General features: G+C 35.8%; 2 long non-coding RNA genes across 3 annotated transcripts; both read right to left on the bottom strand.

Annotated features, from left to right (window-relative positions):
* Positions 1 to 27,520: 27,520 nt before the first annotated feature.
* Positions 27,521 to 80,280, bottom strand: LOC140001995 (uncharacterized). Its single transcript, XR_011807834.1, has 3 exons — positions 80,195 to 80,280; positions 75,741 to 75,831; positions 27,521 to 28,039 (listed from the first exon to the last, which is right to left on the bottom strand). It is a non-coding gene; the product is annotated as an uncharacterized lncRNA (long non-coding RNA).
* On the bottom strand, positions 53,708 to 60,106 carry LOC110353455 (uncharacterized). Of its 2 annotated transcripts, none has more exons than XR_002403946.4 (3): positions 59,988 to 60,106; positions 59,829 to 59,908; positions 53,708 to 54,378 (listed from the first exon to the last, which is right to left on the bottom strand). It is a non-coding gene; the product is annotated as an uncharacterized lncRNA (long non-coding RNA). The 2 variants fall into 2 exon arrangements; XR_011807833.1 differs by lacking the exon at positions 53,708 to 54,378 and adding an exon at positions 54,790 to 54,886.
* Positions 80,281 to 144,179: the final 63,899 nt, after the last annotated feature.

Below are 144,179 nucleotides of genomic sequence, written 5' to 3' on the forward strand. Positions count from 1 at the left end.
GCTGAAGTCTGTTACCAGGAAAGAAGACCATGTTCAACAATGGTGTTAAATGCATTGTCTTTCAAAGCTAGTCCTACACTGATTGTCCTATATAGAGATACTGTTCCAAATAAGTAAACATGTACAATGAAAATTCATATAATTTCTATAACTCAGTGTGGGAAAAACATTAGGCCTCAGCCAGGTGAGAATAATCATGACAAAGATAGATGAACCAAAAGTTCCTTCTGGCCCTATGGTTCTTTGCTGAATGTACTTGATGATCAGGGGCATCACCAGTCATCTATTATAAATGCAAGATTTCTCAGCTGAATGCAGACTAAGGTATTTCAAATTGGGTAATGAATAAGATATTACAAAGAGTCCCACTGATTGCTTTTTCTGTCAGGTAAGTTGAAGTTCTTTACGACAAACTTTTTTTTTTTTTTTTTTTTTTTTTTTCCCCTCAGCACCTCCTTTTTAGTACGCACAAGTGTTTTCTGTGGGTGCCAAGTGCTGGTTTCTTTTTTTCTATCAGTTGGTGCTGTATGCAATCTAGTGACTAGATCTCTTCTATCACATTCAGAAGACCAAAGTACTAATTAAAAAAATATGACATGGCTTATAGAAAATAAATTATAATGTTCAGAATGCAATTGCTCACAGTCACTCTTTCTCTACTCACCCATAAAGGAGTTTTGTCCAGATGGGGGTCACAAAGGAGAAAATATTGCCCAGCAATTATTTTGCCTAAATGCCTACCTGCATTAGCATACTTATACCTCTATTTTATTCTCTGCTTGCAACCAGCAAATAAATGGAGAGTATTAACTGATTGAATCACTAGGTTCTCATACATCTTTCTCTGTCAAAGACCTTCACTGGCATTTCAATTAATTGATCTGGGCAGATTGTCTGTGGTTGCTAAATAGTGTCATTTCCTTAAAGCTAACACATCTTGTTCAGTAAAGATGCTGTTGTCAGCCAGGCAGTAACAATGCAATCTAAGGATACCTTTTCTACCAGTGACACCAATTTCTTCCCTGATGCTAATCTTGATAGCTTGTTTCCTTCTGCCATTACAGATCTCAGTGACAGCCTATCACACTCTACACTCTTCCCTTCATTTACTTTTAAGTATCTCCTTTCACTTGTATCCCAGTCCTGTCAAGCTGCAAGAAGGGCAATTTTTCTTTTTTAATAAAAAATAAGAGATGGTCAGGGAGTAGCTGTATTTATCTCCTACATATTGAAATTCCTTCTTTCCTTTATTCTTCTTTCTGTCCCCTAGTCATACAAAGGGCATCTTTTTCCATATTTTCTCTGAGAAAAGAAATAAGACTCATATCTGTGCCAAGTGGAGTACCAGACTGGACATTCATGACATTCACATGCTTTATAAAACTTTTTTTTTTTTTTATTTTCCAAAAAAAAAGAAAAAAAAAAGCAATATAAAAATGCCTGACTAAGAGTAGTCTTGACTAGTAAGATAAGATTAGTAACAAAAAGCACTTCAGCTATCTTGGTCTGTCTCAGAAGCTTGCTGGAGAATAAGTCATATTTTAAAAGCTGAAAATTAAAGCTGCAAATGAGAGTGCATTCAGGGCATAGAAGGAGACAAAGGATTGTATGACACTTGGTTTTCCATGGAACCTTGGGCAATGAACTCCACCCATTCTGCACTGTCTCAGCCAGTAGCTATGGCCATGCGTCTGCTCTGTGCAGGGGTGCAGCAAATATGAGCTTGTAGTGTCGGGGTTGTTTGGAGTGTCTCAGGTGGCAAGTGCCATATAGCCATAGGTAATAGAAAGAAGAATAGATCTATTTCAATTAAATTTAGGTGCTGGGATTTACAGCCAAATGAAATAGAAGTACTGCTGTGACCTTTTCTTATTTCAGAGTGATGAGCTTCATCAACAACCTCTGACATCTTATCTAAAAATCAGCCCTTTCTTTTTAACATATTGTACAAGAATACTGAAATGCAATTACAACACATACTTCATTTACAAATGTGTTTCCTCATGAATATCAAATGATTTTCTAAGTTCAGAAAACAACTGGCTTGTAATCACCTTTAGCTGAATGCAGCATTTGGGCATCTCACACATCCTTCCTTTGAAGGATGTTTTTCCTATTTGTATCTGTACTCTGACAAAAGACCCCCCCCCCATATATTTTTCTGGCAGGGTATTCCTTAATTTAGCCCTTACATTCCAAAGATATGTTGAGCGATTTCTATGAAGACAGTGTTTTTGGAGGGCTGTATTCAATCCTGATGTACCTGAGACTTTCTCTGGCACCTACAGTCATTCTTCCCTTAGTTTGCTTCCAATTCTCTTCCAAGTAAGAAGCTCATAGTTTACAGGGATGTTACAAATGGCCCTGATCCTTCAGTAGTTATTTGTGATTATATGTCATATATTAGATTATTATGCCTTATGTTTCTTTGGATACAAGCTCTCAGTCTGACTAATCTGGCACTGGCTCTGTATCTGCCATCTTCAGAGAACTGAAGCCAGCTGCCCACATCCACCTGAAGCCAGCTTCACTCCACAGGAATGTCTCAAAGTTGCCCCAATCCTTTGAAAGCTTTCCTAAGAGTTTAAAGGAAAGCAAAAAAACACACAACTGGGATTTTTTCTTTCCCTATCTCTTTAAACTATGCATCTAAAATTAAATCTCTTCTGGTGCACCTTCTTCAGTATACCTGTTGTTCAGATAAAATGTAGTTTTTGTCATTGCTTGTTTCATTCACATATTTGTTACCTTTCTAGCAGGTGGAAAGAGATGCAAGTAAGGGTCATGGCTTATCAAGGCTTACTATATGTTAAAGTACCCAGTATTAAAATTTAATTTGGCAGAATTAACAGGAAGTATATAGACAGCTACTTGAAATCACAATTGGTACAAAACATTACATCCTTTCAAGAATACTTCCACAAGACAAATTTTGAGAGCTTTCTAAAATAGTTTTTATTAAATGCCTTATTTTTGTGGAAGTTATTCAGATTCTGGTAATGCAGCCTTTAACTGCTTATAATGCAATATACATGTACTAAGAGTACAGCGGCAATATTTATCTGAAGACTTGACAGTATTTATACCTTATTTCTGTTAATGCATTTAGCACATAAGTAAAATGTTCCACTAAGAGGTCCTAGAGTCATAAGGTTTTTTGTTTGTTTGTTTGTTTGTTTGTTTTGAAGTTATGTTTTATTAGCTATAGCAATAACCAAAGAATTTCCTGCATTTGGTTACCACATCTTGATTCCTGTCATCCGTAATATAGATTAATTATTTTAAATTTAGCCAATTTATCTTCAGAATCCAATATACAGGGCTTTACAACGGAGGTACCTGGGAAAAGGTGCAAGGAAAGACTCCTGGCTTTATTAAAATACATGAAATGATGATTGTGATATAGGTCTTATAATTGATTCAGAGTCCCTTACAAAATATCATCTTGTTCATAGAAGGAGTAATATTGTAATGATATTCATAGTTGTGGAATACATCCCTCTGAACAGAGATAGTATTGAATATTTTCTGGAGAGTAGCAATATATATTCTATTCCAAGAAGATGCCAAAAATTTTGTTAGGAAAATAGTACTATTGACAATTTATAGTAAGGCTGAAATTATTGTACTTACACATCTTTATAATATCCATGTTTTTATATATCCCAAGCAGAGCTACAGGCTGGGAGTGGAGTGGTTGGAAAACTGCCTGGAGGAGAAGGACCTGGGAGTATTGGTTGACAATCAGCTGAATTTGAGCCAACAGTGTGCTCAGGTGAATGAAGGCCAACAGCATCCTGGCTTTTATAAGAAGCAGTGATTCTTGTATAAGAAGAAGTGATTGTGTCCCTGTACTCGGCTCTGGTGAGGCTGCACCTCAAGTACTGTGTTCAGTTTTGGGCCCCTCTCTACAAGAACGACATCAAGGTGCTCAAGTGAGTCCAGAGAAGAGCGACGAAGCTGGTGAGGGGTCTGGAGAACAAGTCTTACGAGGAGCAGCTAAGGGAGCTGGGTTTGTTCAGCCTGGAGAAGAGGAGGCTCAGGGACAACATTATCGCTCTTTATAAGTACATTAAAGGAAGCTGTAGCGAGGTGCGGGTTGGTCTATTCTCCCACATGCCTGGTGACAGGACGAGGGGGAACGGGCTAAAGTTGTGCTAGGGGTGTTTTAGGTTGGATGTTAGGAAGAACTTCTTTACTGAGAGGTTTGTTAGGCATTGGAACGGGCTGCCCAGGGAAGTGGTGGAGTCACCATCCCTGGAGGTCTTTAAAAGACGTTTAGATGTTGAACTTAGTGATATGGTTTAGTGGAGGACTGTTAGCATTAGGTCAGAGGTTGGGCTCGATGACCTTGAGGTCTCTTCTAACCTAGACAATTCCGTGATTCTGTGATACTGCTAATAACAATGATTTGAGATATACTATTAAAACTTTATCATTTAGCTAAATAATTTTATGATTGATATATTAAGATTTGGAAATGATGCTTTTATGTATCATGATTTCCTGTGATTATTGTAACTGCATATCCATTCAATAGAGTATGCTATGATTTGATTAGAAATCATTTTTGCATATGTTAGCTTTGACATCTCCAAAATGCTGGATTTTAGGCCAGTAAAGATCTAAGTAAACAAAGAAACCAAACCACAAATTAACGTAAACGGAAGATAAAATTGTAGTGAGAGCTATAATCCTGGCTAAACAATGGGTTCTTCTTGGACCTCAAGAACTAGAATGAAGTTTACAGAAAGTAGAAACTAGGCCAGCTGCAAGGGGAAAATGAAGTAATAGTATGGAGGGACAAAATCAGGGAGTTCAGGGCATGAGACAAAGCTAGCAAAGCACATAAAAGGTGTAACACAGGCAATAGGAGGGGTAATATAAGAAAGAAGAGGAAATGCTTTTAAGAAATATGTGGTGCATTATATGCTGTAGGAAAATACGCTATGTCTAAAAAGAAAGATGTATTGGTAAATAACATCAAGAAGGTCAACAGATAATGCAACACAGGTTTCAAAAAATGACTAACATTTGCAATTGGGTGACTAATCCATGATCTGTTAATGACTATAAAATATTGCTTTATCCTGGAATAATAATAATAATAATAATAATAATAATAATAATAATAATAATAATAATAATAAAACACAGGGATTTTGAAATTGTTTGCTACAATGACCCTAATCGTATACTGTTTTAAATGGTTTTCTAAGTAATATGTATTGAGCGTAACCTTAGTAATCTCAGAACACAGTGATGACATGGTGATTTGTCCTCTTTGGGTGACTGAAAAGGAACAAAATAACACTTCTCCAGAACATAGAGAAAAACATGACTTGCAAAAATTATTGTAAAGTAACAACCTAAATTTCATTTCCCAAAAAAAATAATGGGAATGAGTGAATAGCTAGAAGACATAAAGATTATCAACAGCCAACGTGGATTCATTGAGAACAAATCCTATCAGAGAAATCTGACTTATTGCTATAATAGAGGAATAGGATTCATGAGTAGAGAAGCAGAAGCAGATGTTAATTTTGTAAATTTTAATTTGATACTGTTTCACGGGAGATTTTTTATAAGCAAGCTAGGGGCTTGTGGTCTAGATGACACTATTAGAGGATGTTTATGAAACATTTAACTTAGTCTGCTGTCAAAGAGAAGAATGTATTGACTATTGAAGTTTCTACAAGTGTCTACTGATTCTTGTAGTGCTTGCTGTAACTAAACAAAATAAAACTGGAATGGGATGGGTTATAAGAGCAGAACTGAAATAAGGTAGAATAATGGCCTGAAAAAATTAAGATGCAATTCAGTAAAGGCAAATTTAAAGTTTTCTTTTTAAGCATGAAAAATTGGTAGCATAAATACAAGCTATAAAAAGCAGTGTAACAGGAAAGGTCTTTGGAGAAAAATGGATCACAACATGAGCATGAATCAAACATGATAAACATGGATAAACATTGATAAATATATTACTAATTATACATTTATACATTATACAATTATAACAAAAAATATATAATTATACATTATACGTATAAGTTGTAATTTTATATACTTATATATAAAGTATAGCTTTATCTGAAGCTTAGTGCCCAATTTTTGGATGACATAACTCATGAAAGATATTGATCAGGAATGCTGTGTTTACATCCTAGTTTTCTATTTTATTCATAGTATAGCATCTCAGTGGTAAAGTGAGGTGGAAAGTTGAATGTATTCCTACTGTATAAAAAACCCTCCTTATTATTGAGATCAAGACCCTATGGTTACTTCAGATGTTATATAATTCATATACTAGAAATTAATCCATATATTCTGTGAAAACAGAAACAAAACAAAAACAAAACAAACAAAAAACCACTAAATTTCTGTGACTTAGCTTATTCCAGAAAAGAGACTTTCAATTGTTAAAGAACAAGTCACTGTCCCTGAGTCTCAGCTAATGACTTGCTGTCATTATGATATGCAGGTCATTCTATATTACTTGCTTCCACAAGGAAGCACAGAGAGTCCTTCAGAAAGAGCAACTAAATAGTCATCCAAAATAACTAATTTACATCATTTTCAAGGCTATCATTTTAGCCTTCATAGGAACCATAATGGAGAGTTCTGGTCTGGGAATCAGATCACTTAGAGTAACGCTTTCCTCCCTCTCTGATGACACAAAGATCATCCTTTTTTCCCCATTACCTGTTGTTGAAGAAAAATCACTGCTGACAGAGCAGTCATTTACTTCCAGATTTGGCATTCCATCCCTGCAACCTAAAAGACTGCTAATATACTAATAAAGCATTTTTTCCTCAGTCTCACCAGAATATCAGTTTTTCTATGTTTCCTTTTCTGAGCATACAAGCTATCTTCACGGCTCGACACAAAGCAATGTCTATCTTTTCTTCAGCTTTCTCAAAGCTCATTACTGACCCAGATGTTTCTACTCTATGTTCCAAACAGTCATATATATTTTCATATATTTTCATCTCTCCGTCAACAACATTACGGCTGTGCTCCTGGCCTTTGTTTGCTGGGTTCCACCTACTGCTAGAATTATGCTGACTGTTGTGCATGATTTTTGACCAGAAGTTTCAAGTGCTGGTTTACATAATTTTTATGCACTTTCATCATTTTCAGCACAAGATACTATTGGGACAATTTTTGGTTTATAACAAGAAAAATAGTATGTGTGTTTTTTATGAGTAAAAGATGTAATTTCTATAAGACTTCTACTTAGGATGACACATTATTCTTTTCTCAGAAATATTTAGACAATTGATGTTCAAAAAAAAAGTTTGTGAGCCCTGAAAATTTCATTCACTTTGGCAGGAATAATGGTTACCTATTATTTGCTTGTTTGAACTATTCAGCAACCACCTAAAAGCACTACCCAAGATAAAAACAAACAAACAAACAACTGAAAACCTGATGCTTGATGATGAAGAAGGGTTACATTCTTAAAGAATGCATGTTATCCAAAATGCAACTTGTAGGTAACTTGAAAACATTTAGTACTTGAAAGAGGGATGTAGAGTTCAGATGTACTTATAGGTAGCACAGATCTAAAACGTAATAGCAAGAGTTTAGCAGTTGCCTAGCATAACCTGAAGCTAAATTAGGCAGCAGAAAAGCTTACAGGACTAGTGCCCAGGTCACCATTTTTTTTACTATAAGCTGTCTGGAAGCTGTTGTCATGAAGGTTGTCAGAAAGAGGGGTCTAAGTTAAAGAATCTGGATTTGCATCTCTCACAGAACTCGTGGGTGGTTATGTCAAGTAGTAGTTAGTCAAAGAAAGTCAAAAAATTGAATCCTTTAAATCTTTTTTTCAACTCTTTGTAAAATCCAGACATACTGTTTAACAGCAGGGGATGCTAAACATAAGTGTTTATTTAGATCTTTGGCTTACTGTGCTCACAGAAATCCAAGGGATCAAGCTAGTACTGAGAATATTTCTGTGAATTAAAGGAAATGCCCTCATAAATAAAATATTTAGCACACACTGATCATAAAATGAATTCAAAGATATAGTCAAATCTTGACATGCATTAATATACACAAACACTTAAAAACATGTTGCAAATAGCAAATTATCACAAATATCCATAGATTAATCAGTCCCATATAAAGATTTATTTTGTGTATAAAGAGAAAATATATTATATTTACTAAAAAAAAAAAAAAAGTCCCAAACTCAGATTGCTTCCTTCATTGAGAAGGAAACTCCACAGTATTTGTAAAAAAAAATCTATATGTCTTTTTATCTGAAGCTAAAAAAACCTTCACTAACTTTCCTAAGTAACTATCCTGCTTAAGGTATTTTGTTGTTGTTGTTTGTTCTTTTTTTTTTTTTTTTTTTTTAAATCATTTACATACAACTACTATTAAATAATCACCACCAGGTTCAGGACGCAAAAATCAAATGATTTTAAATGTGTTTATGAACATAAAAGGACCTGAGATGAGAATAAGAGTTCCTATATGCCAGTTTGACCCATAATTCTCTAATACTTGCAAAACATGTCATATGTCATTTTTTTTGTTGTTTTGTTTTGTTTTTTCCTCTTCTTTTTACCATAATCACCATGGACAACACTTAGATTTTTGAAACTGCTTTTTACTAAACTGTTAAAATGATCCAACTAAGATTGTCTGTTGACAGCAAGAAATAGAGTCAAATAAAACTAAACCAGGTAGAAGGAAGTTGTTTTGCTTTTGTAGCAAGATTAGTTCACTTCTGGATTTCTGAACTTGTTCTGCTAAAGAAACTAACCTATCTGGGACCCTCCTATTCTTACGCTTCTGTACTCTTGCCTGTCCATTAATATTGAAATCAGCTCTTATATATTAAATTTGAAATTCAGACTCAATTAAATTCCACTTCTAGTTGTTGTATTGCAGGGAGTTTTTATCCAATTTTAAGTGGCATGCTCTAAGCGTGCTCCCAAGCCATTTTCAGTTTTATAAAGTGGGATTATAGTGCTATGTGCAGGCATCTGGGTAAGAGAACACTCTAATGAGCTGATGAGACTGACAAAAGGAAAAACAGACATAACAGCAATAAAGTTTAGGAAAAATGCATGCTAAGCATTTACCCGGAGAGATTTTAAACATTTCAAGGAGTATTTGGATTCTGCCTGTGAAATAACTTAATATAGAATTTTATTCCTATATTTTTCATATGTTGGGTATATTGCTCCATTTGTGCTTAGAAGTCATTAGTTGCATTTTGTAATTTAACATTTATGTGCCACTAGCTGCTAAAAAAAAAAAAATAAAAAAAATATCTGTGAGCCACACTCAGGGGACACAACCTTAATTCCATTTAAGTGAATTTTACCTGTGGCATCATTGCAGATGTAGTTCACTGAATGCTTAAGGAATCAGGGCATGAACAATCCAGCTCACCTGTTGGGATGCAATTCTGGAAAGCCAGAAGCCAATTTAAGAATTAGAAATCTGGAGCTAGAATCAAGAATAATGCAAATGCCTGAGAAAGGAAGACAGTTTATGAGCTGAGGAAATGTACGGTGACTCCCTTCAGCCTCTGCTCAGACAGACACATTAAGAAGAACTTCACATGTGGCCTTAATAAAAAACTAATTCTCCCATTTAATTGTTAGGATATATTTATTGTAAGCATTTTGGATGTGTTTGAAAAAAACTCACCTTTATCCAATAGAAGGGATGCAGACTGCTTTTGGGTTTGCATTCATTACTGCATGCAGTAACGAAGAAAAGAAAGGGATAAAAGCAAGGTCAAAACCACTACCCTGGAAAATATTGCCTCTTAAAGCAGCTTGTTAAGCACTCAAGAAAACAAGACAGAAGTCAAGTGAGATACCAGACCATTTCTTATATCTGTCATCAGGGCTGGCATGTGAAAATGCTGTACAGGATTTCACAAGCTTCTGTTCACTTCTGTTCCAGTATGCTAACAAGCCAAAGCTATAAAGAATTTGTGTCTTCCTGATGGTATTGCTTATATGAGTAAAACTAATAATGTTTTTAAGTTTTTGAAAGTTTTAATATATTTTCTTAGCCATATTTAGAAACATTTCAAATTAGCTTGTTAGAAACTTCTAAGCATTTTTAAATGTAGAATTTATATATATTTTTTTCTATAGTCCTGAGATTTAACTTCAGATCCATAGAGAAATCTTTCACTAACATCTTGCTGAAAAAGCTACCTACTGTCAATTTGTCATGCAACTAGTACTGGTCACTACAGAGAAATCTGTTTCCTTTGTATTATCTTAAAGGTATTGATATGTCCTTATAGATCTTCCAGAAAAGCATCTGAGGTATGGAAGAGCTGTCTGAAATCCATTGCTTTAAAGGTGCAAAATTTTCATCTTAAACATTTTAAATATTTTCAAAAATTGTTGCTTCTAGTAATAGAGGAGAATATGTATTTAATATTTTAATTAACTCAGATCAAAGTTATTTAGTTTTTTAATATTTATTCAAAATTAGAAAATGAAATTAATGTTGCAGAATAAACTTTTTATTATGTTTTGTTTTCAGATGACTCTACAAATTATGTAGAACAAATCATATTTTAGTTCTGGATTCCAACACTGTCAGATATTTAGAAAATCACTTTCTGAAACAAGAAAACAAATGTTCTTGTCAGGATGCCATTTACCTTATTTATTCAAAATAATAAATTCATTTCACATTAATACGGTGAAATGAGCCAGATTCATCAAAAATGAGAAAGTTTTGTCAGTCAGGGAAAAAACAGAAGCAGTCTCAAATCCAGTCTTCATCACTGGTAATTTATTTTTCCTTCATTAACAGAATCTGTGGGGCTATCACTCCAGTGAGACAACACTGAAAAGCGTGGAAAGATCAACTGCACACTCAGAGTATATGCACCTGGACTGCATAGAAAATTACATGTCTCTTGTCAAATGTTGAACATACAGACACGGATTGACCCTTGATTTTTGTTTTAATTTAAAAGCAATTTTAAGTGAAATGCCAAATTACTCTCTTGGTCATTATAGAACCATCTAAACCAAAATAAAACAAAAGCAAGCTGTCAGTTCTTCCAAACATTTAGCTCTGACTTTGAGGAGAAGAGAGAATAACTGTGTTAAGTAATAACCTGGCACCCACTTCCCTTCTATGGAGACAGTTTTGCAGCTGGAAAACAAACAAACAAACAAATAAATAAATAATTACTCCCTTGCAGCAGTACATTAGAAAAGAGCTCCTGTTCTGTCTATTTTGGCTGAGAGATGGCATATTGAATACGTCAGGCTTGGACTCTGTACCTTCCTGAAATCTCACAAAAAAACTAATGCCTGCACTGTTCTGAGTCAGATGCCAAGAGTGACAAAAGGGCTAGCTAACTGCTTGCGGCTGCCTTACTGGCAGGCTGTCACTTCACTGTCAGGGCAGCCAACCTGACAGACATTGTCACACAGGAGAAGGAGTGACTACAGAGAGAAAAGCAACAAACAAAACTGGGCTTAAAGCAAGCTAATGCCTGTAAGATAAATCAGTGTCAAATTTAGGCATCTTGCTCTACTAATTGCATGAGATTTTGAGCGGAATTACACCCACTCCATTCAGGCCTACATTCACTACCTTTCTGATATGGTTTTGGTGTGCGACACCATAATATCATCTCAGAGGTTCATTCCTTTAAGTGCTACAGTGACACCTGATCCTCCATTGCCTTAAGTAGTGACTTACACCCACCCATGTGAAGCAAATGTAAGGAAAGTGTAGATGGCAATTCAACCAAAATGCTTTCCTTTTTTGCATTATACAGACAAGGAGAGGCAGGGGTTTGGTCCCACTGGTGGGAAAGTAGAAACACAGGAAGAGAGAAATAAGAGCACATGATATTTATTCCCTCCTTTCTGCCAAACAAATGCACTGAGGAACAAAAGCTCTGTTTTAGTGTATGTGTTTGTGTATAATCAACAAATAATGCTTTTAATCTTTCTTTTTAGCTGATTTACTTTAGGTTATGGAAAAGGAAACCTGAAGCGTGTGACTCAGGTCTGTGGTTCCATTTACCCTGTCAGCTTCATGACAAAGAGAGCTTGGGCAGGGAGGCCCATCTGTCTCTGCTGCTCTTGAGATAAAGAGCTGCTGATTTTCTGCAGCTCTCACTTTGGCTGTATAATAACTGTATAAGATAACTGGTGGAAATGGCAAACAAGCTAGAAAGGCAGTGTCCCACAGCTCCTGAAAAGAAACAAAACAAAACAAAATTTGCAGGCAAAGCCCTGTGCTTGTCATCTTTGGTGGCTTCCCACAGCTATTCAAGGCATCTCTACCAGCCAGGTAGGGAAGTGAGGACCATGGAGAACAGTGTGGCGCTAGGAAGAAGGTTCTGTAAACATGCTGCTGAATTTACTTAATGTTGTAATATCTTGTCCCAAAATGTAGCAGTTCTTTTATTTCTTTTGTAGCAGTTCTTTTATTTTTTTTATTTTTTAGTTCTCCTAAAGATCTCTAGTTGGAATATCAAACTGTTTTTCTCTTTTTGGTTGTTTTGAGTTAAGAGTGTGTGTACCTCTTTCCTTACACAAATCTTGGGAAGGATACATATGCCGAGAAAGGGAAAGGTCACTATAGGTCTGTTCTGACAACTTGCTGCATTCCTTATAAACGTAGATAAAGCTTTAAACAGTATTTTGTTAGACATTGGCCTGACATTAGAAAAAATGACACTGACTAAACTTATTTCAACAATGTGACTTGTATCCAGAAACATTAACTGAACTAGAACTAACTCAAAAATGCATTTAATATGCAATATTGTCTAATACTCTTACCAACTGCTTTTTTTTTTTTTTTTTTTTTTTTTTTTTTCTGCCAAAGAATGGGTCTTATAAAAAGAAAACAGAAGGACTCTTGTGTAAATAATGATAGGACAAGGGAGAATGGTCTTAAACTAAAAGAGAATAGACACTGGGAAAAAATTCTTCACTCTGAGGGTGAAAAAAAAATCTTGACTGTGAGGCACTGGAAAAGCTTGCTGAGAGAAACTGTAGATTCCCCATCACTGGAGGTGTTCAAGGCTGGAATGGATGGGGCCTTGGCCAACCTGATCTAGTGGGTGGCATCCCTGTCTATGGCAGGGGGTTTGGAGTTAGATTATCTTTAAGGTCCCTTCCAACCTAAGTCATTCTATGATTCATTTTATGTTCTATAAGGTTAATGCTAAATTTGAACTTCTCTTAACTGAGTTTTGGAATTCTGTAGCTATCTGACTTCGTCTTAGATATCCTTCTGCTCTTCTCCACAGTATGATACATGCAGATTTAACTTAAATATTTTCTTACATGCATTAAAATTCAATGGCATTTCTCCTAATTCTTCTGGTTTTATTTTCACAGTTTTGTCTAGGATAGTAACACCTAAAGATACATGAAGCCCTGACTTCTTTTTTCTTTTTTTTTTTTTTTCCCTCCTCTAAGATTTATTAAAGCAAAGTAACTCTTCTAATGGTCTCTTCATTTGTTTCAAATAATCTTTATTTTTTAATATTAATGTTTCCTCCTTCTTTATGTCTCTGTAGAGCATACATCTATTCCCAGTAATATGATTTCTTTCTCCAAGACCCTTGATTTTTCTATCTTTGCCTTTGTAATGACATAATTTGTATTAATATATAAATTCTTTGTCCTTTTAAACATACATGTATATTTATGTTCTAGCATAAATCTACACCCTCTAACACCCTAATTTTATTTTTTCTAGTTTGTCTTGCATTTTTTGCCTCTCTTTCTTTTCTCTGTCTCTCTAATTAGAATTGTCTGTGGCTTGTTTCAGGTAAGAATTATAAGTCTGAGCTAGAGAAAACTTTTTATTTAGCCATTAGATTTATTAGACAATCCCAGTGATCATTAAGGAAGAACAATTTACTATGTTCTTTTAGAGGTTGGTCAAAACCAAAGCAATCAAAAATTCATCATCAAAATTGTTCTCTGGTTTAAGAGACATTTAGCATTGAAACAACTGGCAATATATTACAGTCTGAGAGCCTCAAACCCTACCTTCAGGGGAGTTTTGGGTATGTAGGCACTATCTCTGTCCAACACTGAAGCAAGCAGTAAATGCTCAGACTCACTAGTGTGCCTTTTTTTCGAGAAAGTTAAAACAAGAGACAGCTGCTAGAAGTTAAAAAAGACAAACCAAAATTAAAAACCTAACCCAAAGGAAGGTTTAAACACTGGAATTGATAGGAAAGAAACAGGCTCTTCTTATCAGTTACCTCTTAAACAAAGTTAATTGGAATCACCACAAGAGAATGATATTAATTTGTATAAGAGGTAATATGTAAGGGAACAGATAAGATCAGAATTGAAGTTCAGAGACTTATTTTATCTGCTAGGACCAATGCAGTGCAGTTGAAGCACCCAATCCCCAGAAATTATGTAGCTACATTTATCCAATTAAGTGACATGAGGATTAAAAATTCAAGAAATTCTAAACTAAATCTCCTAAAAACTCTCACCAACTTGAAATGCATGATCAGCACTAGACAGAAGGAAGCAATGTGCCTTCATCTTCTTCCCTCACTTTGCTGGCTGCTTTCCCCAAAACAGAAGAGGGACTAAGGCCATTCTGTGTTACCCCCCTGTGTACCCAGAGCCCTCCCAGGCTGCAGTCTGGCATGGAAGAAGCTGCTGAAAAGACAGACCCCAGAAGTTCCTCCAGGGAAAGGAGGGGCCATGCCACCTATGCCTTCTCAGACTGCAATATATTTCCACCTGTTTCAATGCTAAACATCTCTTAAACATAAAGGGAGGGATGGTGTTAGACTTACACTTGGAGCAGGTGTGCAATATTTTAGAATTAATAATGGAGACAAGAGAGATGCTCTTTTTGGATAGCATAGCCACTTTTCCTGGCATTTTAAAATAATTATTGTGACTCTGTATTAGGACAACTAATTATTTTTTTTTTCAAATTATCATAAGAAATGTTGGTGGTAATCAATTACTTTAATGAGTAAAGTTAATTATTACTGCATTTTTACCATCTGTTGAGGTAACAGATGCTTCTTAAAACTATCATGTCTCAAATTACAAATCCCTGATAAGCTTTCTAATATTAAATGGTATTATAATATATAATTACATATTATATTATATTATATTATATTATATTATATTATATTATATTATATTATACAATTAATATGTAAAATATATAATATATAATACGTATTATTATACATTAATAAATATATTAGTAATATGTAATATTATAATATAACATTATATATAATATTATAATGTGTAATTATATTATATATTGATATTATATATTAAAACATATTATATAATATGATGTATAATATAATATAATATATGGTTATATATTATATATATAATTAAAATATATAATATATATAGCCATTGGCTTTTTAAAGGATATCTTTATGAGTAACTGGGTCACTTATTATACAAAGAAAACAAAATCTCAAAACCACAAGATTTTTACTTTTACAGCCTTCACTCTCTTATTGTTGTCTTCTGTCTTTTCTGTGGGGAAAAAAAAAAAAAAGAGGAAAAAAATAAAGAGAAGAAAACAAAAAGAATAAGAAAAAAAAGAATCACCATTTATTAAAAGAGGCTACATTAGAATCTAACTCAAACCTGATTAATATCAGTGGGTAAACTCCCACTGGCTTTAGTCATTTTTGGATCCAGCTCTTAAATTAGGTAATTAATATTTTGAATCAAACTGATTCTAAGTACCGCATAATTTATATTTAGGAATTCTTCTGATTTCTAGAGCACTAGGGAAAACTGCCATGAGACGTGCCTACATTTCACATGAGACAGTGTGCTGTTTTGTTGCCAAAGCAGAAATCTTGTTTTATTTTGCTGTCTGCAAACAGGTTGCCTCCAGGTAATTAAATGACACAGTGGTTGAAGGCAAAGTGGTCAGACGTTTCTTTCTCTTACAGAATAAAAACATTTTATACAAGAGGGTTTCTGTCTTCCAGTGTTGTAGGGAGTATAGCAAGTTCATCCTGATACTCAGAATAGTTTGTTCAGATTCGCAGTAACAAATGTAACAGAAAAAATATACCATGAGTCTCTATATCTGTGTCTGGGATGGGGGCAGGTTTCGTTTTCAGCATTTACTTTCTCCATGGTACCTGACTTTATCTATTCTAAATGAAAACCTAAGCAATGTGATCAGTAAGTTCAGTACCTACGAAGTCACTCCTGCAGTATCTCTGAGATGAAAATATGATCCAGAATTGTAACATCTGCTGTCTATGCAAATTGAACCTTTCCCTTAGGGTTTTCTTAGGGCACAGTGCTTTAAGGTTTGCACCTCGGGTACTGCCAGACCATGGTTTTTGTCAACAGTGGACATGGAAAAAACTGTGGAAATTATGAGCTTTGCAGCTAATAAAGGAATTAGTGATTAGTCTATTCAGAGCAATAAGAAAACCTTGTGCTAGGTACTTAATATAATTAATTGATTGAGTTCTGCCTAAAATAAGTGTTGATATAGATCTAGATAGCTCCCAGAGGGAGCTTGGTATAAAAATAAATAAATGAATACATAAATAGGTGCAAAGTACACTACTCCTTGTTACTGTGAAGCTGTCCCTGACTGCAGCTGCAGCTTCAAAAGCCAACAAGAATGTAAGGGAGAATGCAGTGCCTAGGATCATGGAGAATAATCCTTTGTGTCTGTGACAGAGATGGTCTTTTAGTCCCCTTCTGTCTGTCACTAGCTCCTGCACTTGACAGAAAAGACAGAAATCTATATATGCTCACAGTCAAAGCACAATATCCTATCCCCTCTCTGTGGCTATCTGTATGTGTTTTTTAGTATAATTTCCCAAATACTATGTACATATAGGAAGGAAATTCTTCTATAGTACACATAAAATTGTTTATTCCAGACAAAAAATTAATGAAAAACCTTATGGGATGTCCTTCTGTTTAAACATTTCTGTTTACTGTGTCCAGTTCTAGATTCCCAAGTACAAAAAAGACAGGGGTCTCCTTGAGAGAGAAGAGTCCAGAGGAGGGCCACAAAGATGATACAGGGCCTCGAGCATCTTCCCTATGAAGAAGGGTTGAGAAATCTGGGTCTGTTCAGCCTGGAGAAAAGAAGACTGAGAGGGGATCTCATCAATGTGTATAAATACCTGAGGTGTGGGAGACAGAGGGATTTGGCCAACCTGTTTTCAGTGGTTTGTGGGGACAGGACAAGGGGTAATGGCCACAAAATAGAGCACAGGAAGTTCCGCAGCAACATGTGAAAGAACTTCATGGTGAGGGTGATGGAGCACTGGAACAGGCTGCCCAGAGAAGTTGTGGAGTCTCCTTCCCTGGAGATATTCAAGGCCTGTCTGGACACCTACCTAGGCAGGTAGGAACCTCTAAGGAACCTGGTTTGGCAGGGGAGTTGGACCTGCTGATCTTTCAAGGTCCCTTCCAACCCCTTCAATTCTGTGATTATGTGTGATTCTGTGATTCTTCTGCAGTCATTTTGATTAAGAGTTAATAATGACACAAGCACTAGAGATGGAAGAGGAAGAGACACTGAATATTACGCTGTGTGATTAGAGTTAGCAGAATTAATTTCAAGTACTTGTGTCAAAAGATATTTAAACTAGTGTGGTGGTTTTGCCCAGTACAACTAGTAGTACAAAAAGGTTATTTGTCCAAAAAAGGGAGGCTGAGAGAGGATGAATCCAGACAATATGATAGCCTAGACAGTACCTGTTACAGGACACAAGCTTGAGGTTCTCAAGTGTTTGTTTGAGACAGCTGTGTATTCCAGAATATTTTCTCCTGTATTTTTACTAACTGAAAATATTTCCCATTTTGGTTCTTTTGGCACTTGTTGTCCCTCTCCTACCTTTAGTCAAAGTGTAACTGAAGAAATTATCCTAACTCATTTATATTTCTCACACCAAGTTTTCTGTGCAGATTCAAGTCTTGAGAATAATTTTTCTTGCACTTGTTTTCTATATTTATTTTTTTTTTTCATATAAGTTTGCATATAAGTCATAAATAAGCATTTGTGACTACCTAATCCACTGATAAATCACATTGTCAGGGATTGCAACAATTATTAATGGTCTGTTGAGGAAACAGTAGCAAAGAGAATGCTCAGTGCTTCTCTGAAGATATGTTGCTTCTGCTGATGTCTTTCCAGGAGCAAACATCTTCAGAAACAGTTATCTACCTTTCTCTGTGCTCCTTTGCTTTCCCAAGCCTGCTGAATCTCTTCTGGCACAAGTACCTTCTTATTCATTTAGAACTAAGTAAAACTCATCATGTATCAATTCTAAGCGTCATCTCTTGCATTCATAAGATTCAGAGTTATTAGTTCTTTAGAACTAGGGTCTCTGAATTCTTGATATCATTGGATATATTTACTGGAAAATTTTCTCTCTTGCCCAGCTATGATCAGGAAATGTATTTCCCATTAAATCTGGAAAAGAAAAAAATGAATTGGGGATTCACTCATTTAGCTGCAGAGCTTACTGTGGTCATGCTGCAACAATGATTCACTTTTTCTTCTAAGCTTTTGGCCACAGGCGAGAACAGTTTCAGGCGTCTTTTTTAAAGTCTTCCATCAGCTTGGATAGTACTCTGTGATTGCTGAGAGACTGGCTGCTGCAATAATATTGTTTTTCACAAACAGTAAAAATATCAGACAAGCTGACGCTCATCAGAATAAAAGGCATACCCTAAGATCTTTCTTCAACAAGAAAACATCCAGCATCCTGACTGCTGCATAAACTGCATCAGTTCTTGAGCCTAAAAATAAACAAGATTAGAAAACAACCAAAGTGAAGTTCTAGCAGCTTACTGATGAGAAAAGAGGGAAAAGTCAGAAGTAACATATTTGTCTTTTAAGCTCCAGACACAGTAAGATGTGTATCTGTCATACTGTTACATGTTTATACCCTTTTTGCAATGACTTCTTACTGATCTTTGAAGATAGCAAAAGATCAGGATTGCAGTACATTAGCAAACATATCTCTGTTATAGCCCATTTCAGACCATGAAACTATACTGATAGTATCTGAATCTATTTAGTTCTCTGGCCTTCTGTCATCTGTTAATGGCTTTTGTTTCTTTGCTGATGTCTTTGTTTGTACTCATAGCCACATCCCAGTAAGTTTATTTCCAATCCATGGTAGAAGCTGAATTTCTCTATCAAGGGATGTAAGACTCTTAAATGTAATTAGCATTCAAATAGGCCAATTATTTTATACTTGTGTATGCAATAAGATTTTTCCAACACTCCAAATGAACAAGATGCTTCAGTTCTCAGCAATAAGGCAAAAAAAATTAGTGGCAATTGTGCTGTGAATATAAAAATTAACTGTCATTACTAAAACTGAATCAATTAAGTGTGCCACCATGACAACTGTAGTGTGCACATATTATGCAAATGCATAAACCATAAGCTTTCATTGCTGCTTGGAATTGACTAAAATCAAAATATTCTGATCTGGTGAGACTAAAATAGTGAAAAAATTCAGAACAATGTGAATTGCTAATTATCTGACACTTTCCTCTGTAATCTTTAATTCTTTTATTATTTTCAAATTTTACATGTAATTTTTAAAATCAATATGTTGCATATTTAATAAGGGGGAGGTGACTGAAAAGACCCATTTATATAAATTACAATCCATCCTTTCCTTTCAGAGACTATATATATAAATATATATATGTATAAATATACATATATATAAATATATGTATATAAATATATATATATATATTTTATTTTTTTTTCCTGGAAAACACATAGTATCACAATGTTTGATATGCGATATTATGATCTACAGCTAACTTTGGAAAATAATCCAAGAAACCTTTCTGTTATTCAAAGTTTCTCAGCACCATTATATTTGTTTTTGTGTAAGCCTGACTACAAGTACCCTACTGTCATTATGACCCATGCTTACAACTCAGATGATTTATTTTCATTCTCACTCTATTTTTTTTTTCTTCACCCAATCCGCCCTACATTTCTGGCTTTTTACAAGAAGCCTGCATATATTAAAGTACTTTACCATTCATGATTTTATAAATTTCTTTTTTTTTTTTTTTTGGAATAATGTCTTGTTTAGAATCAATGTTGAAATTGGGGACATCAAAAATATATATAAATACAATTATAAATACAATTGTTTTGACAGAATCTGACTTCCTTATTCATGCTGAGAATCTCATTAATATCATAATGTTATAATGAGTGAGCAAGGACATTACCACTATAGTATATATATATGTATATATATTTTTAAACTAGTCATAGTTTTGGTAAACAAAAAGTCAACTTTGCTCAATCTTTCATGCATAGTATTTAGAAATTTTAATTCTGTTGAAATACTTGCAAGTGTTAAAGTTTCTTAGCAAGAAATTATCAAATCAGTTTGGAGAAACACAAGTCTACAATACTCCTGCAATGCTTCTCCAAAATCTCTCCTTAGGCAATCAGTGTATAGGATAGCTTCAACATAAAGGCTAAGAATAGCTGAATGAGGACTTGAGGTTACCATGCCTCGGAAAGATAAGTCATTCTCACAGCGCAACTAATCTGGGCTTCTGTTCTGATAGATCCCCAAGGAAAGTTTTCTTTTTGCCCCCAGGATATTAGAAAATGACTAGAAATATTAGCTGCATGGATCCCTCAATGGTTATCATAACAAGAGAACTTATGTTAACTGTTAATATATTTGCAAACTATCATTCTCTAAAGTAATCTCAAAAGCAAGAAACCATTGTAAAGAACACTCTGAGGGGTATTTTTGTAGTTTGAGTGTGTGTGTGTGTGTACATATTTTTTTTCTGCTTGGGGAAATGAAACACAGGGAAGTAAAAGCAAAATACAAAAGGCAAATTTCAGTTAAGAATACTGTAACACTTCTCTATACCTATCTGTTTATTCATTAAAACAAATACATTAAAAAAACAAACAAACAAAAAAAAAAAACAGAGAAACAAAACTGAGAAGCTTGGATTTAATAAAGACTGAATATTTACCTTGTTTTATATGGATACATACTCTTGTATGCATTAGGGAAAATATTACTCTATGAAGTGTCTCTTTATCAAAGAGATAGATGTATTTGCTTTATGCAAACCATTGCCCATTTAAAGCTTCAATGACTTGCTGTACTATTAGTTATTCAATTTGCTTAGCAAAATACTATGTAATATTCATGGCCCATAAATCTTTTCTCAAATCTTCACCATGAAATTTGTCAGTATGTTCTTTTCAGATACACTGTAAGGGAAGATAATCAGAAAAGACTGGAAGGAACTGAGCCTTTCTCTTACAATGTAGAAGGTGGAGTGCTGCAAAGCTGCTCTGCTCACTGGGCTGTGACTCAAGAAGGCACTTTTTAAAGATCACTGCCCTGACTGAGCTTTACTGTGCTCTGACCTTGATCCTGGCAGCATCAGCTCCCATGCTAAAAGAATGAGACTTTCCAGGGTTTTAAAACATGGGTTTCTAAAATTTGAAGCACAACTGGTCCATCGTGTAAGGTAAAGTCCAATCAATACCTAATAGTTCAATAAAAATGATTGTACCTGTGGTCATCCACAGAAGTAGCAATGTTTTATCTGGAAAACCTGTTACTGCTCATAGTTCTACAGAAAGCCAAGTAAAGAACAGGTTTGGGGCCTGTTCTCCTGGATTTGTTACCACTAATTCCATCTGCACTAAATTTAAATCCTGTATAATATTCATATTTATATTTTATTCTGTTTAATTTCTACCTCTTTCATATTACAATAATTTAACTTTTGTTTCCTATCTCTTCTGTCTCTGCCAGAATTGATTTACCTTAAGTTTTAAAACTACTCTTTTGTATTAATTTTACAGCTATTTTTTCCACCACAGAGCTACACACTGGTATTTTAGGGCTGATACCAATCCTTGTTCAATTTACTGCTGTGTTATTTTAGGGAGTCTCTTGTTCCCTTGAGCAGTTGGTCGGTACTTAGAAGTCCGATGAAATTAGCACTTCCTGTTACTTTCCCAGTCACTGGGTTTCAAATATTCAGGTGTTATTCCAGCTCTCTCTGGTCTTCCTTTCAGTTGTCATCAATTTATCCCTGAGTTACCTCAGTTTCCTGACCCCTTCCACAACCTTCAGACATATGTTAACAACCAAACTGTAGAGGACAGGGGACAAATTTTACAAAACTCAGCAAATTAAAGAGGGGATCTTGGGTTTTCTCAGCTAGATGCTGGAATTGAACTCTGAAGTATGCTTTCCTGTGTGAATACAGATTGGTAGGATGTTCTGTTGCATACTAATGTGAGCTGGAGATCTCCTGGATCTGCATGGGGTTAGAGAGGGGAGAAAGCTATTGCTGCAGCTCTCCCTGCTGTCTACCTTGCTATGGATAAAGGAGGTAGGCCGCTGTCTCTTGTGTAGAAACCAGCTGTGACAGCAGAAGATCATCAGCCACAGAGGGGGTCTTCTCTACAATGTCATTCCCCAAATAGCCATGTTGAAAATCTTCTTTCTCTTCTTTTTCTACAGTACACCATTGCTGGAGTACTTGTAAGGTAATAAGTTAAAGTACTTAGTCCTTCATAAAAATTATATAGTGGAATGCAACACCTAGCTTTCATAATTGTCCACTACATGAATAATATTTTATTATAGTTTTGTTCATTCATTCAGATATGCTGCTATGAATACACTAAGGATAGTTTCAAAAACAAAACCAAAAACAAACAAATAAGGCTAACAAACAAACAAAAAACACCAATTTTTTACCACTTACTGCATTCATTTTTCTTACTGTAATTAATTTTGCAGTTCCCAAGTCTTAACTCTCGGAATAACATGCCTACATTTATATTTCTGTTTAGTACATATGATTTATAGTATTATGCAAATATTTTCAAGGTTTAAAATACCCTGTTTATGCATTTTACTACTGATATGATGGGTTTGGATTTACAAGATCTGAGTATTCTTTGCAAAGACTCTCTGATCCAAGTTCTTAAACTTTCAACAGAATTTATCTATAAAAAATAAAATAAAATTCACATACGATTTGGTTACACAAATGAAACACTTTTCAATACCTTCTTTTCCTGTAGTTTCAGCACAAGAAGTTATTCTTGTTTTGCAGTTATAATGCTCTGTTGACATTAAATTCATAATTCTCTGTAGAAGTGTTCTCTCAGGATAGAAGTAAAACTGTTTGTTTTGAAAAGCAAATGGAGTTTTCCACACCATTTCTTCCTGATAGAGGATTTGAAGAAGACTGCCACTTTCAGTGGAGGAGGTTTTCTTATTCTTGGAGATATCACAGCACCATCAGCCAGTATGCTATTTTTTTCAATTCTTAATACTTCTCTGATAATCTTTAAAAAGTTCCCATTTAGAGGAAGTGTTAATCAGTCTCCTCTACCATCGTATGGCCTCCCTGCTGGCATAAGCACTTTTTTGTACAAATGAAAATCTGTAATAGCAACTATGGGAAAATCCAAGACAGTAAAGCATATTCAACTTTTCCACTTTTCTATATATAGAAGGATAGATATTAGATATTTACATGCAGAGTTACTGTTATAGTAACTCAGACCAGATACCAAAGACTTCACCAAACTTAGGAGTAAAAAACAGCTCTTCTCTTTTCTTAGCAGACAAGATTTTTTATTATTATTATTTTTTGCTTGTGGACCCCTCTGCAAATGCATATTCTCCATGTCAATACTTTGTTTTAATATTAACCTTTGTTCTACACACCTATCTTTTTTTCTTCAGGTCCTTCAGACTGCACAGTTAAGATAAATATCTAGAAACCTCTCTCTTTATTTTAGCTCTCAGTTAGCCTGGAAGAAGTCTGTTTTGTCTGCAAGTAAGACTAAGAGGAAACAAAGATCAATTATCTGCTAGGAAGGCATGATTTGTTTTCACTTTCACCGAAGAAAGCTTCATTTATCTGTTGAATCTATAGAGACAGCTAGGCATTCTCTGTGCTAAATAACTACTGTGAATTACAAAAATGAGTTCTGGCTGCAACATCTCTTCTGTTTTCCCTGTATGTGGATGGCGAAAAAGGTTCGTATGAAACGAGCATCAGCCAGTGAAAATGCAACTGAGTTGCAAACAGAACAGATAGGCTATCAAATATTGCCATAAAAACAAATAAAATAAATCTTCATTAACATTATATATTGCATCTACATCACTGGATTGTCAAATGGAAATTGGAGAAAGAGATACAAGGATAACAAAGAATGGTTCCTATCACCTCTTACTTGTTTATTACTATGGCAAAATACCATATTCAGCAAAAGTTCTGGAGAAGAATAGCTTCTGTTACAACAAGAAATCAATGTTAAAGTCAGCATGATGGATGATTCTTACTAGATGATTTTTATTTGTTATAATATGAGATTAGTGTAATTCTTCACTGAAGCATCAGTTTCCCAAACGAAAGAGATAGAGACATTGAAGACAAAAAGGAGATAGAATGTGTAGATACCTCTACATATATACACGTATACATGTACATACACACAAACGTGAACTCATATGCATATGAATATACATGAACTCTATAATTTCATAAGGCAGATGCTGGTATTTCTCACATCTCACATCTCACATCTTGATTGTTTATCAACAGCAGCATGCAGTTCTTATTTGGCTGCTTCCATCCTATCCTGTCTAGTTTGGTATCAGCTAATATGAACTATTTTTTTTCATCACCTGCTAAACTTTTAAAATTTCTTCTGCCTGTATTTAATCCAGTGTGGTGGTTTTACTCAGGTGGGCAGCTGAGCTCCACCACAACCGCTCTCTTACTCCCCCTCTCCTCAAAGAGGAAGGGGGAGAAAATACAACACAGAGAACTCGAGGTTTGAGATGAGAAAGGTTTAATTAAAGGGAAAGGGAATGGGGAGGAAAAAAAGAAACAAAAGAAACAATCAGTCCGCGCAGAAGCACAGAGAGAGGGAAAAAAAATTATTCTCTACTTCCCATCAACGAGCGGTGTTTGGCCACGTCCTGGGAAGCAGGGCCTCAAACGCGTAGTGGTTGTTCAGGAGGAACAGCCCCCTCCCCCACGAGAGCCCCCCCTTTTATTGCTGAGTGTGACATCAGGTGTTACGGAATATCCCTTTGGTTGGTTTAGGTCAGCTGCCCAGGAAATGTCCCCTCCCCTTGCCCACCCCCAGCCTGCTGGCTCTTGGGGGCTTGGAAGGAGTCCTGATGCTGTGCCAGCACTACTCAGCAATAGACACAACACTGGAGTGATATCAGTGCTGTTCCAGCTATGAGTGCGGAGTATAGCATTGTGTGGGCTGCTGCAGGGAAAAGGTGACTCCAGCTCAGACAGACCCAACACATCCAGCCACAAACTTTGTCACAGTTACTTTCAATTTCACAACTACAATTTTCTAGATTAAAAAATATGGAGCAGTGTGAGAGGCAGAGAGACAGAGAGGCAGGCCATGTTACCCAGACAGTGTCTAGTTTCCAGTCAGACCTGGGCCTCACTGGTGCAGTATTGGAATTGTGCCTCACTCCTCTGGCTGAGCAGTTTCTCCATGCTGAAGAACAGATACAGAGAAAACATGGCAGTGTTTAGACATACCTCTGTATAACTATAACTCTTTGTTAGTCTTGTGTGACACTGGGATATATTCACAAACAGGTGACTGACACATGGTGTGCCCCAGTCCCCCTTCAGCCTCCTCAGTAAGAATGAACCTCAACACCAGGCTGGGTCTAGGCCTACGCCCCTCTATCACTTGGACTGTGAGTGCTCCACCAGAAAATATAGCAGATAAAAGTAAAATACACTTTGTACTTCAGCTGCTAATCCTTTCTTTTAACAGAAAAGTTTTGCAGCATGACTAAACTGGTTGAAAGAGGGAAAGGACACAGTGCAGGCCACATGTCCTCTCACCAACACTGAGGCAAGAAGTGCAGGCTGCTGGTGCTGCTTTTCCTGCAGGACTGTGTGAAGGGAGATGGAGGCTGACAGCACAGAGGGGATGGGGCAACTCCTGATGACCACACAGTGCCACCCCTTGATGCAAGGCAAAGTCACCTGGACTCACAAATGAGCATCACAGGATAAGAGGGTGTACTGAAGAAGAGCAGAGCGGGATGGGCATCAGTGCACTCTGAAATGAGGGCATTGGGAGCAGCATCTCTGCTTAATTAACCTAAAACAGAGTTGGCTTTTTATGGATGTTTGCCAACATTTACAAATAATGGCACGCTAATTAAAGATGTGTTACAAAGAAACTTGGCTGGAAGCAGACGTTTCATCAAACCCTAATACCCCATTACACCCTCCAGGACTTATTTTTTTTCTCTCAGTCCTGTGGGCCATAAATGATGTTAGTTAAACTGACTGAGACATACCTGTCCTCTTATTTCCAACAAGTAGTGTAATGCAGTACAAATTAGGATTCAAATGAAGATTTAACTTTTTTTTTTTTCCTTTTTTTTTTTTTTTCCTGCAGTGATTATTCCTTTTCTTTAATAAAATTGAATGTTTGATTATAACTGAAGTCAATTGAAAGGGTTGAACTGCTAAGTTTCCCTAAATATTATGAAGAACCAGACTCGGGTTATCGTAAGCACGTGGCCTGTGAAGTTTTCCCTCTCAGGAAGTCATAGTTTGCCACACAAAGAAGCACTTTAGTTATTTTTCTACTTGGGAAATGTCTTATTAGGTGATGCAGATGGGGACAATCTCAATGCAGAGAGCTGAGCTGATGATGGCCTGGGTGACAGCAACATGTTCAAACCTCTCTACCTTTTACACATCTAATTTGTTTATTCATTTATTTTTGAGCAGTAACAGCAGGACAGTTTCTCTCTGCCCTGAATGGATTATTTGCTGTTTTGTATTCGCAGATTTTTAATAATAAGTTGCCAGGAAGCGTGACAACTTATAGTCATGGTTCAGCAGGAAACATGAGGATACGTTCCTCATGTTTCATACCCATTGTGTGAGATAGGGTAGTAACCTCAACTGAAACCTCAATTTGCAACTGTATGTGCAGGAAAAAAAAAAATATATATATATATTTATGTAAATCATACCTATAGTTGTGACACAGTTCGGGAAAACAGCAGTACACAGAAGAGTTGAGCTTCTCCAAGCAATTATTCCCTCATCAAAAGTATCATCAAGTTTGCTATTTCCTTTAAGGTCTTGTGTCATGTGCCATGAACAAGTGTGTGTGTAGGTGTGTGGAAGGAAATGTATATAGGAACATGCCAAAAGTCTTTGATACACATATCTCTTATGCATATATGCATATTTATTAATATATTTATATACTCACAATGTATTTTAAAAAAGTCCACCATAACCAATAAAAATAAGGCAGCAAGTCACGTGGCCAGTAAATGGTAAAATATATAAAATAAGTGTATTTATTCCCTGTTACTCATCATCCTAGTTTTTTCTAATAAAGGATATGAATTATTCATTTTAAAACACAATAAGAAAACATTCATAATTTTAATGGCCCAGGTAGGATATCTAATGAAAGACTTGTGAGTCAGGTTCATTGTAATGAGGAACATTTTTACAGGAACAAGGTACTAAGTTTGAGAATAGTCATAACTTTTTGTTCAGAGTAAGCTCATGAAAACAGCTGCATTTTTATTGGTAGAGAAAATGAAAAACTGATCACACATTATTATTTTTTTTTTAATATAAATCACTGCATTAGTTCCCAACTAGTAAACCACTCTAACAACAAAGCAGATTACCAGCATAATAACAAGCACACACAAAGGAAAATAATTTGCAAAATTCAGATCAAATATAATGATTCTTGGCAACAGAGGTCAACGATAAAAATAAAAAAAAGTTAGATCACATGATTTCTCTCCAGCATGATGTTCATTTTAATTATATGCTGATGTTATTACAGGTTAGGGAACCCATTGGGCGTGGAAATAAATTGATTCCTGTGTAGTCCTGTGGTCCCATTTACAGGTTGTCTGTGCAGAGTTCCCCATGATGGCAAATATCCTGAATTGCATGCATAACTCCTGTTGATGAATAATGAATTACAGGATTAGTATAGTTGAATTCCCATTCAGCTAAACATCACCTCAGAGGAAGACAGAGTCAGTACATGCCAGTTTAAGAACTGCACAATTTTAACTGCCTGTTAAAAACAGCACTATGAATATAATAGCTGCTTCAGGTTGTGAGCATATTAGGTCCATCCTTCCTTCCCTGGCCACGTCACTCCTTCCAGACTGCAGTATGGCTGCCAGCCTTTTCCAACATGTCCTCCACAGGCTTGAGGCTGACTCAAGGCTAACTGCTCCCTGTACAGTGGCACAGAGGCCTATGGGAGACTGTGACACCATGAACGGTGAACCATGCAGCTGCATCCAAGTGAGGCTGTATATTCAGCCAATTCACCAAGACACCTGAGGGCAGTGGGATGTGAGGAGAGGAGATGGAAGGATGACCAGCATACCAGCCACACCTGTTGGGTTGCATGGATCTGAGGCCAAGGATCAGATTTAATCAGTATTTATGGATTGTGTGTATGGATTTGGAGATGACTTTAAAATTGATTCTGATTATCAGGATTAACACAGCCATCTCAACTCTCCCTTTTTCTATATGAACTGTAATCTTTACCTGACAATGACATTTCAACAGGACACTGAAAATCTATTTCTTTTTACCTGCCAGGAAAAAACAAAACAAAACAAAACAAAAACAAACAAAACAAAAAACAGCCTTATTTTAACTTTCCTTTTTTTTTTTTTTTTTTAATGTTTCTCTTCATCTGGAAGAATAACCATCTGTAATAAATATTTTTTTCCACCATTGAACATAATATTATTTCAAATAAGAGACAATTTTTCATAATTTGCCTGACCCATTGTTTTACGCAAACTCTAACTCTAATGGTCAGGATAACATACTAATTCAGTACAATACTAACCCATGCATTGACCTTATTTGAAAGGAATCTGATCCAGCATATGGTTTTAAATTTCTAGTCTACTCTTACTTAAAGCAATGTAAGCCTACTAGTTGATAGACTTAAAGATGTGTTTTATTCAAAAGGGAAAAGAAGAAATGCAAGCTCCTGAATTTTCACTATGACTGTACTCTGCAAAAGGAATGGACACAATGTCTTATCAAAGCAAGTACAACATAGAGACTGACATTCCAAAAATATATTAAAGGGTTTGATACAGATTTCCTACGCAAAAAGTCTAGGATTGTTGCAGTTTGAAAATTAAAATCTCTGGCACTGTTTCTGCAAAATCAAGGACCTGACTGGCTCAGGTGATTTTTAGGATTCTACCAATCAATACACTGGGTGATATCAAAGAGGAAGGAAAAGGAAGTCAATGCTTCTGAACTAGAAGATCTCCATTGCTTGTCTTGTCTGGAAAATACCAAAGCCAGCCAGTGAGATGGGAAACTCTGGGACAAGATATCTGCATCTCAGTAAACTAATTAATTAACTTTGTCATTATGGGGAGGGTTGTACTGAAATTACACTAATTTTCACCTGGATTTAAGGAAAAATAGTTAGATCTAAAATTATTTTACTTGCCCCTCTGCCCTCATTCTATCTATCTATCTATCTATCTATCTATCTATCTATCTATCTATCTATTTCAACTGATGGTACCAACACAGTCAGCAAAATGTCCTGTCATTTTTCAGGAATTGTGTAAATGCGGTACAACAATTTTTTATTTTTGTTTTCCACAACCAGACAGAAATTCATGAATTTGTGGCTCTGGGAAAAGATTTATGTTATCTTTATTATTATTATTTTTTTTTAGATCAGGACCCCCAGATATATTCACCCTTACAACACTTATCTAACATACAATGAGGCCACGCTCTTGCTGAAAACAATAGAACCATTTATGAAAAATAAAGAAAAGTTTGAGCCAGACCTTGATCCTACACAAACCGCTGACAAGGCAGACTGTGTAATTCCCAAGGGAATCAGCTAACAGCGGGCAGAATGTGGATCTAACAGGTATCAGAATTGTCTGGGGCAGATCTAGGGCCACTTGCACTAACATAATATTTTAGGATATTTTTCCTCACAATTTATCTTCTGGGGAAATAAGTAAGTCTTTTGCTTCTTGAATTACCATAAACCTGAAATTACATGCTGTAGTGGGTTTACATGGTAAGGTTTTGGTAGCAGGGGGCCGTAGGGGTGGCTTCTGTGAGAAGGATCTGGAAGCTCTCCTATGTTTGGTAAGGGCCCCACTGCTGACTGAAGCTGAGTCAATAAGCGATGTTGTTTTGCGCCTCTGTGAGAATATATTTAAAACAAGAAAAACAAACAAACAAACAAACAAACAAAAAAAAAAACTCTGCGCCACACACAGCAGCTGGGAGAGTGAGAGGAGTGAGGAACAGCCTTGAAGGTGCCAAGGTCAGTGAAAAAGGAGGGGGAGAGGGGCTCCAGGTGCCAAAGCAGATGCCCTGCGGTCTGTCGTGAGGACCATGGTGAAGTAGGCTGTCCCCCTGCAGCCCATGGAGTACCACGGTGGAGCAGGGTTCCATGCTGCAGCCCGTGGAGGAGACCACGGTGGAGCAGGTGGCCCTGCACCGACGGAGGCTGCTGCCTGTGGAAGACTCCTGCCTGAACAGATCCCAGGCTGGACCTGTAGCCCATGGAGAGGAGACCACGCAGGAGTAGGTGACCTGGCAGGAGCCCATGGGGGACCCAAGTTAGAGCAGTTTTCTCCTGAGGGATGGACCCCATGGTATGGACCCATATCTGGAGCAGTTCTGGAAGAGCTGCTGCCTGTGGGAAGCCCACGCCGGATCAGTTCATCAAGGACTGCATCCTGTGGGAGGGACCCCACAGCCCAGGGGACTGAGAGTGACCGAGAAGGAGCAACAAAGAAGAAGTGCTGTAGACTTCTTAACCCACATTCCCCCGCTCTGCTCGGGGGCGAAGAGGAGGAAGAGGGTGAATGGGGGGGAAGGTGCTTTTGGTTTCTTTCCTTTGTTTCTCACTTCTCTCGCTTGTTAGTAATAAGCAATAAATCTTACTATCTCCCTATACTGAGTCTGTTTTGCCCATCACAATAATTACTGCGTGATCTCCTTGTCCTTATCTCAACCCTTGAGCCCTTTTCATCGTATTTTCTCCCCGTTCCTCTTAGGAGGAGGGGGAGTGAGAGAGCAGTTGTGGTGGAGCTCTGCTGCCCACTCGAGTGGAATCACTACACATGCTGAATGTGACCTGGAGAACTGGTGCTACAAACAATCATTGTGGAAAAACAAATGGGCTTAATAAGACAAATGGGTATAAGTTTAGCAATAACGCCACCACCTGCAAATAGGCATCCAACAGGCATGTCAATTAAGACTTGGATTTAATCTCGGTGAACAAAATTAGTTGTGGCTGCTCTGAGGAAGACATTTTCTTCATCATTCTGTATTTTGAAATTAGATAGACCATAATTTGAAGTATCCAATTAACTAACAAAATCCATCTAAGGACAGAGACCAACTTCCTACTAGTTCCCAGAATGTTTTTTATTCTCACTACCAAATTGCTTCAGTTCAACAGTATATCTTTAAGATGTCTGCACATACCTTCCATGTGTGGACATTGTAATTTCATTTTTAAAACTGTTTAATCTAAAACAAGGCAATTACTCGGTCTTTACAAATCCACACCAGAGTTATAAACAATTATTCCAGTCTAGCTTCTTGGAATTAAGTTCCACACCTAAGCCTGATGATTAAAAAAAAACCAACCAACCAACAAACCAACCAACCAAAAAAAAAAAAACAACAACCAACCAACCAAGAAACAGAAAAGACATCTGATTTAGGTGTATGGGGTATGTTTTAAAGGTATGCAAACCTTTGAAAACTTTTGTAAATGCTTAGATAGATCTTAGATATCAAATGCTTAGATACATATCATATTTCCTTAGGCATCGATCAAGTTCAAAAATAATTGAACCATTTGTTTGTCCAAGTCACACAATGAAATCTGTCATAAAATGCCCTGTAGTAATTATATTTCTGATTATAAGATCTGATTCTTTCTAATTTTGCTTGCTGCAATTCCCATTTCATTTTCATAGTTCAAGGTATTTCTCAGTGGATTTTAAATAAATAAATGTAGTCGTATCACATTATTTTCTACTTCCTGTAAAAAAGCAGTAAAAATAGGCATCCAGCATATTTTAATTGTCATTGTACTTTCTCAATTTGTTTAAGTACATTCAGATAAATGCCTGTGAGAATGTGATGGATCCAGAGGGAGATCCGCTCATCGCTTAATTTTCTTTGTTCACTCTGAGAAGAAAAAAAAAAAAAAAAAAAAAAGATTTTTCAGCAGAAACAGTGCATATCAACCTTACTGACATGATGGTAATTCTTCAGAAATAAGTCTATAATATTTGTGCAAAAATGGTAATGCAGTATTTGACTAAACTGAGAGAAATCTTAGTGTCTTTCAAAATTACATTCTTTATCTCTGAAGACGCCAAATGAGCTTTGGGATCCTTGAATAATAGCAGACAGTGGAGGATGGGAAAGAAAGCATTTTACAGAGCTATTCTCACCTTGAGAAGTGATTATATTTCTTGTGCCTAGCATGGGATCCAAACCAAACAAATCTGGAAAACCAAACTGATATATATATATATATATATATATATATATATATATATATATATATATATATTTCTTCTCTTTCTTTGTCTATCACATTTTCTTAATCCAATAATCCCAGGAATAATTTTCCCATTCTTTAAGGGCTTCAAAGTAAAAACACTTTACTGCCATTGAAAATTGCTCATATAAAATCTCTTCCCTGACTACTCCTGTGCTATATTCCTACTTAAATTCCTAGCTCAGCAAACATGTCCATGGTCTGCCAGAGATGCAAGAGAAATATTAAATCACACAAAACACACTACAGATAAATCAAATACGTTTGTCCCAGTGCCTTTAAGGCTTAAAAGACCTGTCAGGCATGGGCATATCTGTGTGCTTAATTGCTTTCTGAAGTCAGAGTCTAAGACATAAATATATATATAAAGAAGAGTAATTCCAAATAGCTTCTGGATCATAACATGTAGAACTGCAATCTATAATTCAGGCTCTTCCACCAGACACTTGCAATCTCTCTTTGTGCAAAGTTTTCTTGCCCATTTTCAAAGAGTAAAGTTACCTGTGTTCATTCAGAACTTTCTCCTATTCATCTAAATCATTTCTAGAGTGTGGCATGTTACACAGCTAGTTCTCCTGGCTGCACCAGCTGTCTTTTCAATCTCTGTGAGAGATGAGATAATCTGATGAGATAATATTGTTTACTGTTACATGTCATTCTATAAAATTTTATTTAAGTGTTTTGTGGTGTAAAATGTGCTATAGTAAAATAAAATGGAAAATTTTAAACATTACAAATTATGTTTGTTAGGTGAATTTTAATATGTGCTCTGTGGTTTGGGCAAAAGTTCTCAATCCAACAGAATAAACAAAGGTTTACTGTGACCAAGAAATATTTGGATGTACAAGTATGGATTATAAAGTAGATAGAGAAAAAAAGATAAGCTGGACAAATTCTTTAGAACTTTCTGAAACCTCTCTCCTGTACTGCCTTTACTGTGACCGGTAATACATTAAATAAGGGTGAATTTTTATTTGTATAAAGACATTTTACTATTAAAATGTTACATTGGTTACTTTGCTTTTTAACAAGGAACATCATTTAACTAAACTTGTAGTTTTGATAATGATTATGTGCACCAATATGCTTTTCTTAGAAATCTCCTGGTTATAACAAAATTAGCAACATTCCAGAATGGTTTAAAGTCATTTACTGAGGCATGCAATGTCCCCATGGTTTGGCAGAAATTCATGCTTAAGAGTGAAGTTCTAGTACAGAAATTATACAGATCACTTTTACAATACAAGAACTAGGCACATTTTCAGTTCTTTGCACACTGACCTTATTTTTTCCTTCTGGCTTATTGACCATGACTACTCCTCATGAAGTTTCAAACACAAGAAAAAATGTTAAATGAGAAATATTAAAAAAAAAAAAATTACTACAGGAATAAGATTTTCTACATGTAGCAACTTAATACTGTAGCTGCATGCACATAATCTTCATGCTGCTTACCTGTCCAGTAAAACTCCCTTGAATGACAATTCTGCCCAGCCAGCCTGAACTCACTAGTAAAATATAAGAACAATAGAAATATCATAGATTTTTTTTTCTTTTTTTTTTTTTTTTTATTATAAGGAAAATGACAAACAAACTATAATGGAAGAAAAAGAAAACAACTAAATCTTAGCAGATAGAAAAGCCTTTAAATTTAACTTCTCCTGACAATCTGTCTTGACATCCATTGTGAAGACAGAAGAGACCTGTAAAGAGAGGAAATCTGCTGTCAAAACTAATGCCCCAGGAATCAAATACTGAAAGCAGACTAGGAAGGCTGGATGAAAAGTCTTTGAAATATCTGGAGATTTCCTTGAGTGTAGGAAGCCTAGCCTTAAAATAACCATCTGTTTTATGAGTATGAGCAATGTGTGTAGCTTGCTATAGTGATTTGTCTATAAACAGATTTTTATGAATATTCAGGTTGCTCATGTAATAGAAGTTATCTTAGCAATACGAAGATGCTGAAACAGGAAATTCTTGTCTTTCCTCACTTTATCACTTTAAAAGGAGCATAAGAATAAGTACATAAGCATAAGTACAAGACATTTTTTAAGATGTCTTCTTGACATCTGGAACATCCTTGCCTTCTTGAACGTCCTTTTTCAGTGTTGGGGAGGGCTAAAACAGTGTTTTCTGTTTAAAAATTTTGCATAACCAGATGATCTTGAAGGTCTTTTCCAGCCTAAATGTTTCTATGATTCTATGATAGTCATGTTGTCAAGAAAATAGTACCATGCAAAATCTTTAATCATGCTATTCTTTGTGTGATAGAAATAGGATTCCTGTATTTCTAAACTTTCTGAAAAAAAAACACAGAAGGGGTCCATACACAGGCTATAGTCAGAATACACTTCAGTGTTTATTTGCACCTGGAACTGTGGATTTCAATATTGGTTTATTCCTAGGCCTTATATTTTCACCATGCTTTAGGCTAATTTGATTAATCCAAAATATACTAAACTGAGGAATAAAAAGTCTGAATCTTTGCATTACCTTCCAATAAAAATAGTCACTTTTCAGTTGCCAAATAATTAGAAATCCTATTGTATCAAGCCTTCTATTATAGAAAGATATTCTGTTTTAAAATAAATTAGTCATTAAATGTACCACCTGGTCCTGGCAAATGCAAAATGAGATCTTAAAGAAGGTCCCTAAACATGGTAGCAATGAGTTTTTGAAAAAATATCCAGAGAAGGTTAGGAGGAAGGGCAGTCTGGCTGGTTTAGGAGAAGACTTGTTTGGTGTTGAGAAAAAAAAAATAAATGAAATAGTTGTTTAAAATAACAGGGGAATGACCTCTGTCACTCTAGAGACTACTTGAGTGTATTGGCAAGAATAACTATACATATACATTTTAAAATGTATTGTTTGTTTCTGATGGGAAAATACTAGGAAGATAGGGTGAATGAAGGGATTTTTTTTTAAATCTATGACTTGTAAAACAAAATGTACTGCAAATCCCATTACCTTTGTTTGAGCTGTGGTTCTTCTACAGTCAATGGCAAATTTCTACTTGACTTGTCTGAGTGACTTCAGACTGGAGATCTGTGATCTCTTTTAGAGACATACTGTTATAAAAATGGATGAAGGGGTCCATAAGAATTTAAGCTGACCTACCAAAGGGGTGTAATAACATCATCACACTGCAAACCTCAAACTGTCTTCTCTTGTACTGATGCTGACAAGGTAATTCACAAGGCTATGCTGGAAGAATGCCAACCCTACAAAAAAAGGCACCATTTTCTTTCACGTGAGCTTCTTGATCTACCTCAGTACAAGACTGGAGAAGCACGAATGCTGGAGCAAAAGATCTGGGTGGTGGAGAAGAGAAGAAAGAGAAAAGATGAGACCTCAAAAATAATTTGTAAATATTACGATATTTACAAGTAACAGTTAAATTTCATTTCCAGTTGATTTGTACTGATGAACGGTCACAAGAAGAGGTGAGGATATAGTGGTAGGTCTCTGATTTCCAAAATGAAATTTCAGGACTTCTAACTCAGTGAAAATTATCATTAATTAGAAAAGAGTGAGCAAGTGTAAGATGTTAAGCACTTGCAGAAATCTGATGCCCACTTCAGAACAGAGTAAGATTTATCCCCAATTTATTTAAGCCCAATAGGTTTTAAAAATGTGCTCTGAGCACCACATCCTTGCAGTCTTCCTGTCTGGTTGTGGGGAGAAACTCTCCTACTATGTGGGCATAGGTCTGGGGACCAGGAACATGGTCTTGCCTCACTCCTCTACCAAATGCTTTGGCATGGGCTTAGCGGACTGCATCTGCTCTTTGCCCAGCCTAACCCAGACTCCTGATTGGGTTGTGCATACACACAGCTTTTGCTTTGGAAAACATGGCTCAGATGAGGAAGAAGGGGAGAATGTACACATCTACTTTTTTTTTCTTTTTTTTTTTTTTTTTTTTTTTCTTCCAAATCAGGGAGGTAAAGGCTGACAGCTAGGAAGTCTCTCAAGACATGCCTCCATACAAGTCAATTTGAATGATGTGTCTTATGTCCCCTCCGTGCCCTGGCTTCCCTCCTCTGATGCTAAGGGCTTTGTGGCTAATAATCAGGAGTGGTTGCGCATACTCTGAACAGAACAAATCGTAAAGTAGAGATACAGAAGTCTCAAGTTCGGGAAAAGCTGTTTAATTCTTATTAATCCTTAGGTTATTTTTTTTAGTCACCTCACTGAAAAGTTTCAGTAACAAATTATTAATTTTGTATATCTCAGAATTTGAGTATATAATTGCAGACACATATTGTACCAAAAGTTACTCAAAGTAAACAGCCAATGAATAGTTTGACTAAGTTTTTCATCTCTCTTCTATCAAATATAACATTTCTTGGAGGCTTTTCTCCTCCACATCATATATTTAAAATCTGGTGGTAGCCATTTATGGACATCCATTCAGTGTAAGCCATAGTCCTCAAAACTAATAAAGGAAAGTGCAGTGAATCATAATTCTGAAGCTGTTACATTTAACAAATGAAAATCAATTATTTTAGAAATATCAGATGTCATGTAACATTTGTTTCAATATATTAATTTTGATTAAACTTCTCTGACAGATCATTTTCATGATTTTTCCCCTCTAGGCAAAGTACTGTCATTTTACTCATTTGGAGACAGACTTTTTTGAATTAATTTTAAGACAGTTTAAAAAATATGCTCTCCAGAAAATGGTATGAAAGAGCATAAGAGATAAAAAGGGATGCAATGTAATTGGGTTACTGTAAAGCCTTATTTTTAGCATCCAGTACTATATTACCATGGAATTCAAATCAGTTTGTCTTTTAGCTTGTATATCAATTTTTCTTTGTGGAGAAATGAACACCAACATCCTTCCCGCCCCACACACACACTTTTCCTTCTTGCACATATAGCTCATTATACCATTGTGTTATATACACTAGTGAATGGTGGACTGAAAGTCAGATGTGCTTTACACATTATAGTTCCTGAGTAGCCGCAGCCACTGAAAGGTATATTTTTAAGGGATTTAAATGACTCAGGATGCAGCTGATAATTCTAAATATTTTTCTCCCACAGAAGACCTTCCCTCCTTCTATTATGCATTCTTCATTGATCAATTACTCTCCTAGGATCTGGTAAAAATTTGCATACAGTCAGTGACAGGGCTGGTCTTCCAGGCCATGTCAGTTCTCCCTCTCTGAGAGTAATCAAAGAGTCAAAAGACAAGATTACTTTATTTCAAAAGAACTCCTTCCACTCCTTCTCACACATAAGTGCAAGACACAAAGTTTCTTCAAGTCTGGTCAGCCTATGGCTGAACTTTTAGCTCATGAGTGCCATTCAACATTGCCTTCTCTGGTCTCCAAAATTAACCTCATGCCTCTGAGACACTGAATTACCCGATCTCCTTTCCTTGCATCAGGCACTTTCAGTTTCCTGGATTATCTACTGCTTTTGTTCTTCAAGTTGGAAGAACTATATTTACCACAGAATAAAAATTTGCTTTCTGACATTTTCAGCTGCTGCATATTTTTGTCCTTAATTTCTCATAAACTCATAAATCCCTGGACTGAGGTTGAAATGCATCTAATTATTTGCTCCCATAGGATCTACTGATCGGAGCTTTCCTCACTTCTCTCAGGGACATCCTGTGTTGTTGTTATTGACAGTTTGATCTCTAGAAAAAAGACCTTGGGAAAATGTCATATAAAACTGAATTTCAGTGGCTCTTTTTTTTTAATCCTTTCTTTATCTCAGCTATGCCAGTTTGGCCTCATCAGCAATACCTTCCAGGAGTGTTCGGACTTTGATACCAGGAATCAATGAGAAACTCTGCCAAGCACAGTTCCTAAGCAGAGCTTTCAAATAAAGCAACACAACCTTCACAGAGTGGGCCATAAGGCAGCTATCAGTCACTCACCACTCTTTCGGTAAACTGAGTATTCCCAGTAGAGTACTGCTTCTAACTTCACTTTTCCTGTTCATTCTCCTGCCAAATGAGGACCTATTCTAAACTTCCCCAGGGTTCTGGGAAAAGGAAGTGGCCAGCTGCCTGCTGGAAAGGGCTGAATCAGGGAATCCTCCAAAGGACAGTGGAAGATCACATGCATCCAGGAGAGCAAGCATGTTTGGTGCCAGAGTGAGTAATCCCTGAAGATTACTGGGTAATGGAGTGCATATGATTCATAGGCTTTTAATTCCCATGCACTAGAAACATCTTGTGGCTGTATTCTTTTCCAAGGAAAAACTACTGAGTTAAGTGTTGCCATATTTATTTGCAATGCTGATATGTTGCTGTCTCATGCTAGACCTGTTTCAATCTAAGAAAACAAAGCATTTGTGTTTATAAATTTAATTTCTAAGCAGAAGTACAAAGAACATGGCTGTTTATACAAAAAGAGCATGATATGCTGCCTTCCCAGCAGCACTCTGTGAACAAGATAAAACTAGATTAAAAACATCTTATTTCAGCCAGGAGAACCTCCACCTAAGTCATCAGAATTACAGTGAAAATAATTAAAAAAAAATGATAAAAAAGTGAAACGTTAAAAGCAAGTATACACATGCCTTACAATCTATTGTTGAACTACAAGTGCATAAAATTTCCTCCAGCAGATGTAAAACACACAAGTAAAGAAAATGGAATGACTCTGTGAATAAATATCTGCAAGTGGTACTGATTAATAATTATGACTACCGTGATGTTTAAGCCTGGCTGGACCAGAAATGTTGCCCTATTTTCACCAGTAAATTTCTTAAAAGGCCAAAAAAAAAAACAAATAAACAAAACAAAAACAAAAAATACCACCAAAAACAAAACCAGAAATCTTCAGTGAAGAAGGGAAATATAATGAAGTATTCTGTCCTGGTCAGTAACATCAGAACATGGAGGCTGCAGGACTCTAGTGTCTGGCCAGAGTTGAATAGAAATGCCCTGAAATCATCAATGACTGTAATGCATTATATTATGATACATAATATAATATATATATTTTTTTTACATTCAAATAATGTAAATCATTCAAACTATATCATTCAAACTAGAAGTTTCTTTTTCTACTAGTGCTATGAACTGCACAAGTTGTTCATGAAGCCTATTATTATCGTTGCTTTGCATACATATAACAAACAATCAAAACTTCTTAAATAATATCAATTTTATCACAGTTATTTATGATACAGATTATGGTCACAGAGGTGAAAAAGTCCATATACCTTTAATACTTCCTCTGTCACTTCTTCTGCAGCTACAAAAGACATTGAAACAGAATACGTGATTTTCTGTTATTCCATATATTCTTCACTGAAAATAATGGCAATTTCATAAGAAATGGTATAAAATAAAAGAGGAATACCTAATATTAAGACAGGGAGAATGTTTCTTAATGTTTATGAGCTATTTAACATTAGTCTCAGTAATACACTACTATTATTTTTATGTAAAAATGACACTAAGTAATTTAATGCACATTATATTTCCTATGAAAATTGTCTTAATCTAATAATGGCAAGTGGAAAATACACCATGATGTCTGCACTTAGTAGTTTAGTGTTTTCACACATATTATATGCTTGGTAGATTTTAATTATGACTCAGGAATGGACCTTGCAGTGATAAAATTTGATTTCTTCTGAATTGGAAATTGTTCTTTTCTCAACACACTTTTCATTCATACTTTTCCTTTTTTTTTTTTTTTTCTTCTCTTTCTCTCTCTCTTTTTTTTTTTTTTTTTTAAATTCTTATGACCCAAATGGCAATTGACAAAAACTTTCCATATCTCTGAAACAAATTACTTCAAATATGATTTAAATGGCTTAAGAAGTCCCAAGCTACTCCCTTCTGCCATTCAGGCTTATCACTGTATGAGTGTATTAAAGTCTGAATGAAAGGCTTACCAGCTTGAATAAATAGCTCTTTGTGAGATATTTGAGTTTCCCTTCTCTCTCTGTTCAACCATACACTCTCTCTTTTTTTTTTTTTTCCTCTGAGGATAATTATTTTAGCAAATCCATTGCATATCACAAGGGCAGGGTATTTTACACATTATTCAGTGCAATTATCTTCCTAAAGAAGCAGTGTTTTAACCTTAAGAGAAGCAGAATAAGAAAATCATAGAATCATAGAGTGGTTTGGGTTGGAAGAGACTTAAATGTTGTTTAAGTCCAACACCCCTGTCATGTGTAGGAACACATCCCACCAGACCAGGCTGCTCAAAGCACCATCCAACCTGGCCTTGTACACTTCCAGGGACAGGGCATCCACAACTTCTCTGGGCAACCTGTTCCCAGTGCCTCACCACCTTCATAGTAAAGAATTTCTTGCTAATATCTAATCTAAATCTACCCTTTCTTAGTTTAAAACCATTACTTCTTGTCCTATCACTACACTCCCTGACAAAGAGTCCCTCCCCAGCTTTCTGTAGGTCACCTTTAGCAACTGGAAGGCCCCTATAAGGTCTTCTTAGAGCCTTCTCTTCTCCAGGCTGAACAACCCCACCTCCCTCAGCCTGTCTTCATAGGAGAGAAGACTGACACTTTTCTCTTGGCTTTTTATATTAGAATATTACATAAAGAGAAACCTAGGTTAGGTTATTAACAGCCAAGTCCTGGAAAGATCAATACTCAATAACTCTGAAAATAAGCAGTCACTGAAACATAATTCTTCTCCATAAAAGCATAATCTTTGCCACAAGCTTTTTGTGTATAAACAGAAAACTTTCAGCAATGATCTAATTGAAATATAGAGATTTAGTAACAAATTTCTCAGATGAGAGAATGAAAATGATTATACTATTCTTTAAGATTTCTTTATTTACCACCTTCTTATAAGAACTTCTCAGATTTGTCTATCTAGGTAGAGTCATGGCAGAGAATTCATTTAAGACCTATTAGGGGACCAGCTCCTTTGGTTTCACTCAACATCTCCCAACCATATTAAGAGATGCTGCCTCAGTATATGAGGAAAAAGCAGCCCCCTAAGATTTTTTTTCTGTTTTTCATCTGACTACTCCCAAATATTTATCAATGTCCTCATGTATTACTGATCTAAATATTTAAAAGATGAACCAACTGCTCTGACCCTCTTTGCAGCTGTCCCCAGCTGGGAGCTTACCTCAAATTTCTCCTGGAAGGGATGACTGCAGCCTGTGCTCCCACTGCATCTGTACTCCACCTCTAGCCAGAAGGTGAAATGGCAATAGCTGAAATCTTCTGAAATTGAAAAGTCAGCTTTGAACTTCACCTACCACAAAAGTGGTTACTGTTACTAGCCTGAAATTCTAATTTTTATCTGGAGACTAGCCTGACAGTTGTTTTGTTATAGATAAGTTTTTTTATGTATTGAATCTTTTTTTTTTTTTTTTTTTTCCTTATAGATGAAATTAGTTACCTTCAGCCCTAAACTACCATTATCTTTTCACTTCCTTGTGCTTGCTGTGTTATCTCCTCTCTGTGTCTGTTGTTCTCAGCAGACCTCGGATTTTGTTTCTGTTCCCTCTTTGGATGAGTGATCAAGTTCTCCTGACACTCATGCTTTTAAATTCAGGGTGCATTGTCAATGTGTGCTCATTCAAGTGAGTTCAGAATTCTCTTTACATAAACATTTGTGCCTATAAAATTGAGTCAGATGAATGGTCACGGGAAACAAACACAAAGGATCCATGAAGCATATTGAAATAAACTTGTAAAGCAATAAAAATGAATATTCATAGCCAATTGTTTTTCATTGTTTGACTGGTACTTCTATACAAAGAATTTAAGATGAACCAAATAAAATTAGAATGCAAATTGACAAGAAGAGAAGAACAAAAAAAGTAAAAGAAAATTTGTGGATCAAAATAAAATGTAGCAATATTAAATGTCTTGTACACTAGAAATTATAAATTTTACTAGAAAAAAATATTAACAAAGCACAGATTTCAGACAGGAGAAAAAAACATGGTCAGGTTGACGGTACTGTTGGATGCCTCAAACATATCCTCATTTTGTGTGCATTTGATTCTGCAGTTCTAAGTTCGCATTTCATATGGGTCCTATGCAGGTAAATATCTTAAAAAAAATAATAATCCTTAATACAGTTTAAAAAACAGTTTCAAGCGAATGTATTTGCATTGAAGTACCACGAGCTGCTCCATTGTATAAATCAAATGTGAGCCACAGAAAGGACATTGCTCACAAGGCAAGAAGGATGATGATCTGTCAGAGTGGGCCCAGAGGGGGGCCACAAAGATGATCAAGGGGCTGTAGCACCTCTCCTACATAGAAAAGCTGAGAGAGCTGGGGATGTTAAGCCTACAGAAAAGAAGGCTCCCGGGAGACCTCATTGCAACCTTTCAGTACTTGAAGAAGTCTTATAAAAAAAAGATGGGGAGCAGCTCTTTGCTCAGTTGGATAATGACAGGACAAGGGGAAATGGTTTTAAACTAAAAGAGGGGAGATTTAGATTACATGTTATGAAGAAATTCTTCACTCAGAGGGTGGTGAGGCACTGGAACGGGTTGCCCGGAGAGGTTGTGGGTGTCCCATCCCTGGCGATGTTCAAGACCAGGTTAGATGAGGCCCTGAGCAACCTGATCAGGCAGGGTGGCATCCCTACCTATGTCAGGTGGGTTGGAATCTATGAGTTCCCTTCCAACCCAAGACATTATATGATTGTATGATAAGGGCATCCGGTTTCAAGCAGCCAGGCCTATTATGGCATAGTAAAATGTTAATTTTGATTAGATCTTGTATAGTAAGAGGCTGGCAAATATTTGGTAGTTTCAGATACCTACTAAATCTCTACTCTGAAGAGGCCTAAGAGTTTAAATTCAAAAATAAGACTCTTTTGTGCAGCAAAGTTCATAGGAAGAAATATGGTTTACTCTAGCAACTCATGTAATGCAAGAATGACTAGCTTCCAGACATACAAGGCTTTCTCAGGTTTTAGACCAAAGCATCACACTTCAGGCTTGATACATGTTAAGAACAATTGCTCTGACTTTACATTTAATTATGATAATTTGTTTTTGCAGTACCTGAGTAAACATTTGATGATTTGTGAAGTGGCAGGTGAATACTGACAAGACTGAGAACAAAAATACTGTGTAAATGTGCTTGGCAGAGCAGCAGATATAGTCTCAGTGAAGCAGCCCGTAAGGACCCAAGGGAACACCTCTGGCAGCTGAGTCCAAAATGGCAATTTCATGACAAAGTGAATTGTGTACTGCTCTGTCACTGCTGGATTGCCTTTAGGCAACAAGGATACACACTCAGAGGTCTGCCTTAAACACAAGGGAAAGACTTCCCTCCCTGTACTAATCCTAGGAAAGCAAGAGAGTTTCTGACTAGTGGTTTCTGATTTAATAATCTGCAGGGAAATGCTTAGGACTGAAACTGGGGTTCTGACCAGAAGTTTGCATTTATGCATGTGCACTCTAGCCTTGAGCAGGCTGCTGCCTGGAAACCATGACATTTCTCAGTCCCAGAGAAGAGAGGGAAAACAAATTATAAAGGAGTAGAAAAGAGACCTTCTCAACCTTTGGCAGAGGCCTGGAACTGTCTCCAACTAAGTGTACTAACAAACTATGATCACAATTTAGGCCTTGGACATCTAACAGCTTCTTTAAGCCATTGGACCACATTGGGACCACAATGCACTTCTTGGCTTGAACTGAGGTGCTTACATTTTAAAAGACCCACAAAAGAAAGTAATAAAACAATATGCATTTGGATTTTTAGCCATTTTCCTTGATCAAAACTGATAATAATGGTCCAATTTCTACACAAGAGTGCACAACAGGCTACCTGGATGGCAATCTGGTTTCTTCTGTTGGATACAGTGCTCTTGGTCCCTCTCATGTTTATCCTACTTTTGCATCTTAATAGGGAAAGACAATGACTTTTCCAAAAGCTTAAATAGGCTATGTTAATTTATGGCTCCACAAAAACATCTGAATCTATGTGGCAGTCAGAATTCATTTGCAAATTCAGTTAACATGTTATTTGTACTTTTCCCATGTCGATATTTATGATTTTAAAACTAGTCTGAATATTAGTGCCTGTGGTATTTTGCTGCCCACTTCATACAAGCTCTGTGATTATCAGCTTTTATTATCCTTGTGTTTACATAACACCAAAATTACGGCATGCTTTTTAAAGACTACTTAGATGCCCTAGAAGGTAAAGTACTGACTTTAAGATTCAAGTGGATGCAGTAAATACCATCTCATCCACCCAGCCACTATTTTAACAGTTCAAACCAGTCAGACATGCCCTACCTAATACTGAAGCCAAGTTGTCTGTTCTTTCTACATGTGGATCAAAAAAAGCTGTGAGAGAACAGCTGAGCCAAGTGGCAGCTAGATGGAAAGGGCTCTGCCCTGTGGGCGTAGAGCCTGGCCACCAGGCAGCAATCAATGCCAGCACCAGGGAGGGCTCTTGGTCCCTGCTGCCTGTGGTGTTTCATCAGGAAGAGAAGTCTGGCTCCACTGTGTCATTGGCTCTTCCCTGCATACTCATGCTAACCCAATTCAATCCCACCATCAAGTCATCCGATTACTGTATGTCTTCATTTCCCTCTCTGCAAACAGACTGGATTGCTTTGGTGTATACCAGTGAAAGCTCTTATATGGAGTACTCTCACTGGATCTTAATAAACAAAGATGCCATCTTTTTACAGGTAGTGAAAGCCTCCTGAGGCCCTCCAGAGGTCCCCAGTTTTCATGCTTAGGAGCTGGAGCATCAAGCAGACCACTCTATGCTGTCGACTGTCAGAACTGGGATGCCGAGTCATTCTCATCATTGACCGCTGTGGCATCTAACATCTGCTTTGGGGTTTTTATATGATCTTTTAACTCAGGTATAGCACTGTGATAAAGAGCTATCACATAGTTGGGTCTCCAAGAGATTTTCTGTTGAATTGGCAGGAAGGAAAAATTTTAAATATTGGTTGCTTAAAAAAAAAAAAAAAAAAAAAAGAAGTCATTACTTTTAAGTTTTGCTATGAAAAAGAAGACTGTAGATTTATTGAATTAAAGAATGCTCTTCTATATCTACGTCTTTCAAGTTATAGTGACAACAAAAGGAGCAATTTAGGTCATGAAATTGTTTGATGCTGGTGTTGCTAAGCATCAGATGGTTTTACACTGATAATAATGTTATAATTTCAAACAAAATAATTTCACAGTCTGTGAAGGCAAGGAAATAATATTTAGGTGAGAAGGAATAGCAGATGCCCTACTGCACCTACTGCTGCAGCCAAATGACATCTGAGCATATTTAGTTTAAGAAATAGCTTTGGACACATTTCAGGGATCAAAGTTTTTTGTGGTATTAAACAGTATTTTTGACTATTTTTATTCTGAAGTCTGTTAAAAACACATTAGAAAATTCTTTTCCATTCCAGTAAGCAATTGACTTATAAAATTATTTGAGTGCTCAAAAACTACAGATCACATTTCCAGCATCTATAAATTGTACCATGCAGAATCATCTGAAAATATTTTGAAGGATGTAGACAGATGGAAATCTCTTAATTGTTGGCTCCAGTATAAGCTTTGTGAAAATGAATGTTTGCCAGACTCAATTACATGTCAGACTTTACCCCCGTTTAACTGCTCAAGTGAAAGAGTGTTTTCAAAGAAAATTAACTAAATTTGCTACATAGGTTCAGCCAAATTTACAGAGTGAAATGCATTAATACTGGTCAGAAGGAAACAGCCATGGGGGATTTCACTTTTGACTCAAACTGCATTACAACTTTGTTCTGCTGAAGTTTTTATTATGGTTACCATACTCAAAGAGCACATGGGGGAAGGCAGAATGGAAGTTTCTTCTCAATCTTCTCTATCCCTTTTTATTTTCAATGGAAAAAAAATTCTATATATTTATGCAAATTAAGCATTTAATCATATATTGTTTTTGAAACATAAGAACACATTTGTGAAAGCATAATTTAGTAGATATATTTGAATTTACTTTTTTTTTTTTTTTTTTTTAATTACTTGGTGCAATTCTGAGAAGAAACAATCAGTGAGAATTTTATATTTAATGTCATAAATAAAATTTTGGGATTATGGAAGTTCATAGTTAAAACTGTTCACACTATTGCAGTTACAGAAGTGCATCACTGCCTGTACTGGGTCTGGCTGGAATGTTAACTTTCCCTGCAGCAGCCCATACAGTGCTGTACCCTGCACTTGTAGTTGGAACAGCAGTGTTATCACACCAGTGTTGTGTCTACTGCTGAGCAGTGCTGCCACAATATTCCGCCTCTCTCTAACCCTCCTAGGGGGTGGGCAAAAAGTGAGAAAAGAAACATCAACAGGGCAGCTGACCTAAACCAACCAAAGGGATATTCCATACCATGTGATGTCACACTCAGCAATAAAAGGTGGAAACAGGAAGAAGAGGGGAGGGGTTGGTTCTTGTTGTGAAAACGTCGGTCCGCCTCCCAAACACCGGCTACGTGTGTTGAGGCCTTGCTTCAAGGACGTGGTCAATCATCGCTCATTTGTGGGAAGTAGGAAGTAATTTCTTTCCTCTGCACTTCCACATAGCCATTTGTTTTATTTGTTTGTTTTCCTCCCTTCTTTTTATTTTCCCCTTTTCCCCTCCCTTTCTGCTTTCCCTTTTTATTTCCCTTTAGTTAAATTGTTTAGTTCAAAATAATCTTTATTTAATTATTATTGTTATTTCCCTTTAATTAAATTATCCTTATCTCAACCCATGAGTTCTTTGCTTTACTTCTCCCCCTCCTCAACTAAAAGAGGGGGAGTGAGAGAGCGGTTGTGGGGTTTAGCTGCCCAGCACGGTAAAACCACCACACTGCCCAAGGTATATGGGGATTGCTATTGATTATATAAACATTCTAACTTTGGATTTTTATTCACTCTTTTAAGGAAGTGACTTTTAAGTCTTTTAAATATCAGTGTTCCCACTGACTCGTTAGGTGCCCTTAAAATCTTTGCTATTTTAATACATACTTCAAAATGTTCATTGCACTCCATTTTTTACTTTAAAGGTTAGAGGAAAAAAAAAAAAAAAAAAAAGCACTCAAAAATGTCTTTCCCCAAACAGTAAAATTAAAGAAATAAATGTTTGTTTAGATACCTTGAATTCAGTCCCCAAGTGTAGACAGAGGTTAATGGCTTTAAAAATATGCTAGCTCTGATCATCTCCAACCATTCCCCTGACATGAACCAGGGATCTTTACAAGAAAATCTGTTCATCTAATCTCTGCCCAACATTGCCAGGTTCATCTTGTTGTCGACAGAAGAGTGGTGAAAACAGCTCTTGGAAGGGCAGAAAGGCATTCAGAAGCTAGGGTTATAGGATCCCTTGGGATAAAATTTCCATTTCTTTCCTCACCGCTACAGTAATGGTGAAATATTACAAGTCAGAAAATGTCCTTTGGTGGAAATGGTGGAAAGTATTTTGTAACTGTTATGATAGCTATCAAAACTGAAAAGAAGTTTGATTAGTAGTTAAACTGGACAGACACAAAAAATGAAGAGCATTCAGTGATTCAACACTGTTATATATGGAGTGGTAATTCGTGTAAAGAAAATGGTTGATATTAATAAAGAAGGGGGAGATTTGGGAATGTGGCCATGGGGGTTCAAAAGACCTGTGGTTGAGACAACATTAGACTCTTAAAGATGAGGCCATCAGGAATATAAAAGAGTTTAGAGGGAACAAAGAAGGGTGATTCAGGAGACTCCATGCAGTCTCTGGTTTCTTGTTCTCCAGATGGGTTGCTTGTTCTCCAGCCGTTAAGGCATGGATGTTTCTGGGTGTTTGCTCTTGTTGTTACATTCAAAGTTGTTTGACCAATGAAAAGTTGTTTTGAAAAGAACTGCTGTGGAGAGAAGGGTTTAAGAGGGGAGCCTGCCCTCAAGATAAAAAAGGAAAAAAAAAGGAAAAAAATGAAGGCAACAGGATGTGCGATGAAGTTATGACCAATAAAGAAGCAGGAAAAAGGAGTGAAGAGGAACAGGCTAGCAGAACGGAGACCAGGACGGGAACAGGCACATTGATCGCCTCATGAAGATAGGTTTGGCCAAACTCAGCAAACTGCTCAGAGAAGCTCGTACAGAAGATCGCTGGAAATAGGCACACTGGAGCTGGAGAGAAGCTCGAACTGAGAGAAGCGGACCTGTTCACACAGCTGCCTGTCACTGGTAAGCAGTTGCTCATTATGGGGAATCATACGTGCTTAGAAACAAAGACTGTCCTGGTAACCTTACAGCTAATTCTCCTTATTAACAATCGGACAGTTTATGAGCCTGAAATATGGGACCAAACTGAGGTCAGGGTGTGGGACTCTGCAACTAAAAATGACAAGGTTGCAGTGGGATTGCTCAGCACCTGGCGAGCAATCTCTGAGGCCTTAAAGAACCATGTGGAGCCACAATCACAAATGTGTGGTTTGCCAGATAGTGAGGGAGCTGCGGGCTCCTTTGCTGATCTTACTGCTATGCCATGGGCCCCTCTGCTGCTACAGTCATCGAAGGCTTTTGCTGTTATGCCCCCTGGTTACCTGAACGTGCCTTTTGACCCAGGCCTCATTGGCCTTGAAAAGGAGATGGATATGTTTTTTTTCAATCTGGGAAGAACAGGATACATAAGACCTGAAGACCGAGTTGCTTGACAACTTAAAGCGAGACATATTGTTCAAAAGGAAAGGAAAATGGAGCCTGTTAAGTCATGGAACTTAAAGGATTGTTTGTTACCTTTTCTGATTGTACCTATATATAGGCGTACTCAAGTTTAGTAAGTCATGGAACTTAAAGGATTGTTTGTTACCTTTCCTGATTGTACGTATGTATAGGCAGACAATGTTCTGTATATTTAGAATGTTTGATGTTTGTGTGTGTGTGTTGGTGGAGCGTAGACTCCCTGCACACCCAGTGCTGTTTACTTGCCTTTTATACCTTTTATAAATATTCCTTTTATAAATATTACTAAATTCAGATTGAGTTGAGACTCCATTTATAACAGAAGGAACAACTGCATGTATCAGTACAGGCTGGGGGATGACCTGCTGGAGAGGAGCTCTGCGGAGAAGGACCTGGGGGTCCTGGTGGGTGACAGGTTGGCCATGAGCCAGCAGTGTGCCCTGGTGGCCAAGAAGGCCAACGGGATCCTGGAGTGCATTAAAAGGAACATGGACAGCAGGTCAAGGGAGGTGATGCTGCCCCTCTACTCTGCCGTGGTCAGGCCTCACGTGGAGTACTGTGTCCAGTTCTGGGCTCCCTGGTACAAAAAAGACAGGGATTTCCTGAAAAGAGTCCAGTGGAAGCTCACAGACAGGATACAGGAGCATCTCCCCTAGGAGGAAAGGCTGAGAGACCTGGCTCTGTTCAGCCTGGAGAAAAGAAGACTGAGAGGGGATCTTATCAATACCTGAGGTGTGGGAGACACAGGGATATGGCCAACCGCTTTTCAGTGGTCTGTGGGGACAGGACAAGGGGCAATGGCCACAAAATGGCGCACAGGAAGTTCCGCACCACTATGCGAAAGAACTTTTTCACGATGAGGGTGACGGAGCACTGGAACAGGCTGCCCAGGGAGGCTGTGGACTCTACATATATTCAAGCCCCGTCTGGATGCCTACTTGTGCAACCTGCTCTAGGAAACCTGCTTTGGCAGGGGAGTTAAACCGATGATCTTTGGAGGTCCCTTCCAACCCCTACAATTCTGTGAAATGAGTCCCACAACGCCTAGATTTCTCTACCTTCTGTTTAACCTATTGGAGTAACAGCTCCAATAACACAACGTTTCCACAGTCTTCTAACACTTGGATTACCCCTAACAATTGAAAAGAGGAAGATACAGTCTTTCTAGACCTGGCTTGCATCGATAAGAACCCCTGGTTTTGAAGACGACATCGAATGGCGAGTTGCATAGTGGGGTCTTGGTCCTTCCACAGTCCGCAGACTCAGAAGTTTGCAGAGTGGAAGCTTTGCAGAGCTGTATGAACACTGAAGATGCAGTTCTGCAAGAAGCTGATGCAAAAGCTACATGGCACTGGGCAGTTTGGGTGAGGAAGAAAGAGACTGGCATTCTCACGGTGCATGGTTTAACCGTGTTTAGTCCTGTGGGCCGTGTCAACAGAACTGGCTTTGGTTTGTACCCTTCAGGACACCGAGGACCCAATTTCATGTCTGTGGGCAGCACAGCTAAGCGGGCAGTGTACTCTGTGTCACCGGGGACAGAGGAGGGATTTACTGATGTGCAATGTCAGTGTGACCTGCACAATGCTGCTGCGACCTTGCTGGAGCAGTTTGCGTGCTCCTAGCGCCAAAACGTGCCTCTTGGAGGGCCGGGGGCAAGGTGAGGCAGAGCTGGAGGTGGTGTCAGGAAAGCCTCATCGCTCCTGCCAGGCACTGCGCCAGGCCTCAGCCTTGGGAGGCCAGCCCTGCCCTGCGGTCTCCTGGAGCCCATCAGCTGCCACAGCTCCATGCTGCCTAGCAACAAGCGCCAGCGGCCTCGCTGCCAATGGGGTGGCGCCTGGCTATGATGGAGCAGAGATGTCGCAGTGCAGGGTGGGTGACATGGTGCTGGGTGTGCTGGGGCTGTGGCACTCTGGCGATGGTGGCGCACAGGCGAGGTGCAGCCTTTGGGCTGCTTGTGGCCCCTGAGGAGTGCTCCTGTGTGCAGCTCTCGGTGTTGTCTTCAATGCGTGACCCTGCAGGAGGGTGTCGTGCAGCTTTCAGTGTTCTTATCACGGCAGCCCTGAGCAGTTCTGCATCGTTCAGCATTTGGTGGTTCTCCAGTGCAGCCTCTGTGGAGTGCTTTCTTGAGAAGCTTTTGGTGTTTTCTTCACTGCTACTTGAGGAGTGCTTCTGCGTCCAGCTTTTTGTGTTTCCTTCACTGCGTTTCCACTGAGGATGCCTTCATTGTGCAGCTTTTGGGGTTCTTCACACCACGTTTCCCCTGAGGAACGCTTCATCATTCAGCTTTTTTGCATTTTCTTCACTGTGGCTCTTGAGGAGTAATTCTTCGTGGAGCTTTTTGTGTTTTGTTCACCTTGTGGTCCCTGAGGAGTTCTTCATTGTGCAGCTTTTGGGGTTCTCTTCACTTTGGGACTCCAGAGGAATGAGTCATCTTGCAGATTTTGGTGTTTTCTTCACTACGGCCCTGAGGAGTTCATCGTGCAGCTTGTGGTGTTTTCTTCTACTCGGCCCTGAGGAGTTCTGCACCATCCAGCCTTTGGGGTTCTTCGCCATGTTTTCCTTGATGAGAGCTTCATCATGCCACTTTTGGTGTTGTTTTCACCTTCCAGCCTCTGAGAAGTGCTTCATCTTCTAGCATTTAGTGGTTTTTTTTTGTTTGTTTGTTTGTTTGTTTTGTTTTGTTTTTTCTCATTCCAGGCCCTGAGAAGTTTTTCATTGTGCAGCTTTTGGTGTTTTCTTCTAGTCGGCGCTAAGGAGTTCTGCATCGTGCAGCTTTTGGTGTTTTCAACAATGAGGCGCTTTTTGGCACCTACCATGTCTGCAGCCAGACCGACAGCTTTGTGCCTGATGTGTGAAGAAGCACATTCTTCTGTTTGTTTTCAATCTGCCAAACGATCATTTCATGTAGAGCTGTCTTTTTTGTACTAGGAGGTGCCACGTTCTGTGATGTTGCTATAAATCTCTTTCAAACCATTTCCAAGTTCTCTTGCCTTATGTAATGGGTTTACGTGGCGATTTTTTTGTAGCAGGAGGGCCATCAGGGTGGGTTCTGCAAGAAGAATCCAGAAACTGCGCCATGTTAGAGAAGGGCCCGCTGCTGGCCATAGCCAGGCTGAGAAGTGCTATTGTTTGCACCTCTGTGAGGCCAGATTTTAGAAAGGTTAAAAGAAACAAACAAATTTAAATAAATAAAAAATGCTGTGGAAGACCAGCTGGGAGAGAGGGAGGAATGAGAAACAGCCTTGCAGACGCCAAGGTCTGTGATAGAGGGAGGGGGAGAGGTGCTCCAGGCGCCGGAGCCTGCAGCCTGTGGTGAGGACCATGGAGAAACAGGATGTCCCCCTGCAGCCCATGGTGTGCCACGGTGGAGCAGGGTTCCACACTGCAGCCCGTGGAGGAGACCCCAGTGGAGCAGCGGCAGAGAGCAACCGAGAAGGAGCGGCGGAGAGAAAATGCTACAGACTGACCGCAGCCCCCATTGCCCCGCTCCCCTGAGCCGCTCAGGGGGAGGAGATGGGAGAGGGTGGAGTGGGGGGGGAAAAATCTTACTGTCTCCGTCCTCTGAGTCTGCTTTGCCCATCACGATACCTGCTGAGTGATCTCCCCGTCCTTATCTCAGCCCTTGAGCCCTTGGCATCGTATTTTATCTCCCTTTCCCTTTCAGGAGGGGGAGTGAGAGAGCGGCCATGGTGGAACTCGACCGCCCACCCGAGTAAAAGCACCACACTGTAACACCTAAACTAAAGTCCCTTTGCTGCATCTGAAGTCCTTTCTTCCACATCCTAAATCTATGGCCTGGGGAGAATCACAGAATCACAGAAATTCTAGGTTGGAAGAGACCTCAAGATCATCGAGTCCAACCTCTGACCTAACGCTAACAGTCCCCACTAAACCATATCCCTAAGCTCTACATCTAAACGTCTTTTAAAGACACCCAGGGATGGTGACTCCACCACTTCCCTGGACAGCCTGTTCCAGTGTCTAACAACCCTTTCAGTAAAGAAGTTCTTCCTAACATCTAACCTAAAACTCCCCTGGTGCAACTTTAGCCCATTCCCCCTCGTCCTGTCACCAGGCACGTGGGAAAACAGGCCAACTCCCACCTCACTACAGCCTCCTTTAAGGTATCTGTAGAGAGCAATAAGGTCACCCCTGAGCCTCCTCTTCTCCAGGCTGAACAAGCCCAGCTCCTTCAGCCGCTCCTCGTAGGACTTGTTCTCGAGGCCCCTCATTATTTCTTTTTTTCTTTTTTTTTTCCTCCTTTTAAATTAAGAAATTAAAAAGCCAAGGACATGCACATGGACATGTGCAGTTGTCTTCCTGCCACATTGAGATTAATATGTTGTCTTCTTCTCAGCCCCTCATTGAACATCTTTCTGCAGTTATAGCACTTATGCTCATTCACAATCCAAACTGCATAGACAACCATTCATCCTTTATCTAGAGATACCCATCCCTACAAGAGGATTTTATTATTTATCCTGAGTCTTTTGCTTCCATGTCAGACCCTCTTGTTTGTCATCTATCTCATCATACATTCATTGTCAGCAGTATCATTACTATTTACATGAATGACCAGAGTGATTTAATCAGGTGGTCTTTATTGACCATCAAGGGTTTGTTTTTGTTGTCAGGGCATATCCTTCTCATGATGCATTCAATGCTTCACGGTATAGTTCTGTGATATTTCTCTTCATCAGGAGGCCATGATATCTTTTTAAAAAGACACATTTACATTGATAAAATGTGTATATAAGGACATTATTATTCCTATGCTCTGCTTTTATGTTGTGTTTTCTTATGAAAAGTACAACACCTTAGATTGCTTTAAAAATATCTATTTTCCATAGATATTTTCTACAATATGCTTGCAGGATGCAATTCTCATCCCCTGATAGAAAGTCAGTAGAAAATATCATTTTAATTCCGCAACTATTTATGTATTTTGCATAAACAGACTGCTGGCTAAGAACATCCTCTTCAGCCCTGCTTTGAAGACGGGTAATGACAACAGCCTTACAGTCATGTTCAGCCTTTCACCTAGAAGGATCTAAAAAAAAAATAAATGTGGAGAACATAGTTTTAAAAGTATTTGTATTTTAGTATAATTTTATCTGCTTTAATGATATGAGCAGTGACAATTATTTAAGAATCTTACTCCAGGAATACATAAAATACTATATAGAGAGACACAGGAATTCTGTATTTTGGTGAACAAAAACATGTAAAATTTAAAACAGCTGGTGTCACAGAATATCAAGGATATTTTAAGAGTATTGAGTTAATTTTATAAATGATAAATGTAAACTTTTCTTCACTTGCACGAATCAAAGTCTGCATGGGAGAAGAAAACAAAGTACTGAAAAACTAGTGACAAACTATACTGAAATATCACATATAAATTATTTAGGAATAGCCATGTAGATTGTCTGACTATTGCCCTGACCTTGGAGGAAGACACCGTCAGAGGATCCATAGATATGAAATGGTAATGAGAAGAAATCTGTCCCCTGAGACTTGGCACTTTCTGGGCTATCCTTGCAAAGGATGAGTGACTACTAAATAACGGAGACAAATATGAAAAGCTGCTGTCATTTCAAGATAGGTTTTGTTTTTTTATGTGTATTAAGAAAAAATAATATTTTGCTTAAGGAAAATTCACTGAATAGCCCTTTCTTGTCCTTGAAAAAAAAAAAAAGAGAGAAAAGCAAAGCACAACAACACACAAAGTAACAAGTGACTATCCTCTTTCACTCTCACCCTGTTTGTGAGATGATCAAAGTGATTTTAAGAACCTGTAAGAATCAGTATTTTACAGCAGAAAAATAAAAAAATAAATGAAACATTGATTATATCCTGAGAAAGGAAAATCAAGATCATGAAGAGCTAGTTCATCAGAGAGAAGGACAGTCTAAATTTGAGTTGAGAGATGGAGCACGGCTGATCAAACTACCCTAGGTAACCCACAAAATGTCACAAGAACTTTAATGCTAGAGGTCAGCTGAAATCATCAGAAATTTCACAGAGAAACCTGTTCATTATCACAGCACACCGTACCACATATAAACAAACAAATATATAAATATTTAAATATAAATATATTAAATATATAAGTATAAAACAGTATGTCAGTGATGCCATGGAAAGAGGATATTTAGACTTTGCTGCCAATATTTTATGGAGCATCTGATTAGCTAGCTGTAAATCTATTGATATCACAGCTTTCTTTATAGATGAGAACTGTAAGAAGATTCCTTTTTAATGCTTTTGCACAAATCCATAGAAGATATACTTTCTTAAAGCATGATTTTCTCCTGATACCTGAAATATTTGGAAGACTTACAGAAGCTATGTGCTGCCTAAACACCATAATATAACAACAATAGGTATGAAGGATGAAAAAATACTTGCTGTTTCCTTGGGAAGTAGGTTAGTTCCCCATGTAGAATGAGGGCAGCATGGGGCACTGATCACACTTGGTGCTGTGCTGGTGACTAGTCTTAATTAGTTCAGAAAAAAATACAACATCTTTTATCTAAAAGCAGAAAATGGAGAGTAATCATATACCAGAAGCAAAAGTAATTGGATCTTAAACATAGAATAGGCAAACAAATTGTGTTTTAATTCACATCTAACCCATGACATTTATAGGTCTTTTCTTTCCATTTCAAAATTGTAGTAACTCTTATCATGATTACTATACTAGTGGCTTTTCTCCATGTCTCTCCATGCTCTGTATGATAATCTTTTTATGTCATGCCCTTTCATTTGGTCTGCTGACAGAGAAATTCCAAAAGCTTCCTGCTGAGGACTTTCTATAAAGGAACAACAGTTACTTTGTTGGAGAAAAAAGACCTCCTTAGAGAGGCATGTTTTTATAAACCAGCTCAAGAACAGCAGAAGACAGGAGGGGGGAGGAGAGGGGAGAAGACTAAACAAGTTTTCAGGTTTCTTTGTGGATCATATGCTATGTTATAATTTACAAACATTCCTGATATCTCATCTTTGCCTACACATTTTTACAAGTCCAATGCATTTCAGTGAAACAGGCTTACTTTTTTCCTCACAATGCTATCTGGACTCCCTGTCTAGTATCAATGGCTGGAATATTATCTCCAGTTTTGTTTTCTTACATAAAACTCACAGAATTCAACTTAAAATATGAAAAGTGGAACTGTCATAGTTTCATAACTTAAATTCCTCATATCTGGAGTTATCACTCACATATTAGCCTCAAGGAAAAGCTTTCCTCAGTCCATGGTTAATGCATTTAAAAACTATTTTAATAGGAAACTTGGAAGCCTGTTAGCAAGAGGACTAACCTCCAGTAAAGTACAAATTATAATTAAAGTATTAGCATGAGGAACTGTTATACTGTAACAAAAAGAATTTAATCTTTCCTAAAGTTATATTAAAATCCTAATATATATTTAGTTTTACTACAACATTGAGCTTTAGCTAAGATTTCAAAATATTTAGAAAATGAAAGTGTCATATGTACAATTTAGAATGGGTACACAATGAATCCATGCTGGACACAGGGCAAATCATTCTGCTCTTTAGTTGTTGTGGAAAGGTGAACCTGCTTTTTCACATATATTCTGGTATCATTAGTTTGGAATACAAGAAAATTGGAAAGAAAGGAGTTTATGCTTTTTTTCCTGAGAATAATATTGAAATACCCCTGAGGCATTTAAAACGTATGTGCCAGACATACTCACTGAATTTCTAATAACTTAGCGGGTATACTGTTTTAGAAGGTAGACTTCAAAGCAGAAATTCTGATTGAACGTTGAGTAGGAAAATATATGAACTGAGTAGAGGAACATTTCTGAGCTAAAGTAATTTCTTCCCACTCTCCACAAAATAAAATCAAAAGCTCATTAAAAATGTCAAAACATCAGCAACTTGAAGGGATTTAAGATCTGAGGCTATAATACAGGATTTTGTGATGGTTGCTTTGTCACAAAGAGCATGTGGAAAGTGGTTGTCCCACACCAAATTTGTAGAGTAGGATGTGGAACATAGGACATGAAGTTCACCCTCTCAGTCAAAGTTCAAAACGGGAAGGGTAACAGTTGATAAAGTAAATGAAAGCATCACAGAGTTCTAAAGACTCTGGCCTTGGTCGTGGTTCTGGTGGTATGCTCTGTAACCAGTATGCCACGTGCATTTAGATTATATGATTCAGATACAAAACCTTTCACTGCTGAACACCAAATAATCTGTGCAGAAGACCCTATAAAAGCTGAGTGGTTTGATAGCCATTTGAGAAGGCAAGAAAATTTCTTTCATTCTGGAATCTTACAATAGAAAATTTTGTAATTAAAGAGGAAGAGTATGACAGACCATATTTCTCCAAGAAATTTTGCTCATAAATGCTCACTTCTCCTTTTCTCTAGGTAAAAACAAAGCAGACCTGAGGCAATTCTTACATCCTAGGATCATCTTAGGATCATCTCTCTTCTTCCCTCCACCAGTAGAGAATTTATTCGTTATTTCTTAAGCTTCTGTTTCCATTTGTCAGGTAGTGAGCCTGGATATATATATATATATATATATATATATATACTGGTATATATATATCAGTATCTACATAAAAGCATAGGAAAAAGGATGTGTGTTTAAAATCTGAAAAACTCTGTATAACAAGCATTAGAACTCAGATATTTAATGGATGTCTGGATGTCTTCCAATTTTGTGTAGTAGTTTTTAGCACTCTCTCTCTCTATTCTTTCCAGTAGATTGTTATGCTGAGTCTTTTTTAAAGAAAACATGGATTTCAGTTAAGCATAAATGCCATTACGTATGATGTAAGTTGTATATACTGATAAGTTACAGTCATATTAAAATATTATATAAGCTTAATTTACTATGATTATGGAATTATATTTTTCCATCTGCGAAATGTAGCTTTTAACTGAGGACATATTAAACACATCATTCCAAAGAATCAAAAATGTGGGAATAGCTAGTATTTTTTTTTTCTAGCAGGAAAATATGCAAAACTATAGAAGGTCTTATCTCTAAAAATCCTGGCAATTTATGCAGGGTTGTCTACACAACTTACACTACCACAGTCTTTTGTGTGTGTGGGGGGGGGTGCATTTATATGTGAAGCTTTTCTATTTTATCTTTTAACTCTTTAAAGCCTGATCAGGATAATTTGATATACTGATATTTTATTTTTTTTTAATCTAAAAATCTCTTAAACAACTATGGAGCACACAGACAAAAGAGGAGCTGGAGGTGCTGGATCAATACACAAGACAAATGTGTCTTGGAAGTGGATATTGATTCCATTACACAAACATGCTGCAAGTGAAAGGCAAAGGCTTTTCTTCCTGATGTATGTAGATTGTTATGAGTAAGCTTTCCAGAAAGAATAGTTAACTCTGGACAGGGCTGTGATAGAAGTGAGCTGGTACCAGCTGAGCAGAGGCACCCCTGAATGTGTTGTGGGGGATTTGGAACATGTATATGCAGCTCTGTACTTTACTATGACCCTTAAAACTGCTCTGAAAATGAAGCAACCAGCTACAGGCAGAGAGGAAGTCTATCCCCAACAGCTTTGAAGCTGGGAAAGACTCAATGCTCAGTGCCAGCAACAGACAGGAGGCTAGGCTCAGAGCGGGGGACAGCTGAGGACTGGGCATCTCTTTCCCACACCTCTGTGCCTGTCCCTCTGGCACCCACACAGGAATCACCAGGTGTCAGGTTGAAACCATCAGGACCCATCTGCTGCAAACCAAAGAAAAAGCATTTTGTTTGCCCACAGACTTTTCCATTTGCTTTTGAAGGTCTGCTGGCAGCATGGGAAGTATGAGAACCCTCCCTCAGCTCAAAATATGACAGCTTCTCAGTGCACAAGAAGTAAACATTGTTTCAAAATATTATATGAAGATGAAAAAAGGTAGGTTATATATTAGAAAACACATCTATATACTTGTATTTGTCCAAGTATATAAATATATGTATACATATAAAACTATGTTTTACAATTTTACACGCCTGGCTTAACTGGAGATGACAAAGCTTCCAGCACATCCACCAGGTGAGTCAGACTATATAATAATCCAAATTACTTAGCACAATTTCCTTCTCTGTGGGTCAGTGCAACCCTCTGTATGGAGCCACTACCAAGGTACCTAGTCAGACACCTTCCTGTAGGAAAATCTTACTTCTCTTCCAAAGTAGTATGTTACTTAACATTTCTTAGCATATTTTGTGCTCCCTTTGTACGTGTGTTGAGTCAATTTAAAGGAATACAATGACAAAGTAGCTCTTAATGTTAAAAAGAATTTTTTTTCTCCCCATTTTCATTTAAATCTGTAGAGAATAATGTAAAGCAACATTTAAAATTGCATGGTACATTAAGGTCAACAGGATACTGGATAATTCTGGCAATTTCACAAGAAGCAAAACCATGGAATCGGAAAACAAAACAAAAAAAAAAAAAACGATAAAAAAATGATCAGTAATGATTAACATACATTTTACCTTAATTTTAAGGCAGACAGGCAGATACATCTAAACATAGAAGTGTCGTTTGCCCAGCTGTTTTCTGCCTCTAAAAACACCTGAGAAAAAATAAAATTAAATAAAAATTTAAAAGAATGGGGGAGGGGAGCAAGCAGCTGGTCAGTTTCCAACTCTTACCACCCAGATCTGAATGTGAGATCTGCCCCCTTTTCTACCTGCCCAGGGACTGGGTCTGGCCTGCAAGAAAGGTCCATGAAATGCATACCGTATCTCATAGCCAAGGAATAACATATTACAGGGACTGACACCCAGGTGTTAAAAACATATAAATTAGAAAAATCAAGATAAAGTAAAATTAACCCACTTTCTCCATCTCTTTCCTGATAATTAGAGATATTAGCACTTAATTAGAACTATTAGCACTTAATTAGCACATATTCTGTTACCAGGTTATGCCTCCCAGGGAAATTGATGATGAACCCTCCCACTTCTTCCTTTTTTCCCTGGCAAAGCTCAGAGCCAACCAAAAGAGCTTGTACTAGGGGAGTGCATGATCACACTTTGCATATTTTGTGTCTCTTTTTCTTTCCCTGTTTCTTCCCCAATACTCTAACAATGCTTGTCTTCCTCTCTGAACCACTGAATTATTTTACTGCCTGGAAAGCTGTGTATTGTAAGTTACCAGTCCCTTCAAGGTTAATTTCTTGGGCTGATACTGAAAATATGTCATCATTAAAGAGTTGCATTCCAACACCAAATATCTTAGCTGTGTTTTTAAGCAGGCCTCGCGTTGCATGAGATACTTTCCCTTCCTCCCGCAAAATGAGCATCCAATGTCTGTACTTTTTTTTTTTCCTATCTTTCTCATTTTAAAATAAACTTCAGTCAGATTTACTTGCTAAGTGTTATTAATACAGAAATGCTCCCTTGGTTCATTTCCAGCATATATGCTTTAGAAAACAGAACAAAAACAAATAAACTCAAATCAAACTAAACGAACAAACCAAAACAAACCAAAAAAGGCCCCCACAGGAATCAACAAATGGATCTTGTGCTGATGAAGTCATCCACAGACTGCTACAGGCTGATCTCCTGATCCAGAAAGATAGCAATCCACATTTCATTTGCACTCTTACAATCAATGGATGATACCAATTAATGTTTTTTTTGTTGTTGTTGTTTTGTTTTGTTTTTCTCCCAGTCATAGCAGAGAAATGGACAAAAAAAAAAAAAGTACAGCTTGTTGAAATGGGAGTTATGTTAAGAAAAACTTAAAATGAAGTTCCTGGGCCTAAATTCTAACTTCATCTTGCATTTTATTTAGTGTTCAGCTCAGGATATGCAGTGGAGAGTAATCTTGCCCTAGCTTGTTACAGTGCTTGGATGTGCACAAGTCGATAGGGCCAGATGGGATCCACCCGAGGTTACTGAGGGAACTGGTGGTGGAGCTGGCCAAGCTGCTTACCATCATTTATCAGCAGTCCTGGCTATCGGTGGGAGGTCTACTGTATACTTATAATGGAGTCAAATCCAGTTGGAGGCCGGTCACTAGTGTCGTTCCCCAGGGCTTGTTGCTGGGGCCGGTCCTCTTTAATATCTTTATCGATGATCTAGATGAGGGGATCGACTGCACCCTCAGTAAGTTTGCAGATGACACCATGTTAGGTGCGTGTGTCGATCTGCTCAAGGGTAGGAAGGCTCTGCAGGAGGATCTGGATAGGTTGGACCAATGGGTTGAGGTCAACTGCATGAAGTTCAACAAGGCCAAGTGCCGGGTCCTGCACCTGGGGCGCAATAACCCTAACCAGAGATACAGACTGTGAGATGAGTGGTTGGAAAGCTGCCTGGCGGGAAGGACCTGGGAGTATTGGTTGACAGTTGGCTAAATATGAGCCAGCAGTGTGCTCAGGTGGCCAAGAAGGCCAACGGCATCCTGGCTTGCATAAGAAGCAGTGTGGCCAGCAGGTCTTGGGAAGTGATTGTCCCCCTGTACTTGGCTCTGGTGAGGCCGCACCTCGAGTGCTGTGTTCAGTTTTGGGCCCCTCACTACAAGAAGGACATCAAGGTGCTCGAGCGAATCCAGAGAAGGGCAACGAAGCTGGTGAGGGGCCTGGAGAACAAGTCTTACGAGGAGCGGCTGAGGGATCTGGGTTTGTTCAACCTGGAGAAAAGGATGCTCAGGGACGACCTTATTGCTCTCTACAGGCACTTTAAAGGAGGCTGTAGCAAAGTGGGGGTTGGTCTGTTCTCCCACGTGCCTGGTGACAGGACGAGGGGGAATGGGCTAAAGTTGCACTAGGGGAGTTTTAGTTTGGATGTTAGGAAGAACTTCTTTACTGAGAGGGTTGTTAGGCATTGGAACAGGCTGCCCAGGGAAGTGGTGGAGTCACCATCCCTGGAGGTCTTTAAAAGACGTTTAGATGTTGAACTTAGTGACATGGTTTAGTGTAGGACTGTTAGTGTTAGGTCAGAGGTTGGACTCGATGATCTTGAGGTCTCTTCCAACCTAGAGAATTCTTTGATTCTGTAATACAGATGCAGATGAGATGCATCACTGCAAATACTCTTCATTATTGCTGCTGGTGTCAATTACAGTGGGTAGTGGGCAGCATGGGGTTCTGACCTGCTGGGTCCCAAAGAGATGAAGTGGCTAAGGGCAGATGTGAGACCCTGGAGAAGGCAGTATCGCTTCCTGCTGCCACAACTGGCATTGGTGAGACAGTGGTGGTGTGCACGCCCTTCTTGCTGCCCCCAGCCCAGGACACTCTGGGGCTGTGATGAAAGCGATGAAAGTCTCCGTGCCATACTATTGATTAATTATACTAAAATATAAATTTAAATTGTAATAAACTTCCATGAGAAAGAATAGTCAGCTGGTCTCTTTAAAATGCTTAGACATGTTCATGTTCAGGTATTCAGGAAACAAGGTACAATCTGCTGTATGTTCTTTTTTTTCTAGGGGAAAAAAATATTTAGGGAGCAAAACAATCCTTTTTTTTTTTTCCCAAATGTCAATGAGTATAGCTGTCTGTTTGTTTCAAGCTTTCCTGTTTTCACAGAGAAAAGAGAAAATTCCTGCCTTTCATATGCTTGTGATGGTATTTTCTGTCTCTTAGTATTTTTAAGCAAAATAGAATTTGGATGTGGAGGTGTCTGCTGAGAGGCAAGAATATTAGTGAATATAGAAAACCTCAAAAAAAAAATTAAAAATGTTTAATAAGACCTTTCCCCAGAGATCCCCAAAAGAGTCCATCAGTTATTCATCTAGAAGTCCAGTAGAACAGAAGAACATAATTTCATACCAAAGTGAAATAACAACTGAGTTTTGTATTGGACTCTGCACTGCAAAGGTTCTACTAAAAATATTTCAGGTATTAGATAAGGGAATAAGATAAAGACATAAGGGGAAAAGTATTCTTTGAGCTTTCAGGAAACCTTTTTTCAAGGACATAGTGGAGCTGTCTGCAAATACAGTGGTATTTTTCTTAAACATATCTCTATTTTATCTAGAAGAACTTTCTTACTCTAGCCTGCAATTGTTCTCCCTCTATTCTTCCAGATAAACAATAAACAAACTAAATCTCTCAGCAATGTAGTTTTCCGTAAGTTAACAGAAGCTGCAGGTGACTCAAAGAAGGGGAGGAAAACATTCTAATAAACACACACACACAGAATCTGCTATTTTAAATTGTTTTTCTGTATAAAAAAAGAATATTTATTAGTGTTACATCAAGAATAGAACTTCCATAGGTGTAAATATAGCCATTTAGCTGTGGTACCATGAGTTTCAGTGTTGTGTTCTTTTTTTTTTTTTTTTTTTTTTTTTCTCTCAGTTTTCCAATGATGCTTGATATTTTCCAGCACCCAAGCTAACTTATTCACAATCAATACATGTTTCTCTCTGTTACAGTACAGTCTGCAATATCAGCATGCTCTAAAACTGAAAAGTTAAGGTGAGGAGACTAGGTGTTTGAAGAGCCAGGTTTTTCACACAGGAAAACATTTTCCATCTATTAAGGACATGAGTGTATTGACTGAGCTGTGATTGATGCACAATAACCTGTAGAGGCAGATGATGAGGACAAGTAAGACAGGCAACCCAGAAAATCAATGAAATGTATTTATTTTAAAATCCCAAATGACTGACATTTAAAGTAACATGCAATATTTTAGATGAGAGAAAATACAGTAGGAGAGGACAAAGGCTCTTAGCTAAAAATTCTTCATATGTGCTCAGCTTCTCATGCAAAATTATCCATTAAACTCCAGTTGGAACATGTATGTGTGTCATATTAAAATATGTATATAAAATAAGTAACACATCTGCATAATATCCTTATAGACCTAAAGAATATTTGGAATCTATAGATGCCAAAACAAGAGAGATCCTAGAAATATGTTTCACTTCTGATACTTTATGATACGAAGGTTTTAACTAATTACTTATTAATATTAGTATGGTTGTAACCTTCCAAAATTAAAAAAAAAAAAAGTAGCCTTTGGGAAGTTTTATCACTTATGGACTTGTTCTAGGGAAACAACTTTCCTTTTTTAATGCAAGCAAAGGTTAAATTTTTAAATTTTTAAATACTGTGCTTCAATTTCTTCAAAGGACCTGCCAAGTTTACTAAGCACAGCAGTTCAGACTCTTCTAAACTAAAAGGAAAGGAAAATAGCTCAGAAGTTTGCAACTCAGAAGCTAAAATATAGCTGTGCCTGTGACCTCTCTCACTACTTCATTTACCAGTTGTGTATACTTCTGAGAGGACAGTTCCCAAAGATCACATATTTTTACAGTTGCGTACAAGCAGTTGGTTTTGTTCCAAACCCAAGAGATGCAATGGAGCAGCATGGCCTGCATTTATCATTTCTTTTAGCTGGTGATGAGAGATCCACAAGACTAACAGAATCAGAAATTACCCTTCCTCTTTTACCTCTCCTTTCTTTCTCAGCCACTGTGGACAAGACTTGCAAGAGCATTGCACTCATAGCCTCAGATAGCTTGCTCCTTGCCACTTAGCTTGCCCTGTGAGCTCAGATTCTTACACATTGCTCTGAATCTCACAATTCTTTTTGTGTAAAAGCTGGCTTTTTGTTGTTGTCCCATTAAATCTTATTTTGGACTTTGCCTCATTTCTGGATTATTTAAACCCTTTTCTGGCAAAGAAGGCTGAAAACCTGCCATTCTCAGATCTACTCAAGATACTAGCGAGGAAATCATAACTCTGAACACAAGAGTTTTTCACCTTTTTCTGCCTGCCAACAAAATCCACAGCATCAAAATCTAGCTGTGGCCAAACCACTCCTCCTTCATTCTGGTTCAAGTCTGCAGACGAGCATCTGTCTGCCTGCACTTCTTATGACACTTCCAGAATGACAGCAAAATTAGAGGGGGATTTTTAGGTAGCATCAGGCTGTAGATTCTAAGAAAATATATTCTTTCATATGATAAATAGAAATTATATCGTATTTATCCAGAAAAAAAAAAATAAGCAAATATGATGATCCCCATTTTAGAGCAGTGAATTACATCCACGCAGATATGTGTGAGATAACTAGAGAGCCTTTTCACTTATGTGCCTACTATATTTACTTAATACATCTTGTTACTGATTTTCTGAAGTTTTGTGCAACTTTAGATCTCCTGAAAACACTGGGGAAGGGAGCTGGAGGGGGAGGAGGAGAGGGAAGAAGGAGTGCTGGGATATTTTGGATCTCTCCCCAAGACCATAAATAATCTATGTCACTGGTTGAGCTTCCAGGAAACAGTGGCTTAGATATCGTCCCCTTAGTCATATGAATGGTTTAGACATAGTCCCCACAGTCACATGAATGAGATTTTAATCTTAGAGTGAGTTTCTGCAGTTCTAAATCTTGTTCAGAGGCACGTTTCAATTAAAGTTTGTAAGACACTATATGAAAGCCAAGCAGTAGAAAAGTTCAGAGTGGAGCTGAGGAGTATCTATGTTCATCTCTTTGAAGAAATGATTTCTTTCTCTTCTTTCAGGACCCAGAAAACTGGTGGGCTGCCTAGTCCAAAAATAGACCACAGCCACAAACTGAAAGGGCTTTTCATTAAAATTCTTACCAGCACCAAACCAAACAAGGTAATGTTGAGTCAAAAGCTCTACATACAAAAGCTTTTCACTCTTTAGAAAAGAAAGCCAGTATTCCCACACATGTTCTCCTTAATAATTCATCTTAAAATCCTTTCCTGTGCTCAAAGGCTGTGATTAACCCTTTGTGTATTAGGAATTAAACCCTATTCTTCTGCATCCCATTTTATGAAAGTGTCTTGAATTTAAAGAAACAATGCTTTCAAAAAAGCTTCTGGAGAATAATTAGTTACAATAACTAAAATATGGGAGAATAATCACATTAATGATACGTTCAATTATATAAAGTTGATTTATCTAAAAATGCATATGGCTTTGAGCGATTCCTTCAGCTTCAGAATATAGTAGCAATTTATACATTAACATAATAATACAGTAAAGTGAGAGATTTAGATAACAAACTCTGGAAGCCTTTACTTTAAAGACAAGACATTAACTACCTGTTGAAGGGTTAATGTCACGTATTTCACTCTCTGCACATACCTTTCTGCACATATGGAAAGATACAAATTGTATTTTCCTTCTGCACAAGCATTTCACCTGCACTTTCTCAAGCTATTTTGCATACAGTACGAATTATTTTAGGTACATTTTAGTTTTACACATAGGCATCAAAACACACCAAGCTGGACCAAATAGACTTCTGAGTCTGTGGGGTGGAAGGTTCAATTTTATTCTTATAGGGTAGAAGAAGGATTTTGAGGAACTGGATTTTGAGCAAGAACTGGCTGGCAGATGTTGCAGTTTCCTGCAGGCTCCTTTCCCAGTGATAAAGAAGAACTCTCTCAAGCCTGGGGAAGGTGCACAATTTCCACCTAGAAACATTTAATTGCAGCTGCATTGGACAAATGACAGTAGTATATGCTGCATTTCAATATCAGATAGCACTACTGGAAATCTACAAGATTTTGCTATTGGAAACCCATAGCAAAGTTGACCTGGCAGCTAGAAAAGTGCCCCGATGGAGATTCAGAGGAAACCTTTTCAAGGAAATGAACATGGAATGACATCCACAGTGTGAAGAGAGGAAGAGAAATATATTTCAGAATTTGAAAGATTTAGGCTAACAAGAATTTGAAAGCAAACATATAGTCCCCACTCACCTAGGAACAATAAAACATAAACTGGTGTCAACTGCATTACTGCTGAATATCTGTAATCCTTCCTTGAATATGGGACTTACCTGCATCATCACAGAATTGCCAATATTTCTATGATTATTAAAATTCTTTTGTAATAGATAGAAGATATATGTTCTACATTGGATACTGAAGGGAATGTTTCTGCATTTGAGAGTACTGAAATGCTATTTAATTTAATTTTCCCTGCTCTGATGTAGGCTAGGTAGCTCATGGAAAAGATAATCAGGTGATAACTAGATAGATCTACCCAGGGAAATTAGAAAGGATGTAAATGGATTTTACTGTATTCAGTGGAGTAATGATATTTTATTTTTTTTTCTAGATAATCTGTCTTCCATCTATCTGCTCTCAGAAGATTGTATACATTCCCACTTTTTTTTTTTGTTTTGTTTTGTTTTTTCTCCCATCCAAGCTGTGGAATATGTTACTTGGAAACAATCAGTGATTTGCAGTAACACAAAAATAACATTTTCATGCCTTTGACCAATCAACATAATTCTAGGTAAATAAAAGGAAAAAAAAATAGCTCTGAGGCTCTAAGATTTCACTTTTTAGAATGCACTTTTCAGCAACATTCTGTGAACATAAATGGGTATTATAGTTTTAATGATTTAAGGGAGAAATATTGTCAGTCCTAATTACTGTTAAGAAAATACACTGGATTAAATTTCAGGTCTATACCACTTCCAGTGGTAAAATGGAAGTGATAGTACTAGTCTGAAACAATACGGAATACGAATAGTACCCGTATGTGAAAGCTCCACAAATTGCCATGTGTAAAACCCAAACCAAAGAAAAAGTGTGCGTTATTATTGTTGGTTTTAGTGGATAATAAAAATAACTTTTGAACTGTATTTTGAGTTTGAAACAAATATACTGAGCCAAATCTGTGCCATGTATTTGATGTCAAACTGAGTTTTGAATGACTCTATCTACAAATACTTGCCAAACTTTTGAATACTACATTCCACTACAGAAACTGAAACCAGCTGTGCCTTCTTTCTTCTTATCTATATGCTGTAAAAGTGTTGTCAAATAAACTCCATCACCTTGCCTGGTATGATATCTTCTTTCCCATTGCTGAGCAATGTAAGAGAGAGACAAAATTTGGATATTGCCCGTACCTGAGTTGTCACGCAGTTACCAGCCTGGGTAATCTGGTGCCTCTGTGATTCTGTATTGTATCTTTAGCCATGCTTAAGGGCTATACAATTTTACAGTAGCCAAAATAGACCAGCAGCCCAATAGCCCATTTCATGTCTCTTCTGGCAAGAAAATACATATTACTTTAGAAAACATGATGATTTATTTCAGTATTAAATCCTACTTTGTATAGAAAAAACTAAGAATATGTTCAAAGTGGCACAGACCAAGCTAGAAGCATGGACCAATCATGGAGCACATAAATGTCTGTCTGTATTAGTTTTCACCTCTTTTTTTCAAATGAATACCTGAGGTCTGTGAAGATGCTGTTTCTACTAACATGAAGTTGTGCTCTGAAACAGAAAGGGGAGATTTAAGATTCAAGACCTGGAAAGTCCTCAGGTCTAACTAAGGCACAAAGAGAATAATACTTAAACAATTTTCAGATGTAGATTTTGAAACACTTTTAATATTTTTTCTACCAAAGCTTACAAAAAGAGTCCTATCTCTGCAAGGACTCTGAGTAAAATTGTCTAAACTAGGAGTTTCAGGTTGGGCATGTTGTGGATCAGAAGAACATGGTTTTGGAAATGGAATACAGTTTATGTCTGGTCGTCAGCTCTATCACAAGCAACTGTTTGAATGGAAAGGTCTCTCTTATTTACTTCCTGCACTGAAAGCCTCCCTGCTGTTAAAAAGCAGCTGTTATGATAGTTCAAGCTAAATATGTTTGCTGTGATGTCATAATATCTCCTACATCTCATGGATCAGAATAAAAGAGAACAACAAATATTCACCAGCAGGTTAATTTGTCATTTTTTTTCTAAACACACTTAACAAAATTACTTGTTAGCATCTTGTGCTAGGTTTATTAGTAGAGGAATCTTATTTATGTTTATAGAATTGAGTCAAAGTTGAGCTAGTTAACATGATTTTGAATAACAGATCTCTCCTTTTACTACAAATTCCCTTGAGACTTTGTAAAATACACACACACACATACATACAGTGTTACACGTTTCAGAGAGAAAACAAATTACAGTAAATTTATATGGAGCTAGATAAAAGGATTGGGTCATCTACCTTTATGAACTCTGTCTCTTCAGAGTCTTAATATTTTTTCTGCACTTGCACTGATGAAATCTAATGTTCTTTGATGATAATAGGATTTTTCATGTAGTCACACTATGTGATAATTGAGTGAATGCAATTTCTTCTGAGCATTCTGCACCCATTGGAGTAGAAGGCAAGTGGAACAAAATATATATGTTGGGAGGACTTCTGAGATGAGACAGAAATTGTTTACAACACAAACGTCATGAATCTCTTAGCAAGGAGATATCCCGATTTAAGTACAATTTATTAAATAAGTAGAATGATCAAACTGAAGTGCAGCAGAAGAATGTTTTTTCTTGTTGTTTTTGTTTTTGTTTTTGTTTTTTTTTGGTTTGTTTTGCTTTGGCAGTGTTCCAAATGACCAAACAGAAAACTTCAGAAGAGATTAATTTAGAAAGGGTGCTTGCAATATTTAATTCAATGTAGGGCATATTAACTAGTGTTTGTAGTAAGGAAATGGAAATTATGAGTCTGACTTCCTTTTCGCAATATACCTTTCCCAAACCACTTAAATCAAGATTCTGCAAGTGTTATTCTTACAGCACTATATTTCACAACTCTCACTGTTTTAGTAGGTCTAGTAAAAGCATCTGTCTTTTGTAGTACAATATAAGTCTCAATATAAGTACAAGCAGCAAAATCTAACCTTAAATCTATTGGGGTGTCAGTTTACATATCTGTAATATTGATGTGGTATTGTGAAGTTTTAATAAAGCATCACGTGTTTTTTTTCATGGAAAGAAGTTTAAAACAAATATTATGATTTAAGGAAACAGCAGAAATAAGTCAGATACTATGCTATTAACACAGTCTCTTCCACCTTCCTGTTTTCAACCCTCTCCTTTTTAGTACATGCCAAGTCCTGCAAGAATTAAACAAAATGTTCTATATATTTCACTTTGAGTAATGGAAATTCCAGAGCTTTTGCGAGACTCCTCTCACACACCACAACCTGTACAGAAATGTTCCTCTTTGACAGATATTTTTTAGAGGAAGTACTAGGTACTTTCACAAAAGAATGTTGAATACTTTCCTGAGAAAATGTAAGTGTCAGATCAGAAGACACAATTGGCTGTTTGTATCTGAATTTATTGCTCGTTTACTAGTTCCCCTCTATGTTTACAGAAATATTTCTTCTTTTTATCCCTATTATTTAATTAATTTTAATTGGAAAATAAGATACTGTCCCTCTTTCTTTTCATTGTCTTTTTTATTTTTGTTGTTTGTTTTCCTTCTCTCTCTTCCCCTTGTGACTCACTCATGGTTGCCAGCATTCCCTATCTTCATCAAGCAGATTTGTTTTCCTGCTCCATTTGTTTCTGGATTGCAGAACCTACACTGTTTTTCTTTTTGCTGCTTTTCTTCGCAAGGGAGCAGAGCAGTGATTGCTATTCACTGGAAGAACCTTTTTGCTCTTTGCATGAAGGGCACGTGAGGTATCAATGACTAGTAGCCACTCAGCTATAGCTATAGCTATAGATGCTTCAGGAGAGCATGTGTTAAAAGTTTTCTTTCAATCTGTGGGATTTTCTTCGTTTCTTTTGAAAAATCTAAGACCCTATTTAAGAAAGCAAGCAATATTGTAGGTCAAAATGAGAACAAACACAAAACTACTTATAGACCTGTGCTGCCCCTGTGTACAAACATCCTCCCATGACACTGGTGATAGTTCTTCAATTTTCTTCAAATTTTCTTCTTTTCAAAAGAAAACTTAGTAGTCAGATGAAACCAGAATCCCTGCTGCTAGATTTTTTGTTCACTGTCTCCAGTACAAATCAGAAGGAAATATATAGAAGCTAGTGATTCCTGAAGAAAAACAGAATAAGCAAAAGAGAATACTAGCTGTATGTCTGAGTTTCCCCATATGTCAGAGAAGTTCATGTTCTTATAATGTAAATGTACTGTTCAGTCATGCTTCTAGTGCATCTTCTTTCAGATCTGTTATCCATATGGCTAGAACATATGATACCAGATAAAAATGGGAAAATCCTGTTGAAAGTTTGATTGCCTGAATGTAAAAATTAAGAAACAAACAAAACAAAAAATCACAAACGCCACCAACAAAAAACTCCCAACTTACCTATATGGTGATAATTCTATGCTCACTCTTTTTCCAATGCACATAGTAAATCCTCTGTTGCAAAACTGGAGTGCTTGTCAAAAGGAATACCAAAACCAGTCAGCACTCAGGACACAGCTCTGATAGTTTCTTTACATTATGAAGGGACTTTCGTTGTCTGACATGCAGAGGGCTCTTTAGCCGTCACCAGTGGTTTAGACATAAGGAACGAATGATGAAAGCAATTTTAACTGTTCATTAGTTTAACTTGTGATATCTTGGGAAGACTTGGGATTGCATTTTTCATTTCAAACCCAATGTTATTGCAAAATACTGCAGAAAGTAACTCCTGAAACAACAGAAGCCTAGTTTGCCAAGGTTTTATGCCCTGAGGCACAGAGCTTTGTCTGATGTCTAGTAAGTGTTAGGTGAAGACAGAAGATTTTTGTCAGAGCACTAGTAATGTCTCCATCTCTTTGCACTCACCTATTTTCAGAACAATCTATTGAGTTTTGTTGAAATTGTTCACTGCGTTTATGGATGACTAGCTCAAATCAGATCAGTAAGATGTGTATGTATACTAACAGCAAGAGTAGACTCACTTAAATCTGCCTTCTCTCAGAATTGAGGCTAAAAATTGTAGGTAAACTACAAACTTTTTTTGTGTCATTAGTAAAAAGCAAACAACCAAATAAAATACAGTGATAAATAACACTGAGAGCCTCAAGCAGGTTCTTCAAAACTACTTGTCTGAGAGCCTTTATCTTCCTGTAACTGATTCTCAACAGCCACATCAAAATATCTTTCATCTCTCTATACTTCCATCTCTCTGTCTATCTAGCTCTCTAGCTGTCTATCCATCCATCTCTAAGAAAAAGAGAAGGAATTCCTCAGAAGGAATATGCTATTCTGATGTACCACAGTTTGATGCCTGAGAGTAGGTTTTACTTTCAGGTTATGTGCAGTCTATTTGAATTACCCTGAATCTTAAAAGGATGTAGAATTGAAAGGATTTCCCTGCAGTAAACGAAAAGTGTGAAAGCTATTACTGACACCTGAAAGTAAAATGGAACTTTCTAGATAGCCACAGGGTGAATTTAGAAAATAAGAAACAATACAACCAAAGCAAGTCAATCATGTTGTCATTAAAGTCAATGGGTCATTTGTCATGGGCTTTGATAGGTGTGGGATCTGTCCCAAATTCTTCACATTACCCATTAGAAAAAGGAAATTAAAATTCTTGTTGCCATTTTACCACTCCTAATCTCATTTCCTCATTTTCCTCTCTCTCCCTCAAACCTTCTTCTCTAGGGAGTTTCTGAACAAAGTAGCAAGTATGAGCAGAGGGCTCCAGAAATGATGTGATAAGGATCATAGAATATGTAATATAGCTTAAGTTTTGCTGGCTATTTGCTGCATCAAAATATGCTTTTCTCACAGCTTCCAAAACATTGTTTTCCTTTAAGCTGTACTGTGTTGGACAAAGATACAGATGTTTTACAGGCAAACAGCATCATCCTCTGACTGGTTGCTTGAGTAACTTTTTCACCCCAGTGCTAAAAAATTGGAAGATATTTTAATACTACTGAAAGCACTGGGGGGCAGTATGATCTACAGATGATCTAGGATCTCTGTGCATTTGCACAGACACCCTGCCATCTGCCTTGGGTATCACTTCCAGGAAGGCATCCTATTTTTTTTTTTTGTCTGGCAGCTCTGCTGTACCTTCTTGAAGGGCTGAGTGTGTGTGTTTTGCCAGCTCCAGGGGGACTTATTGCAGTGAGGCAATGAGGCACTATAAAACAAGCTATAATGTAATGTAAACAAAGACTGACAGTCTCAACAGTTTGACTGCACTATGAACTTTTCTGAAGCATCAGAGTCATGCATGAATCCCTTCAATCAGGTGGTTACTTTTTTATCTGTGGGACCATTTGAACTCTAAGAACAGCTTGGAAAGTCTTCAGTGTCTTTGTCTATGATTGTGTCTGGAAAGAGAAGAAAATCTTGCCTCTTATCTGCAAAGTATAACTCTTCCTGATAGTCCTGTATAAAGTATGCTGCAAATTGTTATCAGTTGCTGTATGTTGTCTACTTGTTTTTGTTTATAATTTATTATTTCTTATGTTGTGTGAAAGCAAATAAGCAAGCAGACCAATCAATTATATAACATCAGCTAACCTGGAAAACAAACGAAGTGACTGCAAACACAAGGATAGCAATAAACAAACACAGCATTTTCCACAAAGTAAATATGTGAATTATTGATTTTTATTTTTAATATCAGAAGGTACTGCTGTTCTTATTGGCCTTTTATTTCAGAAATGCTGCCTTGTAACACTTCACTGGAACATTTAAATGCTACAGAGATATGGTGGAAATCTGGTAGTTTCCATAGGTAATTGATTCCTGGTAGTTTTCCATAGGCTAGGCCCTAGAAATGGAATTGAAGTGTTAATTCCACTCAGGAGTCTTAGAAGGAATTCTGGCCTTGGATCTTTCTACATGGCATTAACGTAAGATGCAATGTATGAGATAACTTGAATATAAACAGCAGAATAGTTATAGTCTCAAAGAACTCTTTCATGATGTATTTCATGGTGTATTGCTTCCGGTCTTCACTAAGTCATATCTATGGTCAGTCCTTTTCCTCCTACAGTTTTTCCAAAACAACTTCTAAAGCAAGAGTTGTGATGCCCTCTGTACTATGCTCAATAGCTCTGCTGTTGGCATTAACTCCTCTTGACATCAGCAGTTGCACCTATGTTTTCCAATAGACAAAAACACTTAGAAAATGAATGAAACTGTTATGAGAAAAGCTGTTTATGCTCACAGATTGTACTCAATAAAGAACAACCACATCTTACTTCCATAAGGTTCCCCTGAAGTGAAGGCAACCCTAACTAAATGCCCAATGAAATGAAACTTAACATGCTTGTTTATTTATTTATTTATTTTTTCTTTATTGAATGTTCCCGTGTTAAATGCAAATAAAACAGAACAAAATGAAGATATGAAATAAAATCTTCCATTTGATTATTATGGCACTATTGCTACCCTTGTGGTAACCCTTTAATACAACATACTGAGTCATGACTAATACTGGATGGACATTTTGGGGAAAGCTAACTTTGCAGACATATTATTTTTTCAGGCTCATGTTCTTCATTAGGGTCTATTTGTTTTATATAAACAATTTTAATTGTCTTTTGATACATTTTTATATAACTGTCTAAATATATCAAAATAGAATATGTGGTCATGTGCATGTTACATGTGCCAGACACCAGGATTCACATGCAAATATACATGGGCTAAAACTAAGACAAATAGACCACCAGCCTCTCCCTGGTACAGAGAACCACCTCTAGAAGCAGAAGCACTGACAAAGGCTAGCACTGCCAGCAATGTAACCTGTACACTGTAAGGTTCGAGAAAGGTTAGGAGCAAGGTTGTAGCCAGCAGAGATAGACCAATGTCCAGCAGTGGTAAGATGTTGTTGTTGTTATTATTATTATTGGCATCATCAAGTTTATTGACTGATCTCTTACTTCTGAATAACACCCAGGAAACAACAAAATGAGAAAAGAGCTACAGCAAATGCTAATTAAATATGTGCTCTCACTCTTTCAGCCTTATTAATACATATAGAGGTTAAGTTCTGGACAATTCAGAGTATAGCATAGAATGTCCAGCTTGGGAAGTGCAAGAACAAATACAATGAAAAAAAATAATAATCTAATCATTTACATTTAGCAGCACTTCAGTTGGAAAGTGAATTTGGTTCTGCTCAATGTGAGTCGATGCATTAGGCTTCTTTCTATTTCAGCCCACCTATAATCTCCAAGTAAAACTCATAAAGTCACAGAGTTCCTTTAGTCATTAAGAAATGCAAGAAATCAAACAATGTTCAAGTCATATGACCAAGTTTACTCAAAATTTCAGGCATCCTTAGAAAGCCATTCAAATTGAGAGTGTAGTGCTTACTGTTTATAGATTACATAGAGCAGCTTCTTCAGGAGAAGGCAGCTTGGGATTCAGACAATGGGAATAATATTTAGGGGGTGCCACTGAAGTGCTATCTCAAACCAATTTATTTATCTGAATCTCAATTTCTTTTTCTAAAGCCACTTCAGATGTTCTCAATGTAAAAGCTAACAAATTATTCCTATTATTCTTAGTTACCTTCTAAATTTAAAGTCAGGGAGAAAATACTAATCTGGCAAAATTTAAAATAAATGTTTTAGGGAAAAGAGTGACAATGAAATTAAACACAGTAATCCCAGATCCTTCACAGTGACTCCTTAGAGAGAGCATATCTGAAGAGATGCATTATAGTTATCTGTATACTCACTATGAGCAAAGTTGTCCCCTTGATGTCTAGATGAACTGGAAATACAGAATTGGATGTTATCCAAAAACATCCTTATTTCTCATCACACCAGCTGAGTGGACATGAAATAGATGAAGTTAATAATAGCACAACATGTATCGAGTCACTGAAAATGCATATTTCAAATGACAATGTTTGTACAGTGTTTTCTGAGAGCTAAAATTGGTCAAAAATATCGTTTAGAAGGTAGAGTATTTATTCACATGTAAAAGGTCATTGCAGAATACATTTATAGAAATACATATAATTAATTATTAATTGGAAAATATCGTATATAGTCAGATAGTATAAACGTTACTGAAAGACTAAAGAGATTTACTAGAAAGTCATATTATGTATGCTGAGTTAAGTACAGCAAAGCTGACAGAGGAATCTTTAACTCTGCTTTGGATCTTCAGAGCCTCATCTATTGGCATAAATTTCCTTCCTTGTCAATCAAACTTTAGTTAGAGCTACTATCAAAATTAACAGATAGGTAGACTTTAGCAAACATACATAGAATTAGTTAATAGGTAGACTTTAGCAAACATACATACTTCTAGAGACAGTGTCATAGACACATAAAATAAAGAAAATTGAGAGGATGTTATGGTAAGATGCCACCAAGACTTTCATTTGCATACTTTCATTAACTGGATACTATTGTTAAGACAGCAGAGCACCTAAAGAAATCTTTGGAAGGGCATTTGGTTAGAAGTATGCTTTAAACACCAATGCACAGTATTTTTAAAATCTCCAGGGAATCTTTCAGAGGAGTTCCTGTCACTGACCTTTGGTAAAGAATTATGTATATTGGTCACTAGTTTTCATAACTTTTCAGCATTAGTATGTTCCTCATAATATGACTCTGTAACTCCAAACTACATATTTTTTTTAAAGGACTCCAGAAATTTGCATATATGAAAGTGATTTGTACCTAAGACTCTTACTCTTATGTGAGTGAGGTATGTAAGTATCAGTATGAGTCTGTACCATACAAATAATAATAATAATAATAATAATAATAATAATAATAATAATAATAATAATAATAATAATAATAATAATAATAATAATAATAATAATAAAAATATCAGTACAGGGCAGGTCTAAGTGTTCTGCTGAGTAAGGTTAGATAACCAAGTGAGAACCTGGAAATCAAACAAGATAGTAGAGATAAAATAAAAAAAATAAAAAAAATACATTTTTTGATGGAGCACATTATTTTGAAAAACTGACTTTTTCTTAGTAAAATATTGATAGTAATTTTGTTTTGAAAAAAAAAAAAAAAGAATAATTACTTCTTACAATTCATTTTAAAACCAGTAGAAGAATTCAAATGGAAATAAATCATTTTGATTGACTCCAAACCAATTTATATCAGCCTGGAAATTCTTTTTTCTGTTTGTTTTCTCTGTGTAGTGCACTATGATTATTGTTTAACTACATAATTATACTATGTTATACTCTTCTATGCACTATCTTTGGTGTGGGTCATTTAGTGACCCCCAAATTCCATGTGCATGTTTTGAAATAACATGGTGTTATTTTTGTTATTTGAGAGCAAAGTAGCATTACTTGAATAAACATGGAGATGTCATTGTTTGCAAAACACTTCCATTTTTTATCATAGCTGGTACAGTTCTTGTGTGTTTCAGAAGGCTCAGCTACATATGCTGTGCACTTGGTGTACTCCAAGCTTCAGTAATTTATTGCACTTTAAAGGAGGCAATCACAGCGGTAAAGCAAGAATTCATAAGCAATTGCCATTTAGGCAAAGTCATAAAACTTTTGATTAGGCAATTCAGTCATTGTTTAAAGTGAAGTTGCAATTAGGTAACCTTCACTTACTTAATATACATGTATCATCATTAATTTTAATCAGGCATATTTGTTATTTTTGACATTAGAGACAGGATAATTAAATTCTAATTTCAAATTTACATCTATATCTTGATGCAATCAGTTGGCTGCAATGTTATTTTTGTGAAAATTTCTCTTGTTATTCTGTTAATGAAATGACCCTAGATGTAAAATTGTGGTTCATATAGGTAAATTAATAATGCTATATTTTACAACCTCGAATTAACAAGGAGGTTGCTCTCCTGCTTGTTTTGAATAGAATAATTTTATTCTATTCAGAATAGAATTCTATTCTATTCAGTTTATACTGAATCCTATTGTGAAATTTAAAACAATTCTTTTTAGTAACATTTTAGTTGGGTTACTAATTAGTTTTCCTGAGATTTACTTTGCTGATGTTGAAAATTATTCATGTAAGCTTCATGAAGAATTCTTCATGAATGCTGCTTCTCCAAGTTCTTATTTTAATGAAGTATCATCTACATGACATCAGTTTCCAAGCTGAATAACCAAAATGGCATAGATCCTTGCTCTTACTGTCCAAAAACTGTTTTCTGTCCTTTTAAGCAATCCCACCAATCTTTTCTGGTTCTGACGCAGAACACAAGCAATTAGTACTTAAAAATAAATAAATAAATAAATAAATAAAATAAAAAACAAGTCTGAGAAAGCTTGAAATTTAAACAAAATCCCAGCCTTGTATTACAAATAAATTTCACTGCAGAAAATTCCAGATGTAACCAAACACACAAAAAGGAAAGAACACAGGTTTTAATGTTGTAGCTACAGGAAGGGGATGACATTTTAAAAAATATTTTTTTGAAGTATTTAGTCCATGAACACTAAAAAGCAGAGAGGAAAACAACTGGCAGATTCTGATATCTGTAAAATTTTAGTTGTTATTAATTCTATATCTAATAGTTTTTATTTACGTATTTAAAATTTGTTTACTAATAATTATGTTAAGACACATTAAGGATAACAAGCTTTTGTAATGGGAAAAAAATGGTATTGAATCTACACTGAGGGAGATTTTGGCTTAGATAAATCATTAAATCAACCTGATGATTGAGGGGAATCAGTTTTAAAGGGTTTGAACAGAATAATTCAGTCTACGCACAGAAAGAATAGTTAAAAGTCAACCTTAGGCCTCTGCTTGAAATTTTTATTAGAGTGGTTTGTAACTAGCTGTCTTGCTCTGGGACATTGTTAAATGCATTTCTCTGAAGTCTTTAAGTTTAATGATTTGAAACTGCCCTTCTTTAGCACGGCAGGAAACACATGTAAATCTTTGTTAGAGTTAATAGTTTAGACAATTACAGAAGTTTTCACACTTGCTCTTTAATTTGACAGATAATTTAGGGGACCAAGAAAATGTGTCACTTGTGAAGCCTATCAAGAAAATGGTTTTTACGCTCCACTTTACTATTCTATGCTCTGCTAATTGAACTGCAGAATGAGAATAAAAACATCTTTGCAATACCAAAATCTTTGGCAAGATACAGCAGTTCTATCTGGCCATTTAAGGCTTTTTGCAGAAATACGAGACTCTTGGAGACAGAGCAATGTTATCCTATCATAAGCACTTCGCTGATTTAAATTTTTGGCTCCATCGGTAAAACTGGTTATTCAAAGCTTAATACATTCAGGTTTAGAAGATTCAAGAGATGATTCAATATCTGATAAATGAAAATATATTAAGACCTTTACTAAAGAGCTGTAATTTCACAGCTTCATTTGAAAGAGAATAGAATTTTGGCAACTGCTAACACAAGAAAAACTCCTTTACTGTAGAATATAAGCTGTATACTTAACTAACATTTAAGAACCACAATTGTAGCCTTCCTGTGTTTTACGTAGTTTAATCTCAGCAATTGATTCCTAATTGGACCCTGACAGACTGTAAACATGTCATTTCCTGCCTCTTAGAAGGTATACTTAATATAACTGACTACAAGATAAGTGTGAGGATTGACTATATATGTATTAATATTTAATGCAGAGTTTAGTAACACTTTATCATCTGTAGATATAAGACAGTCATTAATGATTGAGACACAGAATGTTACCTAGTCCTTGACGGTTACCAGGTGAGTAAATGTATTAAGAAGCATTTACAGGTAACAGAAATGTATTCTTTACAGATTTTTATAAGTAGGATATGTTTCAGATGATAGACACAACCTCTACAGAAGATGCAGAAAATGCAGAACTGGCATTATAACACTGATGTTCTAATTGCAATAAGCACAGTCTTGCACCATTTAAGATAAGGACACTTTTTGCAGAATAATATAGAAGGTACTTTAATTTCTTTCTAAGAATCCAAGTGGAGATGCAACATTGTACACCCAGGAAGGCCATTACACCATGCACTGTGAATGCCAGTAATTGAATGAAATGGAACTGTTCTATTTCACAGCCAAACCAATTTGTCTTTGCTCAGGTTGCTCCCGCCTTCTCACAGTCAAGTTTATTTTGCTGAAATCTCATTGGAACTTAGGCAAATTTAATTCTATCACCAACCATTTTCTTTTAGAAATCTTTATGAACACAACACCAGATGTATTTACCTTCTCACAATATTCATTCAGTTCCCTCAGTCTTTCCTGGTGGTCTCTGGAGAGCTGGACAGGCAAAGTATGCTTCTGTAAATGCTATTTTTTAAGGAAGCAAGAAAATATATAATTTGGGGTTGCACAACATTTCTATGTGTTATGTGTATATTTTGCCTGGCAAAAGGGTGAATTACATTAGCAAGACCATTTGGGGGAAAAAAAAAGAAAGCTGTCCTATGGGGAAGTGCCGTCAGAGCTCTGCCCTCTAAAAACAATCTTATTGTAAGCTTTGGTGCCATGCATCTGCCTGTCCAAGCTGCATGGCATGGTACTGTGGAAGACCTGACGGTCCAGAACTGTATTCAGTTTGAGATTGCGCACCGAGGGCAAACCATGGAGATAAGATTTTTTTTCCCCTCTTTTTCTTTAGTTCTTGTCATATGAAGTAATTCATATGACATATAGGCTACTTAGCATCAAGATGTTAAGAAGTACAGCTCCTCTTTTACTTATAATATGAAACTGCTGCATCCTGGATACAAACGTGTGACATTATCTGGATTATTTTTGTAAATTGCATTTGCTATTAGACAGATGAAACTGGGAAGAATAAAAGCATTGCATTTAAATCTCAGACATGGGCTGAGTAGCTAACAGCATTTATTTTAGTTTATTGTAAACAAACTTGAGATTGGGATTTGAATGTCAACTCCGTATGGATCACAATGATAGAAGTTATATAGTAAAAATAGCACTTTTGTTTTACACAAACTGCAACAAGTGGGTGCACATCTATGTATCCTTTAAATCTATTTAGCCACAAAGACTAGCAGTGACAGTTGTCTTTTTGGTAAAAATAAACAAATATCTATATCTAATGAAATGGGTGGACAATTACTGTAGCAAATTCGATCATTTCTAAAATTAAAAAAAAAATAAATAAATCCTGGATAATCAAAAACTGCTATGCTGGGCTGCAGCAGAAAAAGTTCCTGAGACATTTTATCCTCTGTACCTAATGTACGCAGCCTGAAGCTAATTCCATTCACTGTGACTTGCAGAAGAAAAACAACAGTGAATGTCACTTAACTGTAATTAATATCTAGAACTAGTTAAGCTCTTAACACTGTTTTTCTTCTCATATATACAAAATTAATCTCAATTTTCTAGAGAAAGCAGGACTATATGAATTAGGTTTTCTGAAATGTCAGCAGACAGTAGCAAGTTGAAGTTGAAAAATGTTTTATATAGGGGAAACCAGCAATATTATTATTGTTGTTGTTATGTTTCATTAACATAATCCATACTTGGAATTTAGCTTAATTCATGCAGTTGAAAGATTGTTGTTGTTGTTGTTTGTTTGTTTTTCATTTCTGCAATGCATTTAAAGTTTTTTTGTTGTTTTGTTTTGTTGTCGTTCTTTTTTTTCCTTCATGATCATAGAAAAACAGCTCATGTTATAGTGAAAAACAATGAAAAAAGACTATTGGAAGGGAAGCAGAGGAAAAAAATCATTGAATTTGGCCAATTTTAAACCTCGCTGGCATCCTGCACATTTAGAATAGCTTCCCATTTACTGTATAGTCCGTGATGCTGAAAATAAATGCAATTGCAAACCAAGATCTTATTTACCACAGCCTATGCAACTGCAGATATAACCCTTACAGTAACTGCTCACATAGTATGGCTTACAGCTGTCAGAAGATATCAACAGTAGTATAAACTGAGAGCTAATGAAACTGCATGATCTTGATAGCAGAGGCTGTCATCAGTCAGCTGTGATTCCTTCATATTTGTAGCTCATGCTTGCATAAGAATCCAGGTGGTACCTGCTGTATCTCCTGGGTGTTCCTACAGAGCCCACGGGAAAGGGGTGGTGCTCTCTGCAGGAAAATATGCTCTAATGTTTTACAGGAAAGCTGATGTTCAAGGGGCACATTCTTTTCATGATGCTCCCAGTGCATCACACACATAATCTATAGAATATAAAAATTGTTGAAATGGTGAGAACAAACTTAGTAGGAAAGCCCTACTCCCCAGTTTTTTATTCATCAATTGATTGAAATAAGTAGCTCCACATACACACCCTTAAATTAGACTAGTTGTCATCCTTTTGTTAGAAGGTATAACAGTTTCTCTTTCATGCAAAATCTTTAAATCCTAAGTTTCACTAAATCTGTTCTCTAGTTTTTGAAACCTATGTGTGATGCAGAATGTGATTGTGACTATATAAGATAAAATGGCTGATGTTAATGTTCTTTTTATGATAACATATTGTGGAAAAAAATTTCTGCGCTGGAGGGAAGAGCAAAACTACCAGCAGGATTTTCCCATCTAAAATTACATAAATCAGTAGAGCATATGTAGTATTCCCAAAAAGTACTGGCAATTGTGTTTCCAGGAACTGTATTGCTTAGAGCACAAGACTTCAGGTTCTATATTTTAATCCACCTTTCCATAAAGATGGATTATTTTTTTTTTAATTCCTTACTATAACCAGAGTTAAACAAACAGATAAGCAATTAACAAAAAGTATATGATTGAGGGGAAAATGCCAGTAGCATTTTATCTGTAAACAGTTTATTACTTGATAGTACCATCACTAATATAGCATCTTTTTCAAAATATTGTTTGGAATGGGCAAAATATTCTACAGACAAGTTTAACTGCTTAATTTGTTTATTCATAGGAAGCAAAACAAAACAACAAAAGAAGGGGAGGGGGCAAAATGAAATAGTGATCTTTGCCACCAAGACATCTAGTAAAAGCCAGGTTGATCAAGCAAGTGATGTTCCATTCTATAATGGTTTTCAGACAAACTTTGAAAGAAAGAAGTTCCTTGGATGGAGACCTCAAACTGGGAGCATATTTCTCAGTTTCTGATAGGGCATGTTTAAAACCACCACAGAAAACAATTCCTCAGGGAATTCCTCAGTCCTCAATCACAATGATGCTTGAGGAAGGAAGTCTTGATCAATCTTCTCTTCTAAGTGAAATGCCCCTTACTTCTTAATAACAAATCATAACATAAATACTTGACTGGACATATGTTAAAATAAATAAACAAACACCAAAAATGCAGTGGCAGAAAACATCAAAGGACCTGTAACTAGGCTCTGGTTCTATACAACATTATTCTTCAACAAGAAGGACACTGGAATTAGTAGCAAATATGACTTCAGTCTTCACTAGTGCAGAGCCAGTGGGCAATATGTCCTAAAGAGGAACAGCCTGCAAAATCAAAATTCTCCAAAACAATCACTCAGCCCCACTGTTTCAGGAAAAGGAATGATTTAGTCCAGTTTTTCTTAACTACAAGCACTAAGTATATCAGAATGTTTGAAAATGAAATAATCTTTGCAGGCTGATGATAGCACTGAATATTTCCATATCTACTTGTCTGAGGATCTGTCACAAGGTCCAGAACCTTAAAATTTGTGCTGAGGACAAGTATGAACAATTTTCTGTAGAGTTAGTTAGGACGCTGAGATACTGAAGTCTCAGCATGGGTGAAAGCCATGTGTAAAAAAAAATTGCCTACATGATTGTTGTTTCAGTGCATGCCTTCAGAATCAAGGTATGCACTGGCTATACTGAGTATAGTCAGGGCTTTATTTACTTTGTCAGCTGCTATGTAAAGAATTTTTTATGAGGAATCACAACTTTGCCTACTGCTTCTCATTAGCATAAGCTCATGCTCCATCCAAGATTTACTAGTTGCACCCTTGGTTTTATACTGTTCATTTCAATCCTGCTTCTCTCCAGTTCTTAAGATACTCCCATACGGTGTTCTGGCCCTCCTGTAAGCCTCTGTAATTCAGATTCAGATTGTAATGCATATTCAGATTGTAATTCATAAGAAAATATTGTTCACATTTTCAAATTGATAAATACTATCAAAAGTTCCAGTATGTTGAATAGGCTGTCCTACATGACATATACACACTCCATATACATTCATTTTTCAGGTCAAATTAGTGATGTATAAATGAAATTTATCATTCTCTCTCCAAAATAAGCAGAATGGGTACTTGAGAAATATTTGACATTTTTTTCTTATTTAACTGTCTGTATGTTATTGCAGAGGTGATCTTGAGTGACAGTTTTAAACTTTACCCCATTCTTTCTCTTAAAATAAGTATGTTTTTCTTTGCTTTGTTAAATGAACAAAAGCTGCAAATACTATGTTCAAAAAAAAAAATGAGGGGTAGCATTGCTTAGATATTCATTAATTGTTCTATGTCATTCATCACTCTTTCTTTCTGAATGTCATCCACTATTTAGACATATGGGATACAACTTAGGAAACTAAGCTTTTGGAACTGGATTATTTTATGAAGGTCTTCTTCCAACTTCTAGTTACTACTTTCTGTAGATCTGTCCTTCCTATCATGATTAATGCCCCACCAAACTTAATTTATGCCATCATGTCTTCTTTGAGGCATGTCTGACTTCGGTAAATTCCCTTGATAAATTTGCTGGAAAATCTTTATCCTTCATCCATTCTCAATACTTTATCTTTTTTCAAACTTTTCTTTATTCTACGTGATAGTTATCATGTGAAATCCATTGATTCTCACTGTAATCAGGAGGAAAGATGATGAAATAGCATGGTTTAATTTTAAAGAACTACTTTTCTCATTTCCAAACACATATTCACAATAAAATTAAATGATAAGTCAGTCTCATCCAAGAAGAGAAAGAATTTCAATGTTACCACAGTCTCTGTGTGTTTGCTATTCTTTAATATTTTATTGACATGAAAAGAACTAAATACTGTAATGGTTCCCTCGTTTTAAATAGTAATTTTCTGGAGGAAATAAATTAATTAACATCACCGACTACGTTTATAAAATTTAATAGAACAGTATGGATACCATAACTGGCATTACAGTTTTATTCATGCACTGGTTCTTACTTATCACAACTTCAGGGGTTATTGAAGAGAATAGCTGGAATCAGTGTAACAGTGTGCTGCAAAGTGGTATGAACCAAGATTAGTGAAATTGATAATTGGGTCTTTGTTTTCTTCTCCTTTGGGTTTTTGAGTAGTGACAGAAAGGCCCCTACCTCTGGGAAGGGACTGAGCTGTTGAAGAATGGCTATGAGCAGACAGAACTGAAGATAACAGCCATATTCTCTAGCAAGGTTGCTCCTCCAGTGACTTCTTTTCTTTTGTACTTCCATCAGACAAAATTGGCAGAAATGCATCATTAGACAGACAGGTAGAAGGTTTTGCCATTTCTCATACTCTCTTTTTACAAATACACTGAATATATAAAGCATACATTGATTTAACCCTTTCCTAATCTCCTGAGGAGTATTGCAGACAACATATTGCAATCTATCTCTTTTTTCTAGTAATATATTAAAATGGCAGTACCAATAGCCATAGCTGAGGATCTGGAGCCAACACCACAGTTCAGTCTCTCATAGTGATTTAAGCATGGGTCAGACCCCAGTCTGACCCAGAGGTTTTTAGCCTCTTTCTTATTTACAGTCATTTTCTTCATGAATCTCTGAATGAGACAGGAGACCAGGGAGGTTAGATAAACAAAATATTAAAGCATTTATTTTCTAATGCAGCCAAAAATTTGAGTGGAAATGTTTGCTGTCCTTTATTCTGCCAGATTCCTGGCTATTACAGAAAAAAAATAATAAAGTGACTACCTAAAAAGAAAATCATAAGACAAACATGTCTGTTGAAATTTTAAGTGTATTTTATGCACTCATTTTATGTAAATATTTAATTCAATTCTACTTTATTCTTTCAGAGCAGAAGCTGAATAAAATACAAAAAAAAAAAAAAGCCTCAGTTTTTAAAGAGTTAAAGGCAAATGAATTCTTTGTGCTATTGCTTGTAACAGGAACCAAATATGAGTTGCCTGAGACCAATGTTTCTGAAAAAAAAACAGTCAACCATGGTTACAAAACAGGAAAATTATTTCTGCTTGTCTAATTCTGATTTTGAATGGCACTATTACTTTCAAGTTACAGAAAACAAACCTGCATACTTTGTTTCTACTGTTCAATGGTCTGAAGGCACAAATTACCTTCCCTGCATATGTAATGGAAGATTTTATGGCTTTTCTTTTGACTGCAAAGTATAGAGATGAATTTGAGACACTTCTATTATAATGATATTGACGTAAAACATGTATTATTTGCCAAGTTAAAAACACATTCACATTAAAAATATTTTGGCTCTCCCAAATGAAAATTTGAAAGCTCCAAGGAGAATCCAAAATTTAAATTAGAATTCTCCAAGAAAATGGAACTAAATACATATTTTATGTTTCATTATTAAAATTGCATATCTGCTTTAAGGCAATTAATTTATAGTATGAAGCATTTCATGAAGATTTAAACAGAAAGGATAGACTAGCATTTAATCTTGTTTCAAAAAGCAGAACATAAAAAAACAACAACAACAACAAAAAACATTAAATTATTTGTGTATAGTTCTGGATTAATTAACCACCAACAAAATACTTCAGGTATTCATCCGACTTCAGCCATGTAAAAGTGAGGCATTTAGTCCAGGTTAATCACCTCAACTCCATTGCTGTTCAATGGAGTGGTATCAAAACTCTTTTTAAAACAAACAAACAAAAACTTTAGAACCTACTTTCTATTTCTAAACACAGAGTTTCCTTTATGGATGTCTGACAGCCTCAATCAGGGCCTGAGGTACATGATTTTTTAAAAATCTTTTTTTTTTTTTTTTTTTTTTTTTGGGATGACTTATTTAATTAAAAATTTTGAATTCTAGGTGGTTATTAAAAAAATAATTTTCATTAGCTATGTACTAATAAACTTAGGTTCTCAAACATTTCCAGATATAGCCAGGGTATAATAACCTCATATATGAATGTTCAGGAATGATACAGAAAAAAAATAGAAAAATTAGGAAAAAAAATAAATAGAAATTGTAATGTTTCCAGAATGTCTTCCCATTTCTTTTCTCAAAATTCTGTTTTCGTTGTGTCCAGCCATCTTATAATGCCATAGGGGAAAAATATTATAATATTTATAATTTATAATATAGTAACAACGATGGATTCCTCCTAGGTGGTATGGATGCCCACTTTCAAATTCTGCAGAAGCCAAAGGGAGCTGGAAGGATCCTGTACCTCAAAACCAGAGATCCAAATAGCTGTCAACAATACTATGTGATTTTCAAAATGACAATAACAAGGAAGGTTTGTATGTAGAATTAAAAAAGTTGGAAAACTCAGAAATAATTAAGAAATCAAAATTAAACTTACACTTCTATGTTCCTGTTACAAATGAAATTAAAAAATAAAAATAAAAAAATACCATGCTTAAACTCTACTGCACTAAATCCAAAAATGTTTGGACAACATTTTTCTTCCTCCTTTGCTATTTTACTTCTAATTTTCACCTATTTGACCTCAGAGGTATGTGCTGAAATTCACTGGAAAAGGAAGAATGAAAGAAGAAAATTTCATGAGAAATCCCTTATTTCCTTAACTTGAAAAGAAACCTTGAAGCCCATGCATTTGTTTACTTTACTTTTGTTAAATGTCTGGAAATAGAAACTCCTCTTAAAAGTGAACTAATCCTTCAAACACGGATGTTTGTCATTGTCTGTTTCTCTTTAATGCTAGATATTAGCGGAGTTTTTAGCCAGACTTTAGCGGTTAGGTTGAGGTATTCTTTACCAAGTACTACATTAGGCAGAACTGCATTTATCTTGTAATGTTGTGCTCCTGACAGAAAGGCATCTTCAGCAACTCACACTTGAGAGCCTGGCAGTCCAGGGCAGGATAGCTGTCAGTGAAGCCCTTCACCAGTTAGCATGCTCCTAACTAACAAACATCCTCACAGCCCATTTGTGAAGAGCACACATCACACCCTCAAAACAAATCATACATACCCTGCTAAATCACAAGGTCTTCTGCATCCACTTGTATTTGTTCTGCAGTTGAACACTGACCTTATTTCTGCTGGAAAATAGTAGACAATATCTTCTCATCCACCTTGGTTCTTTTCTCATCCCATTCTCTCCAATTCATGTGTTTCTGTTGCTCTGTGTCCACCCAGGAATCATTATCCCTAAAGAAAGTTCTCTTGTCCTCCCTCCAGCAGAGCAGAGAGCCCTGCTCCATGGATGCTGGCACAGCCTGACAGCTCTGTACTGCAGAGACTCAGCCTCAGGACACTTGTGTTTGTACTGATTTACATGAAAATCCTAGAGAACAGAGACTCATATTGTTTGTACCACAACTGCAGACTAATTGTAGTTTTGTCTTATCTCCTAAAACAATCCCTAAATTTCTTCAGATTATAATCATATCTCTACCAAGCTGATTCAGCTAATCAGTTCCCAGAGCACCAATAGCTCAGACGCTACCTGCAGTCATGTTTAAAGCTAGATCTCTGTGCCTACTGACGGCTCTAGAGAGGCAGGGTCTGTACTTTGATTAATTTACTGAGCTTGTAGCAATGACTTCAATCTCTTGGAAAAGCACAAAGCGACCTGAAAAGTGAACTGAAACGGTGTTTTCTTTATAATCTGTTGTTGAAATATTCTTCGGTATGGAGAATGGTGGGACTGAAACTTGTTTCAATCAGGCTTTTGTGAGCTGGAGAGGTCAAACAAGAAGTGCTTCAGGCTGCAAAGGCAGCAGAAGGGCTGATTTCTGTGGAATGCTTACACTGTGATTTCAGTTGAAATTGAGAGCAGTCATTCAAAATATGTTAAAAACATTAAGCTTTTTAAAAGATCACAAGCTCTTTTTTGATCCCATTGCTGATGTATCTTCTCTTCTCTCTTTTATTTATTTTAATTTTTTTCCTCAGCCAGGAAAAATAGATCCTCTAACATCTTGCTGCTCAAGCAGACAAAGCAGCAGAACTTTGAGGTTGAGGAGGCCTTCAAGACCAGTTTCTGACCACCTGGGAATCTGACACAAGGTTTATCTCCCAAGAGCTCCTGCTCTTGGGAGTAAAGACTACTGTAATATGCTTTTTACAGTTAGGACTGGAAGAGAGAAGAAAGCTGAGTACAGGAGCCTTGTCTTCTGAGGGCTGGTGCTTTATCTCAGGTCACAGGAGCTGCTCCCCAAGCTTCTGGCCTCTTGACAAATCCTATTCAGTAATATACACTAAATGACTGCAGGTTTCCTGATCGTAACAGCCTTTTCTTGGAATTAGAGCTGAGGCTATCGAAGTTGCTATTCTTCACTTAGAGAAATTTGATAAGAATAGTTTTTTGGTCAGGTCTGGGCAGAGCTGATTTGCAGACATAAGTGCCGAAGGCAAAAATCTATTTAGATAATCTAACACACCAAAAAAAAAAAAAAAAAAAAAAAAAACAAAAAAAAAACCTGAGGCTATATGAAAGCTAAATCTAGTCTTGTAGACCAATAATATAATATATGATGTGTGAGTTGTTTTTGTTTAGTTCACTTAAATTCAACACCCAAATTTTGAATTTCTGAAGTAATTTAATTAAACAAAAATCAGGCCACAATAATCTGCCTTGTGTTAGAATTTTTGTTTCCTAATGCTGATCTCACTTTACAGGTAAAATATCTGTGACTGACAAACGTGAAAAATAAAGTACTGTAAATAGAGAGTGGTTAAAATGTGGGTTTTGATTTTCTCTCTAACATGAAGCAGGAATTTAGCCAAGTTACTTCCTTCTCTGTGGCTTGTTTTCTCCATTTGTAATATGACAGTCTTCCCCAGTTAAACATTTTGAAAATCAGAAAAACAAAAACAAAACCAAAACAGTAACTGTACTTTTAATTTTGTTTTTTTATTTCTATCTTTAATGTTATGTTAAAGAGTAGTTAATATATCATATTAGATTTACAGAAACATAGTAATTTCTCCTTTTGGAGTAGATAGAAATTATGTTGTAAACTGCAACCAGAACAAAATTAAGCAAAATGAATTAGTCCAGTCTCAGCCTACTGAGATTCCAGACCTTCCTTCAGAAGTTGAAATTCCAACTTGTAATCTCTACATACAAGAAGATTCAAAGTTAACATTGTTATCTATAGCCACTCTGTTCCTACAAATGTCTTTCTTTAGTCCTTTTAAAGGATTTTCTTCATCTGCACTCATAATTTGTTTCACAATTATTATTTTTATTCAGCATTGATTCTCCCAAAAGTGTTTAGGAGCCACATATTACCTCAGAATAAAGGCAGTTTTGAATACAGCAATTGCCTGGAAAGAAATTACTTCAAAAGTGCAGAGGCCATGTTAATTGTAGTTGTTGCTATTTTTCCTTCCCACTCCAGCTGCAAGATGTGAATTCCCACCCAGATCTAGATTAGAAACCAGATAGATCCATAGCTGTTAATACAAACTAACTCTATAAAAATGTCAAAATAAACATCCAGTACAACAAAAGCAATGAGCCCCTGCAGCTTAACAGGTCACACAGGTTTGCTGACCTAAATGAAGACAAAAGGTCTATGTGAAACTGGCTTATACTACTGAACAAGTAATCATGGTATACTGAGAGGGAAAAAAAAAATATTGAATGTGAATACTGTCATGAATATTTTGAGGATATCAGTCTCCATTGTGCATATTTTGTATCAAGCATGCTTATAGGGAAATTAGTTCCTCTTTCTGGTGATGTAGATGTTGCAGTCCCATAGTCACAAACATGTATTTGATAAATTTGATTATCACTATGATCTACAGATGTGCTTTTGTGGTACACCTCATCTGATTATAAACCATCATGTGGACATGATGGCAATATCTCTCTGCCTCTGAAAAGAGAGACAAACTCTCAACAACAGTAAAAGGTAACATAAGCTTTTAAACGTATGTAAAAAACTGATTAGAGGGATGATCCTTAATTTTCAAGTAAAAGTTAATGAATCTGAAGTTGGAAATAAGACAATAAAAATAAATAAACATAAAAATAAAAATAAATAAAAATAAAAATAAAGGATGAATTTTTATTTGAGATCTCTGAGATCTATCTGTACTCATCAAGTGTCTTGCAATTCTATTACCATACACTAAATAAAAACTTTTTTAATTTCATACACTTGTCCCTTGTCTCAAGGGCAAGAGCTTTTTCCTAAGTAATAATGCCATTGCTGCAGACCAACGGTATTCTCTGCCAGCTTCTTAATTTTTTCCTTGGGGCATCGGAGAGGATGACTAGACAAAAAAGTTGCTATCAATTTCATCTTTCTTGTGAAGCCTTGATAACTCTGTTACAAAGTTGATAGAAAACAAAGATATGAAAGACATCTTTTCCCCTTCAGAAAAAGGTGACTGTACAACAAATAACTTTTTGTTTGTTTGTTTGTTTTCATAGCAAAATCTATTCTGCCCAGGTCTGGAGTTTGGTTTTTGCTTGTGTAATTTATTTATAAGATGTATTAAATATTTGTAAAGCCTGCTTTTGGTCTTGTGTTGCAAGGCAATATAGAAAGAAAGTGATTGCTCTTCCATGATTTTCAACAGGAAGCTTTAAAAAAAAAATTATAAGCAATGCTTCATTCCACATGTAATTTCAGTTTAACCCATCTCAGAAGTTTCTCAGATGAATTAATTCTATCAGAGTGGGATGTTTTGCTAATACTAGCAATTACTAATAAATAATCTTAGAAATGAGCACAGAAATACTCTGAAAAGGCAGAATTAATTTAAGTACTTCTGAGCCTTTCCAAAAGCTCATAGAGACTTAGATAAAGCATACAGAGATCACCATCTTTCACTTTCCTGCATAAACATCATCCAGTGCTCTGCCACTTTCTTGGCTTTCTTGTACTGCAAATATTTATTACACACCCTCAAATAGATCTAAGACTGAGGTGGATTTTTTTCTTGTAAAATTGATGGCATCACTTTGTGGAGCTCTTCAGGACTGGTGAACATCCTTGTTTGGTTTGTCGGAGTGGAAGAGTGTACTTGGCATCTCCCAGAGAAGTGGGTACTAGTTGTGCCCAGAAATATTACCGTGTTCATGCATTGTCGGAGGAAGATCTATAATAAAATATCTTTTCTTCATGGAATTCTGTTGTTTCTGTCCTTTTTGTGTGTGTCTGCTTGCAGAAAAAGTCAGAGAGATTGTTAGTTTTATAAGATTCCCTCTTCTGTTAAAATTTTAACAATCCATTTTGTCAACCAATTTGGAACATTTATCTCTAAAAACTCAGCCTAATTTAAATATCTAAGACTTAAAGATTTCACTAGGCAAAATAATCACTTATCTTCTGCTAAATTATCCAGAATACCTGTGAAAAGTTAAAAATCAAACACTACCCTTGGCCCTAAGGTCAGGACTGACATTTCTTTACGAGTCCAGCATTTCTCACAATATGATCTAGAACAGATGAAGTTTAGTAACTAAGACTTATCCAGATGGCTCAGAACATTTGTTTGGAGAGCTCCGACACTCAGGAGAGTCATGTCATTATTTGAAGACTGCTGATACCACTGATTCACAGGTGTAACTCTTGGCATCCATCGTGTTACTCCAAAGCTCCCATGGGAAGCTTCACAGGACCTGCAGCCTCTCATCTTCTGGATCATTACACCACTTTTCCCCTCCAGTGCATCTTGAGCAGCCATATACAATGAAAAAGAAGAGGGAAGCTCTTTGTACAGACTGGGACCCTGACATTTATTGGCACTCAATATTGGATGAAGGGCTGAAATGCACACAGAGAGCAAACAGGCCTGTGAGGGAGATGCTTCTCAGAAAGGTCTGAGTAGAAGTCAGATGTAGAGGGGTTAGCGAGCATGAGTAAGAATATTTAAAAAGTCAAAGATGAAATATGTAGTACCCTGCTTTGTAGTTTTTCCTACTGGGGTATAAGGAAATGACCTTCCACCGTGCCTTTTCCAGTCACTTCTCCTGCTCTCATCCATCAGTCAGGATGGTTTAGTAATGTTATGGGGAGACTGAGAGTCCTACAGACAGGGCTCCCCAGGAGTATCAGGGACTGACCAGGGCTGGAAGCTTTGGGCCTTCCACCAGGCCCCATCTCACAACCCTATCCAGGAGCAGGGTAGTCTCTTGACTGGACACTGGGGCAGCCCCTGCTTCTTAGGGGACACACTGCGACAGGGCCAGGACAGGAGATGGGCCCATGGGTGGGCCCAGCTCAGTAGGGCCCACGGTCAGGCAAGGCAGGTCTGTGGGGAACTAGAACCCTGTCCTGCTGTGGCCTTGATTGGGCAGGGGTTGAAAGCTTCAGGACTGATGTGGGGTCCTGGGGGCAGGACAGGGGAGCCCTGGGAGTCTGAGCAGAAACAGCAACACGTGTTAGTACCCTCAGCATCCTGGCAGCATCTTGCTATGAGATCTCAAAGCTGAATACTCCTGAAGAGACCTGCCTTCAGCAACTCACATTGGCAATATCGGCCCAATAATATCCATCCATATTTCTGAGATGAGAACAGTACCAGATCTGAAAGAAACCTGGAATCAGCCCTAACAACCAATTTTCATTCACAAGCACTCAACACTTCATCTGCAAAGGCAACACCTTGTAGAAAATCCCACCTGGAAAGACTCTGCAAACACAGACTGGTAACCCCTGCCTGATATGATCTTTGACACTGTCTGACCAAGGTGAGATTTATCAGACCTTTGATACAGAGATATGCACAGATGGGAACTTGGTATTTGGATTCAGACTCCAAGTATGTATGCTGTTGGGAATGAGGTATTTGTCAAGTCCTTGCTTGGGACCATCCTTCTTCCAAACACAAAACTGTTGCAATGAATGAATGAAAATCCTGGAGGCTGATTCTGGTGTTTTTTCATCCTGACATATCAGGAAAACATTTATGCAATTAGAAATGCTCCTACATTTTTTCACAGACCATAGCATCCTGTGAGACTAATTAGCAAAAGACAGAAACCTCCCTAAAGATTAAGTCAATGGGAAAGATTCTCCTTTTCTCTGTTTGTTTCAAATGATTCAGCTGAAAATTTATCAAGTAGCAGGCAAATACAATAAGGTGAGAATGATCCATCTGTTGCATAAAACCCTGTTAGAAATAAGCTTGCAGTTTACACTGCAGGTGATCTTAGCTTTATTGCCTAGTGTTTTGCTTACTCCCTCCTGCAGTATATACATGCCTGGAAACATGTCTTTTAAGCCATATTCTATGCAGCTACCAGATGAGACCGTTGTCTAACCTAGGTTTACATGACGTTATGTATTTTTCTTGAAAGGGCTGGAAATATTCACCCCTAACTAATCAGAAATGAAACAAAAATAGTTTAGCTTTGTCTTCTCAGATGTTAAGAGGTAAAAGTCCACAAATCTGTATGAAAGTTACTCTGTAACATCTGCAGTTCTTTTCTCAAGAAAAGCTTAGATTTGATTTAGCCCTGAAACCAAATTACTAGTTACCTTTCCAAACAGCAGTTAAGAGCATCTGCAAATTGGTCAGAGAGATATATAGAAGCCACAGGGATAAAGCAACTGTGCCATACCTCACAGCAGCAAATAAACCATAAAGTCCATCACTCAGAGTGAAAAACATCTTTGTGTCTGCTTGCTCTCATTCTTTCCCTCCTCTCAGTAAGAAGAGAACTATATAGCAAATGCATTTGTTGTTGCGCATAAAAACAGATAAGGAAGATTAAGATAATTTAATTTTGCCAACATTCCATTTTTATACCAGCCAATGGATACAGCACTGCTAAAAATAATCATCATAGGAAATGCTTAGGAGAGAGACAACAGAGAGAGATACTCACCAATTTCCTTAACACATTTGATTACTTAGGAGAAAAACATACGTCATTACCGATCATATTTGGTTTCCAAATAGGAAAGAAAAAGCTGTAAAACAGCAAAGTGTTACCTAGGAGAAAGAAAAGATGGATGGTATATGATCTAGTTGGACTTTAATATTGTCGAAATAACAGGACACAATGAACTTGGCATCTTGAGTCACTCTTTCTCTTATGAGCACTCTAAACATTTTTAAGTAGGTTGTCATCTCACCACTCTCTTTCCAGCCTAGTCTTAGTTCATCATTCCTCCTAGCAGGACTTCCTTCCCACAGTCAACACGTACTGGTAAAAGAAGTGACACCCAGGAACCCACCTCCAGTATTGCTCAAATTCTTTCAGAAATGGCCACCCTCCTGTTGGATGCTGCACTGCCATATCTTACCAAAAACATGTCAGCCTGGACTAAAAGAGAGCTGCTTGATGATATATGTTATGAAGAATATGGTGGCATTTAAGAGAGAGATTCAAGGAATGTTCTCTCTTATACACTGTTGTTTTTTTTTTGTTGTTGTTGTTGTTGTTGTTGTTTTGTTTTGTGTTTTGTGTTTTTTTTTTTTTTTAGAAATACTTTACTGGCTCTGCCAATTTAAGATCTGAGTAATACCAGCACATTGGAAGCAATTACTAAGGGATATGATCTATTATTGCTTATTGCAGCCTCAAAACCGAACATCCCCTCTCTCTTTCCTTTTCCTCCCCTGCTTTCCTCAAAGGTCTGGAACACTTCTTTTCCTACTAAAATTTTAATTTATCAGTGATAACATCAAAAACACTAATTCAGTGTGGTATCCATTGATACCACTGGGGTATCTTGCTTTCAAAAATAAGTCATAAGAAAAAAGGCACACACTTTTTTTCAAGATAAGTGACTCATTAATCTCTAACATTAGATATTTGTTTGATGTTATAGATCTGTAGGCTCATGATAACTCAAAATATAACTCCAGAAAACAAGATGTCTCAAATGCACTTATCTCAAACACAAGAAAACAAATATTCTCCCCAGCTTCTAACTGTCAACTTCAATTGTCTAACCAGTTGGGAAGGGGGACCCACTCCAGATAAAAGATAACAGCCTGTATGACACCTTCAGTTATGCTTTTGTCTTTGAAACAAATTCCTTTGTTTCGTAGTTTTAGTTTAGAGCTTTAGTAGTTTTGGTTCACTATTTTCTCTTTTCCTTGACACTTACTTTCTTCCATAGCACGCATCCCCACTGTCTTGACATCAACAGGTCTTGACCAAAAGGATAGGGAAAGAAGTACTTTATTGAGAGCAACCCAGAGGAGAAGGATTTGGGAGTGTTTGTTGATGAAAAACTCAACATGAGCACTTTTTGTATTAAACTGCTGCCTAGTCAGTTTTTTGAATTTTGCAGTTAGGGGCCTAACTTCCCATTTCCAAATACAATACTTTACATTCACATTTTAAAGAAGAAAGATACTAGAATTTCTAGAATCTATGATTCTCTGTTCTGGAAGAGAGACTCCTTTCTGATTTCAAATTTAGAGATCAGTGGGACTGATAAAGTGAGAAATCTTACTTACTCGTTCATGCAGTTTATGCCTACTGTCCAATGCTGTCTGACTGCATCTCAGAAAATGTTCTGTTACAGTCAGAGCAATGTCTAAGCACAGGTAGAAGTCCAAATCTAGTATTGGTAGAGGTCCTGTTAACTTGTGGTGGTGTAACAACCACCTCATGACTAGTCTGCTTTAGCCAGGTGGGATTTGTTAAAGCAGTTTAGTATTAATTTGAAGGAAAAATCAAAGGAAAGTTAAAACTAAGCAGATCTAACCTTCTTAAGTGGCTTGCAAAAATTGTGTAACTCACATACTCTCTGGGGATGCCTGACTTTGGGAGAACACATAACTTCTATCTTTAATTTCCTAGATTTCTTCCCCAAAGTTCCCCATCTTGAGCTTCCACTAAAGACACTAAAATTTTGGTGTATTAATGATAATTCTCAATATCTGGCCCTATTATCATTTCTGTGGACCTGTTTCTACAAGCACTTAAGTAACACCATCCTCTATTGACACTGTTAGGAGAGAAGTGTTTGCCATGCCATAGGGCTTCCATCCAACCTGTGAATTTCCAGTACCATTCTTAAAAAGCATTTCTGATTATCAGCTTAGAAGAATATTTATTGGAGGGTCTTATTTATAATTTGGCTGATTACACTGTTTACCATAGCTTTTATGCCTTTCAAAAATGATTAGTTTATCACTCTACTATGTTCCATTCTGTTTAGTCACGCTTGGCTTAGCTCTATTAGTTTATTTGATGCCTTTGATTCTAAATCTTCACTGGCATGATCACTGTATATCCATTTTCAAATTATCACATAAATATCTCCCATTCCTCAGATTTCTTTAAAACAAGTAATTGACTGTAATCAAGGGCTTGAATGTTTCTGAGCAGCTGCACATTCATCTGTCTGTCACAAACTCTTTATTATATACTAAAGAAAACAAACAAACAAAACCATTTGTTTTATCAGAGTTTTTTCTGTGAAGGGATGTTGCAATTTGAAAAGGCAACAAAATTAAGATACGCTCTGATGCCAGTCTTAGGTTATTGTCTCAAAAATTACATCTTTAATGTAAACTCAGTCACTGCAAATACCCTGATAAAAAAGTAAAACATGATGAAAACAGACTTTTATTTTAGGACAAGTTTCACCATTTGAATCTTTACTTCTACCATCAATATAGTTATTAAAAAAGGACTATTCTATACTGTTTCAGATACTGAAAGTTTATCACAGGGTCACAGCATAGGGGTGATTAGGATCTTGTTTCAATTTTTAAATTATTTTAAAAAGCCAAGTGCTTCCACCACATCTGCTCACAATTAGACACTTTTTTTTTGTCTTTTTATCTTCCAAAACCTGTTTGGTGATATCCTTGCATGTGATTAATGAGATAGATGTCACATGTACAAATTTTGAAATCAATATCTGATTCTTGTTTTTATGGAAAATAATTTCATGATCAGCCACTTTTATGTAACTATAATTAAAAAGATACACATTTGACAAATTATTACTGTTTAATGAGTCAGTGAAGAAACACTGTGTGAAAATAAGTTAATCTTCCAACATCTCTTTTAATAGGTAACTACTCTTATTAAATAAATAAATAAATAAATAAATAAATAAATAAAATAAAAAAGAGAGAGAGAGAGAAGAGAGAATGAGAGTGAAATTATAATTTCCTTCAGTCCAAGATGCTAATACAGTATACAAGGAGTCAATGGAAAGTAAGAGTCCTATACATAGGTTCACTCTGCTACTGCAAAAAGTTTAATATGTGTATATAGTTATACATAAAAAAATTAAGATCATCAAATTCTCACACAACTTTTTAAGTACCGTCTCAAGATTTTAAAAAAAAAAAAGAAAGACTTTAGGAAAGGGTAATTCAGCCTATTTTCTCAATGTCAGATAGATAGGATACTCTGTGTGGATCTGTTAATTATAGAATCATAGAATAATTAAGGTTGGAAAAGACCTCCAAGGTCATCTAGTCTAATTGTCCCTCTACCACTAATATTATCCACTAAACCATGTCCCTAAGTATGACATCCAACCTTTCCTTAAACACCCACAGAGATGGTGACTCCATCCCTGGGCAACGTGTTCCAATGGCTAACCACTCTTTCTGAGAAGAAATTTCTCCTAATTTCCAACCTGAAATTTCCAATCAATCCACTACATTCTGAGCTTCATATATAACAGTCCTTTTACGGTAGGTTTTCCATTCTGCATTGTTCACAAATTCATGTGATGGAACATATTTAAACATTTATTTGTATGCATGTTACACAAATAAGTGGTTTGTTCATTGGCATGCTTTCACACAGATCAAAGCTACATGAATTTTCTGTGATATTAATCACGGGTGAATTCTTCAGGAACAATTGTAGCACCAGCCCTTAGTCCTGAAGAGAACACACTCTCAACTTTTCTGGATCCAATACTGTGGACTAACCTTACATAAGGTCTTCAGGATATGTGTAGATGTAGCACTTAGTAGAATGGTTTAGCAGTGCACTTGTCATTATTAGGTTAAAGATTGGACTAGATGATCTTAGAAGTCTCTTCCAACCTGAATAATTCTATGATTCTATATGCCTGCATTTAAAATGCCCTGTAAATGACACCCTCCACTAAACCTTCCAGAGCTTTTCAAATTTGCTGATACTGTGATTAGATTCTGAATGCCAGCCAGTTTTAAAATTTTTATTTTATCTGGCTTGATTCCTAGGACTCAGTCCAGAGTGTCTTTTGGTCTTGTTTGTTTGTCAAATAAGCATATAAGCATAAATGATATTGCTCTTTCTCCAAGGACTTTTCTTTCATGATATTAGATGACCTTATTATAGACTCAAATGTATTGTTTTCCATATTATTGCAGAAATTATTATAAATTATTGACATTAAAGAACTGAATTATGAACCTGGGGCAATCGACAATTATGCTGAGAAATCAGGTTCTGCTAAGATCTGGATCTTCTATCTTCAGGTCAGGTCCTTTTGAGCCACATGAAGTCTGAGAAAAATACAGGATATAAAGAGAACTGAAGAGCACACTCTTGCTGAAAGCTTCACCAGAAAAACAAACAAACAAACAAACAAAAACAAACAAACAAACAAACAAAAAAAAAACAGTGAGGTGTATTAGATATGTTTCTAGATTTATTTATTTTGTTGATATTTATAGTGCCTCAATTGTAAAGTTTTCACATATTTGCTGTAATTGCAGCTATTGCACTTGCAAGAACCTTATAAAGGGTCTTTCTCTTAAAGCACCCACTGCTGAAATATTTTTCCATATAGGTTTATGCTGCTTTTCCTACCACTGAGAGATTCAAATTTAATTTTCTATAAACATATCTGATTTATAAAATACTTATTGTCTACTCAGAGTTGTTCTTTGTTTACATATTATTTTATTAATTTTCGTAGACATTCTCTCTTTTTCTCTGACTCTTCTGGGAGAGTCCTTATATCCTTTCTTCTTAAAACTGCAGTATTTTGTCCTTATATTGTAAATATATGCAAGCAAAAATGTCCCCAAAGCTTGAAAATAACTTTGACTTCATAGGGCTATAGCACTTTGTGCTATAGCACATAATAAGTTGAGACAGACCTCTTCTGTGTTTATTTTCATCTACATGGATCAGATCAGATGGTGCTCAGGAACAGAAACAAAATAAATAAGGAATGAGCAAACCAAACAACCCATAAAAATACTATCTATAACTTTTTCACCTAATATCATTTACCTATACCATTTTGGTATGGGAAGATAAATGTTCCCAAACAGTAATATACGTGTAATAAATAAATAAATAAAATGATTGACAATTTAAATGCTGGACTTCATATTTTCTACAGAAAAAATGCAGCATTTCATAGCCTTTGAAAAACAGCTTTTGTTTTGAACCTTGTATTACTAGTAAATTTTATGTCATACCCCCAGGCCTGCGTGAGCTGCATAGTATAGGAAATTCTGAATGTTTGTGTGGCTTAATCCTGGCCATACTAGTCCTTATTACATTAAAAAATTGTGACACTTGGTTCTTTCTCCCTTTCTTTCTGTTTGTGGGGCATTTTAAAATACTCCAGGAGAATTTGTCATATCTCAACATTCCACTCAATCAGATTATTGGAGTGAAGTGTACAGAGTATAATAAAAAGGTGTAGAATAAAGTCAAAGAAATTGGATGTTTTGCAATTTATTTCAGTATTAATTCACAGTAATACTTTTTTTTTTTTTTTTTGTCAAGGTTTGACACGTAATAAAAACTCAGAATTTTCCATTACAGAAAATGTAGAAACTAACATTTACAGGTAAAACACCCATCCTAAAACCTGGTGGCTTTCTATTACCATATGAAATATGGTAATAGAATTATGAAATATGAAATGAGAAATATGAAATATGAAATGAGAAAATACTTTCACAGGAAATGCACCTAGTCTACTAGACAAAAATAAAATATAAAAGATAAAAATAAAATAAAATAAAAATAAATACAGAAATCCATATATGATCTGATTCCTGTTGCTCTGATTTGAGCAAATACTGAACAGTAAAGTAGTGACAGATTTTATAGAATGAAATCAAATAATATCTGAAAGACAGCAATATATGAGATATCATATAATATTTGCTAATAGATAGGGACATAACACGTTTTGTCAGCAGTGTGTGGTCCATGTAAAACTGTTGATAAGTTATGCAATTTATTATCTGTTTTAAATATCTCTTAAATTTAAGGGTACAAGCTGATCATATTTTCAGTCCTTCAGTGCAGAATACTTTATATCAGATGCTGTTATTTAATAAAATATAACTGAAAAATGATGGCATTAGAGAACCTATGTTACACATACAAAATTTCAAATGAAGGCTCTAGGAAACTACTGAAAGCAACAATGGTAACCTGTGCCTTTCTTGTCTTCTCTGGCCTCTCACTTTATAGCACGAGTCAATAAATACATTTAATATTCCAACTACTTATTCATTTCCCATGTATGTTGTTTCTTTCATTTCTTCCCCCCTTCTTTTCTGTTTATTCCCTTTTGCTTTAACCTCTGTTAGACATTGACGTTTTTATTATAGTAAAATATGGCTTAAATTGACACCTATGAATCTCTTTTACATCCTCAGGACAGATCATTTACTCATCTGTACACTGTGCTATATTTAAGCTGTGTGCTAGACTGAATGCCTAAGGAGACCCCTCGTTTCATCACTAGCCTTTCCTGTGTGACCACCTGGCTCCTCTATTGAATGCATTGCACAAGAAGTCCCTATACTGCCATATATTTACCTAACGTAGCCTCCTCCCCCTCACACTCCCCTACCTTTTTTATTTTTTTTTTGACCTAGACACATATATGGGAGCTGCTACTCATTGGGGTGCAAGATCAGATATGCAGGTAGAGACAAGTGATGAGTGGTGTTCCTCAGTAGTTGGTATTGGAACAGGTGTTATTTAACTTGTCTGTCAGCGACACGAACAGTAGTATTGAGTGCATCATCATTGGACACCATTGGTGTGGATGACACCAAGCTGTGTGGTGCAGTCAACTTGTGGAGGAAAGGGATGCCATCCAGAGGGATGTGGACAGGCTTGAAAAGTAGGCTTGTGAGAACCTCATGAATTTCAACAAGACCAAGTGCAAGGTTCTGCATCTGGGTTGGGGCAATCCTAGGCACAACTACAGACTGGGTGGAAAATGGACTGAGAGCAGCCCAGAGGAGAAATATGTGGGAGTGTCGGTTGATGAGAAACACAACATGAGCCAGCAATGTGCACTTTCAGCCCAGAAAGCCAACTGTATCCTGTATCACAACTGTATCAAAAACAGAGTGGCCACATGTTGAGGGAAGTGATTCTCTCCATCTACTCTGCTCTTGTGACATCACACCTCGAGTACTGTGTTCAGCTCCGGGACCCCCAACATGAGAAGGACATGGACCCGTTGGAGTAACTCCAGAGGAGGGCCATGAAGGCAGATGATCAAAGAGATTTGAGCACCTCTCCTATGAAGACAGGCTGAGGGAGGTGGGGTTGTTCAGCCTGGAGAAGAGAAGGATCCAGAGAGACATTATAGTGGTTCTCTAGTACCTAAAGGGAGTCTACAGGAAAGCTGGGGAGAGACTCTTTTGTTAGGGAGTGTAGAGATAAGACAAGGGTAATGGTTTTAAACTAATAAAGGGTAGATTTAGATTAGATAATAGGAATAAATTGTTTACTATGAGAGTGCTGAGGCACTGGAACAGGTTGCCCAGAGAAGTTGTGGATGCCCCATCCTTGGAAGTGTTCAGGGATAGGTTGGATGGGGCTTTAAGCAGCCTGGTCTGGTGGAATGTGTCCCTGCCCATTGCAGGATAGGGTGGAACTAAATAATCTTCAAACACCCTTCCGGCACAAACCATTCTATGATTCCATGAATCCATGGTCACGCTGTGAGTAAGAGCAGGAACAGAGGTAAATGAATTTTTATATCTTAGTTGGCCTTTCACTTCTGACCAACTTTTCCTTCCTCAAACTCCTTTCCTCCATGCAATTGTAACAGTGGGAAACAAATTGGTCTTGAAGACCAGTTTGTGCTGGGCTTCCCTAAACAGGCTTGTCAGTATTGCCCTTTTAACATGACACTTGCACAACACTTGTCATGCCAGCAGTCTCAGGATAGAAAGACTTGTCATAGAACCTCAGTTTAAGAGATTTTGTGTACAGATCTGTCCTCCACAATTTTTTAATGGGGCTGTCACATGAAGCAGATTGCAGAAGCACTCCTGTGGGCTGTGGCAAGTGTGGCAAGTACTGGTTCACACATGCCTGGTACATAACTAGGAGCAGAAGTGTCCTCTTGTGGACCAAGAGTCCAGCTCTCATTATTGGAATTCAATTATCACACCACGAGTGAAGTTGATGAAAGGCTATGAGCAGTACACAAGGCTAAATCATCTTACTTTCAGCCATACTCAATAAATCCACACTCTTAAATTATATGTCTAGGCTCTACAGTCAATTTATAGACAGGTTTCAGTTAATAAATAAAAAATGATAAAGGCAACAAATATCAGGGTCTTGTAATCAAGTTGCTTTGAAGAGGCAGGAGTAATTCTTCATGACTGGAATTTTCAACCTGAAACAATGTCCTGGAACTACAAGAGTTGGACTTGATGATCCTTAAGGGTCCCTTCCAACTCAGGATATTCTATGATTCTATGATTCTATGTGGTCCTCCGACCTTCTTTATGCACCACCACCTGAGGAATAGGTAATTGTAAGCAACACTTCATGTAGATAATATGCTCAGCCAGAAATCATCAAATAGGTTTCATTCCTTCCTCTGACAACGGGAAGTTAAAACTCTTCTATTTTGCAAATAATTGAATAGTAACTGTGCTGTGAAAAGAAAACAAACAGACTTCAGGAGCGTTACAGCATTTATACATTTCTGTATGTTTAAATATTTTATATTAATTATCTATAGGAGCTGAGAATCTTTTCTCCCAGGGGAATGTCCTTCTATTCAACTTCGTGAATGGCCCAGTATGCTTTGATATTGTCTGAGTCTAGCTGGTTATGCAGGTTAAAGATAAGAATAAATGAAAAAAAAAAAAAGGAAAATATCTAAAGCGTGATTCCTGAACTGCATTAACTGCATTACATAATCTTGCTGCATCACTTCCATGTTTTCTTCCCTATTGATCTCCTTAAACATGTAGCAGCAGTTGTATTTCTGTCCCTCCTCTTTTGTTTCCCTACCTATATTCTTGTGCAAGAAAAGAAGCTGTAACATCTCCTAAAATTCACACACTCAAGAACTCAAGATCAGGACAGAAAAATAAATAAATAAATTGAATAAGAGTCTTTTGCAACAAAATTTGTCATACATCCACAACTGAAAATTTCTATAATTGATTTGAGTCTTAACTACTACCTTTGTACTGCTTAATATCAGGGATCCCTCAGGATTTGTATTTATATTTGTTCCCTCCGGACTTAGTATTTGGATAGATACAGGTGTTATTATTTTTGCAAGTTCATGGTAGACCTTGAAGATCTTGTTCCACAGAGTTGTGAAGAGTTTTTTTACTTCACTGGTTGTTCACAGACTGATGCAAAAGTTAGATTTTCAGAAGAGAAAAGATAGGGTGGGAAAATAGGTTTAGTGCTTCTTAATAGCAGATCACTGAAGCATATCCCAGCTTCTTTTTGCCCTATGTGAAAAAACTATTTTTCACTGGAACCAGAAGATATAGAGAGGTAGTATCTACGGGAGTTTATTTGAAGGAAGGGGCATGCTGTTATCTGTGAGGTGTCCCAAAAGAGACACTAAAGATTCTGAGTAGTGGAGTTAAGGTCCTCATCAGAAAGCAATGATAGACAACAGTGTGGAAAGCTGTGAGACAGGAATTACTGTGTAAGTAAGGAGTTACTGTGTAATTAAAAATGGAAAATATTCATTCTGTGTGTTTTAAAGAAAGCCTCCAAATTTGCATTGAGATTGGAATTGGGCAACTGCTCTATTACATTGCTGAACTAAGCCAGCACTAGCAATGGTTGTGTCAGTTATTTTGACAGCCACCATTTTTGTCTAAAGCTGGAAGCTGCTGTTCCCCAAGCTGTCATTGGTTCAGAGACATGTTCTAGGTTTTATGAGACCAGCAGTGACATTTAAGTTATTCTTCAAGCAAATAAGCAATATGGATTTAAAAAAACCTCCTGTTATATAGAGCATTGTCCATATCAGTGGTAGAGAGGCCTGTGTTAGAGACAAGAAGAGACATCATATTATCTTGAAATGGAATCACAACCTTTGATGGAAATTTCACCTGCCAAGCCAGGGACACACCTTTAATTGAAAAAAACAAACAAACAAACAAACAAGAACAACAACAACAACAACAACAACAACAACAACAACAACAACAAAACTACTAAAATTTATTAACAAATTTAATGAATATTTAGTACATCTAAAAATTGTGATAACCCTTCTTCTCCTAAATTTTAAAACAACTAATGAACTACAGTTCATTAATTCAACACCTCTGCTTACTAAATCAGAACAGCGGAAAAATAAGGTATTTATTTTTAATATGTTTCAAATATCTATGTAATTTAAGATTAAATAAAATTAAACAGATCTGATTTGCAAAATGTGATAAATATCTAAAACTCCATAAAGAGGCAGCACAGGGAAAAAAAAAAAAGGCACAACTCTCTTTGTATTAAAAAACAAAACAAAACAAACAAAAAAAATGCAACATGCTTTCAAAGGCTGAAGGCAAAGCTTTTTCACATTTTGAATGTCACTGTCTTGCTAACAGCTCTTTAGACTGCAACTTTACAATAATGTACTGTTTCATGATTACTACCTCCAGCTGAATTACATCTTTTTTTTTTTTTTTTCAGTTCCCAGTTCCCTAGCACTCAACTACGTAACACAATTAAACTAGAGTATTTTAATTCCAGACATGAAAATGTTGAGATTGGTGCTTTTAGTCCAGTATTTCCTTTTAAACGGTACTTTTCAAGAGAAAAACACTTCAGGAAAAAGTATGGTAACTCTAACAACACAGTATTAACATACTACCATACCTTAATATATTTGGAACACAAAACTAAATAGAGTAGAAGGAAAGCATTTTAGCTGCTGCAAGTACTATTAACCATATATTATTCACCAAGGCAATCTAGTCAAACTCAGTCCTGCATTTAACAGGTACAGCTACACAATGACCTGCATCACATGGTTAATGTTAAGCACTCCAAAGTGTGCATTTGTGAATATTACTTTTTCTTCAGAAAATTCAAGAAAAATGGGAATTGAAAATCACATGCAGTAAGATTTAATCATTACAACACAGCCCAAGGTCAATGACTTCTAACCTTGATTCTGATATTGGCTTGTTCAACCTCCTTTTGTTCTTTTCTTGACCTGTAAAACAGAGATAACATTTTACTTAGGTATTAAGATCCTTAGATATAAAATACTGTAGAGCATGTAGAGTGTTGTTATATGCATCATACACCTCTTTCTTCATAACGCTATTTAATTTTTCCCTGGGGTACATACTCACACACACATAAAAAGACCCTATTTTATTCATAGTATAAATTATATACAACAAGCCATAAGAGTCACATTAAGTTGGAGAAGTGAGAAAGAAACTCATTTATTTTTTTCTTGAACTAAAAAATAAATTTTAAATCAACAACATAGTAACTTGAAATGAAGAAATGAAAATTGAGTTATGTATCTGAAAACTACCATGAAATTCATTTAATAAATGAATAATTTTCATTAATATGTTTGTGAGCTATTTCTCAGTCTTTTATGTACAAATACTATAGCAAAACTATTCTCATGGGAACAGTTATTGGTTGTCTCAGAGTGCTAAGCTAACTCTGTAGATTAGAAGGGTACTGTTACATTATTCAGATGTGTTAAATCTTCTTATTTTTCTGTGAAGTGTAAGTCTGAAAAAAACAAACAAACAAACAAACAAAAAAAAACCAAAGACATAATATTTCATTTTTATAGTAGCATGGTAAAAATTCATTTAAAAATACTAAAAAAATCATAAAAAGAGCCCAATGTGGTGGCTGTCTGCACATATATTCAAATGTTTGTACCAGCTTTGAACAACTAAATGAGATACTAAATCCTAAACAATAAAGAAGTCCTAAGATTTTGACTCTGTCTCATCCTCATTATTCTGCCATGGGGAAGTGATAGCAGCCTTCATGGGGCAAGGAGGTATTGCTGCTACCCAAGTTGCAGCCATCAGCAGCTAGGTGGGGATGTATCCTGGTTTGCTCTCCAGCCATAGCAACAGTCTTTGTCAGAAGCAGTCCAGAAAATAGCCATTATCCTAAATGACATACCAAGAGGAGACTGCCAAAAACAACTACCAGGAGATGATCAGCTTGTGGCCTGGCTTGGTTTGTACTAGGACAGAAATATGATTACTAAGTCTGGTGAGATAAGTGACCTGGGATGAGGATCTTGGCCTTGATCAGCTACCAGTTCAGTCTTTCTGAGTCTTCCTTAATGGATCTGTCTAATTTATGAAATGGGAGTGAAATCCTTATAACTGTTTTGTCATGAAGCTCTAAATGTAAGCAACTTCTTACATTCATTACTTGCTTTATTGCTGATAATTCATGTGGTGATACTAAGACAAGCATTATGCTCTCTAATATGCTCAATTTCTAATGTAAGAAATTGATTTGTTATTTCTGCTCTTACTGAAGCATATAAACAGACCACACACCAAGCAGAAAACATGGCCTGCTCAGTGACATTGAGATAAGTCATAAGCTTCTGTAATACAAAATTACACACACCCTCCAGTGTGTTTAGAATTTGTTTGCTTATTTGCTTTATAAAGCTTTAACAAAATAAATAGTAAGAAATAAAAAACACTATTCAAATTGGTAAAGCATTTTTTGTACAGGTAGCATTGTTTTTCCTGAAGAACTGTGGCAGGTTGGCAGGTTCTTTTGTTTGAAATACAGTTCAACATTTTAGGTTGATATATTGTTGGGACTTTCAAATTTTTCTTTTACTTTCAAAATCAGTTCAAACAAGCAACAAGAAAGCTTGGCACACAGAGATCAAACACTGTTTTCACTACATGGCTCTAATGAGTCTCCTGGAAAAAAAAATATATAAAAATAATAAAAAATATTTAAGGGGTCTTAGAATAAGCAGATCAGCCTCAGGTGATGGCCAGAACACAAGAAAGAGATCTAGGGGACATTCATCTTCAGCTGTGTTTGAGAAATTTCTGGAGAAAACCTAGAGGGCAAGAGGGAGGTAGGCTTTACCTCATATTTAAGGTTATATCTGTCAGTAGCTTCACTCTGCTAACAATCTTACCAACAATCTTACCTAAATGGGAAAAAGCAATGCTGATGAGCTCTGCATTAGTGGAAAGCCATTAATTAGGTATTTTGAGAGCCTTAGATGGCCTTTGGCCCATGACTGGTTGTCAAATCCAGTACAAAACTGCTCCTTTGCACGAAGCAAAATAAATATTCAGTTGTTCAAAAGATCTTCTGCAAATTCTATGTTTTCTTCTTTGTTTTTAGGAAGCTCTATTAAGAAAATATCTCCAGAGGTAGAGTGAGAATATATATCTGGAACTAAGAATATTGCTTTATAGTAAATAAGTCTGAATCTAGAGAAATGTACAAATAATAAAGAAAAAAATACCTTCTTTTCTTCTCTTTTTTCTTCTTCACAACGATCTTGGAATTTTGGAAACTCTTTCAGTTATTGATTGAAATCAAGCAGTCCTGTTTATTGCCATATGTGTCATATTTCTAAAATAAACTAAAACATTTATCACATTTTACATTTTCATTTCCTCACTTGCAAGACTTGAGATGCAGTTTATTTTAGATGTGGCACTTCAGTTTTAGAAACCTGGTTTATTGGACTCCTTTAAAATAATAACATACAACCGATACACTCAATGGAGCATAGAATGTCTTTTTGTGTAGAGCGTAGTAAGGACTGGTTTTGTAAACTAGATTACTTATATGATGTTGTATCTAATGTAAGCAAGATCTGAGAGTAGAAGTTGTTTATGTGATTGAAATAGTTTAGTCTGCTTCCATCCTTTTAAAGTATTCTGCTGACTACAAGGACAAGTAAGGTCTAAAACATCAGTTAGAATCCTGTGTTTATTATTTTACCCCTTATTTTTACATGGATATGAAATTACTCTTGCAGTAACTGCTGAACTTTTTCTTTTGATCATCTCTGTTACTCTCTCAGCATTTCTTTCCCTTCAATATCTTTGAGATGGTTTAATTTTAACTTAATATTCCAGGCTGAAAATAATATTTCAAGATCTTATTCTTCACCAGTCAGGTGCAAGTCCAGATGGGACTTCAGCACAACAGTGTCAGCTGTTGGAGAGCTGGCAGCAGTCACAAAGAGATGGTAAGGAAGCAGGGAATCTCCTATTTTTTTGGTTAATGTGCTGTAAATCATGGAGAAAAAAATTCAGTGAGATGTGCAGAGAATGTCTTTCTCTGGCATGCTGACACTTTCTCATGGACAGCAAATCAAAGCAAGGCTCATTCTACGTGGGAGAGGTTATGAACAGAGCAATTTTCATTAAAATACTGTCAGGAACAGTATCTGAAAACCTAAGTATTTTATTCACCTCTAAGATAATTCTAGATTTTTAGAGATATGTGAGCGACATGGAAGAGTGAAGGTTAGTTTAAAATGCTGTGGTTTTCTTTACTCAGAAACAAGAGGTAGTCATTGGAGGGTTAGAAGAAGTAACTTTTGAGAGAGGGTGATTTATGTATAGTCTGATGACTGATTCAATATAGACAGGGTGTTTTAGGAAAAAAATGGAACCAAATAGGATAGAATAAGTAGATAGTAAGAACAATCCTGGATTACAAAGGAAGATAAAAGAAAAATACAGAGGGAGAGAGAGAAAAGGAAGACTGCATATGGAAGATTAATTTGTCCAAATCAAAGTAGATAGCATACATTATTTGTGTTTTTTCTTCTTTGGATCTTGTTACGTGCAGGATTTCAAGCCTTCCTTTTTAATCAGAACATGGCACTTCTAAATACATAAACGTGCTTGCATTATTATGGTATTTCTGAGTTGAAATGGATTAAACCAACTTCATGTATCTCATACTGTGCTTTCTTTGGTCTTGTCAGCATCAAAAGCGACCACACCAAAGCATAAGTATTGCTTAGGTAGCCCATTAGCTCTACCAGTCTTGTCTTCCTGCCTGTCTACTACTACTAAACTCTGAAAAAAAGTTTGATTTTTTTTTCAGATCAATACAAAGAAAAACATATTTTCAACTGTAGCTGAGCATGTTTGAGGAACATGTTTCATGAACAATGTGAAGAAAAGTAAATAAAAAGTACAAAAGGTGACCAGTGATTTCCTAGAGGAAATGAAGCTAAATGTAGAAACAAAATGTTGCTCAGCATTTCACTGTTAGTAGAATGAGATAAGTAAGTTTTTTGATAAAGTAATTCATTAGAATATAATATCTTGGTCTGACATTACTGGCTGCTGATACCAGGCAGTACTGAATAACACTTTCCCAAAATACCAAAAAAATGAATGACATTATCTCTGACAGGTCTAGAGTTCAGCTGTGACACAGAAATACCTAACACAAAATAATATTACATGTAGGTCTTTTATGAAACAAAAATCCTTGTAAAAATCAAAAGAAAAAGAAAAAGATATTTAGAAATTCCATTAAGATAACGAAGAAGAAAATTTTCTCATTTCTCTGATTCTGTTTGATTTCCCATTCCAACAGTGAAAAGTTATCGAGGCTTTGAAGGTAACATTTTCAAGGATGATAAATTATATACACAAAGGTTATATAATCAGTGGTTTGAGCCACTTCTACCTGGGGAAAAAAAAAAAAATAATAATAATACAATGGGCAGTTTCCACAATATATATATCATCAATACTTCAGAAGGCCTGAAACGAATGTGCAAATTATCTGAACATCTATTCCTCTCGGAATTGGTGGTAGTGAATAATATGATGGAAGAAGTCATATAAAATGATATACAAGCTATGAAATATCTTTTCATATACAATAAAAACAAATTATTGTAAATTTGAGCATGAGAAAAATGAGCTTCTCAAGTATAGTGCTGATTTCAGTCACCTGTTCAGTGAGCTTGCATTGTTACACTTGTTACACATAACCATAGCAAATATGCAGCATAAAAACAGCCTAACACAAGTAACTCTTGGCTAGAAATCATCAACTACTACTCCAGAATAAAGCAGAATCATCTAGCTGAGGTGGATATGCAAGAGCAGAGATTTCCTAATTAGAATCTAATAGACACTCATCAGCATTATATATCTATTAGATTTACAACAGAAGACAATTCCCTCTTTGATATCTCTCATAGTTATCAGACAAATATATTAGCAATTAAAGCACAGAACATTTTCTTAAGACTGTGGTAAAGTCAAATACTATCATTATTATATAATGGTAATAGAAAGGGAAAGCTTTATGATTTCTTGTCCACTTAGACCATATAGAACTACAAAAAAAACTTTGGAAATCACCATCATTATCTTTTTCTGGACAGAGCTTTAAAGTCTGTGAACGTGTGGTTCACAGGCTTGAAGGTGAATGTTATGTTGAATAATGGTGGATATGATCTGAGCTAATTAATATTGCCAGATATAATCTAATATTATATATCTATGACATTCATAATACATAATGAATTTGAAATCCAACAGACACATTTTTAAATGAATTATTAATAGCCAGAATGAATAACCTGCTATTCAGTTTGTGGTATATATTAATGCTCTTGGCAGATTTATAAGCTATTAAATATTTTGTCACCAATCTTGATAGCTATATACCAGAAAATAACTAAGTTAGTAACCATTTTTGAACTCATATATACTTAAGTCTTTTGGGAATTATTATTTTTTTTTTTTAAGAGACACCATGAACAGGGTAATGCCATTTAAATGAAAACTGGTGTAATAATTATAAAAAGCATTGTTAATGAATGTTCCTTAATGAAATTTCTTGTGTGTGTGTGTGTGTGTGTGTGTGTGTTCAGTGCATGCAACATATAAAGTAACTTCTTATTTTGATAATTAAAATGTTACCTGACTCAAGGTTACATACATGAAATGAAAGTAACAGGCAGCTCCAAGTGAATTCCTCAGTCTTTCTCGCAAGCTGTTTTACAGTCCTTCCCTTTAAGCTGTAGTTTTAAGATACTCTTGCAGTTGTCCCAGTGCTGATCAGTTGGTAATTTTCTCATTAATTTGGATCTGCAGGCCACCTAAGATGACAAAAGAGGAAGGCCATCTAAAGGAAGATAAGACTTTTCAAAATGGTATGAAATTCACAATAAATACTGTATAAATACTTTATGTCATCCAAAAATCTAGGGATCAGAAATCACTAGAGATTAAAAACCAAGTATATATGCAGTTTTTCTGCTAAGCTTAATGTTTACAGAAACACACACACACAAATTTTGAATAAGTGTATTTGCTTATTAACCAGAGTGAAGAGTATAAAGCAACATTCTTTAAGAGTGCTGCACTGGAACAATCTAAGTTCTGCAGAAATTCAGCTACTACTGTGAACTTAAGTTAGAAAGAAAATAAATGTGCTCTTTTAGTGTGATGTCTGTTGTGCAAGGTGATCTGTCTTATCTGTATCAGTGCCCCTTACCCAAACATTAGAGCAGGTCTTACATTACAGATCATTCAGATCATACAAAAGAGATTAACTTTCCCTTCCAAGCACTCTGGGAAGGCACTGGTGCCTCTTCAGCTGTGCTCACAGAGGATTTCTGGTTGCCATTCTGTTGTGGCAGCATAAGACACCACTGCTTGCACTTGCATCCATACTCATTCCACCCTCCTTGTCACTAGTGGTCCTTGCCTCCTCATATCCATCAACAGAACTTCACATATAGTGACCATACCCTCATTCTGTCAAAGCAATCTGAATTTGAGTGCTTTCAAGAGGAAGAATGAAACTTTTTTTTTTTTTTTTTTTTTTTTTTCATTTGACAGAAACGGGTTACAGAAGGGAGCATCCGTGATGATGTTAGCATATCTAACAGGACAACAATCTCCAGTGGATAAGTAGTGATAGCTTGCTGAGGGAGGTAGTTTTATCTTCTCAGACAAAACTTCAGACTCCTTAGGACAGTGCACCAGCTTCTACCTTTTACGCTCCTTGCAGATTTATGTGTTGGTTTCTGTCGATCATTCCTCTCACCCCCTGCTCTCCAAAAAACAGTAGTATAGCAATATGCAATAGCCCTGAATTATGATTTCATGCTATTACACAAATTTAGAAAGAATTACAACTTTGAACCCCTCTAATAGTTTTTTGTTTTGTTTCTGTTTTGTTCTCAATTACAAGTTATCCCTAAGCAGTTTGTTCATTTCTTTCCCTACTTAAAACAAATGAAAAAAAAAAAATCATCATCAACAACAACAACAACACCAACAAAACAGAAAATGAAGCTGAATAATTATTTGTTTTTATTTTTAATAGATAACTAATAGATTTTTTTTTTTTTTGGTAGAATATAACATATAAATTAGTGATTTTTAATCTAAGTCTTATGTTTGTGGTGTTAGCCTATTGTCGTGGTTTAAAGCGGCCGGCAGCTAAACACCACGCAGCCGTTCGCTCACCCTCCCCCCTCCTTCTCTGGGACGGGGGAGAGAAATGGAAAGTGAAGCCCGTGAGTTGAGATAAAGACAGTTTAATAAGACAGGAAAATAATAATAACAAAAAAAAAATAATAACAATAATAATAATAATGATACAATGGTGATAATAGGAAAGTAATAATAATATGTACAAACAAGTGATGCACAATGCAATTGCTCACCACCTGCTGACCGATGCCCAGCCTAACCCCGAGCAGTCCGGCCCCCTCCCCCCGGCTAGCCACCCCTATATATTGTTTAGCATGACGTCAGATGGTATGGAATACCCCTTTGGCTAGTTTGGGTCACCTGTCCTGGGTCTGTCCCCTCCCAGCTCTTACTGCACCCCCAGCCTGCCCGTTGGCAGGACAGAGCAAAAGGCTGAGATGTCCTTGGCTTAGTATAAGCACTGCTCTGCAACAATTAAAGCATCGGGGTGTTATCAGCACTCTTCTCATCCTAAGCCAAAACACAGCATTCCACCAGCTACTAGGAAGAAAATTAATTCTAACTGAAACCAGGACACTATAGAAGAGAATGTGGGGTTAGGAACAGAGGACAGGTGGAATTGGAAGGAATACATGTTCTGGTTGTCTGAGATTCTTGCCAGTTTTATGACTTGAAGAAGCACACTCTTTAAATTGGGCTTACGTGTTACAGAGGCTTACAGTTTTCTTCCCCCTACCTCTCCTTCTTAGCAGCAGCTGCTTCACTGACTTCCATATTTATAATTTTTCCCTAAGCATTTAAAGATGGATGAACTCATCTTGGAAACAAATGAGAGGTGGGAGAGAATAAAATCTATTTGAGGATATTTTACATTCTCTGGAGCCCCTGGTGTTCATCTCTCAAATTCCCTTCTTGCTTGAGGAGACGATAATATGAAAAAGCAAGAAAAATTACAAGCTAAACTTAGTCTTTTAATGATGTTGCTTCTGCACTGCATTCCCTATTATGTCCATTTGAAATATGTCTTAACTTTCAATAGCAGATACTATGACATTGGAAGCAGAGTAGAGACATTGTGTATTTATTTTCCAGTTTGGATTTGGATATATAGGAAGCTTGTTGGATTTGTTTATTTGTTTGTTTTGACTTTGTTTTTTGATTTGTTTTTTATATGCTTTTTCTGATATCTATTGTGCAGACAGCCTGAATCAATACAATGGCCAAACCCCAGAGGACACTGCCCACCAACTTGTGGTCCTCAAAACAGAAAGAAGGGCACTTTAATAGGAGTGAAAAAGCTTTCTTGTTATGTCACGTTTTGTCAGTTTTCTTTGCAAAGTGAGAGTTGAGACTTTTCAGGCTAAATCAGTGAAGAAATAACATAGAGCTTTTAAACACTTTGGAGTTAATAGCAGAAACAGGCAATCTTCTCAAAGCATAGCTTTGATTTAAGTGAATCAATTAGTGTTTAATCACATGCTTAATTTTAAAAGGCTGACATTATTCATTATATGAACTTTTTAAACATACATTAATGAAAAATCTTGTCTTGGATAAGAATGATAGCTGATAATTTTCTCATGCACAAAGGTTTTTCCATACTTACAGTCATTTATGCTTCCTGTGATCATCTTTTAACAGGCTCTGACTGGCATGATGTGAACAAAGAGCAGAAAGGGCAAGTTCCTCTAGCTATCCTTAATAAACCCCAAGTTTCTGAAATGGGAGGATTTTATCTTCCTAAATACAAAGGGCACATGTAGTAACTAAAAGAGAGTGATGTGCTTGATAGAACAGTTTTTCCCTCCATTCACCACGCAGTGGCAAAATAGGAGAATGACATTACATATATCCTTCATGTTCAGGGAGTCAGGAAAGCAGCTGAAAAACAATGTGGTGTAATCTCATGTGTGTCTCAGTGTGAGCTGTACTGAAATAACTCCTCAGAAATCACCCTTAAAAATCAGGACATAGCAGTGACTCAGTAAATCACCTTCTAGAAGAGCATCCCTACTAACTGTATCTATACACTGATGGGCTCTTTATCTCAGATGTTTCAGTTAGGTTACACAGAAGAGTTTTAAATTCTCTTCTTAAGATTCTACAATTACCTACATTTAGATTTGAAGTAACTCCATGTAATATCAGTATTCTAGTGCAGGTAAATTTTATTCCCTGTATATGACTGCAGTATATCTATGGAATATTGGAAAAGGAGACTTTCAAATCTACAATTTATTTCCAATTCTACACTAACTTTCAGTTCCTGCTGGAGAGACTGGTCTTTGAGAGACATCATTGTAAGAAATTGTATTGGTGTCCTTAAGCCACCCAATTGTTTTTTTTTTTTTTTTGTTTTGTTTTTTTTTCTTCCAGCTAATCAATGATTAGGTAATTTAGGATAGATATGAATTTGCAATAAAGAGTTGTTTGATTTTGATGCTAGTTTTACTGATAGCCTGCAGATTATGTTCACTAAAAAGATATTTGTGATATGTTATTTAACTGTCATGAGAAAAAAAATGCACTATAAATACAGATTTAAGTAAAACATAGTATACTGAGGATACATTCACTCAAATTACTAGTTTAATGTCCATTCAAACAGTATTCAAATAACTACTTGAAAGCCTCTGAATTATCTGCAATTCTACTTTAATTTAGTGTCAACAACATTCTATTGTCAGTCATGCTTCTTAAATTTATTTTAGTTTTTAGTTATTTTTTGTCTTTGTTTCCCCTAAAATTACTTGCTTTCAAAAATTTTGTTGGTTTGGGTTGGTTGTTGTTTTGTTTTGAGGAATGTGGCTAAAGAGGGACTTAATGTATGCAGTATAAACTCTGTCTGGTAGTCACAGAAAATCATGTGATGGAAAAGCAGACATGCCTCTTGTAAGAAAGATGGAAAGTGTTAATTTGAAATCCCAAATCATAAGAGAGTATTTGCATTCCTCACCATTTTTGAAAGCAGATGAAACCTTTTTATCTTTGAGAAATCAGGATGAAAATCTCTTAGGTGAATCCCAGAGATTTGTTCTGTTTACTGTGTGAGTGGGCTGAATATTATTACATTCATACACTGCAACACAACAAAGTGATATTTAGAGGTAGAGGAAAACTAGGTGCCTTGCATCAAGCAATTAATTAGAATAATTTTTCAAAGGACAAAGCACATTAGAAGAGAGAGTCAAGATGCTTAGATCTGAAAGAAAACAACTCTCCAGTTGTGGTGGGCAGCCTTAGCACAGCCTTGTAAAAAGCCCTGGCAATTACTTTCCACTTTACTTCAGAAATAATATTTAAAATATTCAGAAATAATTCTTAAAATTCATGTAACAGAGGCTCACTTTTCTGCTCTATTAACTCAATTAAGAAAAAAAAAATCAGATTGGAATAATTTAACTGAATTTACTCCCAGAACTTAGAGAATAGTAGCTCTGACTGCTACTGATCAGAGCAAACACCTTCACTCAGAATATTGCTTCTCTCCATTAGCAGTAAATCTGAGATTTACATTAAAAAAAATTATCTGTTTAGATGGACCCAGAGAACTGTTTTGATCCTGCTGTTTGGGAGCCATAAAGCACATAAAAGCATTTAGGAATAAGTAAATGTACCATAGCTGTTTAGATTTAACAGAACACAAATTTGTAACAGAACACAAATTTGAAAAATTTTGGTGTTCTACAGATCATGTATTAAAAAAAATCTACTAAATTCTTCAAATCCTGTAGTATAAAACAATGAAAACTTAGATGAATACATGGTATGATACAGTATGCTCCAAAACATCAGATTATCTGAAACATGTAGCACTTTGATATTTTTGGAATTCCTCATTGCTTTATTTGTCCTGGCAGAAAACTTAGCATATATGTCAAAAGTATAAACAAATAAATAAAATTATATATAAAATATATCATATATATATAACATGATGTATTGTATATATAATGTATTATATATATTATATATACTATATATAATATATATGATATATATATATATCATATATACATCATATATACTGTATATATCTATATATATCATATATATATTATGTATACTATATATATTGTATATATATGATATCTTATATATGCTATATATATAATATATATATTTTTAGATTTATTTAATTTTAAAGGAAAGGTTGCCAACTTTGTTGGGTGTATATATTTATATTTAATTATATATCACACACAGGCAGGCTAATTATTCTGATACTAATGATAATTCCAAAAGCTGATTGTTCCAGAAAGTCTTTATCTTTATAACCGTCACTTACCATCACTTCAGTTGTAGTCTCAGTCATTTCAGCACTTAACAATGTCATTCTTAAAAGAGCCAGCAAAATGGAGTCTCAGATTATTTTTTTTATATATTTTTGACTTTCATTAGTAAACAAAACTCTCAACTCTGCTCTATTCATACTGTACTTGACACAAATTCATGTCATAGCTTGAAACAACTGAATGTAGCAGGCAGTACACCTGCTGTCTGAAGTGTACTAACTTTCCAAATACTATATTTAATACCTCTGTATGTCACTCAGAGTGTGTGAGTATATACGTGTAATAAAGTAATCTGTGCTACAGATCTGAAAGAGCTGGTTTTCACCTTTTTCAACAGCACAGATGTCAATAAAATAGAAAGAGCTGACGTTTACCTGATGAAAAGCTAAAAATGTGTCAGAAACATCATGATGTTGCAGAAAAGGGTCTTGTATGCAGACAGACTTGAGAGATACCAGTAAGACTGATGAATAATCCTGCATACTCTGATCAGGACTGATAGGACACAGTGGAAAGAAATACTGTGTCCAGATTTAGGTAGTACATCTCAAGAGAGGTATTGACAAAATGAGAAAGACCAGGGAAGATCCAGGAGAATAGTGAAAACTATTGGAAGCACAATGTGGGGGGTAAGAGAATCTTCAGGAGAAAGAGGTTAAAGTTCTCACTGAACTAACCGAAGGTTAAAGGCTCTCACTGAAAAAAATAATGATAAATAAATAAAATAAAACTGTGGATAGGATAAGTGCTTTAATCATTAGCTTTGGCAGCAGGAACAATATATATATATATATGCAGGAAAAGATCAAGCTTTATTAAAAATCAACAACAAAGGGAAGATGGGGTTATTCATGTAGGCTGTAGACTCTCCTTTGCTGGATGGCTATGCCAGGAAATATCTCACAGGAACAGTGTAGATAGCTGATCTGCAGAAGAGAATAGCAGCTAAGTTCCAGAAGTCCTCTCCAGATATCACTTACTATGATTCTCTGATTCTAGGCCTTAGTCAGAAAAGAGCAAGGAGAGGGGATTGATCTATGATAGCATTAATTCTTATCAGAGAAGATTCAGGGTGTTACAGACATTATTTCTTGCATTCGGCAATGGAGATATCTGAAGAAACAGAAGGAGTTGCTAGGTAATTGGAGCCCAGAGTTGGAGAAAAATAAGCTGCTTACATGACAGTAACATACCTGGACATTTTATCAGTAAATGTATTGTCTGAACTACAGGAGTCGTTTTTTTTTTTAAAGATTGCCAAAGACAAAATGAGAACCATACTTCTGCATGTCATTGCAATTAATTCTTTTGCTATGCTGCATGCTCATGCCATCAGTTATAGCTTGCTGTTAAAGCTTATAAACACATTTCTACAGAGCACATTTACTGCTGTCATGCAGTATTCTCTCTGCAACAAACATGCATCTTAAATTGGCAATAGCTGATTATTTTCCTCAAAATCAAACAAACATTCAGCACATGTCTTCCGTGGCTTAATTATAAGAAAGATCTTATCACTTACATTAATTAATAAATTAAAAGACTTAGTATCTGCCATCATTCAGATCATCCTGTCCATACACTTTCTTGTACACTTCTATAGACATAGCAGAGTCCAGCTCACCTGGAAGTAAACAGTTTGGTAGCCTGTCGTTCTTCAGTGATACCAAAAAGTATCGTGCTTTGTGGCATTGATCTGCACAGAACCACTGGTCTGACTGTGGCAATAGTGTGGGCTAGCTGTTGGCAGCAGGTAGGGTGCCCTCTGCTGTATGGGGTGACTCATGAAGCTGCAGGAATTGATAGGTGTAGCTTGCTGGTACTAAGTATGTACATCTCAAGAAGGAATTTGAAAGATCTATGAGTACTGGGAAAGAGAAGTACTGCTGGTGCTGACCTTCTAACTTTCAAAGAGCAAAAAGAGTTTCTAAGGAGAGGTGAGGTCTGTGATATCTTTTCCTCATAATCAGGGGGACAGAAATTGTAATTACATGAGCATTTTTTACAAGCAGGAATCATTTTTCTTTTATTCATATGCAGGAGAGTTCAGTCTCAGCTGGGTTTCCTGAGTAAAGCACTAGGTGGTTTCCTACATGTTGTTGGATAAAATTGTTCTTATTTTTTAAAATTCTCTTATGTTAGGGAGCAATAAAAATTTCTGAAAAGCAATTAGCTTGTTTTAACATGGAAGATAATGTCATGGCAATTATATCATTATAAATGATATTTTATATACAAATAAAATTGTTTCTGAGTAAAAGACATTCTAAAGCAAACCACTAAGAACCACCTGCATCTACTTATTTGAAAAGTATGAAAGAGAAGACAGTACTTAGGGTCTTATTTTTGTTGTGCTGATCCTTAAATTTTGAACAGATAATTGGATGTGTATATAAATAAATGTATCATCAACATTATGGCATAAGATTTAGGCACTTTCAGTTTATTGGAGAATTTGTTGAAGTTGCTTTAGCAACTCTACCCCAGACCTGTCATGAGCACACGTGAGATGAGGACAGCTGTGTGAAAATCAACACCTTCAATAAAAGGTTCAGGAGTTCATGACTAGTAACTGGACTGAAGTTCACAGATTGGTTCAGTAACTACTTAAAACCCTGCCCTCAAGATACAGGAGAAAAGTGAAGTAGTTTTTATTAACACTTTCTGTTGTATTGCCTACAAATATCTTGAAGCAATTTAATATGTTGTAATGAGCCAGAAACTGGAAGTTAAAGTGAAGAACATGAAGGCTCATACATTTACAAGCATATTAAGCAGGCTTTTAGATTTCTTTTTCTCTCATTTCTGGCTATTTGGATAAGTAAGTTTGCTTAATTTTTTAAGCTGTTACAAATGGCTTCTTTATAACCCTTTAACAACTAGAACAGAGCAGGGACAGATTCTGAAAAAAAAAATTTCTTTTGTTTGTTTGTTTTTAATGGTATTCTTCGTATAACTTTTTTTTTTTTTTTTTTTTTTTTTTTTTTTCCATTTGTCACAGTATTAAAATTCCTCTTATTGTGATTCATCAGGGGAAAAAAGAATCATATTGTTCTACCTTTTTTCTACATAAACTGTCATTGCAAAGACAAACTTTTGTTTCATGAATATCATTCCCAATATCATCTACTTCCTTTTCATAGATCAGTATTTTTTTCAAAAATATAACAAAACTTAAAGATGCATTCCCCAAAAACATATTTAGAAAAAAGGTATTTCCTCAACTATTAGATAAGCCCCACATGTAAAAAACAGTAAATATATAATGATTTGCTCTTCCTTTCCCAACTCATTACTATTCTGTTTTTTGTTTGTTTGTTTGTTTGTTTGTTTAATTGATCAAAGTTTTCAAGACCAAGTGCTTTGTATCTAGTTAGTTGAATGTATGGTATGTCATCAGTTGCGCCATAGCTCTCACTGAACACTGTAACCTCTTGAATTTACACGTTCAGAAAGCTATGGTTCTTTAACCTGTGATTTAAGCCCAGCCCTAGACTCCAAGCATTAATCAAAGGAAAAAAAGGAAGCTATGTAAGAAAGCATTTGCCTTGCTCTATAGTCTGTAATCTCCAAACCCTGTAGAGTTGGTAGTTCAAACAACCAGCTTGCCATTTCATCTCTTTAGTTTTTACTTTGTTTCTCATTTCCAAATATGACCACTCTGAACTTTGCTGTAGCAAAAGCTGAAAAGTGGGCTGGTAAGATTGACATCATGGAAATCTGCTCATTATGATCCCGCCCCATCCCCCTTATTGGTGCTCTTTTGTTTGGTTGCGTTAAATCTGTAAACAAAATAGTTTTGCTGAGGAAATAATGTAGAAAGGATGTGTAGAAAGGATTAAAAGAGGAAGGTCTAATATCCACTTAAGCTTACTGGAGGACTTCTTCAGTCTGATGGTCCTAGAAAAGATCTTATATCAGTTTTGTTGTCATATTTAAACCGTATGAAGCTACAAACCAGCTTAATGGCTTACATTTGTGGAAGTCAACTGGTTACACAGAGTTTCACATATAAATCTATTTCCTGTAACTCGAAGGAAAATAGCAAGTGAAAAATTACAGATGCTACTGAAGTTAATACTTTCAGATTTACCTGATCTGTCCCTGTCCAGCACAGTGTATGTGATTTTTAACTCTCAATGGAGGAAAAAGATTGTATTCTTTGCTCCATTTTCTGTTTGCACTGCAAATTGGTTTAACAAGTGATCTTGGCAAATCTTAACATTTTTGTAAGCTTGGAAATAATGAAGGAAAGTTCTATTTTTAGTAGGTCTAATTTATGCATTCTCAATTTAGCAATGCACTGCATAGGCCTAAAAAGAAAGCTCTAGTTTTAAAAATGTCTTAGATATTTCACTGAAAATCTTTTTAATCCTTTAGTCTATTTAGTTGCTTCTATGTGTTATTACTTCTTCTCTTATTGCTTCTTCAATGACATTTCATTAAAAAAAAAAAAAAAATGGAATACAATCTAACATAGCAAAAGCAGCACTCAGAAAAGAAATTATTTACTCACTTATGAGGGGAATATAGCATTCAAATTCTCCACGTGAAATCAGTATCCTTGGCAGTTAAGTTGATGACATTATATGAAAAGTTGTTCTTTGAGAAGTACTAGGGTGTGCTTCTGAGTTTCAGTCTTTTATGTAAGCCTACAGCTGAGACTGTCCCTATAGGTATGCTGCAGTCACCACCTGCCCTGCCAAACAGAGCCCAAGGTACACTCAGCAGCTACAAGAAATTTTACATACACATGAATTTCCAGAGAGTTCACAAAAATGCATCATGACTTATGTTTGCTGGATGTAGTTCTGTTTCTGTGACATGCAAATTAAAAAACACATCTATGGATTGAATAGTAAAAAATCACCCAGATCCTTTAGTCTAGACCTCTTGCTTGCTGTCTGATGCCAGCTGATAACTTTTCTATAAAGGTAATATGTTCTAAAGCAGAAGGTCCAAGATTTGTCCTTTTGGGCAAGTATTTTGTTTCATGTGAAAAACATCATATAAATAGTATTTCATGAAGAACAAACATGGAAACACAACATCCTCATCAGTAGTTACACGATTCAGATGTTATTTGAATTCCCCATGCATAAGAAGTAGAGATTGTCAGGGTAAGGGAATGAGCTGGAGCTGCAGGTGGTAGGCCTACATTTTATTAACATCACCAGAGATCTACAATTACTAGTCATATGGCTCTCTGTCATTTCACTGCACAGGCTTTTATTTCATATCTTTGGGAAAGTGATTGCTGGGACAACCACAGAATGTCTTTGTGCACTGAAGTTTTCTTTCTATATTTAGCACCTACTTGCTTTCCTTTCACCTGATTTCCTTTTCCCTGAGAAATGGTTTGACATTATAGTTTCAACTTCTAATTAAAGAAATTTTTCATATTCAAAGTACCTGGGAAGATAAAAATGTCACTGTGCACTGAATGCTGCAAACTCCACCAGCAGAAATCTTGCTGCCTATTAAGAGCATAATAGCAGCTGCACCATAGTGGAGATTGGCAGAACTTGGGAACAAAAGACCTAAGTACCCTTCTTGAGGTCACATACTACTCTCTGTATCATTTTGGTACACTTTTCTTGTGCCATTTTGTTTGTTTCTACAAAACAAGCTGTGTTACTTTTACTTAATTTCAGAATGTATTTACAAAACAAGGCTGTTTGGCAGAGTGTATGGCACTATGCAATTCTGTTATGTGCCAATTCAGAGATACGTCTGATTAGATTATTTCAGACCAGCTCATGCGAAAGAACTATGCAAGGCATGTGTGAGTGATATTGCTTGATCAGAACTAACCTGACCAAAAGCTGTATTTATTTCTAGCTAAATGGATGTCTCTTACAGTAAAAGCTAAAATTACTGTGTGTTGGTCTTCAAATCAGATGCAAGCAGAGTAATTGCCAAATTGCCATTACAATAGCAAAGTAAACATGAAAACAAGCTAGTAAAACATACCTAGTAAAAACTCACCATCCTCATTCTCTCCTGTAATTCAAAGTAATGTTTCCATTTTAACCTCTTGAACATCAGTTAAGAACAAGAACGTAGATTTCTTAAAATAAGAAACATTCCAACTTGTTCCAGCAAAGAATTTGACTCATGGCATTTTCAGGACACTTTTCAGCAACAACAGAAACATGCAAGCTTAGGCTATGTAGTTCTGGAAAGACTTGAAAGGCTAAATCCTGCTCATCTTCTTTACACCTGTGCCTGCCTATAGTGTGAAAAATATTACCTTTGTCTTTTTAATGAATCTTTTAAACTATTTTTTATGGCTTCTTGTTATGTAAAGATATCTGAAAGGCCCTTTTTCTCCTTGCATGGGGACCTATGTCTGTGGCACTGACTAGTATGGTAAGGGATAATTTATCAGATGAAGTGTTTCCAATTATCATTATGAAGAGCAACATGCCTTATTTTACATGTAAGTGTAAAATGGATCTGTTCAGCAAAGAACTGAGCAGTACTCACACACTATTTACATACTAATTATGATAATAGTTTGGTTCTAAACAGTACATGTAAACATTGGTGACCTTTGATTTCAAGTACATTGTAGTTCCTATAATTTCCAGTGGGGGTTCACTCAATTTTCTTAGTAAACTCAAAGGGCCCTTTAAATCAAACATGAAGACATCTTGTTAAGCATATGGCTAAGAAGACACTATACAGGCTGAACACTATCCATGTCCTGAACATAACAAAATGCTTCTAATAAATATTGAAATCTTTCACATGATTTTTCAGTGAGACCATTGCAAACTGAATTTGCCAACTCATATTAGTTTAAGGGAATAACTTATTAATATGATTTTTTTTTCCTTAGAAAACTCTCTAATAGCATTCTGAAATAATTAATCTTGACCAATAAACTTTAGACTACAGATGGCAAAGGAGTATTAAAGGAGAATAATGTGTTTTGTGCATACATATGGGGACATATGGGAATATGTATGGGTGAACACTGACATGCCTAGTCTTGTTAGACTTGAAGAACCTTGTTGTCTCTAATTGTAAAAATATTATTCATGTAGTATACTTAACTGGCAAGATTCATTCATGTAAGGATGCAAGAGGAAAGCAAACAGTTCAGTTGTTTCGTACATAAATTGTGCCCATTAATTGACAGTCATACATCCATGTTGTAAAGGAGGAATGTCAGAACATGTGGGTTCATCAATTCCTTTAAAACCATTAAAGGTCTTTGGTGAGCTTCTGAAAAATATGCCATATGTACATTTTCTGTACATATATACAGAATGTCCTAGTGAGCTTTACCATTTTTCTCCCAAACTGCTACTGCATAACAAATGCTGTATCTAAAGTAGTCAAAAATTGTTCCCAGATACTCCAGAATGTAAATCCAAGCAACTGCTCAAGAGTTTTTAGAATATGCATCTGAACTCACTACTCTGCTGTGGATACAGTTACAGGACAATCTTTCAAGTTATGGTGCATTAGGGGGAAATAAAGAATGCTATCTTTCCTGTTTAGTCTCACAGAAAGGAATATTATTTTTTTAATTATTATTATTATCTGTTTGGCATTTTTTCTTCTTTTTATTCTACTGTCTTTTTTCCTGATAGTCAAAACAGTTATTTATTTATTTGATTTTATTTTTAATCAAGTAAGAAACATTTCTTCTAAATGGGCTTGAATGTATGGGACTTGCCCACAAGTTTGTTTACTATATTCTCTTTATTGTTTTCATCTTATGATTTTGCAGTATAAAACCATCATTAGTACCCATTTTGTCACATGAAAATTTAGAAGCCAGAAGATGTTATTAAAAATATCATTTAACATAAATTTGTGACGAATTTGTAATGCTAACTGTCTGTTGACTGTAATGAAATGTCAAGTGGCCTTATTAGCATACTTTTCAGTTTTGCTGATGGAAAGCAGTCCCTTTATGGAAAAGCAAACAACTTCCCAAGAAGAAAAACTTAAAAACAGTATTTTTTTGCAGGAGACTGGCAGAACAGATAAGTCCTAAAGTTAATTAAAAATAATTCTCACTTAACAAAGAGAAGTAGTAGTAAATATATGAAAAATATTTTATTTCTTTAAATTTTCAGCTCCCAAACTGAAAACCCTCATATGAAATGCAAATATATTAGGTAAATTACTAGATTATGAAGTCTTAATACTTCAACTGCTCAACACATTTACTCAGATTTTGACAGTAGAGGAATAAGGAAACTTTCAATTTTTTTTTGAAAACAGATAGTTTGAAACACCTTTGTACTTACTAGATCCCTTTGTTGAACTGAGCTATTCAAGAAACTTAACTGGAAGTAGATACCTACATAGAGACATAGAAAGATTGCATAGACTAAACTGCAGATATCTAAACTACAAACAAAACCACCAACAACAACAACAATTATGAATACCAAGTATAGTGCATCTTCAGAGTGGAAGAAGACTTCTTCAGTCTTCAGGTTCTCTTCAGAGTAGACCCTAAAATTAGTGCATATGCTCAAACTCTACTGAAGTGAATTGGAATTATGCTTTCATTTAAAAACATAGCCTAAATAATAATAATAGTTGAATGTTTGAAAAAATCTTTATTCTCCTTTAGACAATGGGAAGATTTAAAGAATTATGGATGTACTTTAATTTGCATACATATACATGTAAGTACTTTATGATAAATTTGTGATATTAATTTATATTTAAAATACATTTAAATTTCTATTTTAGTATTTCTGTACAGATAAAATTAAAGAAAGGAATGAGTAACTCGCTGTAATGTAAAGCAAATAACATTTTATTTGCCTAAATCATTCTAATTGTCTGACAAGATGAAAATTTGAAGCAATGCGCAATGTTATTCTCGCTTTTCCTAATTGAAGTCCTTAGAGTTAAGGTTTAGAGTTATGATAGTCCTAGGATTTTGGCCATTTCACAACTTAACTTAATGTCCTAACTACAGAAAGACTGATCGTTACTTAACACATGGCTGAAGTTAGTTTTGTTTCATGTGTTTTTATTAGCACACAATTATTTTTCTTGCTGATGACTTGTAAGTAGCTGATGACAAAAAACTGCTATTGTAACAACTGTGATGTGCTTAAGATGCATGTTTTACACTTTTTAAAATAAACTAGTCAAAGAAATTAATATAAAACAAAATTAAATAAAAGAATAAAATAGAAAATATCAAAGGTTTTGATGGTCACACAGTAAGTCCTGCAAGTACTAACAGCACAATATTCAGTGAGGTGGTTGGGCCTGCAGAGCAGCATCATTGGACCCATTGGCTTGCATACCACCTTCTGCCTCAGATTCATTTTTTTCTCCTCAATCTTATTTTGTTCCACATCAAAGTTTACTTAAGTGGGGAAAAGACATACTTCTTATGGAACTATAAGGACATTTCAGCTTTCCACTGTCTTAAGACCACTTAAGAAGCACACAGTGCTGTGGTAGAATACATTTTTTTACTCTTCCATCCTTCATTTATTTAGGGTTTTTCATTATGTCTACTACTATGTTTTGATAGTGTTTTCAAAAGCACTTTTTAAAATAAACTAGTCAAAGAAATTAATATAAAACAAAATTAAATAAAAGAATAAAATAGAAAATATCAAAGGTTTTGATGGTCACACAGTAAGTCCTGCAAGTACTAACAGCACAATATTCAGTGAGGTGGTTGGGCCTGCAGAGCAGCATCATTGGACCCATTGGCTTGCATACCACCTTCTGCCTCAGATTCATTTTTTTCTCCTCAATCTTATTTTGTTCCACATCAAAGTTTACTTAAGTGGGGAAAAGACATACTTCTTATGGAACTATAAGGACATTTCAGCTTTCCACTGTCTTAAGACCACTTAAGAAGCACACAGTGCTGTGGTAGAATACATTTTTTTACTCTTCCATCCTTCATCTATTTAGGGTTTTTCATTATGTCTACTACTATGTTTTGATAGTGTTTTCAAAAGCACTTTTTAAAATAAACTAGTCAAAGAAATTAATATAAAACAAAATTAAATAAAAGAATAAAATAGAAAATATCAAAGGTTTTGATGGTCACACAGTAAGTCCTGCAAGTACTAACAGCACAATATTCAATTTTTCTTCAATTGTTCCAATAAAAGCATTTTTACTTTCCTTCTTTATACAGCATTTATGCTGTATTTGAACATGTTTTTTCTCCTGATGATGATGATGATCCCTTTTCCTGTTTCATTTTTACCGTGTTCTCCATCTTCATCTTTTTAACTATGAAATGTGAATTTTAACCTCTTTATTTAGTACATGTTTAACTCTCATAGTACTGTGTTAATTCGCACTCTCTCATCTCTTTCTAACATTGAAATAATTTCTGATAACTCTCCATTTTGTCTTCACCTTATGCTATGAACTGTAACATCTATATGGGTCTGAACTAGAAATGTTGACTCCCAGGACTGGGAGATGATGGCTCTCTGCAGAGAATTGTGTTGACCTTTATTCTTGTCAAGATAGAAATGGAGATATCTGCAATGGGAAGATAATAGAAACGTTTTTTGATTATGCTTAATACTAAGTCAGCCTGTTTTGGATTTCTTTAGGGGGAAAGCTATGCTAATGCATTGCTATTCTTTTTAGTACAATGTTTTTGATTTTCACTATTTGAATTCTGATTCTTATATGTCCATACATCTTGGCTGAGTATTGTACCCTTCTCCTTTAATGTATCTGTTACAGCTTTGAAGAGTAAGTTTATTACATGTTAGGAAGGATAAATAATAAACAGTCATTTAAAAAAAAAAAAAATTACACACGGGTTGGTGAGTGAATTATGTCCATAGCACAAGACAATAGCTGCTGATAGGCACAAGTACAGAAAAATAGTTACTGTTATGTTTCTGTCTTACTCCATGATAAATGCATCTCATACGGTCATATGGCCTACTATCTAGTCACATAGTGCCAGAATCAAATATGACATTCTGTTACATCTAGAAAGAGCAGCCCTGAAAATCCCCCTCTGAGATGTTTCCCAGCTCTATTATTGCCTAGATTTAAAGTCTGTGAGAGCTGTTCTTTTTTACATGCTTCCTAATTGCTCTAGTTGTGGCAATACTGGGAAGCTTAGCACATGTTTCACTTTCAGAATAGATAGGATTTCAAAAACAGGCATTCTCCAAACAGGTCAGTACTGTACTTATTTCAAAAGCATGTCTGAAATGCGAGTTTGGGATCTGGATGAGAAATAATTGAATTGTTTTCTATCAATGACACCTGTGAGATAATAGTCAGAGAAGTCTTCAGGACAGACAAAGAGCTTGGCATCTATCACCCTCTAGGAGAATGTATGAATCAAGAGACTACTAAGAGTATTTTCCTGTTGTTGAAACTGCTCTGTTGCAGCAAAGATGAGTTGCTCTGGCTGGAAACAGATAACGTGAATCTCTGACAAAGTGAACTCTCCTCCCTGGCTTAAGGCATACACGTGTTTCAAGGAGTAGATTCTTTTAAATAGAGGGGAAAACAAAGAAACAAACAAAGACTCACAAAATGTTACTGTTAACTATTCAGAAAAAAAAAAAAAAAAAAAGGTAAATCATGATGCAGTTTTTAAACTTATTATTATTAAGCATATATCATAGATGTATGTTTCCTTCCTTTTGCAGAAGGTAACTACTGAAATAAATTTTGTTCATACATTTTTTCAACACAGAAAAATTATTATCTAAACATTGACAAGACCTTTGACAAAACAGGTCTTGAGAAAAGAGGCCCATCTAGTCACAATAATCTGATCTCCCTAATGGTGGTGAACACAAATGTATGGGACATCACCTGTGTCAGTAGGTACTTCACTAATGAGTCTAATTTCCTGCATTAAATGTAACCCCTCTAAAATTAAACTAAAATAAAAAAGTAGTAATATATATATATATTATTTTTTCCTCAGAACATTCATTCTGTTTTTATTTTCATAGTACAAGATACATTGTCATTATAACTAATAGCAGACTTGCTATTTGTCCCTGTGTGGGGACTTACACAGTCCCTATGTGGTAGCTGAAACTGAATTTTCTTTAACCAGATTGTATGAGTATCCTTTCATATTTTTTTTTCATTTGCTAGGGGTAAGGTTTAAACAGGGATATGATGGGTGTAAGAGGAAGAGTTCTGTTTGTTTTCTCAGTAGTTTTACTGTGTTAGTCATTTAAGATTATCTATAAACTGCATTCTGTCAGAAATCCTCAGGGTGAAAATGAGGTGACATCAGAGGCAACAAATGACAGTTGAGTTCTTGCTTAGAGTGTGGTACAGTCTTGCACACACTAAGATAAATTGGAAGAGTTTTCTTGTTTTGTCTGTCATTAAAACCACTCCCTATTCCATTAGTTGTCATGTACCAAAACTGTGTTTTTTAAATAAGTTGCCCAAACAAAAAAAAAAACCATAGAATGGGACTGAATGTATTCAAAAATTCTGTACTGCTATTTAGGACTTCACTCCTTTGAATGCACTCAAGAATAAACTACTTCATCTATAAAAAATGACTACTTATTATAAATGGAAAAGCTCAAGTACAGAAGGATATGAACCATCTGCACAAGTACTAGTTCAGGTTTTCTATAATCATTATGCATACAGGGAGATGAAGCTGCTGCTATATCACTACAATGGTGAAGAGTGGTAATACACTTTAATTAAAAGTCATGGCCTAGTACAATTTTTTACTCATCATTTAAAATCCTAACACATATTTTATTTCTTAGTCCAAAAGAAGAGAAAGGGTTTCATTCTTAACATCTGAACTCTCAAAAATTAATTTAGTAAGTGTACAAAAACATGTCAGAGAGTGTTCTGGAGACTGAAGTGTTTGGTATTCACAGGACAGCAGCACTGTTTTTAACTTTATAAGCATAGTTCAGAATCCTGGTTACACTAGCAAAATTTAATCCCAGATGTATACAGCTCCAGTGATCACAGTATTCTCTGAACTGAGCACTGAATCTAAAAATATTTTTTCTATCAGGTATACTTCATTACAAGTTTGAGAAAACCCATAAACCAACCAACCATCCAACATTCTTTTTAGATGAAAAGATAATTTCATGTCTCTGACTTGTTTATTTTTTGCTAACTTTGAGGCTGACGATATCAAGAGTAATTAAGGCTCTAGTATATATATTGCCTTAGCCACCAGAAATTTCATGTAGTATGGGATGACTTTTCATGCAGACTAACAGATAACATTTGATTTAAACCTGTTTTAAATCTTACTGAGACATTGGTTTTTCTCTGGTGACCTAGTATAGAGAAATCTGTATTACTGAGTTCCAAAATGCATAAGTGACAAGGATACTGAGATTACAGAAACTTTCTAGTCCTTTCATTATTTGTGCAGGTGTTGATGAAGTATAAGGCAATGGAATAGTTATCAATGATGGAAATAATGACACCAATAGTGATTGGAATCATTGCTTTGAGGCTTATCATCATGAAGGACAGAATGAAGGAAAAACAAGGAGAATAGAGCATAAAATGGAATAGGCAAGATGAGAAAAGAAATTATAAACATAATCATTTTATATAGTTACTGGGAAGCACAGAAAAAAGGTGTCATACTTTTCAAAGATAAAAGAAGTAAAGATAGTGGACAATGAATATATATTTATTTATTTTCCCTTTTAATTCCTACTCCTACTTTCACTTTGGTAACTATTTCATGTTGTTTTTCTGCTACCTTTGCCTCTCCGTTTCTTTCAATATTTCATTAATTGTAAATGAATGAAATGCCCTGTAGTACATGAACCACTTTTGCCTACAGCAACATCTGAAAGATGTGTGCAATGCTGCTAATTAAATCAAAAACTAACTTAAGCACTGCCTCTGCTCTACTTATTTTTTGTTGGCTTTGTGATTACAAAACATCATTCACTTTCCAGATGAAAAACAGACTTAGAATAATACAGGCAGTATGTAGAATAGCAAATTCTGTTGGAACTTGGAACACCATCTGAAATAATAATGAATACAATATTCTGCAGATAATATTTTGATGGAAATAGACACAGTCAAATTATCCACTGCAGATGAATAAGAATGAATCATCAGAATGTTCTAATTCTGCCAGAAGAATAAAAGAAATAGATAAATATTTTAAAGATATTAGCTATTTTAAATAATTACTAGTCGTTAATGAAGTTATTAAATAGTCAAGTTCATGTTTTAAAGGTCTTACCTAGCTCTGCAGGTCCAAAGCAAATATGTTTTGGAAGAAACAATTTCAAATACGTAAATATCTCAAATTTTGCCACATACAATTTCCTTTAATTAACAATACAACACAGGTAAGGTTTAAAAAATAAATAAATAACACAGAAGTAAGGGTTGGAAAACAAACAAACAAACAAACAAACAAACACAGAGGTGATTTGCATTGTTTTAGCTAGGCAACTGAAAGCCAGAAAATATCTAAATACTTTTCAGAGGCTACAGATAGGGTTCTTCAAGGTATGTGGTAGATCCCAGAGACTGGCTGGAGCAGGAGATATGAATAAATTATCTCTTTGAACACAAGTACAATCTTTTATGATGTTATCTCAAAATGCTATCTTCATATCAGCAGTCCTGGACCAGTGTATGTAAATGTTCTTTAGCCACTGCAAGGCAACATGAAATGCTCTGATAACAATGGAGATGAAAGAGCCTCATGTAACTGTCTCACTGGTTGTTCTGTAAGGATAAAAAACTCTCTGCATAAGATTTTCTGCATTAAAAATGTCATAGGATAGATTCTGCAATCATTACTCATACTGAACAGTAGATTAGTATGTGAATAGGTTCACTGAATTCAATAGCTGCTTTGAAACACATTTTGTGATGGGAATGCCTTTCAATAAATGACCCAAAATTGAGTCCAGGCTCCACAGGATGGGGTCTGGGGCAGCTTAAGGGAATATGATAATTATCTGCAAAAGTACTGGCAGGAAAAATAAATCAGTCCTTTGCTGCTGTCAAACCTGGGAAGTACAAAATTCAAAAATCTCCTATTTTTCTAATATGCATTTTGGTAATAAATTGGATTTCTGAGGTGTTAAATGTCTGAGATGAAGCTGGTGCAGGCCAGTAATGTATCTTGATCCCACCTACATTTTAAATTGCAAAACTATCCTATAGCTTTGGTCAGCTTCCTGTAATACAAAAGTTTATAAAATTAAAGAAACTTGCAAATGGAAATCTTAGAAAAAAACAACATTTTCATTATGATGGCTGCTTGAAAAATTAAATGAAAATTATGTGCATTGAGAAGACAGTATAATCTTCTTCAAAATGCCTTTTAGCCTGCCTTGATTTGAAATCAGTTTAACAGTCAGTGAACAAACTAAACACATTTTGTTAGGAAAATCTGCCATTGTCATAAAACATGCAAATACATCAGGTTGATTGCCCCTTAAATCTGCACATAATGTTTGTATGATATTTGAGAATGAATAGTGTCACTTTTGGAGTTCTGCATTGAGCAGTTTTTTAACTGGAATTGCAGTATCTCAAGTCAGCATACTACTGATATGGAGTTTAGTATAGCACAACACCTGTGCTAGACTCAAATACGGGTTATTGATTTTTAGTGTCAAAGTAAGACTCAGAATTTAAAATCTATGTGTGCAAAAGCAAAATTCAACACTAACAAATCCAACAAAGAATAAAATGCCAAGCATGTGACAGATATTTCTCAGCCCATGTAGACTGTTGTGGCAAGAAGTTGTGTAAAAGGTTCCCATTACCCTTCTAGTAAATTAGCAAGAACCATTGTTTGTGATTCATTTTCAAATAAGCTGCAAAATGAAAGCTAATCAGTGTCTGCCAATGATGAGTGTAATTTTGAAGGCCAATTAAAATCAGTGACTATTTTATTTGAGATATTAGTTTGCAAATAGTTGTGTTCTGGCGTGCATTTACAGTATTGATTCTGATTACTTGCTCAGTGTGTAGAGTTCAGCCCAGTCGCCAGCAAGCTGCAGTGCTCTCTGAGCACTGCAGGGTTTAGCAGAATGACAGGACGTTTCCATAGAGCCTGAGATGCACTTTTACCATCTGAAATGTCTGTGTGGGTGTTTTTCTCTTGGATCATTGCTTCACCAGCCATTGCGTCTAATTTGGAATTACTTTTCATTCTACATTGTTTTTATGTTCTTCCCTCCTTGCATTTCCATAAGCCCAGGGCTGAAAGTAGAAACTCCTGAAATCACTTAAGCTAAACCCAAGTCTTACACTAGTGGTGCAGGAGCAATGGCTCTTTGCTATTACAGTCAGAGTGATGATTTTCAGACATTTTTCATATTTGGTCTCCTTCAGTCATTTGTAATCATGTATAGATATGTAATATAGATCACCCCTTCCCTTCCCTTCCCTTCCCTTCCCTTCCCTTCCCTTCCCTTCCCTTCCCTTCCCTTCCCTTCCCTTCCCTTCCCTTCCCTTCCCTTCCCTTCCCTTCCCTTCCCTTCCCTTCCCTTCCCTTCCCTTCCCTTCCCTTCCCTTCCCTTCCCTTCCCTTCCCTTCCCTTCCCTTCCCTTCCCTTCCCTTCTTTTGCATTCTGTCTTCCAAGATTTTCTTCCTGTCAATCAGGGTGACTCTAAAAGAATGCATCAATATCCAGAACAACCAAGCTTGTGAAGGCCAAATTTCTGAAAAATTTTATGAGGGGACAGTGTACTGGGAAATTGATGAACTAATGGCTGTCACCTATAAGTCACACAGTACTTTTAAAATTAATACCAGTATTTGTGAATATGCAAAATAAGACTGTTACTATTTTAATAACAAATCAAAGATGGAACGAGCAGGAGTACCATATCAGTAATATGCAAAATGACAGTGTAGAGTATAGAGTATGGCTAAAGAAAAGTTGGGGATACTATGTTTTGTTTTCTTTCTCTAATATGTAGCTTCTCATCTGAATTCCTGTGAAAACAGATCCATTATTGGGTGGCAGTATTTGGAACCGGGAACCAATCCACCATAAGCAGGCTGGGGTATTACAGTAGATGGCATGTGACCTGCACTCTTTGACAACAACTACAGCAAAGCACCTACTTCCAGACTCTGCCTTTAAGGATCTGAGTTTAAGGCTGTTGTAGCAATGTGTTTACGTATAAATGAATGTGAAATGTACTACCATATCTGTGTAACCAGATGTCTCCCTGCAGGGATTCCTATAGACATCAAGGTACTAGGTGGTTTTCATTACAAAGCTTTTCACTCTTTTCCCAAGACAGGACAGTGATACTAGCATATGTATTTACTGTCCACTTCTTTCAAAGCTGACTGAAGACTTTCAGTAATTTAAGGACTACTTTCCAGTGAGTAGATATCTAAACCTGTCTGAAATTTGGGCCCAACTGTAGCTCACAAGCAGAGAGGAAAATCACCCAAATGTGCATTCTGGAAAATTGTTGACATATACATTTGTCAGCCCCTTGCAACCAGAGGTTATAAATTAAGAGCAGCTCATACAAAGGCTTGATCAGTCCCTAGCTGTTCCTGCAGGTGTGCATACTTATATGTAAGGGAGGATGCTATCTACATTGAGATTTATCTGAATAATCTCAGTTTAGGTAGTCTGAAAACAGTCATTACTTTTGAGTCACACTGCTTTGAGATCCATAGTTTGCTCATGGACAGACAGGTACCAGCTGTGCATTGCACAATGTAGTCATCTCCTGCTCAGCTAGGATTTAGCATGGTCATTCAGAAAACTGTGCACTTAAACCAAATATTTTCAAAGTGGTTGGCTGGGGACTCTTTTCTTGGAGAGCATTCTTTATTATAATTTCTCTGTGATATAGCTCCAATTTCTCAGTAAGTAAGTAAGACTTCACATAATTTGAATGTTGTGAAATATAGCTGCCTTCACAAAACCCATAACTAGTTGTTCTTCTGAGTACCGTAAAATCACATTGTTTAAATGACAGAATTAAAGGACATATGTTAAATGATGAAACCAGAATGAAACAAAGAATTTCTGATTGCATAAGTGGCAATGATTTTAGGCTTATTACAGGACTTTGTGATATAATGCCATATGCATGTGGAATAATGGATGAAAAGCTATGGAATACTTGAAGACAGTATTATAGTAGTTTCTCACAAGGAAGATGAATTAAATGTCTATTTTCATCTTTAATATTGACATTTTTAAAAAAAAGTAAATGTTTTATTTATCAACCTTTTGTATAAAACCAAAAAATAAAACTAATCTGTAAATGGTTTTTTTTTTTTTTTCTTTTGCCTGCAACATTTTTTATTTCTACAAAAACATGCTTCATTATCTAATGTACTTAGGTGCATGTGAATGAAGGAGTGTTAAAAATTCTCTTCTAGTTAGTGTGATCTCTAAAGTCAATGAATCACACTGATGCATTCATAAATAATTATTTTGGGTCTCAGAAACATCAAATATGCATGATCTCTCATACTTACTTTCCTTTTCCTATCACCTTCATGTCTCTGAAAGCTAAAGAAAATTTCATAAAGATTCAAGTTCAGGGTGCAGGTGATGTTTTCTCATTCTGGACTACATGCTCCATTTGGAAGCACAGACCACTTCCTACCTTCACCAAAATGGTTAATGCTTGCAGGAGCTTTAATTTTACTAATGTTATTGTGATTTCTTGCTACCCTTGCCCACCCCACATCCAGCAGAAAAAAATATTTTCATAGACCATTTTGCAAAACAAAGTTTGGGGAAAGATTAATATTAACTTCCCCTGAATTATACACCATTTGTAATTTTCTTTTCCACAATTTTCTACTAAAATCATACATTTGAAGAGTATCAGATACTCCTGTAAAAAAGAGTGCTTTGTTTTCTTTTTTTTTCCCTTCTGCTATTTCCTCCATGGAATAATAAGTGTTTATGTCCAGCACTGCAATATTCATTCTCATAGCTCAAACAATGTTGTAGAGGTAAGAAGACATTGTTATCCCTACATTATAAATGAAACAAACAAAAACAAACACACACACACAAACACACAAATGGGAGTCAAAGAGATGAGATCATCTAACAAGAAATACATGAGAAAAAAATGTGGTAAAGTCTGTAGGTCTCTTATGCAGTGCCTTGACCTCTCCGTTGCTTCTTTCCAGAAATCACTGAATAAAGAGCAGGATAAGATTAAATATTTTGTGCTTGTTTGTCTAAAATATACAGAGAAAAATTAATAAAAAAAAAAGAATGCCTAGCCATTTTAATTTTTTTTCTGGGCATCCTGGAAGGAAAATTGTATTTAAGAAGGAATTATGTAGAAGATAAACATATAGTTTTACAGGTTTTATAAAAGACCAATCTTTCCAGTCATGTATCATGTCTATGAAAGCACATGCATGTCTTTGAAAACAGCTTCATGTCGTGGAATGATCAGAGGTAGGAATGGATCTCAAAGATTTAATAAAAGTGAGAAATAAGGAAAGGCCCAAGTTATTTATATATATATATATATATTTTTTTTTTTTTTTTCAGAGAAACAGCAGAATATTTAAAGTCTCTTTGAGTATTCTTTGTTGTCAGTCAAAAAGAAATTAGCTCTGAGAATGACATTTCCAAATGCAGATTCATTGAATTTTGTTAAGGGGTCAAGCTAACAATGACAGGACCTACCCGAATCTTGAAGCATCACCCTCCTTCTGGTGGCAGTCCAGATAAATTGTGCCATTCCCAACATTACAACATCCTTCTCTCCTTTGTACTGAAATTAATTCATTGATGCAAAACAAAAACAAGACAAAACAAAACAAACAAGCAAAAGATAGTCTTATTCTTAGAAAAAATAGGCAGGAGAAAATCTACAGACTTCCTGCAAGTTGAGTTCAATAGTCAATATAATATCTTGTATCACAGCCCATTTAAATGGCCAAAATCTTTGCTATGACTTTGCTGGTCCTGCATCCTATTCATTCTCACCTGCATATTCCAGTTTTCTATGTTTGAAGGTGGGAATGTGAGAAAAACAAACTGGGAAAGAAACTAGCTACAAACTGTAGACTATAACTACAACACAATAAAACTTATTATTTTCTGTAAGAAAAAAAATAAAAGTAGAAAAATCTACCCAAGAGGCATAGAGATACATCTGTTTGAAACAGAAATGTTGATTAAAATAAATAAATTACTGAAAATAGAATGAATATGTGCTGATTCAGTGTTATCTATATATAAATTAGTAAACTGTGAATTTTATGTTCCATGTTAGATCTTCTTAGAAAAGACTTGATTCCTGAAACTTTGTTTCAGGTCAAACAAACTACTTTGAATAATCTTAATAACATTAAAAACAATCACTCTATGGAAAAAAATAAAAATAAACATTTTATATCATCTTAGAAAAATCTTCTAGTATGAAGAAACCATCGGAAGAAACTATTTCCCATATTTTAGCACTCATTGGTCTGTATTACCAAAAGCAAAGAATTTTATTTTTTTTTCTCGTGTCTTTTCCTTTATTGAGTCTATCCTGTTAAATTAGAGCTTAACATCATCTTTGTATTCTACCCTTTTCCAAAATCATTTTCTCATTAGCTACAGATGTACTGCTAACTAAATTAAGAAGGAGTCTTACTACTAAAGGATATATTGAAGAAAATTAAATTAATTTTTAAAATGTCACTGCATGTATTTTGTAGCTAAGAAAACAGACCATGGTCAATTGACTCGCATTTGCCTAATGTTTAACCAACTTACTGTAGCTTTAGTATAGAATAGACTTAGACTTATTAGAATATTCATTCTATTCATAGAATAAAATTCTTATGATTTTTAAAAGGGTAATTGTTTCAGAGCTGATACTCTAGTTTAAACTATTACCCTTTTAAAAATCATAAGAATTAGAACAATAGCATTTATATTTCTAACATTTCACAAACAAGTCTTCACAGCTTTGCAGATGGGAGAGCACTGAAACCAAATAACCCATGTATGAAATCATTTCTTTCTCTTAGGCTTCTGCCATCACTTCTACCCACAGTTTTTCAGTATTCATCTCTCCCTCTTACCAGCCAAAAATAAAAAAAATAAAAAATATGTAATACAAGAATTCAAGTTCTTGTTCTCTTGTCTTTTGTAACTTGAATCTGTCACCTTCAATAACACTTTTTATCTCTCTCCTCTCTCTCTTTTTTTATGCAGTTAGATTCTTTATATTCTGTAAGAAATTAGCATATATGCACATACATTTCCTTTGCAAACTGTTAGAATTTAATGTTTAATCTTTTTTTTTTTTTTTTTTCTTTTTACAGCATTAAAAACAAACAAACAACAATTTCAACTAATCAAAGTAAACAAATACAATCAATTTTCTGTATTCTCTATGCTGGGAAAACTGATTAGATTTTATGTAAAACTGACATTCTTTTTATATAAAAAATATTTTTATACTGAAATAAATATCATGCTCAGAAATTTCAAAAGACAAAAGATGGTAATAAAGTCTTTTAGCCTGATTCAGTAACTGAGATTATATTAAAAGACTGAACAGCTCAGACAACTTTTTCATCACACGTGAAAAGTTTTGAGTCTCAAAGGAAATGGCATCACTCCTTACCTTCAAGGCTTAATGGATAGTGCTTAGCTTTCAAGTACTAAAAGAAATATTTCTGAATGTGGAACACATTTCAAACCTTTAGAAAAATGTGGTAAGGGAATTATTGCCAGAAACATTGTTTCAATTGTTTTGGGTTAGGGTAACAACTATGATAGCAATAGGAGGAGTCTATCTTTCTATATAAGAAATGAAACTGAAGTTAAGTACCTCTATAAAAGAACCTCTGAAGCTAAGTACCTCTATAAAATACACATGCACAAATAAATAAACACATAAAAATAAATAAACACATGCACAAATAAATAAATAAATAGATAAAATTCAATCAACAAAATGCAATGGTTTTCTGTAATTCTTTGCCTAGAGTTCTGCAGTTTGATATGATTCACAATCCACTTTCATGGAAGATATATTTTGATAATACCTTATCAAGACAACCAAATACCACTTATAGGAACATAATACTATAGTAGTTCTGGTCAAAGATCATAAAGCCCAATATTGCATCTGAAACACCTAACAAAAGAGCAGGCATGTGTATCATTTTTCCTCTTCATCCTCTGTCCATTTTTTACAGTCTACAGGTATCCTTCAGGGGATAAAAACAAAACAACAAAAAAGAAATATACAAATACTGAAATAACTTGTTTGATTTCCTGATCCAAGGAAAACACAAGAAAGAGATGTAAACATAACTTATTTTGTAACAGCTACATTATGGATGTATATGTGTGAAAGAAATACATGATAAACCAAATATGTCAGGTTGAAATGAATTAAGATAACTGTGATAAAAATAATTCAACTTTTTAACATATTTTTCTTTATATTAGTTGATACATCCACCTTCCTTTCTACAGATACATGGTCCAGATGTATAATAAATTATCAATACATATTACAGATATATATTTTATATTATCATTTTACTTTTGTAACATTTTATGAGTAAAGATAGTTTAATCTTTTGATTAAATCTCTTCTGGGCTGTTGTCAAAAGTAATGACAAATCTTACATATGTATTTTTGTATACATCATCCTTAAATTCACTGAAATTTTACTCAGAACATATGTTCTGCAGAAACCTACAAAATGAATTAAAACATCTATAAATATGTTATAACTTCTCAAGTTGTGTGTGTGTACATAAAGGAGGAATGGAACATATAATATTGAAGCTCAAGCTTTGGAAGTCAGTAAAATGCTGACAGCATTTCATAGAGAAAGAATATTTTATTTTCCTGGTAGAAAGAAATATCAAAAGACAAGAGCTGGTTTCATCATAGTCTTTTCTGAATTATTTTTTCTATTTGCTTCAAATATGTGAAACCACTTTTCATTTATTTATTTTTTCTAAACAATCTTGGCATTCTCTACTATAAAATTGATTTCTCCAAGAATCTCCACCCCATATACTATGCACAATCATAAAGCTGTTTCACAGCTTCCTGTCAAAACTGATTTTGTCTAAAGATTAGAAACCATCTGATGTTTTTTTTTTCTTATTATTATTATTTTTACCAAATGATATTTCACAATGAGAGCCTATCATTTTTTTTTTTCTTAAGAATTCTCTCTAAGTATGGAAGAGCAGTTTGATGAACTCTTATTAAAACAGACTACCCACAGTGTCTGATATCAAGCATGCTGATGTGCTTTGTGCCATTAATACCTATCTACAAGCAAAGTTTAACAAAAATCAGATCTTAATTTTGCGCAAATTGTGGAAACCTGAATTGAGCTTTAGGAACATATAGGTCTCTTCTGGTATTAAACACACTGGGTTTAAGAGAAAATAGGAAAGTACAAGAAAAGAAACCCAATTTCCAAACCAGTTCTGGCCCTTTCTAAGTAGAGGTACTCTACAAACATGTATAACAACATCAACAAAAGAGCTGAGCCAAATAAATATATAAATAAGTAGATTTTAAAACACATTTGTGAATGAATTTATAACCATATTGAAAAAATGACCTAAATCCAGAAAAGCACTGAAGTACATACTCACCTTTCCATTTATTTATTTTTTTCTTCAATGTATATATAAGAAGGTATGCTAGATGAGTTTAATAGATGATTCTTTAGGTTTGGACTACTTTTAGTAATATATCGAGGCATAATGATTTCTGAAACCACAGATTAAAAATGAGTACCAACTATTAAACAATATCTTTCTTCAAGATTCATTATCCTATGCCTTCTTTGCATTAAGTGTTAATTTCTGAAAGAGATGTTGGTTTTTTTTCCAATAAAAAAAATATTTAGTTAGTTCACTGGCATATTCATAGGCTGAATTTATTTCTATAGTAATAGATAGACATTTTCACATATTATTATTTTTTATTAAAGCTGTATTCACAGCTGTACTCATAAAAATATATTTGTATAGCCAATTATAAAAACAGTTGGTTAGAAGAAGCTTTTGTTTATTTATTATTTAATAACATAATTTTAAATTATATGCCAGCTTCTGAAGCAACTCACCAACAAAGGCATGATTCATTCTGAGAAAGCAGAGGTGTCCTGAGAAGGACAAGGCTAGGAGTACATCTAAACTATGAAACACTCTAGGTGGTGTTCTGTTTTGTTTTGTCTTGTTTCATCTTGTATTTGTAGGGGAATATCCCAAAGAGTTTTGGAAGCATCCCTTTCCTCCACAATTATTATTTTTTATTACTGATAAATTTTTATATATTACTGATATATACATATTCTATTTTGAAATGTAGAAACAATTGTTTCTACAATACGTATTTTTACATATTCTTTCTACAATGTATTTTTATTTAGAAAATTAAAAATTGGTGAACAGGGTAGAAGTAGAAGAGGAGCAGTTAATGGAGGGACAGGTCAGTTGGTGAGGAGAAACGTTGGTGTACAGAATGTGATTAAATCTATTGGGATTCTGTAAGCTTCTTTCAATAATAATTTGTGGAAAGTGATTAAATTCTATCAGGACTTTTCACATTCACGTGATTTTTCATGAGCCTACACTTAAAGAAGAAATACACATTTTTGGTTTGGGGCAAAATTCTGAAAAGAAAAGCTGTCCAGGTCAAAGGTTTTGTTAACTATGTAAACCTTTGTTAACTTTTTTTTTTTTTTTTTTACTATGTGTAAAAATGTATAAGTATATACACAGAACATGCATATATGCAAAATATGGTGAGAAAAATTAAGTTGCATAAATTATTATGGATAACAACATATTTCCTCATGTTTATATACATTCCAATTTAGTCACAGAGATTGTAGTGATTTTTGACTATGGCTTGAGGAAAATCTAACTTTTTATTAAGATTCTTCAGGGATGTTTTGTATAAGTACATATGAAAAATGAGTAGCTATCTATGCACAACCTTAGGTCAAGACTCTTTTTGTCTACTAATTGATAAATATTTTTAGTTCTCAGTAAATCCCCAGAAAAACATTTGAGAAGATCATCAAAGCCCATAGGAGTCCAAGAGAGAGCCTAAGCCAAGCAGACGTGGAAGGCAAAGACTGTAGGAAGTAAAGGCACAGTGCCGGCAGCTAGGGTGACAGCCTAACCTTTGTTTCACTGAGTAGCTATCCCTTTAGGAAAACACTATTGCTTCATATTAAATACTATTATTTCCATTACTTCTTACATGAGGGAAGTTAAGCTTTATCTGTCACACCTGTGAAGAACAGTAATAAGCAGTGCAAACGCTGACTAAATCTTCCCAATGTCAAATTCAACCCTAAATTTTTAGCTTTTTCACAGTAAATTACCATGAAAATAATAAATATGGATGTACCGTCTTATGTAAGACTTTTACTGTGGAGAAAAGATGTTTCTCTAGGCATTTGTTATGAATTTACAAGAGAGGTAAGGTAATATCATGTAAGAAATACAATTTGTGAAAAGATTAATTAATGGCTAAGTGGCAAATGCTCATTACATCCAGTTGATAGCATGTTATATTGCAATTATTCTGAGAGTAAAGTGGGCAGAGTAGAGTCAGGCTAAAAGTATGGTAGTAAGCCAGCTCTTTCCAGCACATCCTGGGGGAAGAGAAACTTCCCCCAAGAAGAGACCTTATCAAACAGCAAAGGAAGACTTAACTGCATTGCAGAACTGGTGGCTCTTATGTTGTTCTGCAGAACAGTCTGACTTGCTTGATTAACCCTGCCCATTTGAATAAAAACATGTGAAACAGCCAAATGTGAAGCTTTGCACAACTGAGGGAAAAATAAAAAAAAAAAAAAAAAGGAAAGCATACAGATAGAGAAGGAAAATAGTAAAATAGTAACTGGAGCTGCCATTATAGTACTGCATCAACGTGGGCTGATGCATAGATAAAAATGGAGAAAAAGAGTGAGTAGAAAGCAAGAAGTGATTTTGCTTTTGTCTGTTAGTACTGGAATGTTATGTAGGGTTATTATTCTTTTTCTAACATTTATAAAAAGTGTTGTAAAAATGTGAAGAGATGCCAAAGAGAGATGTGAAAATGAGTTGAGGGGTATAGAAAGTGCCTTTCAGGAAGGTACATAGAGTTTAGTCTGCTTAAATCATCAAAAAGAAGTCTGAGAAGTGAGTTGAATGCTGGGCATAAAAACCTTTACAGGGATAAAATACTGGGTAGTGAAGGGCTCTATTATCCAGGAGAGAG

The sequence above is a fragment of the Anas platyrhynchos genome, chromosome 3 (assembly GCF_047663525.1).
Source record: "Anas platyrhynchos isolate ZD024472 breed Pekin duck chromosome 3, IASCAAS_PekinDuck_T2T, whole genome shotgun sequence".
Taxonomy (NCBI): Eukaryota; Metazoa; Chordata; class Aves; order Anseriformes; family Anatidae; genus Anas; species Anas platyrhynchos.